This window comes from Chenopodium album, chromosome 17 (genome assembly GCF_948465745.1).
Source record: "Chenopodium album chromosome 17, dcCheAlbu1.1, whole genome shotgun sequence".
Lineage (NCBI taxonomy): Eukaryota > Viridiplantae > Streptophyta > Magnoliopsida > Caryophyllales > Amaranthaceae > Chenopodium > Chenopodium album.
This window is the reverse complement of record NC_137850.1, coordinates 48789611-48933789: the sequence shown is the minus strand read 5'-3', so window position 1 is coordinate 48933789 and position 144179 is coordinate 48789611. Positions and strand designations below refer to the sequence as shown.

At 34.1% G+C, this 144179-nt stretch overlaps 7 protein-coding genes and 2 pseudogenes across 10 annotated transcripts; 6 read left to right on the top strand and 3 right to left on the bottom strand.

Annotated features, from left to right (window-relative positions):
* Window positions 1–3402: 3402 nt before the first annotated feature.
* LOC145590052 (glycerate dehydrogenase HPR, peroxisomal-like) lies at window positions 3403–6829 on the bottom strand. The gene is made up of 13 exons (XM_081646786.1): window positions 6476–6829; window positions 6295–6378; window positions 6044–6184; window positions 5505–5626; window positions 5329–5410; window positions 5012–5084; window positions 4726–4817; window positions 4526–4600; window positions 4343–4450; window positions 4177–4254; window positions 4016–4060; window positions 3690–3804; window positions 3403–3600 (listed from the first exon to the last, which is right to left on the bottom strand). The coding sequence occupies exons 1-13, from the start codon at window positions 6596–6598 to the stop codon at window positions 3578–3580; spliced, it is 1161 nt and encodes a 386-aa protein (XP_081502912.1). The 5' UTR covers window positions 6599–6829; the 3' UTR covers window positions 3403–3577.
* Window positions 6830–12715: 5886 nt separating this feature from the next.
* LOC145590050 (chloroplast protein FOR GROWTH AND FERTILITY 2-like) lies at window positions 12716–16317 on the top strand. 2 transcript variants are annotated; one of them, XM_081646785.1, is made up of 2 exons: window positions 12716–13206; window positions 15363–16317. In XM_081646785.1, exons 1-2 carry the CDS (start codon window positions 12913–12915, stop codon window positions 16188–16190), a joined length of 1122 nt encoding a protein of 373 aa, XP_081502911.1. In that variant the 5' UTR covers window positions 12716–12912; the 3' UTR covers window positions 16191–16317. The 2 variants fall into 2 exon arrangements, with proteins under 2 accessions (XP_081502911.1, XP_081502910.1); XM_081646784.1 differs by having other exon boundaries at window positions 15342–16317.
* A 28603-nt stretch (window positions 16318–44920) lies between these two features.
* LOC145588354 (putative DNA helicase MCM8) lies at window positions 44921–67784 on the top strand. The gene is made up of 3 exons (XM_081644995.1): window positions 44921–45077; window positions 66175–66315; window positions 67527–67784. Exons 1-3 carry the CDS (start codon window positions 45060–45062, stop codon window positions 67593–67595), a joined length of 228 nt encoding a protein of 75 aa, XP_081501121.1. The 5' UTR covers window positions 44921–45059; the 3' UTR covers window positions 67596–67784.
* LOC145588353 (uncharacterized) lies at window positions 46048–50017 on the bottom strand. 3 transcript variants are annotated; one of them, XM_081644992.1, is made up of 8 exons: window positions 49630–50017; window positions 49126–49553; window positions 48405–48772; window positions 48134–48316; window positions 47938–48042; window positions 47797–47854; window positions 47599–47697; window positions 46048–46241 (listed from the first exon to the last, which is right to left on the bottom strand). In XM_081644992.1, the coding sequence occupies exons 3-5, from the start codon at window positions 48734–48736 to the stop codon at window positions 47976–47978; spliced, it is 582 nt and encodes a 193-aa protein (XP_081501118.1). In that variant the 5' UTR covers window positions 48737–48772; window positions 49126–49553; window positions 49630–50017; the 3' UTR covers window positions 46048–46241; window positions 47599–47697; window positions 47797–47854; window positions 47938–47975. The 3 variants fall into 3 exon arrangements, with proteins under 3 accessions (XP_081501118.1, XP_081501120.1, XP_081501119.1); XM_081644994.1 differs by having other exon boundaries at window positions 48445–48772; XM_081644993.1 differs by having other exon boundaries at window positions 48405–48753.
* Window positions 67785–82437: 14653 nt separating the features above from the next.
* Window positions 82438–86761, top strand: LOC145588352 (putative flavin-containing monooxygenase 1). Its single transcript, XM_081644991.1, has 5 exons — window positions 82438–82928; window positions 85091–85328; window positions 85469–85644; window positions 85737–86104; window positions 86244–86761. The coding sequence occupies exons 1-5, from the start codon at window positions 82491–82493 to the stop codon at window positions 86578–86580; spliced, it is 1557 nt and encodes a 518-aa protein (XP_081501117.1). The 5' UTR covers window positions 82438–82490; the 3' UTR covers window positions 86581–86761.
* A 14326-nt stretch (window positions 86762–101087) lies between these two features.
* On the top strand, window positions 101088–103185 carry LOC145589226 (putative flavin-containing monooxygenase 1). Its single transcript, XM_081645770.1, has 3 exons — window positions 101088–101182; window positions 102544–102723; window positions 102852–103185. Exons 1-3 carry the CDS (start codon window positions 101088–101090, stop codon window positions 103183–103185), a joined length of 609 nt encoding a protein of 202 aa, XP_081501896.1.
* Window positions 103186–110648: 7463 nt separating this feature from the next.
* Window positions 110649–114448, top strand: LOC145588351 (putative flavin-containing monooxygenase 1; annotated as a pseudogene).
* Window positions 114449–116772: 2324 nt separating this feature from the next.
* LOC145588350 (putative flavin-containing monooxygenase 1) lies at window positions 116773–129220 on the top strand (annotated as a pseudogene).
* Window positions 129221–140466: 11246 nt separating this feature from the next.
* Window positions 140467–142019, bottom strand: LOC145590049 (putative BOI-related E3 ubiquitin-protein ligase 3). The gene is made up of 2 exons (XM_081646783.1): window positions 141315–142019; window positions 140467–141198 (listed from the first exon to the last, which is right to left on the bottom strand). Exons 1-2 carry the CDS (start codon window positions 141834–141836, stop codon window positions 140608–140610), a joined length of 1113 nt encoding a protein of 370 aa, XP_081502909.1. The 5' UTR covers window positions 141837–142019; the 3' UTR covers window positions 140467–140607.
* Between the last annotated feature and the right edge of the window lie 2160 nt (window positions 142020–144179).

The following is a 144179-nucleotide window of genomic DNA, read 5'->3' as shown; positions in this document are numbered from 1 at the left end:
TATTAGGAATAGATGTTAATTAAAGTACAAAAAATAGAAAAAGAAAATTGATGACAAATCATCAAAAAGAGAATAATATTGGCAAAAATTACAGCTTATAAATAGAAACAGACACTTAATTTTGATGACCCAAAAAAGGAATACAAACATACAATAAAAGGATGAAGGGGGTACTGTGCTTGTATAAATTTCAGAAATTTGTGACAAAATATGAGTATATTACTGTAATTAATGTTTGTACACGGTATTGATTATATAAAAAGTAAAGATTTTAAAAAGAAGCATTAATTATACTAATTTACGTGTGTTTCTGTCATGAATTTCTAAATTTACACTATTTTGTAATTAGCATTATCCAAAGAAGAATAAGATGGTTCATAATTTGTTTTAATTTTTTTATTCTAGTAAGACTTATAGAAAATTAAGCTAATGGGTCTTAAAAGTTATAAGGGGTAAATAAAGCATGATTAAGATCATTATCTCAAAGAATACTCGTAATACGTATTTGGTTCATCTGATTTATCTCAATCATTCTATCTGAATAAAGATATTTTTATTGAAACTTTGTGGTAAGAAATTGTTTAGTTCTAAACTTATATTTTTTGAACTTATTTTCTCTAAACTTAAACTTTTCCAACATATTAATTTTGAAAGAAATGAAGAATTTGTCTTAATCAACAAGTTAATATCTGATTCACGTAACCCTAACATGTTATAGTGATTTATATCTTGACCTGTAGGACTCTTTTTATGATTTTAAAAAGTTTCTACAATACCTCATACAACGAACAAACGCATGTTTTGAGTCCAATTTGACAGTTTATGAGGTGATACATGTTAATTTTCATAACATGATTACTTTTTTCTTCTTTTTAGTGTGTGAGATCCTCATGTACTATCAAAGTAAGGCCTAGAACAAGAAATAATATCAAGAAGTTTAATTAGTTGTATTTTAATGTTTAATTGAAATTTTAAAATTATACTTTATACACGTGTTCATAATAGAGAACATATGCCAATATTTTCAGTTGAGCTTTGATATGCAACTAAATTTACTGTCATTAACTCCAATTGTGTTATTAAATTGATCTAGGCCTCACTCTTACAAAATAAAGCACATTAGGATCTAACCCAAAGGAAAAAAATAACAAACACGATATGAAATCATCATGTATCACCTCATAAACTGATAGGGTAGACATGTAGTGTAGCTGTGTAGTATATATATTGTACAAAGTATTCTAGAAACTTGTTTCTTATCTTATGAGAACCATACGAAGAGTGGTACATGTCAAAGAATAGATAACTATAGCACGGCAGGGTTATGTGGATCAACAGTAGCAATCAAACCGGTCAATTTATTTTGAAACAAAGAGATTTATTACCCTTAATTAATTCCAAAAACTAGTAAGTATTTCGGGCGTTGCCACGGGTTGCTACTTTGTAGTCTTGTAGATGTGTAATTGATGAATTTTTTAAAAAAAATTTATAAAACTGTATATCATTGTCAAACCAAAATTGAGTTATTTTTTGATTTTTTTTTTTGTAAAAAAAAAAACGTTGAGATTTGGACTTTTTTTTTTTTTTTTTACATATTAATAAAGTACTTGATAATTGGTTTAGATGGTGAAACAGTTTGCTTTGTTATAAGGTGTAAATAAAGTATGATTAAGATCATTCTCCTAAAGTATACTCGTAATATGTATTTGGTTCATATGATTTTATCTCAAAATCATTCTATCTAAGTGACGTGGCTCAACAAAGAAGGGATTATGTGGCACATCGATGTGCTTAATTAGGAATGCATTTCTAAAAATGTGGATGTGCAATTCCTTTTTAATTGCGCCACGTCACCTTCAAAACATCTTATGACGCCACATTATCACTCAAACAATCTTAACCATTACGCCAGTTACTCAACAAACCAATATTATTTCGAACAATACATCACATCACCCAAACAACCAACATTACTCCATGTGAAAACATAAAGATAAAGAGATTCGAACCTTCAACCTCTTATAAGAAAGATGACTATTTAACCACTAATTTATCAACTATGTTATTAATATGTAAAAAATTTAATATAAATGCAAACCATTAGGTTCAATTAAATATATATATTTTTTTTAAAAAAAAAAAAACTCAAAGAATTATAACTCAATTTTAATAACCATTTAGGCTAATTACCAACTATGTTATTAATATGTAAAAATTTAATACAAATGCAAGCCACTAGGTTCAATTAAAAATATAGATACTTAAAGAATAACTCAATTTTGATTTGACAATGACAATTTCAAATTTAAAAAATCTTTACAAAAGTTTATCAATTGCATGTTTACAATAATAGCAATGCACGAGCTACTCACTAATTAGCTATTGTAGCTAATCCGGTCCGGAGTAGTTGCCTTTTTTGGTAGCAAATGCACGAACATCGATTTCCAATAACCATTTCGTCTTCCCAAATCAAGTTCTCTGCAATACTCTATAGGTACTTACAACCATACTTACGGAGTAATAAATTTCCAATTTCTACTCCGACATGGCGATATAAGAAATCATCATCCCAAGTCCCCACCCCCAATTTAATATCATATTTCGACTTTCCAATCATATAGGATCATTCTACGTCTATTATGCAGGCTCTGTTTGGTTAATCTCTACAGACTTTACACATTACTATTCCGTATTAAGGAACACGAGTAGAATCTAAAAGTCTAACTAAATCTGGAAAGACTAAGGGTTTGTTCTTTTTAGCGTAATTTCAGTTCAACTTTAATCAGTTCAGTTCAACGTTCAACTCCTAATTTCCTTGTCTAATAAACATTTCAGCTTTATTCAGTTCAGCTCCAATCAGTTCACTTCAATTCATTTCAATCTGAATTTTGTTTAGGCAAAAGCTAATGAGCATCCCCGGGACGTTAGATAAGAGAATTAAAGTGGAAATATTAGAGTAAAATTAACATTAACTACACCGAACGACGCGTGATTTTGTCATGCATTCCTAACTTAATACCATTTCAACCAATATAATTATTCTTTATCTAACGCCCCGGGACGCTCGTTAGCAAGATCCTTTTGTTTAATCTAATTTTGTTTGAAATTATATTATTTAAATTTTTTAACTTTTTATTTGACTTATTTATTTCAATCTGAAGTTATTTTATTTTTTGAAATGATTTAATTTTATACGGAGCATTGACTTATCAAGCTAGTGTTATTCCTCAGTGTTATCTTATGAGACTTTTTTCAGTGATCACAAGACTATGACTCAAGGAAAATAATTTTGATTAAAAACATAAGGAGCATAATTAATTCAAGCTATCATTACGAGATGATCGATGTAATGAAACCAAGAACATTTTGGATGATCAATACTCCGTGTCTTCAAGTAGTAGATGATCAAATGCGAATAGGGATAGATATATAATCAAGAATAGACACATTGTCAGTTCACTGTGTACTCCACTACATTAGTTACATATATATCCTTCAAGCTCCTTCTAAAAAGTGTTGCATTTTCAAAGCACAAGCTTATTACGGCAAAACTCTATTTGATGCCATGCTTCGATTTCTACAGCTTTGAAACAGGTAAACCTGCACAGTAATTGCAATTACAGTTAATATATTGAAGAACTAAGTGATGCATGTAGATAGTGCACAAAGATAACTAAAGTGAATAGTACTTAGAGCTTTAGCATTGACAATGCTTGGGCAAGCTGCCGGGGGTGGAGCATTCTCATTTAAGAATGGCTCAACGCGGTTGGGGTCAGCCCACGCTGGGTATCCTTTGATTTTTCCCTGAAAGTCAGAAATACAAGTTATATATCTAGCAGGGTATTGATTACTCATCTGCATTTACAGTTAGGGATGAAAGGCAGGGAATTGCAAGGGCACTGTATGCCTATCACATAGTTTTGGCAGATATACAGCTTAACTGTCTAATAATGTACAGCATAAGACTATTTTTCAGATAATCCATATATAACACAGGTCAAGCTGATAAATGTACCAGGACATTCAGAGCTGCAAGTGTCGCCATTCCTTCACGAGTCCACTGCATGACAGAAAATTATGGAATAAAATTGGATTAGAAATAGCCGCTGAAGGACTTAACCATCATAACTAGTTGTGAGTAGATGGTGCAGAGATCAGTAAAATTCCCCCAAGTACCTTGGAAGCTGAAGCTATGTGTGGCACCACAACAGCATTCTTCATGTCAGCAAGGCCAGGTTTCATGAATGGCTCATCCTACACAAGGAAATGCTAATATGAATCTAAGAGGTGTCCAACAAGCAAGATCTGAACTCTGAAACGTAAGAAAGTTATGATTGGATACCTCAAAGACATCAAGACCAACTCGAAACATGGGGTTTGCCTTCAAATGTTCAACGAGAGCTACTTCATCAATGACAGGACCCCTACTGCAGTTGATGAGAATGGCTTCCTGTTGAAATTTATACAGGTTTAAACTTGCAGTAATCAAAGTAGGAATTCTCCAAGAACAATTCGCTGAAATTACCTTTTTCATCATTGAGAGCCTCTCTTTGTTGACAAGATGGTAAGTTGTTTTATCCAATATAGGATGCAGACTTATCTATAAAGCATTCAATCATTTACCATTACACACAAAACTGATTACTTTTCTCCATTTCAGACAGAAGGTATTAGGAATAATAGATCACTTGAATATGCTTGGCTGGAGCTTGGTAGGAACCTTACCAAATCAGCCTGTTGAAGTACTTCATCCATACTCGCTGCTCTTTTCCAAGTGACAGGTTGCTCACCATTAGCTTTCAGGAATTCACCATAAGCTAGAGAAAGAAATCACAGAAATATCACTTAAAATTCAGATATTTAGCTCACCACGTAATTATAAATAAAAATTACATCACCATATTTTGTAGACTTATTCCAGTATGAATAACATGGGAAAGACCAAATTTTTACTCGATGAAATTAGAAATACGGTCTACTATATCAGGACTTGGGGAGTATCCGAGTATACCAGTAACAAACTTCTCCAGTCGAGTTGATTGGTACAGATCAAAATATATCAGGTTCATTTTGAATCCCTCAACCTGAGAATGGAATAGTAGCACTATGTGTGGTTAGTTGATCAGAAAAATCACCAATAGCAGTTTTGCAACTGCAAAAGAATGCAGAAACTCGTTGGGCTTATTGCTTATAAATGTTGACTCAAGCCAAGATGCAGAATTTTAAAAGACTTCTTTAAAGTATACTCGTATATACTTTTTCAACTAGTGTTTAAATCAAGAGTACGTATTTATTAACATTAGAGCACCAATTTAAAATGTATGTTACCATCATTCTAGCATAAGCAGACCCAATACGACCAGCTCCAATGACACCAACAGTCTGCCCCTTGAGCAAGTTTCCAACAAACCTGTGATGAGAAATGTGTACTGTTAGGTCCTTAAAAAGAATTCATTTACATAGAATGAATTTAAGAATTGGACTATAATTAAGAGAGCCCTTACAAATGAGGAAGCCATCCTTCATACAGACCAGCCCTCATGAACTCATCTGCTTCAACTATCCTTCGGGCAGCTGCCAAGGATAGTGAAGCTGCTAATTCTGCTGTAGTCTCGGTAAGAACTCCCTGCAGAAGGCGATAATACAATAAGAGAGATTCTTGTTCCAAACAAAATTCACATTCAAGTGCCACTAAAAGCCGTCTATAAGTTACAGAAACCATCATGTATTTGAATTTGGTGATCAAAAGTGTATAGATGCATTCATCCAAGACTTAAGTTAATCCTGCATGAAATCATTCCAGAACCTTGCAAGGTGCTTCAGGTCTACGTGTGCGTGTGTCAGACACACGCACACACTAAATCAGACCACCATTACCGATACTTTAGGAGCATGAAATAAATTGTGATTAGCTACTTACTTACGACAGTTTTTATTTTGTCAACATATATAATACAGTCAACTAGCAATTTAATTTGTGACTTGCTATAGTGCAAATTCAGATTAAAAAAAAAAAAAAAAGTTAGTTAAGTGAAAATCTTACAGGAGTGTTACCAACAGCAACACCGTACTTAGTAGCAGCATTAACATCAACATTGTTATAACCAACAGCCATGTTACTGAATGCTTTGCCACCTGCTTTGCTCAATGCAGAGAACAAAGTCTCTCCCCAATCTTCTGTCAACTGTAATAACATTAAATAATTCAACAAAAAATAAGCAATTTATCTTAATATTCAAACGAAAATTACCATTCATCCATAAAATTAGAAAGAACAAACTATAATAAATTTACCTGGCCAATTACCCCATCACACTTGTCTCCAATCAAAGCAATAATATCATCAACAGATAATATAGTTTTGTTCTGGGTACAAATCTAAATTTGAAAAAAAATAAAATAAAAAATTATTAATATAAAAACATGAAATTATAAAAAATCCAAAAATGAAGTGGGTGAAATAAACTAAAATAACCTCCACTCGACAATCTTGTTCAACTAAGAGATTGATCCAACGAGTGCCAGGCATAGATTTAGTGCTAACAACTCTGTATTTCCCACTAGGATTGTAAACTTCAATTGAAACTGGTTTTGCCATAATGAATAATTTTGGTTCAGGTAATTCAACAAACACTTGGTGTGCAAAGTTTTATTCTTGAAGTTTTTATACTTGGGAAATGGGCATGCTGTGGTGCAACCCACAGTAAGAATTGTATGTACATTCACATCAACACATCAAGATCAAATCTTTGTGATCAATGGTTGATAAAGGTGTTATCTTTGAAGGGTGTAGAGTAATATGATGGGATTGGATGTATGTGGGCATTGTTTGTGATGTTTGGATAAAGTGGATTTGTTTTGTAGGAATTGGAAGTTTTATGAGGGCCTTTCATTTGGTAGGAAAGATAATGAGATTGTGGCCTATAGTTTTTGATCTAATGCATTGAGTTCTTGATTGCTATAGAGGTTTTTGAGGGCCCTCTCCAATTAGTTAGGAAAATTCATAGCAATTGCAATTTTTTTGAATTTTTGGTAGAGTGAAATACCATTTCAATGTATATTACTTTTTTTTTTTTTTTTTTTTTTTTTTTTTTTTTTTTTTTTTTTGTGTTGAGAGAATAGCAATTATAAACGAGATTTGATCTCAATATTTGGATATAACCTCTTCAGATTTTAACCAATGAATATAGTTATAATAATTACCCGGATCATAAAATTAATTATTACATTTGTATTTTAATGTACGAAATATTACTAAATCGTATTTGTAATCTTACCGGGAAATATATAGTACACCACTTATTCCTCGAAAACATTCAAGTACAATTTTAGATAGGAAGAACTATAAGATTATACTTCAATCTTTCTATTTTCTCAACTTTTTGTTTGCTAGGGTTAAATCATTGATTCGAAATGTTAACAATTTCCACCTCAAATTGCTTTAGGGTTTGAAAAGTATCTAGTGTCATAGAAATATAGTAGCCTTGAACTTAATAAATTCACTAGAACTATTTAAGTGTTTGACTAAAAATTATTGGATCATCAATTTGACCCTAAAGGAACCTTTATCGGCAAACACATAACCCAAAACGCATGATCATGCATTCAATTGTGCTCTATATGCCATTGGAGGTAATATGGAATTGGGCTAGGCCAGGCAAAGGCTTCACAGCCCACACACATCCTAGCATGAAAAAACTTAGCACAACAATTAAGAGAACACTATTGTGTGTCGGCTTGATTACCTTTATTTAAGAGAAGCATGATAAGGCACGACACAACTTGAAACAACAATACGTGTTAAAATTAGTAAATTTTGAGTAAGCACGACATGGTGGCACATGGACTTAGGTCTTGCAAGAGTGTAAGGTGTCAATAAAATGCATCCATAAAGGTTAATGATGATGGGCTCAACACAACTCATTCGGAAAGAACTTTGCCAGGCCCATTGAGCATTAATTGAAACTTGCCAACTTAAAAAGTGTATGGCTAGTTGAAGCAGAAGATTTGCCTACATTCCTTTGCATCACCAACCACATTGAAATAAATATGTACTCAAATAAACATTTCAATTTTTATATTTTTTCAAGTAATACAATTAGAAACATATTAAATGAAAGATATATTTCAATCTTGTATTTTTGCTCAAATAATACAACTTTCAAAGTATTACATAAATCTTTATTTATTTATAATAGGCCAATTACATAGCAATCATATGGGAAATTAGTGCCAAAATTGCCAAAGTCAAACTATTGAAAAACAAAAATAATTCAACTTCATCGTCATCCCCGATTATATGACGAAATGTTACAAGAAACACAAAGAGGCATGTTGTTGCTTAGCTAGTCCAAGTATGCAATTGTGTATAAGTACGATTGTCGCAATGAAAATAGAAGCCATCTTCTTTAGCCTCCCAAAAGCATTGCGAATTACACGTACCTTCGTGAGCAGCCCTAAAAACATCAAATCTAATGTTTTTATCTTTCCAATAGAAGTGGCAAAAGTATAGTGTTGAATCCATCAAATTGACATGAAAATGCCACTCATAAGTTTGTCCTTTCTCCAAAACATGCACACCCAAATCATTATTCTTGGATTGACAACGTAATGTCATTGGACCTGGCAATGCGTTGACTATGTGAACTCTGTAGCCATTCATTTCAATTTGTGCCATTGTTGTTGGCGCAAAATTCATTTTTAGGAATCCTACGCACACTAATAAACTCACCATGTAACCAACGTAACCCATCTTTGCTCTTTTATTATTTACCAACTTAAATTATTATGTTTTTTTTGTCAATTGTTCATTTGTTTTTATATAGATAGGTTTGCATGCTAATTAAACATGGACTACCCTCAAATTAAGGGGAACTATATTATTTAGCCTGTACAGTTTGTGTGCCAAAAAAAACATATGGTTAGATTTCAAGGGTTTTTTTTTTTTTTAATTAACTTTATTTATAGTGTAGGACTTAATATAATATCTTACCAACCTAATAATATAATGGATGATCTGCTCAATAAGCTAAGCCAGCAAACTTAATTAGTATCGTAGCATAGTAGTGCAAAGACGTGTATCTAAGCATTATTTGAACAAGTTAATTAAATTAGGTTTAGTTTTTTTATTTTTTATTTTTATTTTTTTTGGAGGAGGAGTTGGGGGGGGGGGCAATCTTTCGTGATCTTTAGAGAATTAGAGGCCCAAAGTTGTTTGGTGTGGCTATGGCCACAACTCACAAGTGTAACACATTAAAGTTGGTGGAATTAAGAATTAGTCAAATAGACAAATACTATACCACCATTTTAATGAATTGGGATGAATCTGATGATGAAAAATAAATTTCTTATTTGTTGAAGATAAAGCTTGTGTTTTATTTGAAGTTAATAAAAAATGGAGTAACTGTTTTTTTAAAAAAATAAATAAATTATGAGTAACGATATATGTAACTCTCATGGCTATATATAAGCATTAAATATACTTGTTAAAATAGAATTAAGTTGAGAATTCATGACAAAATCACGTTAGATCGGTGTAATTAATGTTAATTTATCTTCAATATGTCCTAAGGGTTATGTTTATCATTTTTCTTTTTTTTATATATGAGGTAAGGAGGACCCTAATTGCATGAACCTTAATCTTCTTGGTTTTTCAATTAAGTGTTTGTAAATTGCTATTGGTAGTGAGTGAGTAAGGTAAGGGATCCCTACTAAAAACACCTAAAATTGTGAGAATTCAACCTTTTGAAACCAATGTGTAGATTCATAAGCTTAAGGTGCAAGCTACTCGTAGCAATATATGATTGTAAAATCTACATATGCGCTACTCTTTAATCTTTATCATGGGAAGAGAAGCTAGTTTTGGTGCTTTCATTATATTAGGAAAATAAGTTTAGTCAAATCAATATATATAAGCTCTAGCTATATACTACGAATACTTAAGATTTATTTAGTGCCAATAAAGTCAACTTGTGTTTTAATCACAATTGTAATGAGAGCTAACAGCTAAGTAGCTAACTAATACTTATTAGTAGGCTAGCTAAAAATCCTAGTATATATAAACATAAACCCTTGGTGCCTCATGTTCTTTCTCCTCATGATATTTTTCTTTTCGAACGAGTTTATATATCAATGTTTGCCCAATCTTCTAGCTCGGTTTTAAACTCTTCATTTCTCCTAAAATTAAAGCATATGATAGAATCATTATTCTTTTTCATTGATCTTCATTTACTATTAACAATTTGGGCATGACACGAGTCAAATTAAATTACCAGTTAAATTAAATAGCTTAATACAAGTTTGGATAAGGAGAAATCTAGGTTAAGAGAGTCCATTATGAGTCATATTGAGGGAAAAAAAAAAAAGAAATTCATCATATTACTATATTAGAGAATAGAGATGATGGGCTCAAGCTAGACTCCTCATGCGGAAAGAGCCAATAATCGAGTGATTGAGCATCCTTTACATTTGCCAACTTAAGTAGAAGTGTGTTGAGTGTATAATAGCAAGAAAATCATGAATTAATTTAATACATTACATTGCATCAATTTGGAAAAAAAATTTATGTACTCAAATAAACATTTCAGTTTTGTGTTTTTTAATCAAGTAAATACAAATAAAAGCATACTCAAAGATGAAAGATATATTTCAATTTCGTATTTTTAATTTGCTCGAATAATACTCCATCTAGAGTGCTACATAAAACTTTATTTATTTATAATAGGCCCATTCCATAGCAATCATATGGAAAACTAGGGCCAAAATTGCCAAATCAAACTATTGAAAAACAAAAATCATCTCTGAATTATTTATATTTTTGCAGAGGTGTTATGAAGAAAAGTTACAAGAAATACAAAGAGACATGTTGCTTAGCTAGTCCAAGTATGCAATTGCGTATAAGTACGATTGTCGCAGTGAAAATAGAAGCCATCTTCTTTAGCCTCCCAAAAGCATTGCGAATTACATGTACCTTCGTGAGCAGTCCTAAAAACATCAAATCTAATGTTTTTATCTTTCCAATAGAAGTGGCAAAAGTATAGTGTTGAATCCATCAAATTGACATGAAAATGCCACTCATAAGTTTGTCCTTTCTCCAAAACATGCACACCCAAATCATTATTCTTGGATTGACAACGTAATGTCATTGGACCTGGCAATGCATTGAGTATGTGAACTCTGTAGCCGTTCAATTCAATTTGTGCCATTGTTGTTGGCGCAAAATTCATTTGTAGGAATCCTACACACATCAACAAACTCACCACATAACTTACATAACCCATGTTTGATCTTTTACTATGTTCTAACTTAAATTATTATGATTTTGTCAATTTTTCATTTGTTTATATAGTTGGGTTTGCATGCTAATTAAACATGGACTGCCCTCAAATTAAGGGGAACTAAATTATTTAGCTTGTACAGTTTGTACCAAAAAACATATGGGTAGATTTCAAGTGGTTTATTTTTAATTAAGTTTAATTATAGGGTAGGTTGGCTTAATATAATCTTTATCAATCTAATAATATAATGGATGATCTGCTGAAGCCAAAAGCCAACAAAAATTAATTAGTAGACGAATTCCTCGTAAGTGGTAATGCAGTAGTGTAAAATTGTAAGCATTTTTTGATAAAGTTGTTAATTAAATTAGGTTTGATTTTTCGTGATTTTTTTTTCTAAGATCCCAAAGTTGCTTTTTGTGGCTAATTTTTGGCCACTGGTGTAACACATAAAAGTTGGTGGAATTAGGAATTAGTCAAATACTACCACCATTTAATGTTTAGGGGTGAATTGGATGATGAAGAAGAATATATTTTTTTTATTTGTCGGAGATGCGACCTGTTTTTGATTTGAAGTTAACCAAATAAATACTGTAGCTTTTATATAGCTTAAGATTGATCAGATTTAGAGCCAATAAAGGCAATTTATGTTTAATCACCGCTTTGTTTTACAAAAAAGGCCTATCACAACTATAATAATAAGAAGTGATTACTTGAAAGAAATAACTTAATACGGAGTATAAGAGTGCATCATAACAAGCTTGTTTAAAGAAATTCATTACACGAAGTATAAATTTAGGATTTCTTCAAAAAAAAAAAAAAAAAAAATTAGTAATTTTTTTTTTTTTTTGGGTTGGTAAGAAGAAAAGCCCGGACCTTTCACAGATTCTCCCGGTTTGGGTTAACAGGCTAGATAATTTGGAAGAGTGGGGGAAGATAAGGAAATCTTACTCCCCCAAATTGTCACTACTCACTAGTGGGGATTGAATACCAAAGCTCATGGTTGGAAGATACTTTCTTTTCCACTAAAACACACACAACTACATTTATCAAATACATGGAGTAGTTGAAATTGATTAGTTTCCTGCATTAATTGTGACTAAACCTAAAAAAAAATATTTGACTTGAAACATCAACTCTAAATATCATATTAGAATTGATATTGTACTCATAATTGGATAAACTAAAACCGACCTGACTGACTGACTAACAAACTCGATCCATATCAAATACAAAGTAGTTATACGTAGATTAAATTAGTTTTCAACAAGCTAATCTTTCATAGGTCGAAATCGAACTTTGTATAACCGAATGAACTTTCATTTAACCCAAAAATTTCTTAACTCACTTCAAGTCTTAACCAAACGACCTATTTGACACCTCTGCCATCACGACTTAAAAACACGGCAAGTACGCTAGACGCACAGTAGGTAGCGAATGGAAGCCGAAAAAGAAACTTTATCTTTAACAAATCCACCATCACCACCTCACCCCTCTTCCATTTCCTTCCCCTCTTCTTCTCCACCACCCTTCTCTCTCTTCCACCAATCCCATCTCTTTCTTCCCTCATTTCTCATTCAATCTTAGAGAGAGAAATTCATAATTATAGGTGGTGGAAGAGAGAGAAAAACCCCTCAAAATGGAGAGATTAATCTGCTCTTCACCAATCCCCTCCAAATTAAACCTTAAATCTTACCCTTCTCTACCCCAACTCGGCCGTGTTGACCCCCTCAAACTCGGTGTTTTGCTACCACCAACCACCGAGTCATTCCGAGTCAACTCGACCCCTTTGAAGCGCTGCCGATTACAGTTGAGGGCATCTTGTTTTTCGAATCCAACCCCATCATTCAATTCATCTTTTGACCCGTTTAATTCAAATGGGTCTTCTTCGGAGCCCCGTATTGCGTCACATTCAAACCCAAAGTTGCAAAAGGTATGATAAACTGGTAATTGTTGTTGCCAATTCTGCGAATTTTGTTTCTTATTTAGACTGAATCTTTATTTTCTGGATTATTGAATAGAATTTCTCCCAAATAAGACTAGATCTTGATAATTGAGGTAGAATATTGGCAATTGTATTATTATACTCACGCTCAGACGTTTATAATTGTACTTTAAAGGTGTTTTGTGGTTAATGATCATCATGTACGGCTTTTTTCCTAGGGAATTGTATCATTTGGAGTGTTGTAAATTTAGAAGCAAGGTTTTATGTCTATATTCAAGGAAATAATGGTTCCGTGTACAGAGGAATACTATTTTGTTATGTTCGGAAACGTTGTTATCTTTCTCGAAGTAGGAATAGTTTAAGATTAGATTAATAGTGATTGTGAAGGAGGCATATGGTGCAATAACTATGAAGGGTCTATTTATACAATCATGCCATATCCTTGATTACAAGTTTTATGACGGTTTAGACAATGTGACAAGAACTCCCAGATGAAGGGAGTAGTATTAGTTAGCTGATGTTGGAATTAGATTAAGAAAAATCATTATTAAGATACTTGATTATATTGTAGTAGCCGCTGCCTGCAGGCGGTGTAATGTGATACCTAGGCTGGTGTAACTCATTTGTATGGCGTGGATGTATGGTTTGTGATTGCAGACTGGGGTTGTGGCGGAGAAGTTTGGCATTCCTGAATGTAACTTAGATAGATAATTTCTTCTCCTTCTTGTTAAGTTTTCGTGTTCCTACTTCCCAGCCTCGGGAACGAAATAAGTTTTGTTGATACCCTATAAGAGCATTGGACTTTTCTGAATTCGATGATAGGTTTTGTGGAGATAGGAGATTCTTTGAAAAGTTTTTTGTGGTTTAAGGTCTGTATTTCAATTGAGAAGGACCTGTCCGTCATTCTTTCATGCAAGAGTTAGCTCATCAGTATATTCTTTTCACTTTATATGGAGTAACTATCAATATTACTTGCTCTTCATTGGTTTTTCTAAGTATAGATTCCATTTTTCGTTTGATGGTAAGAATCTCTGCTTATAAACTCTATAAACTCCAGATTACTTATACAACTTGTTTCCGTGTTTGGATCTTTTTTTTTTTTTTTTTTTAAATTATTTTTTTATCTAGCTTATCTTATCTAAACTCAAGGTTGAATGAAGTACTCCCTTAGTGAACCAAGAAAGTGCAAATATCATTGTGACAGTTGTAATCTCTAAGTTTGTCGGCACATCTTGCAATATGAAGTCATGTAAGATGTAACCCATGAGACTTTAATCTCTTTCTCATGATTTGCAAAGCATTCTCTTTTTTTCTGCTTTGTCCTTCTCTCATTTGCAAAGCATGTAAATTGCATCTTTCATAGATGTGTTATAAACATGATTTGATGAGTATCTAAAACAATGCAAAGTATATTGGAATGGAGTTGAACAAAATTGCTTTAAAAAATTCTTTGACATTCCTGAACATGTGTCTTGACCTTTTTCATGATCTTGCTTAGTTACTTGTTCTGCTAGCAACATGTCATTGAGTAATGAGCTGCCATGGTTCTTCACCTGTAGCCCTGATGCACTGGGTCTCATTTTTGACGGGTGCTTCATCAGCACGAGTCAGATTAGAGACAGGAAAGTATTGGTGGCATGAGTAGTGATCGGGCTTCTCACCTTTCCCCTTACGATGTTGGAGGAGGGAACTAGCTAGATTTGATTTTCTTCATATTAATTCATTTTCAAACCCATTTAGTGGATGAAAATGATAGAATAGTTTGGAAGAATGTAGGATTGACATTAATGAAGCTGGGGATATCGGAATTATGGTACTTTTGTAGCTTCATAATCATTTCCAACTGTCTCTGGGTTATCCTGCTCTGCATAGAAGTGGCGTTTTCTGATGAGCCTTGATTATAGATTGTGTGATGTTATCTTTATGCGATGGAAAGACATTTTCACCTGCACAACTTTTTGTTTAAATACCCATCTAAAAGCATGCATAAGTTACTGTAATTGGTGCTGTTTGTCTTCTGGATTGCTTGCATCACCAGTCATAGATGGTGGATACTGGATAGTCAGTATCGTGCTGTAATTGCTGTTCATGTTACTGAAGTTTTGAACCTATCTTTATACTAGTGTCCTTGGATCTCGTTTCAGTTCGTCACTGCTGCAAAAATTATTCTGCTTTCTGCTCTTGCAATGACCATCATTAATCCAGTCCGTACACTACCAGCATTTGCTAGCTTACAAACTGCCTCGCCTGGGGGTGCCGTTGCAAGAGGCTTCCTTCGCACCGAAGTACTGAGTAGTGCATGGACCGGTTTCTTTGCTGGTTGTTTGCACACATTATCAGGACCTGACCACCTTGCTGCTTTAGCTCCTCTGTCAATTGGCCGAACTAAAATGGAAAGTGCAGCTGTAGGGGCCCTTTGGGGGTGTGGCCATGATGCTGGGCAATTAATTTTCGGCTTACTCTTTCTTCTACTCAAAGATCGTCTCCACATTGAAATAATTCGAACTTGGGGCACTCGAGTAGTTGGTGTAACTCTTCTTATTATTGGTGCCATGGGTATAAAGGAAGCTTCAGAAGTCCCTACCCCTTGTGTTGCCTTAGAAAATGGGGAGTGCGATGTTGGTGTCTTAGATACTGTTGAAACCCCTCTTGTTGGGAAGAAGAAAAAGATTGGGTTTGCAACCTTTGCCACGGGGATTGTGCATGGGCTTCAGCCTGATGCACTAATGATGGTTCTTCCGGCTCTTGCATTGCCCTCGAGGGTTGCAGGGGCAGCATTTTTAGGCATGTTCTTGGTTGGAACGGTTGTTGCAATGGGTGGTTATACCGTATTCATTGGGTCGTGTAGTGAGGCATTGAAAGATAGAGTTCCTAGAATAACAGAAAAGCTTACTTGGGCTGCTTCTCTGGTAGCTATTGGCCTTGGATTAGCTATCATTATTAGTCAATTTTTCGGCTTTAGTTTGTATTAATTAGTTTATTACATGATATCAAGATATCGGATTGTAGGTTATTTTTCCTCGCTGAGCATTAGGAAGGATTTTGGAGTGAGCAAATTGGATTTTCTGAAGAGATTACGTTCATTATTTTTGTTTCTTATGTTGTTTTCTATATGCAGTAATTATAGGTACCACTTTTTTTAATACAAAGTAATCGACTGTAACAGCTTCGACTGAATATTATATTTGTGTGCTCGTTTTACCATTACCACCTAATGATTTAGGGTCAAATTTGAAGGAGGTTACATATGCCGTGCAGCTGTAGGCAATGGTGTGCTTCTTGTCCGATTTTGAGCATCTCTTTGAACTTGCATGTCAATAGTTTGAGTTTTCATTCTACATTTTTCTTACATAAACGTAATGAACATAAATACTGTTACAGGACAAGACGGCATGTTATGCTCAATTGTCACCCAGGCTTATCCCATGGTACAAGAAGATTCATGTGAGGTGCATTATATTCTATAGTGTGAAGCATTGAAACATAAATACTTACATTCAATATAAGTATATATGATCCATTACAGATTACACAACCTGCAAGAACATAAAATTATGAAAATTCGTTGTGGTTATGGCTGGCGGACAAGTAAGTTCATTTGTGCATTGCTGTGACCTCACTTATGGGATTAAGTTTTGATTGATTGATTGTGCATTCATGTCTTCGGTAAGCTCTTTTGGGATTAAGATTCATGCCTTTAGCTGGCTGTTCATGCCGTGCAGAGCACATATATCTGCAGCAGTTTTCAGCTGGAAAACACGAGAAAACACGAATTATAACAAGGATTTAGACATGAGCAAGAAAAGAATCAGACGAGAAAGAGAGTATTTACGTAATGTCTACAATAGATAGAAACTACTTAATCTTTATATACCTGCATCAAATGATCAAAACAAAAGATGGATTTTCAGGGATTTCTGCTTGGACTAAGAAAACTTGGGCTACAAATATATGTAGTAGGCCTGTACCCAATTGTCTATTTCAGCCCAAACCCAATAACAGATTCTATTTTTGGTACTGGGTCTAGATTTATGGCCTACTGTTAGATTATAGGTCAAACTTTCAAAGTTTTGGTAATGGACTTTCTTAGAAAAAAAAAATAGATGTTATTAACTTATTATGATTATCATATCGAATTACACAACTTATTATGATTATTAACTTATTATGATTATCATATAGATGTTTCTAAATTGCTTGGTTTTGATGCTTTTGAGTTTGTTAAACCTAATGGTTTGCGTGGTGGAATTTGGCTCTTATATAAAAAACCTGTTGAATTGATCGATTATGTTGAAGGACATACTCGAAACTATTTTCATGCTCTCTTTAAATTTTCTCCTGAGAGTAAGGAGGTCTTGCTTTCTGCTGTGCATGCACCTTCTTCTCCCTCGGAAAGACACAAACTTTGGAGAGAGCTTCAAGCCTCTTTGCCTCCTGATGATACTCCATGGTTGTTTCTTGGAGATTTGAATGAAGTGACTAACCCCTCTGAGAAATCAGGTGGCTTGAGATTTCGTTCTTCTCAATGTGCTGACCTTAACAAGCTTGCTGATGCTGCATGTCTTGTTGATTTGGGATTTTCCGGAAACCCTTTTACTTGGCACAATGCCAGGGAAGGTCTCAATTTGATTCAAGAAAGACTAGACAGAGCTCTTGGGAACCCTAGCTGGCTGAACACCTATCCTAACACTCAGGTATTACATTTAGCCCGCACTCATTCAGATCATAATCCTATTCTTATTTCTTTGTTTGAAAAGAGATTAGGTGGCCCCTTCCCCTTTAGATGTAAAGCTGCTTGGCTTGAACACCCTAATTTTAAGGATTTTTTTATCTCTAATTGGCATATGCATGAGTTTGATTTTATCAAAGGAAGACAGGAATTTTTGTCAAAAATTAAAACTTGGAATCATGATGTTTTTGGCAACATTACTAATCAGAAAAAAAGGTTAATTTCTAGAATAAATGGCATCCAAATTGCTTTAGCTAAACATCATTCTACTTTCCTTTATCATTTGGAAAAAGATTTACTTTTTGAGTTAAACCATATTTTTAAAATAGAGAGGATAATATGGGCTCAAAAAGCAGGTTTGGATTGGAGAAAACATGCAGATTGTAACTCTAAATATTTTCATCTTTTAGCAAATGTCAAAAAAACCAGAAGTAAAATTCTTACTTTACAGGATAATGATGGAGTTTGGGTAAATGATTTAGTTTTGCTTAAACAGATGGCCAGAGATTACTACATAAATGTTTTCAAAAGTGTTACTATTAATTTTTCTCTTTTGGAAACTTATTGTTTTAAAAAGGCTGTAGATTTTTCTTCAGATAATAATTTGGCTATGCCTCCTTCTGCTGCTGATATCAAGTCTCTTCTTTTCCAAATGGATCCTGTTAAATCTCCAGGTCCTGATGGGATCCAACCCATATTTTTCCAAAAAAATTGGAACTCCTTAAGCAATTCAATCTCTGCCTTTGTTAGTGAATGCTTTATTAATGGAGCTATTCCTCCTAATATTAATGAATCTTACATTTCCTTAATCCCTAAGTGTGATAGCCCTTCTTCTATGAAGGATTTTCGACCAATTGGTTTATGTAATACTATATACAAGATTATTACTAAATGTATTTCTAATAAACTAAAACCTTATATGAATGATCTTATAAGTCCCTTCCAATCTAGTTTTATCCCAACTAGATCTATTGATGAAAATATTATCATCATCAAAGAAGTTGCTCATCTTTTTAACAAAGCTTCCAAATCGGCTAATCTGATGGCTCTTAAAATTGATCTTTCAAAAGCTTTTGACAGCCTTGAATGGCCTTTTATCAAAGACACTCTAACCATTTTTAACTTTCCTATTAATTTGATAAATCTAATTATGAGTTGTATTTGCACTCCTTCTATTTCTCTTTTGTGGAATGGAGAGATTACTAACTCTTTTCATCCTCAAAGGGGAATTCGTCAAGGAGACCCTCTTTCTCCTTATATTTTTGTCCTTTGCTTAGATCGTCTTTCTTGTATGATCCAAGCTAAAGTTGATGAGGGTAAATGGAAACCAATGAAAATTGCTAAAGATATTAATATCTCCCATTTATTCTATGCTGACGATGTTTTTCTTTTTGGCAAGGCTTCCTCTACTAATATTCATGTGTATCATGGAAGTCCTTGATCATTTAAAACAAATTTCTGGCCTTACCATAAATATCCAAAAGTCTTCGGCTATTTTCCCTAGAAAAATGGACTATAATGTTAGAAAATCTATTTGTGATATTTGTAATATTACAAATACTTCTAACTTTGGTAAGTACCTAGGAATTAACATTAGTCATAAACGTTTAAATCACCTTGATTACTTTGCCTTACTTGACAAAACTTGTGCTAGAATAAAAGGTTGGCAGGCTAAACTTTTAAACATGGCTGGACGTTGTACTCTTATTAAGGCCGTTTTAAATTCATACCCCGTTTATGCCATGCAAACTAATATTTTACCTTCTAGTGTTCTCCTTGATCTTCAAAAAAAATGTAAACAATTTCTTTGGAATCGTGTAAATCGATCTAGATATATCCCAAGAACTAATTGGAAAGTAGTTTGTGATCCTATGTCTAAGGGTGGCCTAGGTATTAGGGATTTAAAAAGATGGAACCTATCCTTTATGGCGAAACTTGGTTGGAAAATCTTAACTCAACCTGACAAGCTATGGGTTAAAATCCTTACTAAAAAATATCTAAAATATAGTAATTTCCTTGATTATGTTGTTAAACCCACTGATTCTGTTATTTGGAAAGATATTCTTGCTGGAAGAGTTATTCTAAAATCTGGAATTGTGATTAATGTTGGGGATGGGGAAGATACTTCCCTTTGGTTTCATCATTGGATTGGGGATTGCCCTTTTTACCTTATTCCCAATATTAAAATCCCTAATTCAAGAGGTCATCGGAGGGTCTCCAATATTATCAGAAATAATTGTTGGTATCTAGATAATATTAAACATATCCTTCCTGATTCCATATGCACTCTTATTCTAGCTCATCCTCTTCCTACAATTGTTCATGTCAAAGATAGAATAAGATGGAATCTTGACAAAAGTGGAATTTTCACTATAAAATCTGCTTATAACTCTACTTTACCTCCTTGCAGCCTTAATTCTTCCTTCCTTTCTAATGTTTCATGGAAAAACTTGTGGAAAATTAAGGTGCCGTATAAATACAAAATGCTTCTTTGGAACCTAGTTAGAGATATTCTGCCAACTGGAACCACTCTTAAGAAAAAGATTTACTCCTTTGATCCCATTTGTATAAGATGTGAAGCCCCCCTTGAGGACTCCCTTCATATTTTTAGGGATTGCCCAAACTCTACTGCCTTTTGGTCTCTTGTTTTCCAAAACTATTTATCTCCAAGTTTTGATCTGCCTGCTTTTTATAACACTAATCTTGCTGACTAGTTATCTTTCAATTTAAAAAATGATTCAAATTGGAAAACTATTTTTGTGGTTTCTATTTGGCATTTGTGGAAAAGCAGAAACATGGCTATTTTTGACAAGAAAATGCTTTTCATCAAATATACTTTTAATAAGTTCCAAGTTGATTATATTGGGTGTTTGAAATTAAAACAGGCAAATGTGGAATCTGCTGCTTCTTCCAGCTCTACTATGAACAGGATCTGGGCTCCTCCTCATAATGGTTTCTTCAAATTAAACACCGATGGCTCTTGGATGAATTTAGAAAGTGCAGGGGGAGGTGGTGTCATCAGATGCCAGAAAGGTCTCTGGCAAGAGGGCTTTGCCATCAATTTCAATGCTTGCAGTGCTGCTTCTGCTGAGTTGCTTGCAGTCAGGGAGGGTTTGCTGATTGCGTGGAAAAGGAAGATTGAGCTTCTTGAGTTAGAAATTGATGCTGATGCTCTCACTAAAATGCTCAAGAATCCAGAAGCCTATTTAGACAATGACCTTGGCAACATTATAAGGGATGTGGCTTCCCTTCTCAGCAGAAACTGGACAGTCACTATTTTCCATGCTAAACGAAGTTGCAACTTTGTTGCTGATAGACTTGCCACTATTGGAAGAACTAGGGTTGGGAAGGGCCAGAAAGAAAACTATTTTTATCCCCCTCCTGATGTTTTTGATATGTATGCTGCTGAAATCCCTGAATATCAAGCCACAGATCAGGGCATTGTCTAAACTGCTGCTGCTGCTGTTTAAGTCTTCTATGCTCAATTGTGCTTCAGCTGTCCTTCATCTATTCACTGGGAATACCTTTTGTTAGGCTTATAGCTTATCTGCTATTTTATGTTCTGCTTGCTGCTACTTTATTTCAGTTTCTTCAGTTTGCTTTGTTTATGTTTGTACTTCAGACTTTTGGTTGCTACACATGCAACTCTTTTGCTCGGGTGGATAAAGCCACTCTGATGTAATATACTTTTCCCCTTTGCGTTAAAAAAATCATATCGAATTACACTACTTGTATATTCTTCTTTTTTCCTCAAATCATCTCCATTTCTCAAACAGCTCATGCGATCAAGTGATCAACTACTCTATCTCATTAATTTCAACACTTTTACCAATTTTAGTCTTTCGGATTGGTAATGTTTTCATTGACGAATAATAATATGAATTTGTTATTTATTTTTTTTAGGTTAGAGGGGAAAAGCTTCATTAGTTTATGTGTCAAATTCACAACATGAAGTAGTTGTCTATTTACGTCATTTCCACTATTCTTTTTTTTTTAAGTGAATGTATGTGTTTGACAATCGATTAAAAATATCTAATGTTGCTTATTTCTGGATTTATTTTTATATATAAAATAGAAAGAAAGAAAGATACACAAAGTTAAGAAAGTATTTTTTTTTCAAGACTATGCTCCATAATTTTAATGATTTTAAAGTGGATTTCTTATTGCTTGGTTGATCAGTTGTGAAGATAGAAGAACCTCCCACGATTTATTTTTTATATTTTGCTTTGATCTGTTAAACCACTAAATGCCAACATGATTATCATAGTTGATCGATTTCTACCTTAGCTTGTACAACTTCATTATTAAAACGAATGTTTATATGACCAAAATTATACATTGTATGCAATAAACTAATAGTAAATTGTTAGCGAGCTTGTATATGTAGTAGATTAAACTCATGTATACTGTATGTATTATACTGTATGTATAAGTAGTAATTCTAATTGTCCCATGAGAGAAGAGTAGAAGACTACTCTAATCTTCGTGTATTTTACCTTATCAAAGAAACTTATCATCCTCCTACACAAACATGCGCATATTAGTATATAATCCGTAGTCCGTATATGCATAACATGCATGTACACTATGCACAACACATATCTACGGATGCATGAATGGTAATAACCCAACGGCTCTATAATGTTAACATGAATACTCTTCATAAAATCATACTATACATGATTTAACATTTTTACTTATTCACTAATCATATGATGTACATCATCTTTAATTTGTCTAAATTTTCCCCAGCTAGCTAGGCAGTAACATCTACTATAGGTGATAGTACGATAATATACACGTTTTATATGCCATATTTATATGATATTTGTTGTGCTTTCTTCCTACATTTGCTTATTTGAGCATCATTTTATTATATATTTCGATATTGCTCTCTTTTATTTGTTTTGTAGGAATAAGCTATTGTGTGAGTTGAGCTATATATTGGAGATGTTTTTATATGACAAAGAGAAGGAAATTTATTGAAAAACATTCAAGAAAAGCTTGCCCCGCAACCAAGTCTTGGCTTACTACACTCCTCCACAACCTACCCGTGGCTAGCACGTCAAAAGGAAGAAGAAGAGTGGTGTGGCAGCCCACACCATAGCCCGCCTGTGGCCGACAGAGGTGCGCCACAACCAGGTTGTGGCCTGCTCGTATTTGGTACTTTGTACACGAAATTGGGCTTGTATGGGCTGATTTCACGGGAGTTTTAATTGTATTCAACTACTCCAATATTACGTTTGGCTCTTGCTAATATATAGCTAGCTATTAGGGATAATATTAGGGGGGAGCCGCATGATGTATAGCTAGGAGCAGCAACCCCATATAGGAGGCTAGTGAGTTATTCTTTTAATAATTTTCTTCGTTCTTTGCTTAATTCTCTTTTATTATGTTACTAGATGAAGCCCGTGCGATGCACGGGTCGATCTATTTTTTTTTTTTAAATGTTTTTCATATTTATGTGATTACATTTGTTATTTTATTAGTTGTACGAATATATCATTTTCTCTGTATTTGTTTTAAAATATTAGATAAAATTCCTAATCTCAAAAGATAATATTACGTATTTAATTAATGTAACTATTAAAATCTCATTGGTCAATTATGTTTATGTGGCACTTGAATTATTTATTGGATATAGCTATAATTTATAATCCTACGTGGCACGTTAACTTATTTTAGGTGGCATAATCATATTGTAGTTTTTTAAAAATATTAATCGTATGTGGCGCTCTAATAATTTTTAAAAAATAAAAATCCTACGTGGCGCTCTAAAATCTCGGGAAAAAACTCCCCTTTATATATATATATATATTAGATTCTAGTCTTATTTTCTAGGGTTAGGTTGAACCTTAGCTAAGATTAATACTTGATTTATTCTTTTAAATTCTCAATTAATTATTTATATTGTTCATGCTTAATTGATTGTGCTTATGCCAATACTAGTTTAGGGGTAATTGGTATTGTTATTATTCCATTGTCTTGATTGCAACGGGAGTTGGGTTTTGACGGATTTGAATAGATCAATTAAGGGTATGAAATTCTCCTCGGAAGTAGGTAGAACGGATTATTGGGAAGTTAGGGTGCTGGACTTAATGTCTTTAATTTGCATGATTCCACGGAAGTAGGTTTGATTGTTAATTAGGGAAGTCATTGACAACTCGGGAGAGATCTTTGGTATTTTATAGGGCGTACCTTTCCTTGTGAACATATAATTGATTGATTGGGGTAAAAATTTGTCCTATATTGATTATGCTTATGGTGATACTTAGTTCTAGATGTTTTTATTATTGATTTTCTTGCTTTAGTAGTATAATAATTTTGACCCTATTTTGATTGACTCGACTAGTTATTATTCATAGCAACCCAATATTGATACTACCTTCTCTGTGGGATCGACCCTGACTTACCTTACTACATATTAGGAGGTTTAGTTAGGTATTATTTTTGTTAGGTGTGCGACCGCCTATCAATAGGGGTGTCCGTTTTGTTGTCGGTTTGGATTTAGGCCAAATTCAATCCAATCCGAATTATAATTCAGTTTTCAATTTTTCAATCCGATCCGAATTACTCTCCCAATCCAATCCGAATTAAAAATTTTATTATTTGGATCCGATCCGAAAATCCGAATTAGAGAACGTTAATTTTTAACGTCTAATACGATATTAAAAATAAAAATGCAATTTTAAAAATAACATTTGTTCAAGCCTTAATATTAATACAAGTCTTGTAAATAATCATGATTGAATTAAATTGTTCAACATCAAGGCAATATTAATTAATATTAAGCTAGTACATCTACAAGGCACACCATTACATCAATCCATGCACCAAATCTCATCAACAATTTACAAGGCAGAACCATGCACCACCAAATATCAGCAGGCGGCAGCTTAATTAAGACACAATGGCAGCATATTCATACATACTTAATTTACAATTCGGTTTAGTTTGGATCCAATTATTTCGATGTTAAGGAGGCAAATTTGGCTTTAATAATTTAATCTGTTGCAAGTGAAACAAGACAAAAAGTTTCGATATTATGTTCCGTGAGTCATTCCAACATGCCTTAAGAAGGTCACACAAATTTCACTGGCTACTGTAAACAATTTGCATTCAGAGATACATTTATCACTCGAAGAGGCATTTTTGAAGTCACTTCAGCGCCTACAAATCTCAATCCCTAATCTCTTTCCGCCTATCACAATATTTAATTGGAGAAGATATGGCAACGAAGCAACTGTAGGAGATTATAGGTACTAAATGCGGAATTAACATGAATCATATTCACATAGCACCAAACCAAGGATCTCATGCATAACACATAAAGAAGCAAGAATTATACCTTTGAAGCGTGATTCCACTAGTGATCGAGCAAGAACAAGGGAGACAAAGAACCCCACGTGTGATTCCTCTACTTAGTCCACGAGCACGGATTAAACCTCCACTAATGCTAGTTAGTTGTGATCGAACGCTTCAATCAACCTTCAACGGAGATTAGAGTCACGAGCACACCACAATACCACCCACGCACCACCACACGCACCACCAATGGAGGGGAGACGCACGGAATAGGGGAGGAGAAAGGGAGGGCCGAAAGTGAGAGAGAGAATTAGGGTTTGGGATCTCTTGGTTGCTTGTCTGACAATTCACAGTGTGTAAATTGTTATGTCATGCAACCCTAGGCCTGGTTTATATTTATAGATCATATCTAGAAATAAAACCATGTCCAAATCCTAATTGAACTCTACTTACAATCCAAGCCCAAACATAAGGTGTGTCATATACTCATGAGGCCCAATAATGGGCCTCTAACTTGTTTAACCCAATACTCTAGTGTGTGACCTTGTAGGATCCATCCTATAAGGCTTTGGACCATTTGACAAGCCCAAAGTCCAATTGTCTTATCTAGCAATAGACATTGGCAACCTTATAGTATGAACTTATTATCTCCATAACTGTGATCCTTTGATATATCTAGTAATTGCACTTATCGAAGACATAACTCCTTCAATCTCCCACTTGTCTGAGACAAGTGCACAATATTCAAATTCCTTAAGTCAATGTGTGTCGATTTGATAATATGATTGCATCTCATGTCATGATCATATTAGTCTACAAATCTTATCTTGAAATCTGAGTTTGAATTACAAAACAAATGGTTATTATGTAACACATTTGAGCACGGCCATGCATTTTTCTGAATTCTCCCTCTTCAAGGGGCCAAGACACATTCCTAGTCAATAGGTAGACTCAATCCAATCTTGTGGCAACTAAAGCTCCCACTCAATTCATGAAGTGACCGGGAAACATCCTTTATAATCTCCAGTTACGGTAAGACGTTTGAATGTACCACAGTCAAAACAATCATTGAATAAAATCAGTGTTCCACTCATGTCAAAGGAATCCACTAATATATCCGGAAGTTCTATACTTGAACTTCAAAGTAGGTCTATAGTTTGATCCTGCATCATTCATGCATATCCATGTGATTGACCGAGCATTATCACTATGCTCCCATAGCCCATGAAACTGCACTATCCAATCAATCTTACATGCTAGTCCAAATTAAAATCATTTATGTCCACTTTAATGATTCCGAACTAGGAACTTAAATAATGTATGAATTTCGTTCACCTGTGGGGTTTCATTCAAAAGGTCATTAACCTAGTGAGCCCATCAATTCATAATTATTTTGGACATTTTATTTAATATTAAAACCACAATTAAATAAGAGAAATAATAGAATTTTTGATTAAACATAATTCTGCAAATGAATGTATTACATATGTAATTTATTTTTCTCAAAACAAAAAACAACTTCTAATTACATCATTCGCCTCAATCCAGCTTCATTAGCATGTTTCTCATGCTTTGGAGTTGGAAGGGGTTTAGTAAGTGGATCAGCGATATTCTCATCCGTATGAATTTTGCACATCTTGACATCTCCTCTGTCAACGATCTCTCGAATGAGGTAATACTTCCTCTCTACATGCTTGGATTTGAAATGTGACCTAGCTTCTTTTGATTGAGCAATAGCACCATTATTGTCACAAAACAACTCGATTCCCTTTTGAGCACTTGGTACAATGTCCAGCTCAATTAGGAACTTCTTTATCCAAACTGCTTCTTTAGCTGCTTCAACAGCAGCCATATACTCTGATTCTGTCGTAGAGTCTGCGACAGTGTTTAGCTTCGAACTTTTCCAACTCACTGCTCCTCCATTCAGACAGAAAATGTACCCAGATTGAGATCTAAAGTTATCTCTGTCTGTTTGGAAACTCGCATCCGTATAACCTGTGACAACCAATTCCTTTTCGCCACCATACACTAGAAACATCTCTTTAGTCCTTCTCAAGTACTTAAGGATGTTCTTGGCAGCTATCCAGTGTGCTTCTCCTGGATTTGCCTGAAACCTGCTACACATGCTTAGAGCATATGCAACATCCGGCCTTGTACATATCATGACATACATGATTGATCCTATTGCCGAAGCATAAGGTTTATCACTTACTCTTCTCATCTCCTCTGCCGTTTTAGGGCACTGAGATTTACTGAGAGTGATGCCATGAGACATGGGGAGAAATCCTCTCTTAGAGTCTTTCATGGAAAATCTATCAAGAACCTTATCAATATAAGTCTCTTGACTTAATCCAATCATCCTTCGAGACCTGTCTCGATGGATTTTGATCCCCAATATGTATTCGGCCTCTCCTAAGTCTTTCATGGAAAAACAACTTTTCAACCATTCCTTGACTGATTCAAGCATTGGTATGTCATTTCCCATGAGAAGTATGTCATCCACATACAAGACTAAGAAAACTACGCTGCTCCCACTAGACTTCTTGTATACACAAGGTTCCTCTTCACTTTTGACAAAATCAAACCTCTTGATCGCTTCATCAAAACGAAGATTCCAACTCCTGGATGCCTGCTTCAATCCATAGATGGATTTCTCAAGCTTACATACCTTTCTAGGATTTTCTGGATCTTCAAAACCCTCAGGTTGTGTCATGTACACTTCCTCCGTCAAGAACCCATTCAAGAAGGCGGTTTTGACATCCATCTGCCAAATTTCGTAATCGAAAAATGCGGCAATCGCTAGAAGAATCCGAATGGACTTAAGCATTGCTACTGGGGAAAAGGTTTCATCATAGTCAATACCATGAATCTGTTTATACCCTTTTGCAACCAGTCTTGCTTTATGGATGTAGGCATTTCCATCCTTGTCTGTTTTAATCTTGTAGACCCATTTGCAACCAATGGGTTTTACCCCATTAGGCAAGTCTACTAGGGTCCACACTTTATTTTCAGACATCGATTCCATTTCGGATTTCATGGCCTCAAGCCATTTATCTGAGTTGGGGCTCACCAAAGCTTGCTTGTAGGTTGTGGGTTCCTCATTCTCCAATAAGAAGATTTCAGAATCCTCAGTTAACAGAACCTCAACAAACTGTTTGTTTCTGATTCTGGTAGACCTACGTGGGGTAGGAGCAACAGTAGAAATTTTCTCTCCAACTCCTTGAAGATTTTCGCATGAATTAGATTCAAGTGGGACGATAGGAGTCTCGCCAGTGGAATTAGCTTGCTCCGACGCATGATTAATCGTTTCATGCGCATTCGCCTCTGACGTGGTGTTATCCACATCCATTTGTTGCTCGTCTCGAATTTCTTCGAGAACCACTTTACTCCCACTTGGCTTTCTAGATAGAAATTCCTTTTCTAGAAAGACACCATCGCGAGCAACAAACACTTTGTTATCTTCGCGATTGTAGAAGTAATACCCTTTTGTTTCTTTGGGATAGCCCACAAAGAAACACTTGTCTGATTTAAGGTGTAGTTTATCGCCTTGTAAACGTTTTACATAGGCTTCACATCCCCAAATCTTGAGAAAAGACAACTTTGGAGCTCTTCCATTCCACATCTCATATGGAGTCTTTTCTACAGCTTTGGATGGGCTTCTGTTTAGTATTCTTGCAGCTGCTCCTAATGCATATCCCCAAAAAGATATGTGAAGATCAGTAAAGCTCATCATGGACCTAACCATATCTAGTAGAGTCCTATTTCTCCTTTATGACACTCCATTTAATTGAGGTGTCCCTGGAGGGGTTAATTGTGAAAGTATTCCACAATTAATCAGATGTTCATCAAATTCTTGGGTTAAATATTCGCCACCACGATCAGATCGTAATGCCTTAATTGTTTTCCCAAGCTGGTTTTGTACTTCATTCTGGAATTCTTTGAACTTTTCAAATGCTTCCGACTTGTTCTTCATTAAGTAAATGTAACCATATCTACTTAAATCATCAGAAAAAGTAATGAAGTAACTAAACCCACCCCTAGCTTTTGAACTCATTGGTCCACACATCTGTATGTATGAGTCCCAAAAGGTCACTAGCTCTTTCACCTATACCCGTAAAGGGTGACTTAGTCATTTTCCCAAGCAAGCATGACTCACAGTTTTCAAATGATTCATAATCAAAAGAAGAAAGGAGTCCATCCTTATGTAATTTCTGGACGCGCTTTTGGTTAATATGTCCAAGTCTACAATGCCATAGGTAAGTTGGGTTTGAACCATCTGTTTTCTGCTTTTTATGATCTATGTTGTAGACATGAGTTGCATATTCTAAAACATACAAGCCATTAATTAACTTAGCATTAGCATATAACATACTTTCTTTCGAAATAAAACAACGTTTGTCTCTTATTTCAAATGAAAAACCTTCAGTATCTAAAACTGGAACTGAAATAATGTTTTTAGTAATGCTAGGTACGAAATAACAGTTATTAAGTACTAAAATAAGTCCAGAAGGAAGTCTTGAATGGTAACTCCCAATAGCAAGTGCAGCAACTTTTGCTCCATTTCCTACTCGAAGTGTTACTTCTCCTGGATCTAGCTTCCTACTTCCTTTCAAGCCCTGCACGTCATTAACGATATGAGCACCACAACCGGTATCGAATACCCAAGTGGAAGATGAAGTAAGATTAATCTCTACAACAAAAACATCAAGTAACTCCTTACCTTCTGTTTTCACTGGTGTAATGAGGACACCCTGGTGTATGGGCTTGCCATCCACCACAAAAGAAGCACTGGCAATCTCTCCTTATCAGGTACTCCTCAGCATGGTTAAGTAAGATATTGATCAAATTTGCTGATGATCCCTCATCATTATGAGAGAGTCTTACAATGTCAAAACCAGCATGGAGCGAGAACAAGATAATGTCACGCGCAGAATCATCATCGATCGGTTTCCCAAGGATATCCATTTGATTGATCATATCAACCAATTCATTGACATGGTTCCTCACTGACTGACCAGGTAAGAGTTTCTTTGCCATTATCTTACCATGAATCCTGTAAGTCTCATACCTTAAACTGTCAGCCCAGGAATAGTAAATCTGAGGGATCGAGTTAACGATCTCTCTTACATTTGGATCGTTGACACCTCCACTACCCAATGCCCCCATGCCACCTCTACAGATAGCACGAAGACATTGATACAAGTTGGTCACCTCATACCGTCTGAACCTATTATACCAACAGTTTGGAATAGATTCCAGTATTAGGTACTTGACCCTTTGTGCATCCAAAACTAATTTTGCATGCATTTTAGGATCCTGACCAGGAGCACACTTGTTCTCAATGGGTACATACAGACGAGCTTCAAGCTTGTGGCTTGTGAGAACATTTCTCAATTCGCCCTCCCATTGCCTGTAGTTTTTGAGATTTAGCCTTAAATTGAGTTTTATTGGTAAATCTGTGTTGTCATATAAGTTATTCATCTACAAACAAAAAACAAAACGAGGCAAAATTCAATAATTATGTTTAACGAATTTAAAGTACCCATAAAATATTAGTAATTATTGGTAACTTTAAAGCACTTTATTCAATTTTAAATAATCCCTATTGAATAAAATGATTCCAAGATCCTTTATTTGTGCAATAATTAACCGGACTGAGGCCCTGCCATCAACCATTACATTTTCAAGGTGAGTAAACTCTTTACTGATTACAACTCTTGTAATTCTTGGTTGAATAATTAACCATCATATGTTTAATTATTACCCTTAGCTTCAAGGTTCTAAACTGATCTTTAGGTAACCTTGTTGAATATAACCAATTAAAAGTGTAGAACGTGATCTACCCCCACTTCCCCAAGATATATTATGACGCTCTGCTGAGGCCGACCCATCACAAACGATCAAGGTTTTCGTCGGGTTTTTAATTGGAAAAGCTGCATCAATATTACTGGGATCTAGATTTATTATGTTGTGATTATATAGTGAACTCTAGCGCATCATCAAGCAACATAAATAAACCTAAACATGCATAATCTACTAATGTAATAAAACATGACATAGTATGGCCCCTTAATCCTAAGAAAACTAATAAAGCAAAATGCTCCCACTTGAACCTTCATGGATCTCATCCATCTTGCTCCATTGGTCCTTCACTTCATTAGCTTTTGGATCAACTGCAACCTGTAATTTTATTCTACTTTATCTACTACTTAAATAAAATAAAATAAATTACAAAAATACTTAACGGTACGCAGACCGTATTTAGATTACAAAAATACATCACGATGCGCAGATCGTATTTAGAATCTATGGGCCATACTAGTCTATATATAGCAATAAACAATATCATATATTATAAAGTGCCATATAATAAATCACTCATCATGATTTCCTAAACTATAACATCAAATGATCATAATAAAGGAAACATGGCTATAAAATATCTCATATTTTAATTAATTAATTACTGTAATTAGACAATATCATATATTATTCATGACCAACCATAAAATATCATATATTTTAATTTAGGTATGAGATAGAATCAAATCTTATTTGAATTATGGAAGATAAATCATATTTATTTTCCATGATTATCCTAACTAATTTAGGAATTCTATCCTAATTACTAACCAATCACATATTTTAAATCAATTATTATTATCCATAAATAATCATGGGATAATCACATTATTTAATCAATTATTATCCAAATAGAATCTTTTGCTCCATAATTATCCAAACTTAACAAAAATAACAACTTTAATTTTGTTAATTATCTTTTTAAAATTTAAACTTATCCTTTTAAAATTTGAAATCTGATTTTATCTAAAATAAAATAAAATAAATTTTTTTTTTTTTGAAAAAGCCGCGTCAGCCACCGTGGTGTGGCCAGCCGAAGCCAGCCACGGTGGCCGCACACCTTGCGGTGTGCGCTGCCCCTGCAGTGACGCGGGAACAGCAGCAGCAGCACACGCAACGGGGTGGTGCACTGCTGCGCTGCCCCTTTGCTGCCTGATCCCAGCCCCGCCCCTCCCTCCTGGACCACCAGCAGCGGCACCACCGTGGCACCGCCACCCAGCCGCGGTGCTGCTGCTGTAATTTCACCCTTTTCAAATTTTTTTTTTTTTTGATTTTAATTAATTAAAACAATACAGATTTTTGTAAAATTAAATTAAGCTTTATGTGGTCCAATTAATTCCAAAACTAAATCATATTCAATTTTGAAATTAGGGTTCTTGATGAAATTAATCCCCAATTTAATTTAACACTTAAATTAAGTAATTTGATCATGAAAAATTCATAATTTTAACATGTAATCAAATAGATTAAATTCCTTAAACATATTACAATCGAAATAAATCAAAATTAAACACAAAATTTCACAAATTAGGGTTTAAAATTTCGAAATTTTCGAAATTAGGGTTTAGGGGTTCGAATTTTTCGATTATTTTGGGGCAAATTTCGGATCAAATTATGGCTAATATGGAGCAAATTAAACACCTTTAATGATTCTATATTGTTAAATCACATTTAAAATAACAATTGACCCATAATTAAATTATTCTCCCTCCTAATTGAATTAAAATTGTGGATTATCAAAGAATTATTACTCAATATATGTAAATGCAAGAGGCTAACTGATACCACTGTAGGAGATTATAGGTACTAAATGCGGAATTAACATGAATCATATTCACATAGCACCAAACCAAGGATCTCATGCATAACACATAAAGAAGCAAGAATTATACCTTTGAAGCATGATTCCACTAGTGATCGAGCAAGAACAAGGGAGACAAAGAACCCAACGTGTGATTCCTCTACTTAGTCCACGAGCACGGATTAAACCTCCACTAATGCTAGTTAGTTGTGATCGAACGCTTCAATCAACCTTCAACGGAGATTAGAGTCACGAGCACACCACAATACCACCCACGCACCACCACACGCACCACCAATGGAGGGGAGACGCACGGAATAGGGGAGGAGAAAGGGAGGGCCGAAAGTGAGAGAGAGAATTAGGGTTTGGGATCTCTTGGTTGCTTGTCTGACAATTCACAGTGTGTAAATTGTTATGTCATGCAACCCTAGGCCTGGTTTATATTTATAGATCATATCTAGAAATAAAACCATGTCCAAATCCTAATTGAACTCTACTTACAATCCAAGCCCAAACATAAGGTGTGTCATATACTCATGAGGCCCAATAATGGGCCTCTAACTTGTTTAACCCAATACTCTAGTGTGTGACCTTGTAGGATCCATCCTATAAGGCTTTGGACCATTTGACAAGCCCAAAGTCCAATTGTCTTATCTAGCAATAGACATTGGCAACCTTATAGTATGAACTTATTATCTCCATAACTGTGATCCTTTGATATATCTAGTAATTGCACTTATCGAAGACATAACTCCTTCAGCAACTATTGGATAAGAAATGGGGTGATCTTGAGAAGTTCTTTCGTCGAGCAGAAACCGAAGGAGTTGCTTCTAAACTTCATTATGAGCATGTTGCAACTCTCAAACCTAATAAAAAAGCTAATGATCTTACGGTAATTATTGATTAATTTAGATATTTATTTATTTTGCTGTAAATTTTAGTTTATTTATTATTTTCAACTATATATGTATTAGATGTATAACCTTTCACTTTGTTTTTCTTAGGGCTGTAATATGTTAAAAATCTCCGATTTCGAGGCGTTGCATAAATTTGATCGTGAGTTTAGTGATAAGGCGATTACTGAGATTCTTCAAAAAGGGCCAATTCTCGATTATTTTTTTCTTTGAAGAATTGGCCCTTTTTGAAGAATTTTAGTGATCGCCTTATCACAAAACTCACGATCAAATATATATAACGTCCCGAAACTGGAGATGTTTAACATATTACAATCCTAAGAAAAACAAAGTGAAAGGTTAGACATCTCATACACATATATTTAAAAATACTCCTTCCGTTTTTTTTTTTTTTTTTTTTTTTGCATCATTTGGTAATGCACGGAGTTTTAGAAGGGTAATATAACATTGTTTGTGCGTGAATAATTTATTATAGTAAATGTAAGATGGGTACCATGAAATATAAAGAATGTGAGGGATAGTAGATATTTTTATTATATAAGTGGGGAACATGGAGGAGAGAAAAATGATAAAATAATTTAGGTGAGGTTTAAAATAAGAGAGAGAATTAATAAAATATAGTATAAAGTTTCCAAATAAGGAAGTGATGCATTTAAAAAAACGGAACGAGTATTAAATAAACTAAAATTTACAGCAAAATAAATAAATATACAAATTAATTAATAATTACCGTAAGATCTTTAGCTTTTTTATTTGGTCAGGGAGTCGCAAAATGCTCATAATGAAGCTTAGAAGCAACTTCTTCGGTTTCCGCTCGACGAAAGAACTCCTCAAGATTACCCCATTTTTCATCCAATAGTTCATATCATCTCCAAATATTAAATTGTGATAGGCGGAAAGATATCGGGGATTGAGATTTGTAGGCGCTAAAGTGACTTCCAAAATGCATCTTCGAATGATAAATGTATATCTGAACGCAAATTGTCTACAGTAGTCGGTGAAATTTATGTCATCTTCCTTGTGACACATTGGAATGACTCACAAAACATAATATTGAAACTTTTTGCGTTCTTGTTTCACTTGTGACAGATTAAATTACTAAAGCCACAGAAAACCAAAAAGGCAGAAAGGCACAGCAATGCCAAACGAACACTAATTTAATTGTTATTTTTTTCACTAACAAAAGAGTATAATATACCTGAAACCAGAAAGGCAGTAGTCAAAGCCAAACGAACCCTAATTTAATTGTTATTTTTTAAAAAATTTTTAAAAAAACCAAAAAAGAAAACCACAGCAATGCCAAACGAACCCTAATTTAATTGTTATTTTTTTTTCACTAACAAAATAGTAGAATATACCTGAAACCAGAAAGGCGGTAGTCAAAGCCCTCTCGCAAGCCAGAAGACACTACATAAATCGGGTTCTCATAATCAAAATTGTTAAAACTTACCTTGGAGATTGAAGGCGAAAGGGAAGAGCAATGGAATAGAGAGTGAAACTGAGCCACATGAAAAAGACAATAAACATGCATGCTTAATTTATTTATTATTTTTTTTATAGCATGCATGCTTAATTAATAAATATTTGTAAAATATTTTTTATAACTTTAATTAGTAATTGGATTTAAAAAATGAAGATGTTTGTGAGTATAAGAGTAATATATACATATTATTTAAAATCAAGCATTTGCTCGGGCAATGATCTAGTAATTAAGTATAATTGTTCCATATGGGACCCGACAACCCGCATTCGAGATCCGTGAAGACTCTATCGTTCAACTAAGCACCTACACAGGAAATAAGGATTAGCTAATCCCTGGGTGGATCCGGGGATAACCACTCCAATGACAAAGTCAGAAATCATTTAAGAAGAAGAAGAGATAATACCAAGTGGGAGATTAAGAGAGAGAGAGAGTAATAAATGCCACCCTTTCATGAGGAATTAACTTACCTATTTATAATGAACTCATCTGTCAGGTGGCTGCATGCCATGCAAATGCTTATGCCAACTGTTGGCTGATCGACGCCACGTGTCGCCAAATACAGAGTCGTTACCAACGCCGTTATGGCGACATGCCGATATAGCCAATATGATACTAAACTTGGACTCATTTAATCTACAAAAAGGTTGATATCGGCATACACTTATTTGTTAACGGTATCTCCCTATACAATAACCTTCCTCTTTGTTCCAAAAAAAATATATTAAATATGCAAAATAAATTATTATCATTAAAAAAACAGAAAAAATAACACTCTAAAAATTAATGAAGATATAATACAAATTGTAAAAAAATAAAGGAAGATAATTAAATTATGAGTATAACTTTGTAAACAAAGAAATGAAAAAGTAAGGGTTCGTTTGGCATTGCCGTGGTTTTCTGTTTTTTTGTTTTTTGTTTTTTAAAAGTATATGATATATGTACCAAAACGAATCAAAAATTATTTAAACTTATTAAAATCATGATAATTTTGAAAACTGACAACAGAAAAGTGGAAACACCTTTTTCTTGTTTCCAATTTTTGGTTTTCAAAAAAATAGGAAACTGAAAACCAAAAATGATGCCAAACAAGCCCTAAGTTATAATAAAGCCCCGTTCTTTAGAGCTGCTCTGCTCTGCTCTGCTCTATTTTCAAATAATAATTAATAATAACAATAATAATAATAATAATTAATATTGTATTGATGATAATAATTTATTATTTAAAATAATTATAATAATTATTAATATTAATAATAAATAATATTCATTAATCATAAGATTTACTAATAATAATTATCAATAATAATAATTAATAATTCAAACTATTAAGAATTAATATTTAATAATATTATTAATTAATAATTTGTAATAATTATAACAATTCTTTCAAAATAAAAAATAATAATAATAACAATTTCTTTTTTTTTTTGAAAGAAAAATAATAACAATTTGCAGTATTTTCCGAGAATAATAATAACAAACAGTTAATATTTTTTTTAGGGAATAATAATACTTAATATTTTTTTTTTGAAAAGCAATACTGAATATTTATATACATAGATTGTTAACAGAAACTCCGACGGAATGTCAAATTCAATTAAGACTTGATCGAAACATGTTTGTTCAGCTATTGAAGTTGATGATTGAAAGAGATCTACTACATGACGGTAAATATGTGAAAGTAGCGGAACAAGTAGGTATATGTCTATATATTTTAGCGACTTTCATATCGTGATGCTTCCGACAAATTTAAGCATTCTATTTCTACAATATGCAAGTATTATAACGAAGTGTTGAAAGCGTTGGTTAATTTGTCCTTCGATATCATTAGACCACATCGTGACTTATTCGAGGTAATAATTTGTCTTTTATCTTTCTACTATTAACATATGTTAAATATGGTACACATTTATTTTTGTTTTCACTCACCTAAATCAATGGTATATGCACATAATAATAATAATAATAATAATAATAATAATAATAATAATAATAATAATAATAATAATAATAATAATAATAATAATGTATGTGTTGACTTGACGGGGTCTTCACCTTTGACACAATCAGGGTTGTCTGATTTCGTTCCTGGTCGTGTTGTGTCGGCGGCGACTCAGCGGAAGCAGGACAAGTATGGGGCTCGTTGCAGGGCTATTGACTATGGTTTTCTTCCTTTCTCCTTTTATTCGTTAGAGGAATTAGAGAAGGATGCTATTGCGTTGCTGAATCGGGTCCAGGCGTTCGCTAAGACTCATGATATTGATGCTCGTGCAGCTGCTCACATCTTCAGCAGGATCGGGTTCGCTATAGTTAGAGGGGTGAGGGCCCACATTGTATCTCGGCTCCCCATCAATTTCTTGTAATTGATTGACTTTGTAGGTTTTTTGATATTTTTATAATAGTAATAATAATAATAATAATAATAATAATAATAATAATAATAATAATAATAATAATAATAATAATAATAATAATAATAATAATAATAATAATAATGTATGTGTTGACTTGACGGGGTCTTCACCTTTGACACAATCGGGGTTGTCTGACTTCGTTCCTGGTCGGGTTGTGGCTGATGCAGCTCATCGGAAGCGGGTTAAGTATGAAGCTCGATGTCAGGCGATTGGATATGGTTTCATTCTCTTCTCCTTTTCTTCGCTTGGGGAATTAGAGAAAGAGGCTGTTGCGTTACTGAAGCGGATTCAAAGGTTCTCGACGACGCAAGACATTGGGGCTCGTGCTGCAGCTCATATCTTCACTAGGGTAGGATTTGCAATAGCTAGAGGAGTGGGGGCCCAGATTGTATCTCGGCTTCTCACTAATTTATTGTAGGTTGTATGGCCTTTGTTTTTGAGATGATAATAATAATAATAATAATAATAATAATAATAATAATAATAATAGTGTTAATAGTAATGTTGAGCTCTGCTATTATGAAATCTGCTCTGCTCTGCCCTACCCAGAAACTCAAAAGAATATGGCCTAAGAATGTTAAAATTCTAGAAAAACCCAGTGGAAAACCAACAACGTGAAGTACAAATTTTTACCGTGTGACAATAGCAGAATAGTGAATTTTGGTTTTTTAATTTTATTTATACTTTAAAAAAAAAACATTAATTAACCTTCCTCTCATTAAATCATCATTTCTATTAGTATATAGATAGATATATATTTCTAATTGTATTGGAAATGAAGGGTCATGGTTATTTAAGAAGATTAGTCTTCTAGTTTTTCCTAATGGAGAGGAGCGCATGGAAATTGAATGGTGGCCGATTTACATATTATAGCTTTAGCAGTTTTCAGCTGGAAAACATGAATAAATCTAGGTTTTAGACATGAGCAAGAGTATCAAAAGCATTTCAGGAGTAATTGCACGCAAAAGAAGATCAACATAAGAGATTCATTTTTCGGGCTTCGAAAATTCGGTTACAAACATGTGGTGGGCCTGTCACCAATTGTCCATTACAGCCCGAGCCCAATAACGAATTGTATTTGTAAGTGGGCTTTTATGGACGATTTTGGTACTTGATCTAGTTTTATGGGCTACACTGTAAGATTGTACGTAAAGATGGGCACGGGCCGTGCCGGCACGCGGGCGGCACGGGCCCGACACGATTCCGGCACGGCACGGCGGCCCACCTGTGGGCCGTGGCCGTGCCGTGAACAAAAATCTGAGAATCGACACATGCACGGCGGGCGGCACGTGGCACGAGGGCACGGCATGTGGCACGGCCGGGCACGGCCCGGCACGACACTCATAATTTTTTTTTTATTATATGTATTGTTGTTTTTTTACTAAATTAATAGAATTATTTATATAAACTTAAACATAATTAGATAAATAATTTATATAACCTTAATATATATATATATATATATATATATATATATATATATATATATATATATATATATATATATATATATATATATATATATATATAAATTGGAACGGTCTGGCCCGCGGCCCGGCACGGCACGGCCCGCCAGGCACGTGGGCCGTGCCGTGGGCTGGGGTGTGCCAAATTTAGGCACGGCACGACACACCCACCACCGTGGCACAGCCAGGCACGGCCCGTTGCCCATCTTTAATTGTACGTAACCTTTAAAGTTTTACTAATTTCGTTTTATCTAATTTGTAACGATTAGATATTTTTTATCTTTACTTTATTATTAGTATGATAGATATTAGAATAAAATATTTAATATAATGTTAAAAGATGTTTTTATTATAAAATTTAATTCTAAATAACTATTCATAGATTTTTGTTTGACACTTGAAATTACATTTAAAAGTATCTTCATTCATTAGATATTAGGATAATAAAATTTTAAATATGAAAAAATATTAATTTGTTTTTAAAAATAATTTAAATCATAAATCCTCTTTGTACTTTATAAATTTTTAAATATTTAAATGAAAAATATATACCAAGAGTGTTGCATTACTGAAATTAATCTAATTGAATAAAATTAAATCTCTATAATGAAAATTTCATATATATGTCCTGAATAATAGAGGTATGTCGTATATGTTTACACTACTACAATATTTTTACCATGATAATACATAGACATCTCTTAAATTAAATAATATTAAATTATAATTTAGTTGTTTAACAAAATTTAATGCCATAAGTAGTAACACAATTAGATTAGGTAAAAATAAAACAAAATATACATCTTAGAAAATAATGAATAACAATCAATTTATTTTGTTTACCATCAATAAGCCTTGATATACTTACATTTATTTTTCCAATATTTTGTTGTTAATCAACGAATTAAACTTGGAAAAAAAATTCACACCATGAAAAAGAGTAAATAAATAATATTCACACATGTTTGCGTATTTGTATTATATAATTTTAATGAATTAATGCTTGAATTATAGTGTGGTGGATTGGTTGTGCATGTGTAGTATATATATAGCGTCTATTAATAATTGAAAAAAAAAATTATATTTTTTGAAATGATGTATACAAATCTTTAATATCATCCTTTTTTTTTTTTTAGGAATCAATCAAGATAAAAATTGAACATTACTGTTTCAATTTTTTATTTTTATTTTTTTTAAGAATATTGATTAATTATTACTAATTTTATTTTTCTTTTAAAATGTTTTTTTTTTAAAAAAAACAATGGTTTTGAACTTTTTTTTTTTTGTTTATATTGCTCATTTTACTCCAACACTCCCAAATGAAGCTCCAAAGAATCCAATGAATGACCCCACTACAATTCTCCAATCAAATTCCATGTCCCGTGACATTCAATCATATAAATTCACTCATTCATTCAATCCCAATTCAAGTGAAATCAATTTATGAGCCCCCAAATAATTAAAAAAAATTAACTTACCAGCCAAACATGTTTATACAAATCGTTTTTTTATCTGCTACATGTTTTATCTATTTTCAAATTTTTTTTTAAAGTGTTTGTATATAATACTTGTATAATTAATAGTTTTTTTTTTAATTTAAATCCTAATATCAAAAGATCATCTTTAAAAAAAAAAAGATAATTTTTTATTTTTAAAATAATTTAAATCTTAATAAATCATTATTCGTCGTTTTTACCTACGTGGCAAAATTCTCAAATCTTATTCGTCACTATTCCTTACGTGGCGAGTGAATTTTTTTAATTCTAAAATAAAATACAAATCTAATTTTTAATTGGTCGAAATAATTATATTTCTTATGTGGCGCTTCGAATGCTCTCCAAAAATGCCTACTTTTATTTGTAACGATTAGATATTTTTCATCTTTACTTTATGTCAAATCGTTGCAAATAATATTAAATGGAAATAATAGATAGACGTTATTTTGATTGTCATATCAAATCAAAAGGCTTGTATTTTCCTATATATCACCCTTAATTTCTCAAAACAATTCACACCTTCAACTCTTCCTTAACGGTTTTAATCAAATACTTATCAACTTTAATTTCATTTCAATTTAGTGTCGCCAAAATTCCATCAATTTAGAATTATTTGTAACATTGTTTCAAGTCTCAAACTCTAAATTCTCGTAATTATTAACCAATCAACTTTTTATACGAAATAGATAAATAATGATATGAACTACTAAAAGCCAATGCCATATATGTAAGATTGGTCGATTTTAACTTTTACGCTTGCATAACTTCATTATTCAATCAAATGTTTCTATGACCATATAATTATACTACGTACATTGCATGCAATACACTGTATGCACAATGCATGTCTACATTGAATAAATGAATGATCGATGAACCAACGGTAAAACTTGTCAATAATGTTACCATGCACGAATCCTCTTCATAGAATCATACTGTACATGATTTAACATATTTCACTTATTCACTAATCATATGATATTCATCATCTTCAATTTGTCCAAGTTTCCCCCAGCAAGCCAGGCGGTAAAATCTACTATTGTTAATCATACGTTCATACATACACTATCTTACAAACAATAAAATGAGGGTCTATGTTTGGGTTCTATTATGATTTCATATTGGTCAATTTTTCATAAAATTATTCAATTTTAAACCGATGGAACACCTGTCTGTCTAAATTAGAGGAAAATTTTAATATAACTACTTCTAAATAATAATATTTCATGAAAACAAAAAAAATTAGACTTTATACATCAGATATTGTCGTGGAGAATACGAAATATCTATCATTTTTTTTTGTAAATTTTCCTAAAATATAAAAGGGGGAGTTAAATACCGCCATCTAAGGGCCTGTTCTCTTACGTTGAAATTTAGTTCAGTTCAGTTCAGCTGAGTTCAGTTCAGTTCAGTTCAGTTCAGTTCAGCTCAATTCAGTTCAGTTCAGTTCAGTTCAGTTCAGCTCCTAATTTCCTTCTCTTATAAAATATTCATTTCAGTTCAGTTCAGTTCAGTTCAGTTCAGCTGAGTTCAGTTCAGTTCAGTTCAGTTCAGCTGAGTTCAGTCAATGAGAACAGGCCCTAAATTTATCAAAACCGCCATCATTTTAAGCAAAGTGTCAATCTTGCCCTTACTAAACCCCAAACACCAACCTTTTCTACACAACTACCACAACCAGTCTACCAAATATTAGAGGTTACCAGCAGTTGTTGTGGCCGAGGAAGACGGCGGCGGCTCAAAGTCAGGCGGCCGATCAGGCGGGTGTTAAGAGGTGGCGAAATGGGTGGACTGGACTAGAAATATGTTTTCTGGTTTTTTTTTCCCCTGATTTTCGTTTTCTATACAATCTGTTGCCGGTGACCGGAGCTAAAAACGGGCTGCCCGCTATCTGACCGTCATGGTCAACCAGATTTGGCGTCCGGTTATCGGCAGCGAGCAACCGGTTACCAGCCATCATTATTATTTTACACAGGTTCTAATTCGTAGACACATGAGTTTTTTTTTTATTAAAAAAATAAAAAATCCTAAACGTACACATCCTAGAAGGAACCGACTACTAGTCGAGTACAGAGTTATTTACGAGTATTGTTTGATTAAGCACTTCATAATTAGTTCTCCTGTCCATCTATCTAATGAGGTAAGCATTCGTCATTTCAATTTCTTTCCATTTTCAATCTATGATCTTGAAATCAATTTTTCTTGTGTTTTACATTGTCATTGTGGCTGTCCAGTGTAGAAGGTGGTGGTTGACACGGTGGTTTTGGGTTGTGATGGTCGACGTGGTGGCGTAGGTCGTATCGGTGTCGTGATTGGTGGTGGTTAACTTGGTTGTGGTTGATGGAATAATGTTAGAGAAAGAAAATGGGAAAAAAAATAGTAAGGGCAAGAAAATCTCTTTGCTTAAAATGATGGGGATTTAATCAATTTTGATGGCGGTATATAGCATTTCACTATAAGAAATGTCACGATTAAAAATATCTTTTTCAATTGAGTAGTTATTATTTATGTCTTGCCAAAACTTCAACCAACTTGCATTGCGCGCCTAACCTTGTGTGTGCCCACAACAAATCACCATCTGTTTGCAGCATGAAAAACTATATTAATTATATTTTTCAAGTTTATGCTTTTGTATTTTTCTTTAGGTTGGACCATATCTTGATTTGCATCATTCAAATATATTCCATGACTAATAATATTCAAATGTAAGTTGGAGTAATATATGAGCTAGCCCTTGACACTCAAATGTCGTTATAAAAATCTATTTATCTTATCTTATTAGTTAGGCAATTAACCAGGCAAGACATAATTTGACTTTGTTTCTATGAATTCTTATATACGTACACATCACTTAGACAAGTACGCGAGCATATTGATATTTTAGTCCATTTCACCGTATTGTTTAAGAAGTCTCTTATGCGTGAACCATTACTTAAATTCTTACATTCGAATGTCGTTTTACAAATTTATTGATCTTACTAATTAAATGGTTAATAAGAGACGTGATATAATTTGACTTTATTTACGCAAATTTTACGTACAAATATATTAGACGAAGTACGCAGACTTAATAATGATATTTTAGTCTATTATTACTCGGTGTTGCTTAAGAATATCCTCAATTAACTGTGAATCATTAATTTAAATTCTATTCTACAATATATATGACATGACATGATAGGAACGGAAATTCAAGCACTATTAGTTAGGGAAATATTATGAAAGTGTGATGTATAATATAAGGTCATCAGATGAAATTGACTGATCAAGTTGGTATTTGACATTTCATGAATCAAGGAGTGGGCATAATTGTGGCGTGTAGAGGTGACTGATCTTATGAGGAGTAAAGAGACAGAAATGCATGAATTTTGCAAAAGAGAAGTCAAAAATAGGAATTAATAATTTATGGTTTGATAGGCCAACAATATATGCTTGAAATAGACAAATGTTAAATACTAAAAATGGATTAATAGACATGTGTACAACTCATACTAAGTTTTCTTGTTATTTCTAATAGTTTGTTGCTTGAATTTCCCGGAAGGCAAATTAAATTGACCCTATTTATGTAACTTAACTTCGATGTGAAATATTGATTAGTCCATGTGAACTATTTCAAGTACAATTGAAACTTTACTATTAGAAGGAAGAATAAATTGAAAAATAAACGGATTAGTATAATTCTAACGTGTAATATACAAAATAATCGATCTATACGTTGTAATTGTCACAAATTGTTAAAAAAAGCAACAAGTTTTGAAAATTTAACTTACGTCTTTGGTCAATCCTTATATGTCCTTCTAGTAAGAATTTAGGGTTTAATTTGTTCTCTTCAACTTAATTTCATTTCAGTTCAGTTCAGCTCCAATCAGTTCAGTTCCTAATTTCCTTCTCTCATAAATAATTCAGTTCACCATAGTTCAGTAAATCAGAACAGACCCTTAAAGTAGAATCATTAATAGAAAAATGCTATTTGTAACGCCTTATTAGTAACTGACGTAAATTATGTTAGTTACTACAAGGGTATTAGTAACTGACATAGCTAATGCGGGTTACAAATAAAATAACATTAGTAATCGGCATAACCAAAGTCAGTTACAAATATTAGGTCAAAGATAGGCTGACCAATTATAAAATATGGGACATTAAAAAAGCCATTTACAAATAGCAAGTCAAACTTTATTGACTTAATTAAATGTAACGTGTTTTATTAAGGCCAGTTACTAATGCTAGACACAATTTTTTTTTTTTTTTTTAGAAATTAGGATACTTTTCCTCCTACGGCATACAACTACGTTATCAATTACCCCATTTTTTCACAACCACCCTTTTTGATTCTCCTCCGAAACTGCTTTGAAGCTCCTTCAAAACTCAATTATGGAATTTATCAACAAGGTACGCTTTCAATCTCCTTCTAATTTATTTATATTTTAATTAATTCTGATCTAACTGATTATTCAAGAAATAAAAATATGAAATTCTAGGGCTTGAAATCACATTTAAAGTGCATTTTATTGAGTTTTAAGACCCATTTTACTCAAAATAGCCCAAATATGGCCTATATGGTACTTTTGATATCATGCTAGGACCAAATTATCCTGCAAATTTTTATCTACCACAGTAGGTATTCTCTCTAATTATGAGTTTGACTTTACAGTTGGTACAATTATTGGTAGCTTTTAATCTTATCTTGACTTCTTGTTTCAGCCTTCAAATTAATAGATGTTCTTGGACTATTTATTTTGAATTATCAATATGTTGAGTGTTGTAAAGGAACACTTTGAAAGGAGTTTGTATGGGGATACCTTCATTATATACAGAAAAATAGAGATCCCTACCGGTTCAAAACCCCCATTTGCCACCGGTTTTGAACCGGTGGGCATTTGAGGGGTGGGAATAACCCATCAAAAAGCCACCGGTTTTGAACCGGTGGGCATTTGAGGGGTGGGAATAACCCATCAAAAAGCCACCGGTTCAAAACCGGTGACAAAAGCCTTTAAGCCACCGGTTAACCTGTGGGAATAAGGAGAAAAGCCACCAGTTAACCGGTGGGAATATCCTTCCCGCCTTTTTTTTTGTATTGAAGAGAAAACCCACCGGTTAACCAGTGGCATATAAGGTTTTTTTTTTTTTTTTTTGCTACAATAATAATTATTATTAATAATAATAATAATATAATAAACCCTGTAAGTTTTCAAAAACCCTGTAATAATTATTAATTCTATATTATTATATAATTATTAATAATAATTATAATTAAGTACGATTAATTATAATTAATAATAATTAAATATCTAAATTGAAATAACAACGAACAATAATGATACATATATTATAGATATTAATAATCCCAAATGCAATACAATAAAAAAAAGGTGTCATATACATATATACAAACAATATTAATTATTATTTAATAATGTAGTTAAAAAGTTAACAAAATATAATTTCATAAAGAAGTGAAATTTACAAATTAAAGGTGAGGAAAGATGCCAACATGTCTCGAACTTCATTAAGTTCCTTGCTTGTCAACGGATCTTCCTTTTGTATCTTGCAAAACTTGGAATACATAAAAATTATGTTAGAATTAATTACTTAGGTTAAACATTATGCATGTATGACCTATTTCTTTCTAATAAAATGTCAATGTTACCTAGTTTTAGGTGTCTAAGCCTTGAAATCACATTAAAAGTGCATTTTATTGAGTTTTAGGACGCATTTTACTCATAATGGCTCAAATATGGCCTATATGACTTCTACTTTGCCCATTTTCTACATTTCTTATCAAATGACCTATTTATTTCTCATAAAATTTCAATGTTACCTAGTTGTAGGTGTTTAAGGCTTGAAATCACATTAAAAGATCATTTGACTAATTTTTAAGACGCATTTTACTCAAAATGGCCCAAATATGGCCTATATGACTTCTACTTTGCCCATTTTCTTCATTTCTTATCAAATGACCTATTTGTTTCTCATAAAATGTCAATGTTACCTAGTTGTAGGTGTTTAAGGCTTGAAATCACATTAAAAGATCATTTGACTAAGTTTTAAGACGCATTTTACTCAAAATGGCCCAAATATGGCCTATATGACTTCTTCTTTGCCCGTTTTCTACATTTCTTATCAAATGACCTATTTCTTTCTCATAACATTTCTATGTTACCTAGTTTTAGGTGTCTAAGGCTTGAAATCACATTTAAAGTGCATTTTATTGAGTTTTAAGACCCATTTTACTCAAAATGGCCCAAATATGGCCTATATGACTTCTAATTCGGTCATTTTCCACATTTCTTATCAAATGGCCTATTTTTTTCTCATAACATTTCTATGTTACCTAGTTTTAGGTTTCTAAGGCTTGAACTCACATTAAAAATGCATTTTATTGAGTTTTAAGACCCATTTTACTCAAAATGGACCAAATATGGCTTATATGACTTCTATGTCGGTCGTTTTCTACATTTCTTATCAAATGACCTATTTCTTTTTCATAAAATTTCTAGGTTACCTAGTTTTAGGTGTCTAAGGCTTGAAATCACATTAAAAGTGCGTTTTATTGAGTTTTTAAGACCCATACTACTCAAAATGACCCAAATATGGCCTATATGACTTCTACTTTGCCCATTTTCTACATTTCTTATCAAATGGCCTATTTTTTTTCTCATAACATTTCTATGTTAACTAGTTTTAGGTGTCTAAGGCTTGAAATCACATTAAAAGTGCATTTTATTGAGTTTAAAGACCCATTTTACTCAAAATGGTCCAAATATGTCCTATATGACTTCTACTTTGCCCATTTTCTACATTTCTTATCAAATGGCCTATTTCTTTCTCATAACATTTCTATGTTACCTAGTTTTAGGGGTCTAAGGCTTGAAATCACATTAAAAACATTTTACAAAATTTAAGGACGTACCTCATCAAGCTGTAGACTATCCGTACAATGAGTCACTGTGTCAAGCATGAATCTCATCACATACAGGCCACAATCAACTTCATTATCTTGTTGTGCGCACTACCATAGGAACAAATCACATGAGTCAAACATGCATAGCAAATTATCAATAATTTACGCAATATTTACTAAGATATTAACAATATCGCGTGGCATTACCATCGGTGATTTCCATGTAGGACCCTTAGGAGCACGACAAATTAGCTTCTTCATAACACTGTACAAAAGTAAATTCAAATTTAATTAGTCGTCTGGCGTATAAATGAGTTGGGTAATGATAGTCACACTAGCTATATTTACTTTTGTAGTATAGCCTTCAGGAGCAACTTCTTTATTGATCAAGCTAAATCAAGGTGATAGATTGTGTTATTGGAAAAACAAATCACCATGAGGGTCCAATGCAACCTACATAAATTCACATTGCGTAAACAAATCACTAATTATGAGTCAACATATATTAAGGGGAATCGATTGAATTTGACAAGGTTAGACGTACTCATCATAACATGGGGCGAATATGAACTTTTCTCCCGCACGCACTGATTCCTTGATACTCTGTTCAACATAATAAATCACGTCAAGGTGGTTGCCTAAGATTCTAGGCGTGAATAACTGCTCGGGGCATAACCACCCAACTTTACAAGGAGAATCAGTGTCACTTAAGTGCTCCTGTAGTGCTCTGCGTGCATGAACATAGAAAAAGTTATTGGAAATATGAAGGATAATCACCACTAATCTGAATAACATAATTTAAGTGTTTGAAGTACATCATGAATGTTTGAATGAGGGAAATGTTAAGTATGGAACCATGTAGAAATTCCTTCACATCTTCTTTGCTAATCCATGCTATTGCATCCTCATCATAGTGGAACATTGCCTTAGGAAGTGCAACTTCAATGGGATCGACCAAATGGCTAACACGATTGTGTAGAAACGTTAAATCCTTAGAGAACGATTGAAGTACAATGTCTTCAACAAGTGGAGTAGGTTGCATGGCTGCTGAACCTCTCGAAGAGTTCTTCTTTGACGCTTCTACACTCTTGGACCGTTGTTCACCCATCTTCTTTGTAGGTTGATCATTGCTTTTAGGCTTCACCATCCGCCTTCTCTTTGAAGCTACACTTTGATTCGAAATCTGATCAAACAATCACGAGCGAGTGATATAAAAAAAAACAACAACAACAGGGTGATTTCTGCCAAGGCCGCAGCAGCCCAGGAGGCAGCTGCCGAGGCCGAAGCAGCCCAGGAGGCAGCTGCCGAGGCCGAAGCAGCCCAGACAGATGCTGCCCTAGCTGCAACAACCCAGGTCAGCTGTTGCCGAGGCTGCAGCAGCCCAGGCCAGCTGTTGTCGAGGCTGCAGTAGCCTTGACAGCGGAGATGGGGGTCGAGGAGTCGTGAGTGAGTGATGTTTTGCGTTTTTTTTGTGAGAACAAGTTAGAGCGTGCAGTTTGGTTATTTAACACAAAAAATAAATAAAAAAAATATTACCTCTTTGATCAACCTTACCCACGAACGAGGCCAATCCACAAAGCTACCTTGAGCTTGCCAAATCTTAGTTATCCCTTCCTCCTCTATGGGCACCGGTAGGGGGATGTCTTCGAACCCCGCAATCACCGAATTGATCCCAACCGAGTAATGTTGTGGCCTAACCGTATCACCAATCGTCGCTTGTGCACTACCAGACGCCACCAAATGCAATTCTCCACTATTTGATAACCTCGGGCCTAGAAGTGCACACTGGGTGTCTTTCGTAAACTTGTAAAAACAGAAGTTATCAAAAGAGGTTTTTTCCTACATAATATATAATATAAGAAAATTCATTACGCTAGAACCAAACAAATCACCTATAAATCTGGAAATTGATGCGGTGTTGGATTTTCAAGCTCCCTCGAGTCCGCATGTGTAGGAGTAGCAACCTGCAATTGTTCATCAATAATGCCACCTTAGATCTCACGTAACTCAATATTTCTAAACTAATAGATTTGAAACTACCTCATGTATGAAATCTTCTGCATGTATCTCATATTCTCCATGTATCTCATGTTCCCTTTGTCCTTGTAGGTGACTACATGAGTCGTCCGGTGTAGTCGAGGGGAACGGCAAGCTCGGTAAGTTCATCTGCTTCGCCCAAGCATTGAATTCACCTACTATCTCATTGCGTACTTGTTCCTTAATTGATGTCACCTTGGCATCCAAGTCATTCGGTGAGTTAACACTTGCTCGAGATCTTCCCAATTTTGTGTATTCCGGACCCATCACCTTTTTCCATCCTAGCAATGTCCCTCCTGAACCTACTGCCCGTCTTGGATGGTAGGGCTTTTCCAAAGCCAAGGTGAAAGGGTCTTTGTCTACAATTAGGACCAGTTTGCCTTCAACAAGTTTTGCAATGTACTTAAGCTGTAGCAAAAAGAAAAAGGTAACATGAATACAGTTAATGTTTTTGTTTAGTGATAATTATGCAAAAGCTTCAAAAAGTTCACAAGTTCATAGTTAGCTTACAAGTTTATCTGCCATTTTTTTTGTTTCCTTATCAAACGCATGGAGAGAACAAATGAAATCACCGTCACGACTCACCAACGTAGTGATCGTGGAGTCAGAGGCTTCTTTAGATGACTGTAGAAGCGATTTGGGGTATACACCCTCCTTGACCCAAGTTCCCCTCCATTCACCAAATGTCTTGGACCCCATACGATAGGTGTACTCCTTATGCAATGCATTTTTAGTATTTTGCTCTCGAAGTTCCTACATAAATAGAAATATTGGTATCATTACTTCAAAAAGAGTCAATATATTATACAATTGTCAATAGATTTACCCAAAGTTACAATGGCTTCTGGCTGACTTTTTTGAAAAACGAAAGCTTTCCAATGATCCTCCGTTACGCTTGGCCTTTGCCACGGGAGTTGGTCTTCCTCAACAGGTTCGTCATTTCCACCTTCATTATCCTTTCCCTTGCAAGCTTTCTTCTTATTTGGTTTCTTCTTCTTATGGATCCATCTATTAGTTAATTTGGTCTTGAAGCCTCTGAATCTTTCCGCTACTAAAGATTCAAACACCCTTCTCTTAGCGTCATCATTAGGAATATTAAACAGCTTCTGCAAGCACAAATAAAAGCGATTATTAGTTTTCACTTACAAATTACACAAACCCTAAGAGGAAGGTATTTATAATCAGATAAATGTGCCAACAAAACACTTACCCTTGTATCAACCCAAAATGTTTGAATCAAGCCTGGAGGTACTTGGACCCATTTAAGTGTAATGGGGATTTTGTGCGCACGCATGCCAATTTGGTGTCCATATTGCCGACGCCATTTGCCCGCAGGTTGGCCTCTGTTGTCATACTTCAGGACCATGGGACCGGTAGGTTTCTTAAAACTTGTCGTCGGACCCCTACCCTTTCTCTTAGTCGATGGCTTTACCCCCCCTCCACCACCACCTGTGTTCATTTGATCCTGTCCTTGGCTTTGAGTTTGAGGCACCAACAATCTCACAAATTGAATTTTCAATAGGAGGCGCACATTCAGCAGAAATTTCAAATTCTTCAAGCCTATGCTCAAACTCATCTTGAGCCCGATCTTCTGGCTCACCCAAATCATTCTCCTTGTTGACATCATAAAGCTTGTCCTTGTCCTCATCCTCATCCACCTCCAAATCCTCTACACAATGAAGGTTATAATCGTCCTCCATGAGATATAAACACCTGCCATTACAAACATAACACGTTATTAGTTGTATTAGAAATAAATTAGTTAGGTAAATTATAAATCAAATATAAATTTATGAATTATAATACAACTAAGCATAGAAAATGGGAAAGTAAGTTAATATAGGTCATTTTTATTCCATTTTCACCTAATTGACTCCATAAATTACCTAACTTATGATTTTCTAATACTGTTAACACTTAAAATATTATATGCTATCATATTTAACATGTTTTGAGATTTACTTCATTCATTAAATAGAAATTGTGATTAATTGGCAACTAAGTGAACACTTCCATTTATTTTCACCAAAATTAATCATAAAATCACCTAACTTGTGATAATATAATACTTTTAATGCTTACAATCTCAAATTCACAATAATAGTACCTCACTCTAATATTCCTTCGTTGTGGTCTGATCGCATATAATTTGCTTGGTCATCTATGTCATTTTCTACAACAGGTCTAGGAACAGTGAAAGGTGCTGAATCGTCAAAAGCATCATATTCTTCCTCATCCTCAACATCTCCAATGCCTAGGATTCTTCTTTTGCCGGCTAGCACAATAGACCATTTTGAATCGACTGGGTCAGTTACATAGAACACTTGCTTAGCTTGAGACACTAGAATAAATGGTTCCGCATTATCATTGAAGTGGCCAAGATCTACAAGATTAAAGTCATCATATTTGACGTTACGCCTGATATTATCAACCCATTTACACTTAAAAAGAGCAATCGTGAAGTTACAATAATCAAGCTCCCATATTTCTTGAATTCGACCGTAGTATGACAACTTTGCATCGACAGGTGATTTATCCTTAGCACTTGCAAACTCCCTTAACGATGCCACAAGTGTTACACCATTGTTTTGGGTCGAGGAAGATTTCAAATCCCGACCCTATGTCCAAAAAGTTTACCCATTGATATCATATCCCTCAAATGAGCGAACATCATCCCTAGCACCATAAGCAAGCCACCTTACTGTATCGGTGACTTTATCATCCAATCGACCAATCACTCGATCACGAAACCAATTGATAAACCTCTTATTATGTAACTACATCAGTGCCCTTTCACCTTTCGATGGAAACTCACGTAAACTAGCCATGTGCTCGTCTAAATATGGGTGAATATCTGCAACATGGTGCAACACATATAGGTGAGCTTGTAAGAACTGATCTCGGTCGGGTGACATTCGTTTCGACCCAATTGTGTCGTGACCATCAAGTCTCCCTTCATGTAGAGAAACAGGAAGACCAATAGGTTCAGCAACGGCTATATAGTCGGCCACAAAATTACCAATCTCCTCACTCACGGTCCCTTGAATCATACTTCCTTCCGGGTGAGCCGGATTCCTTACTTTATCTTGCAAGCTGCCCAGGTGTCTTTCAAAAGGATAGCACCACCTCATGAACACTGGACCGCACAACTTAATCTCACGCATCAAATGAAGAATCAGATGCTGTAGGGGTTTATAGGTACTACGCAGCGGAAATAATCATGAATCATATTCATAAAGCACCTAAACCAAGGATCATTGCATAACACATAAAGAACACATAATTGTACCTTTGAAGCGTGATTCCACGTGCGATCGAGCAAGAAAATGGGGAGATAAAGAACCCCAAGCGTGATTCCTCTACTTGGTCCACGGGCACAAGTTAAACCTCCACTAATGCTAGTTAGTCGTGATTGAACGCTTCAATCAACCTTCAACGGAGAAGAGAGACACGAGCTAACCATGAACCACCACGACGAACACCACGAGCCACCATGAGGGGTGTCGCACGTACGGACGTGAAGGGGAGAGAAGAGGGTCTTGAGTGAGGAGAGTGTTTAAGGTTTTTGGGGCTTGGTTGCTTCTTTCAAAATCTACTGTATGTTGATTGTTACTACTTACAAGCAACCCTAGGCATGGATCTTATTTATAGATCACATCTCTAAATAAGAGCCCATGTCAAAAGCCCAAAACCCTTATCCTAAACACACTACTCTAGCCCAACACTCTACATGGTATGTCATAATCTCATGAGGCCCATTAATGGGCCTCTTACTTGTTTAACTCAATACCCTTGTTGTGTGACCTCATAGGATCCATTCTATAAGGCTTTGGGCTATTTAACTAACCCAAAGATCAATTATCATGTCTAGCACCAGATATTGACGACCCTATAGAATGAACTTATTATCTCCATAATAGTGATCCTTGATATATCTAGTAATTGCACTTATCGAAGACATAATTCCTTCAATCTCCCACTTGTCTAAGACAAGTTCGCAATATTCAAATTCCTTAAGTCATTTTGTGTCGATTTGATAATATGATTGCATCTTATGTAATCATTATTAATCTACAAATCTTTTCCTTAAATCTGAGTTAGAATTACAAAACAAATGGTTACTATGTAACACACTTGAGCACGGCCATGCATTTTCTGAATTCTCCCTCTTCAAGAGGCCAAAATAAGACACATTCCTAATTAAATAGGTAGAATCTATCCAATCTTGTGGCAACCAAAGCTCCCACTCAACTCATGAAGTAACCGGGAAACATCCTTTATAATCTCCAGTTACGGCTAGACGTTTGAATGTACCACAGTTAAATCAATCATTGAATGGAATCAGTGTTCCACTCATGTCAAAGGAATCCACTAATATATCCGAAAGCTCTATACTTGAACTTCAAAGTAGGTCTATAGTTCGATCATGCATCATTCATGCATATCCATGTGATTGACCGAGCATCACTACGCTCCTATAGCCCATGAAACTGCGCTATCCAATCAATCTTAACATGCTAGTCCATTATTGGAAATCATTTATGTCCAGTTTAATGATTCCGAACTAGGAACTTAAATAATATATGAATTTAGTTCACCTGAGGGGTTTCATTCAAAAGGTCATCAACCTAGTCAGCCCATCAATTCATAATTATTTTGGACATTTTATTTGATCTTGAAACCACGATTAAATAAGAGTGAAACTTTGTTTCAATTGATAAACATAATTCTGCAAGCTAATGTATTTACTTTTGTAATATTCTTTCTCAAAACATACACAACTAAAATTACATAACTTGCTTCAATCCAAAAACCTTAGTATGACTCTCATACCTTGGTCATGGAAGGGGTTCAGTAAGTAGAGTTCATGAGACATTCTCATAAACATGAACTTTGCAATTTCTAAATTTTATAATCATTTTCATATCCACACACTAAGAATTTTCCTTCGCCCTTTCACAAGGAATTTAGGAATTTCTAATTTATATTCCAACGTTACATTGGATTTCAATTGAAATCTATCATCACTTGTTCTTTAAAACACGTGAATCAAATAGACGAGTATAGTCCATGGCATGCATGATGCATCCTTTGCGAATTGCATAAGAATCATAACTAAAAGTCTTAATTTCATCAACCATTCTCAAGGTATTGAATCATTAAGCAACGTGCCATGTCACATGGGATTGAAACTCTTTTCAATATAATGTTGAACCTTATAAGAATCTTATCAATATAAGCTTCTTAACCAAAACTCAAACATCCTTCGAGACCTATCTATATAGATCTTGAATCCCAAATGTACTCATCTTCTTCTCCAAGGTTTTTCATACAAAATGCAATAGCCATCATTTGATCCTTCAATAATTGCTCTTTGTACTAGACCAAGAAGACTTCATAGCTCCCACTAAACATCTTGTACATACAAGATCTTTTCTTCATTTTACAAGAACATCAAACGATTTGATTAACTCACAAAATTAAGAACACTAACTCCCTGATGCTAACTTCAATCCATTCTGGATCTTTTAGGCATCCCTAGGATTATTGGATCTCCAAACTTTTGATTGTATCATATACAAATCTTATTTCATGAACAATTTCAAGAAAGTGTTTTGAAATCCATCTACCAAATCTTATAAGGTAGAAATCATTAATTATCTTTAATAGATCTTTGCAATATGTAAAGGTTTCATCGTAATCATAGTCATACTATGAATTAGTTGAATCCTTTAACAAGTCTTTGCTTTAGTTAAAAAACATTTTTCTTTCTTGTCTGTTTTGCTTACAATGGGTTTCACCCAATTTAGGCAAATTATTCAAGTGTCATACACTTTCTTACATACTAAGAATCTATTTCAGATTTCCTGGTTTTAAACCACTTGGAGTTATAATTTGTCAAATCATCCTTATTACTTGCAAAATCATCATGTTCCAAAATAAATATTTTAGAACTCTTAGTCAATATGAAATCATATTTCTTTGGCTAAGTTTTACATATGCTAGTCATCATTGTGGGTTTTTATGCAACAATTGAAACTCATACAACAGCTTTGTTTAGTTTTCAATGAGAAACGACAATAGAGGATTTGCACTTGGAATGTACTACCTTCGACACATGATTATTAATCCCATTACACTTAATGAGACCACGCGTTGTCATTTGTAACATGAGGTGAATCATGCTCATATTGTTGCTTTTATTCGATTACTTCTCGAATTTCTTCAAGATTTTCAAAATCACTTTTCTTGAACTCTTTCAAGGCTCTCGAACTTTTCGAGATTCTTATACTCCCACTTGCCTTTTGAGGAGGCATATTTAGCATAGGGTGAACCAATCATGGTTTGAACCACGTTTGTTTGTTGCTTTTCTCAAACTCTTTTGAGATTTACACTACTCCCACTTGATCTTTTGGAACAATTTCCATAAGGGCGCCTACTTGAGCAACAAACATTTTGTGCTAATTATGGTTGTGTAGTAGTACCCCGTGCTCTATATAGGAATCGAATGTGCATTAAACATTTCAATACAACTTTTATTCCTTGCTTTGTAGAAAGACTTTATAAGAACTTTTCTTATCCATATCACATATGAAGCCTTGCTACATTTTGATTTGACCTATGTAATTTTTGTTTAGTTTTGTAGCTCATCTTAAAAGTATGTCCTTTGAACAATGGTTGGAAGATAGGTAATTTACATCTATTATCAAAATATATCTCATATAGATTGATAGCTTCCTTCATAAACACTTCACAAGGTTTTCTTTTGGAGTTTGTTGTAAAACGATTTCACAACTCTTGGACGTTTATCAATGTCTTGGCTTAAATTCTCATTATTACGATCATATCGCAACCCTTTGAATGTGTTGCCAATACATGTCTCGACTTAAATTTTCACAATTACAATCATATTGTAGTGTAATCATTATCTTGTCAAGTTGATACTGAACTTCATACTGAACATTTTGAACTTTTCAAAATTTTCACTTTTATGCTTCAACTAAGCATAAATAGTGATCGTATCACAAATGAAGTTTCATTGTATGTCTCTAGCCTTTGAACCTTTGGTTTTCTTACATCAATATGTATGCAACCTCGAGTTCACATCATCATTTCTCTAAATGGTGACTTAGTCATAATTTCAAATTAGAATGATAATTACATATATCAATGGATTCATAATCCAATGATATTGAAAGTCCATCCCTTTGGATCTTCCGCATGCAATTTTCATTTTCATTTGAATTAATTGACATTTTATAGACAATTTATATATATAGAAATGGTTTAACTATTTCTATCATATAGAACTTTAAACCTATTTAGCTATTCAAAACACATTATGATTCAATGAAGCATAGAATAACATTTATTCTACGTTTTGAATCTTCGATGTTTAGTCATTACAAACATTGAATGGTGTTTTGATAATGGCAAGAATGAATAACATTTATTTAATTCTAGCCAATTATTAGTGGTGTAATACTGGTTCTACTTGTAAAGTTGTAACTTTTGCTTCCAGACTTGTAGATTCTACTTGTGAAGTAGCAACATTTGCTTCTAAACTTGTAGATTTATTCCTCCTTTAGCTAATTTCTTCCTTTAGTTCAACCAAATTGTGCAATGAGTGATCTAAACAGGACATCATATGTCCAAGAAGTAGCAATATGCTAAATCAATTTCTATAATATAATTCTTAAATTGGAACATTTCCATTCTTTTACCTTCCAACTGTTATGAGGTACTTTCTAATCAATTGGAATTGATCCATTTAATTTAAAACATTTGTTGTTCATAACAACTTTTAGCATGTAAGTAGTTTTAGGTTTGAGAAGTAGCAACTTGTTTGCATTTCTTAGCCTATAACTTCTTATTGCAATCCTCATACATTCCAAAACCTTTTCCATTTGAGCCACTTAGAACACTTCTTTTAGGTTCAAAATGATGCTTTGCTTAACCTTTTAAGCATATTTCATGATTTTGCTAAGTCTATTCTATCATTATTTATATTTGAGTTTAATCAAGTATTAAACTCTATATAAAGTAGATGAAGAATACTGTCATTTGATCAACTTTTGATCATAGAGATTTCCAATCACTTTCTTATATTCAATCATATTGAAAATAAGAGATTTTATTGGACTTTTACACTTGTCTTTTAGAGGGTTTGTACCTCTCATCTCATTATATCCCTTGAAACATTTTTCAAAATGAAGATGTGTTGGCATTTTACTCAAACATTTTGAATAAAACCAACCTTAGACATGTGACATGAATTTCTAAAACTTGCCTTTTAGAACAATCTTAGCAAAATTGGAATATAGGTTTATGGATTATCTTTTAAACTTTTGAGAACGTTTCTCAACTTTATTTTCAATCGAGGAGATTATATATAATAATAAAATTAGAACGACATGTTACTTATAAGTAAACGCAAAGTTCAATTATGTTTAATAAAATTTAAAGTACCAAAAGCGAATTAAATTGGTAACTTTAAAATACTTTATTCAATTTAAGTGATCCCAACTTGAATTAAGTGATTCCAAGATCCTTTATTTGTGCAATAATTGACCAGAGTGAGGCCCTGCCATCAACCATTACATTTTCAAGGTGAGTAAACTCTTTACTGATTACAACTCTTGTAACTCTTGGTTGAATAATTAACCATCACATGTTTAATTATTACCCTTAGCTTCAAGGTTTTAAACGCTTTAGGTAACCTTGTTGAATATAACCAATTAAAAGTGTAGAATGAGGTCCTACCCCCACTTCCCCAAGATATATTATGACACTCTGCTGAGGGCCGACCTATCATAAACGATCGAAGGTTTCGTCGGGTTTTTAATTGGAAAAGCTGCATCAATATTACTGGGATCTAGATTTATTATGTTGTGATTAAATAGTGAACTCTAGCGCATCATCACAAAACATCAATAAAGTCTAACATGCATAAAATACTGAATGCATAAATAAGACATAGCATGGCCCCTAATCCTAAGAAAACTAATAAAGTAAATGCTCCCACTTGAATCTTCATGGATCTCATCCACCTTGCTCCTTTGGGCCTTCACTTCATGGGATTCTTGGATTAACTGCAACCTGTAATTCTACTCTATTCTATCTACTACTTAAATAAAATAAAATAAAATTACAAAATACTTTATCGGTTCGTAGACCGTACTAAGATTACAAAAATACATCACGATGCGCAGATCGTATTTAGCAATCTACTGGGCAATACTAGTCATTATATAACAATAAACAACATCATATATTATAAAATTGCCACATAATAAATCACTCATCATGCTTTCCTAAACTACAACATCGAATGTTCACAATTAAGGAAACATGGCACCAAAATATCTCATATTTTAATTAATGTAATTAGATAATATCATATATAATTCATGATCATCAATAAAATATCATATATTCTAAATTAGTCATGAGATAGAATCAAATCTTATTTTAATCTTAAAAGATAAATCATATTTATCCTCAAAGATTATCCTAACAAAGTTAGAAAATTCTATCCTAATTACAAGCCAATCACAAAATTTTAAATCAATTATTATATCCAAAAATAATTATGGGATAATCACATTATTTAAATCAATTATTATCCTTTTTGGAATATGCTCATAATATCCTAACAAATCTTATCCAAAATTAACCACTTTAATTATGGATAATTATCAAAATAACAACTTTAAATATGGATAATATCAAACATAACAACTTTTGAAAATTTGATTCTATCCAAAATAAAACGATTTTATCCAAAATTAAAACTGATTTTATCCCAAAATAATTTTATAATTATCTTGAAATAAATTTTCAAAAACTGAATTTTTTTTTAAAACCGTGCACCAGCCACCGTGGTGTGGCCAGCCTAAGCCGGCCACGGTGGCCGTACACCTTGCGGTGTACGCTGCCGAAGCATCGGTGCAGCGGCAGCAGTGCCACGCAGCCTTTGCACGGTGCTGCTGTCGCCCCCTTGCTGTTCCGATGTCCTGCCTCACCCTACCCCTCCCTCCGGACCACCTGCAGTGGCAGCCGCCGTGGCTGCGCCACCCAGCCGCGGTTGCCGCTGCTAAAATCCCTTTTTTTATTATTTTTTATTTTAACAATTTTAAACAACAACTTTTGTTAAATAAAATTCATGTGGTCCATGATAAATTAAAACATAACTTTTATGCTAATTCATCCAATTAAAATTAAATTCACAATCTAATTTTAAAATCTAGGGTGCTTCATGAAAATAATCCCTAATTTAATTTAACTTTTAAATCAAATCATTGATCATGCAAAATTCATAATTTATACATGAAATCAACTAGATTAAAATCATGAAGCATGAAACAATCGAAATCGAACAAAATCAAGCACAAAAAAATCAGATTTTAGGGCTAATTAGGTTCGAAAATTTTCGAAAAATTAGGGTTAGGGTTCGGAAAAATTCGAATAAACTAGGGAAAAAATTCGGATCTCTTCATGGCTATTTTGAGCATTATTAAATCACATTTAATCAATTCCAAGAGTTAAATCACATTTAATATAATAATTGACCCATAATTAAATTATTCTCCCTCCTAATTGCATTAAAATTGTGGATTATCAAAGAATTATTGGCAATATGCGTAAATGCAATAGGCTAACTGATACCACTGTAGGGGTTTATAGGTACTACGCAGCGGAAATAATCATGAATCATATTCATAAAGCACCTAAACCAAGGATCATTGCATAACACATAAAGAACACATAATTGTACCTTTGAAGCGTGATTCCACGTGCGATCGAGCAAGAAAATGGGGAGATAAAGAACCCCAAGCGTGATTCCTCTACTTGGTCCACGGGCACAAGTTAAACCTCCACTAATGCTAGTTAGTCGTGATTGAACGCTTCAATCAACCTTCAACGGAGAAGAGAGACACGAGCTAACCATGAACCACCACGACGAACACCACGAGCCACCATGAGGGGTGTCGCACGTACGGACGTGAAGGGGAGAGAAGAGGGTCTTGAGTGAGGAGAGTGTTTAAGGTTTTTGGGGCTTGGTTGCTTCTTTCAAAATCTACTGTATGTTGATTGTTACTACTTACAAGCAACCCTAGGCATGGATCTTATTTATAGATCACATCTCTAAATAAGAGCCCATGTCAAAAGCCCAAAACCCTTATCCTAAACACACTACTCTAGCCCAACACTCTACATGGTATGTCATAATCTCATGAGGCCCATTAATGGGCCTCTTACTTGTTTAACTCAATACCCTTGTTGTGTGACCTCATAGGATCCATTCTATAAGGCTTTGGGCTATTTAACTAACCCAAAGATCAATTATCATGTCTAGCACCAGATATTGACGACCCTATAGAATGAACTTATTATCTCCATAATAGTGATCCTTGATATATCTAGTAATTGCACTTATCGAAGACATAATTCCTTCAGATGCACCATTATGTCAAAAAATGAGGGCGGGAAATATATCTCAAATTTGCACAAAGTCACAACCACATCCATTTGCAACGCATCAAGTGAACAAGGATCAAGCACTTTGCTGCATATTGTATTGAAAAACGAATAAAGGCTTGTAATAGCTTCCCTCACGTGCTTCGGTAAAATACCACGTATCGCAATCGGTAGGAATACTTGCATCATAATGTGATAATCATGGGATTTCATACTTGTCAACTTCAATTCTCCATTTAATGATAAAAATCTTTTCATGTTATATGCGTACCCTGATGGAACCTTAATGCCGTACAAACATGCACAAAACATCCGTTTTTCTACCCTTGACAATGTGTAGCAAGCCGGTGGTAAATAAGTCTTTTCATCCTTGCCTTTACCCTCATCTTTCTTCTTTGAAGCATGCGTGGCCTTTCCCTTTCCCTTGCTCTTCGCCTTTCTTATTTTCAAAACATTTACATTTTCCTTTTCTGGTTCCTTTCCCTTTCTAACCTTTCTCTTTCTAACCTTATCCTGAAGCCACAATTTTGGACGAACCCCCATCTCTTGCAAATCTAACCGTGCACCCTTTCCATCCTTTGTTTTGCCTTGAATATTCATCAGCGTTCCCACAAGTGCATCACACACATTCTTCTCTATATGCATCACATCAAGACAATGTCTAACGTCATGTTCTTTCCGGTACGGAAGCTTCCAAAAGATTGATTCTTTTTTAAAGAGAGCACTTGAGACTGCAGCTTTTTCTAATTTTCCAAACACCGTTCGTATACCCTTAACTCGAGCATAAAGCTCCTCATCGGTCAATGGCCTAGGCGCAGTCTCCTCTTCCACTATCCCATCAAAAGCCTTTTTCTGCCTACGGTACGGGTGATCACGCCTAAGGAACCTTCGAGTCCGCACGTAGACATCTATGCGAGAATTCTTAAGGTATATGCTTGATGTGTCATCAATACATATGGAGCATGCTTTTTTTCCTTTGACCTTGTATCCACACAAGTTTCCATATGCAGGGAAGTCATTCATGGTCCACATAAAGGCTGCACGCAATGTGAACAACTCATTCTTATGAGCATTAAAAACGGAAACCCCTTCGTCCCACATCTTTCTCAAATCGTTAATAAGTGGCGCAAGGTAAACATATATGTCGTTTCCAGGTTGCCTAGGCCCCGTTATTAGCAGTGAAAGCATTATATACTTACGTTTCATGCACAACCAAGGAGGCAAATTATAGATCACGAATAGTACCGGCCATGTGCTGTGTTAGATACTAAGAGTGCCAAATGGATTCATCCCATCCGTGCACAACCCAAGCCTTAAATTTCTGATTTCGTCACCAAATTTCCTAAACTTCAAATCAATGTTCTTCCATTGCGGGGAGTCAGCTGGATGCTTCAACATTCTGTTGTTCTTTCTTCCCTCTGCATGCTACATCAAGTATTTAGCATCTTTTGGTGTTGAGAATAGACGCTTAAACCTTAGAATAATAGGAAGATACCATAACACCTTAGCAGGATCGGAGGTCCCTCCGTATTAGGATTGCAACTCATGCGATTATAACGCAACCGCTTGCATCGTGGACACTCCTTTAATTCTTCATACTCATTTCGATAAAGAATACAATCATTAGGACATGCATGTATCTTCTTATACTCCAAACCAAATGGACACATGAGCTTATTAGCATAATAGTAAGACTTAGGAATTTCATTCCCATCAGGCAAGATCTCACTTAATGCGGTCAACAAAGAAGTAAAACTAATGTCCTTCCAGCCATGCTTCGACTTAATGTTAAAAAGTGTTAGCAAGGCTGATAGTTTGGAGTATTTTTTGCACCCAGGATACAAAGGCTTTTTGGAAGCCTCCGATAATAACTCAAACACGCCACCTTCAACACTATGAAACATCTCATCCACATCTTCATCCTCGACCTCATCCACCTGATCATCCTCAACTCCATCCTCAGCTCCATCAAGCATATATTCATCATTTTCGTATTCCTCATCCACATGAATCTCGTTGCTTCTATCGTGCACATCATTCCCATTAAGATCCCTACTGTACTCTCCATCTTCACCGTGCCAAATCCACACATGGTATTTAAGCCTAAACCCACGACAAAATACATGATCTCTAATGATTTCAACACTGTTGACCACCTTCACATTATTACAATCAACTCAAGGACAATAAAGGCCTTCGTCACCCATTTTGCGTTGATAAGATAAAGCCATCTCGCAAAAATCTTGAACCCCATTACAAAATTCGAATGTATCACGTCTACCATACATCCAATCATGATCCTTCTCCATTTAGTAAATTGCATCTAAACATATATAGCAATATATTATGAATAATGTATAATTGCTACATATTTTATGTAAATCAATTTCAAGTACACTTCATGAATTTACCATTCATATAGTGAAAAAATGCATATTCCCAAAGTGTCCTTATCACTCCAACCTAACACATCCTTGAATGTCTACTCTCACTAGTCAATGTATATCAACTTTCCAATTTTAAGGAAAATCCGGCAGCATTTCCCCCTACTTCTCCAAGTACACGATGTAGATAATTACTTACCTACATATGTACCCAGAGAACATGGTCAGGAAATGGTAAGCCAAGATGTTCCTTAAAATCAAAAAGAAGACATACATTCACCACCTAAGTGAGAGTAAACATTCAAGAACAGTCCCAACCGGGGGCTATTTAAGACTTTCTCCTATTGAGAAAGCCTTGAACGGGTATCTAGGCATATGATGATGCAAGCATTCTATATATTGTTGTATTTATTTGTAATTAACCAATAATACACAAGTTGTAATATCTTAAATGGATATATAGAATTAATGACATTCAAACCAAGAAATTGCCACAAAGTTCAATGAACATTAAACTAGCAAAGACAGAAAAAGAGAAACATATATAAATAAGAGGGAGAAGAAGAACAAACCAGAGAAATGGCAACAAATTGCAAGGATAAGGGCAAAGGACTAGCAGAGGCAGGCGCGGAGTTCTCCTGTGGGGCAGCTATGGCGCTCGATCTGAGGGGACAACTTTGGGCACCCCTCTTACTTCGCTAAGGTCCTTGCTGTTTTCACTTCTCAACTGTGAAATAAATCATTCAGACACTATCAACTTTAATCATTATTATACTTAAAAAAAATTCGATTTTACCAATTAAATCAATATAAATTAGTTCATTTTAATAATTAATTTAATCAATAAATATCAATATTATTTTTCAATCTAAACTTCCAAACTAATAATCACTAACATTCCCCAATTTAATTCTTGAATTAAAATGGAGTATAACTTCAGATTTAAATTATTATATCACTAATTTATATCTTTATCAAACAATTCACAGTGTAATAATAAAATTAATTTGAGTAATTAAAAAAATAAAATAAAAATAAAAAACTTACCTCATTCTTTCTACAATAATATATAGGTGTTTTTAACAAGAAAAAACAACCCTAAGGGCAGCTGTACACACGCCTAACTAGAGCTTACAAGGACAGATTTTTAGGCCTAATTAATCTCACAATTCAACCAAACAAATTACTCAAGTCATCAATCAAAATTAGCCTAACAACCTTAGCATTAATATACATACTTTGTACCAACATAACCTATCAAAATCAAGGGTTAAAGACCTCTTATAGCTGCTGCCACGTGAACAGAACAAAGCAAAATTTCAGATTATGGTTTTAGCATAGTAAAGTTCATAATAGGGCTTTAAACATGAAATTAAACCATGTAAACTCATATATATATCTAGGTTATTACATCCTTAACATGATCCACACAAAATTAAGCATGAAAGGGAGCAAAATCTATCAAAACACACCCATAATACATGGCTGGCAGGGAGAAATTACAGCATCGTTTTTTGTTCTTCAAGTGCATAAAAGCATCTTTAAACTCATATAAAACACTTGTAAATCATACCATTACATTAGGGAATAAAAAGCTTATAAACCCCAGCAAGATTCTTGGCTTAAAAGCTTGGAAATAATCATATACAAGGCATCTAACCCACACAATACAAGCACAAAATTACAACAGCTTTCCTTTATGTTCTAACCATTCAGTCCTAGTTTAAGCAAGGTGTTCTTTCACACCTTAGGAAACAATCATAACACAATGCAAAGCAACCATTATAACATTCTTCATAAGTAAACAAAAAAAAGGGAAAGAGAAGGAAAACCGGGTTGTGGCTAACCTTGACGGCAGAGCGGCGGCGGTGGCGCTAGGGTGGCGTCACTGGTGCAGGGAATGAGTCAGAGGAGGCGCGGCGCTGCTATGGTGGCGTCACTGGTGGAGGGGGTTTGAGAGTGAGGAATTCAGTGAAAGTGAAGAGAGTAGGCGATAGTGGTGGAGGGAGTTGCAGGTGGCGGCAGTGGTGGAGGAGGCAGCATTTGTGGTGGCCGGCGTTGCAGGTGACGGCAGTGGTGGAGGGCAGAATTCGGTGAGGTTCGAGGGAGAAGGGTTTTGCTGCTTCCGTTCAATTCGAGGGAAAATGAAAAGGAAAGAGGAAAGAGAAGGAGAAAAGGAAAGGGGGGAAAGGGCGGGGTTTTTTTTATTATTGCCACCGGTTTTGCTTGAACCGGTGGCCTTTGGCCTATATCCCACCGGTTTTCCTTTGAACCGGTGGCCTTTACAATTCACATTTTTTCGCCATTTTTTCCCCCACCGGTTTTGAAAAACCGGTGGGCATAACTCGGTGGGGATCTCTATTTTTCACCTAGTGATACGCTAGTGAGGCTAACTGAATTGGGTGCCCCCCAAATTATTTGAGAAGATGATTATACAAAATTTGAACTTCAAATGTAAAGCTTTCCAGGTTAATGATCACAAGAAAATATTTGCCTCCTGTATTGGCATCCTTACTACTTTTCTCTGTTATAAGCGCATTCACTGATCCTTTTAATGATTATCCTTGTTGTGTAAAAGCCGTTAATAAAGAATTGACATGAATTTTGTAAATGTTGACTTGTTTATTTTGTTTTTCGTTTCTTAATTATCAAAGAGCCTTGATGAAGAAAATGCTTTGTACAGGTAAAGCATGAAGATGACACATTTCCCTTAACACTCAACTATCAAGAGTTCAGAAAGATATGTGACTTTGAGTGTTTCTTTGTTAATATGAAAGAATACCTCAAAGAAGCTCTTCTATGCATAGGTGCTGCCATTCATAAGGTATATCAAGTTGTTTTATTTATCTGGTAATAACCTCATATATTTAGGTTTGTTTGTTAGAATTATTATCTCATGATAACACTTGTTGGTTCAACAATTCAACCTCTCAAGAGCAGAGGAAATGTCAATATTCAAAAATTTAGATAGTTTTGTCAATTTATATATATGAGCTATATGTGTGACTAATAGTAAAAATGAATGTTATCTTTCTTTTTTTCAGGGTTAATTTGTGATTGATATTCTACCCTTAGTTTCTTCCCAGCCTTGTTATTTGTTTAATTGACTATTTTTTATGCTTGCTTGATACACATGTCATTTTGGTTGTCTTGTATGTTGTCAGATTCAGATCATTTGTAACTTCAAGCAGTAAAGTTTTTAATTTTCTTATATTTATTACATACAATGTTCAGGCATATATCAAAATTGATATAAGATGTATCTAGCTTGTGGTGGTCACATTTCAGGTTAGAGTTCACTCAAGCAAAGGTCAACAGAGTTTTGAGCTAGTTTAGGCATTTAGATTCATCAAGTTAATTAAATAATTTTGCAAAGAATGACTTTCAATTCCTAAGTGTATGTTGATGTCTGATGTTACCTGAGTAGTCTCCCTGTATTTCAAGCAATATTTCTAGCAAGTTTTAGCTTGTGTATGTGATAGGTTGTGATATCAGGCACCTGGTATTTTGTGTATGTGATGGTTTGGTCTAGTTCAGGAACCTCCGCACCTACTAGTTCAGGCACCTCCGCAACTGCTAGTTGAGGCACCTAAGAAATTGAAATTTGAGCTACTTCAGATACCTCATAGCTTGTGTATGTAATAGATTGTGCTAGCTCAGACAACTAAGAAACTAAAAATTGAGCTAGTTTAAGCACCAAGCATCTGCTACATTATGTTTTTGTAGTATTTTATATGTAGGGTTGTTTTATTGCTCTCCCCTCAACTATAAAAGCCATTATATGTATGTGACAGTTTAGTCATAGCATAGTTTTAGTTAAATTATTGGTTTTGATTTCTGTATTGAATTTATTTGTGACTAGTTTTGTTTAATAAGTGACTGAAGTTTTTCTTGTGAGTTTTAATGCTTTTTTTTCTTTTATATCCCTTCAGTTTGATACATTGACCATGTTGGAAGAGTTCACTTGGTGACTGTTTGAAACAACCCTTTTTTAATTTTGGGTTTTGTTTATGTATATATTTCTTTCCCATGCAGAATTCTGTCGCAATATCAAGTGCTCAGTGTGAACTGCTGCTATCCTATACAGAACAGTCAAATTTGTGAAGCAGACAGAGACAAAATCGACAAAATCATCAAAATTTGAAGTTTGACCATTGTATCAATTAACTAATTAGCTTTTTTTAGTTATAGAGTATTATTTATTGTGAATTCTGAGAGAAATATTTGTAATTTACAAGTATATCAATTCACTATAATTTACAAGATGTTGCTTAAAGTTGGTCTTATATTGGTTAGATTGATAGTTATTAACACTTAATGGTCTTTACATTAAAAAAAAAAAAAAATGTAGTGTACGAGTGGTGGCAGTAGAGGAATTTGCTACTGTTACCATTTTATTATTATTTTTTTAATAATAAAAACACTATTCGTAACTGGCGTTAGATTATGCCGGTTACAAATAATACTTTATTTGTAACCGGCATAACTTAACGCCAGTTACAAATAGTATGCTTTTTAACTTGGAAAATAGGCTATTAACTTGGAAAATAGTATGCATTAGATTAAGCCAGTTACGAATATTACATTATTTGTAACTAACATTAGCCGGTTACAAATAATTTTCACTAGTTGTAACGGTGGCATTCGTAACCAACAATGCCAGTTACAAAAAGTCAATTTCGCCAGTTACAAATAGCATTTTTTCTACTAGTGAATTCTGAATATTTGAGTGATATAAATGACCAAAACAAGGCGTGTGCTAATTATGGTCGCAAAATTCAAAGTGAATTAGCACCTATAACTGCTTCTAATCTTAAGTGGTGTAATTACTGTAATATGACTATCTATATGATAATACGGAGTATGACTAATCTGTAATAAATATTATATCCACCTCACATAAAAAGAACAAATTATTGGAAGGGCACTATACATAAAGAACAACCAATGAATTTCTGTATTTTTGTTGTAATTTTCCTATGAATAGTCCATTACAGATATAATGGAGGAGGTGTAGGACAAAGATTGCAAATGTAACTAGTGGTTCTTGTAAAGGCAAGCAAGCACATTATTATTATCATAGCACATACATATTGAATAATGAATATAATAATAGTGTCCCAAGTCTTCTTTAAGATTTTATATCCCATAATATTGATATTGATGTATACTTTTAAAGTGGTAAGGGTACTTAATTGAAAAGGAAGGGTCCCAATCCAAAGAATTGGACTTGTTGGCTTAAAGGAAGGGTCAATTGCTTATATATAAGAAAAGTAAAATGTTCAAAATTTTCATACGAGTTAGAAGCTCTCTAAAAAAAAAAATCAAATTACTACTTCAATTTCATATTATTTACAACGATTTGATAATCGTTATAAATAATATAAAACAGAAGTAGTATTAATTTTAACTCATAAATTTCTCCATAACAGTGGCATTGTTAAAATATCAACAAGATAAGTATGAATTATTTTTTTTAAAAATAAATAAATAAATAAAATAGGACGATATTCTTAAGGTGAGGTGGAAAATGTTAAGATAGAAAAGTCTACTCACCTCACTTTATCTTATCACCGCACATTATCAGATCCAAATTTATTTTCTTTTCAATCAAATTAATGAAATTCAGATGCCTTGCTTCCACATAACTACACCTAACCATAACAAATACAAATTCCAAATACTACAGTACTTCCTTTGGAAATTTCTGCCCAAACCCGTAAAATAACTTAACTCATTAAATTGAACTAGGTTAGATGATTGATAAGGAATTATGACACTGTCTCATACAAGACTGATAAATTAATTAACAATATAATCTAGTATGTACGAGTGAAAATAAAAATACAAAGTAGGTACAATACAAGTTTAATACGGAGTACGATTGAGAAATAGTATTATGTATAAAAGGAGAAGGCTTTTAATTTAGATACTCTATAATAATAATACTCTTTTCGTTTTATAATGTTTAGTCTCATATGAAATCATTCACATAAAATAAGAAAAGAAATATATTTGGAATCTAATATTAAAGTACAACATCATTCATAATTAGTTTACCTTATTTAATTTTTTTAATTTTTTATTAGGAAAGCACAAGTCATAATTGCATAATTTAAAGTAAAAATTTCCTTACTTAGAGTCATGTTATCAATTCACAACTTATTAATTCCAAAAAGGGTGCTGATATTGCCAAGGCAAAAAAAAACCATTTCCAAGGCAATTTATCTACCCGCTGCCCGTAATATTTGAGAATCAAAATATGTCAAACTTATTAATTAACATATTAATTCATTAATATACTTTGTAATATTTTATTGCCTATAATATTGCCAATAACAATTAAATCACTTTATTATGGAACATACCAAATCGTCCACATATATACTAAATCATTGTATATAAACACACATGCATTATATTATTCTAATAACCAATACTCCTAGAAGAATCAAAAGTACGAATTGATTATTGCAATGGGTATAAACCAAAACTTCCAACAGCTACAAAATGGTCCAAATTTTATTAAATAAAAAAAATGCATTGGATCATTAATAAAAAAAAATGCAAATATTAAATTACAAATGTTTATAAATAGCAGACGTAAACATAACTAATCCGGAGAGAAGTTTAGCATATGTCCAACAGTCTAAGGAGTTCTACATCATATGAATTTCATATGCATAATCACTGTACAAATGGCGTTTGCTTTACCAAATTTAGCCATTTCATATAGCTCATAGAGCTTGTTCATTGCAAAAGTCGAAACATGAGAAACAAGATTTTTGGATTTTGATGAGAATAATTAGTAGTTGAAGTTGGAAAGATTTTAATTGGAATATTAAGCTACTAAAATTATAGGCAATAAAATATTAAAAAATATATTATTGAATTAATAAGTTTGACATATTTTGATTCTCAAATATTACGGGCAGCGGGTAGATACGTTGCCTTGGAAATGTTTTTTTTTGCCTTGGCAATATCAGCACCCTTCCAAAAAAATCAAGTTACAAATGAAATATATTCAATATGGATATATCTTTTTAAAACGCCCAAAATAATATATAGGATTAACATAATAAAACGGAGGGAGTAATCATTTATTTGGTATGGGTAGTACTGTTATTGTTGACGGAAACAAGGGGGCCATACAATCTGCGTCAACAATGTTGCTCAACGTGTGAGTCCCACATTTGACATTTCAATACAAGTACAGTACCTATCCGGATCTTACTTTCTTCCTGGGTCCCATCTAACGGGGAGTACACGCTGGAACTAAGAATACCTCCTTTTTTTTTTTGGTAGGAAGGAACTAGATTAAAAGAAAACGTTAAGGTTCATACACACCACGTTAATTAGGTGACATGCCACCGAAATTAGAGGGCCACTTAGGGCCAATACAACAGTTTACATTAGAGTCATCAGTAGGTAAAATATTACAGGAGCTAAGTACCACATTAAACTGCAGCAGCCAGTCAGGATCAGGCATGTTAGGGTTAGGAGAGAGGGGAAGCTCAGACTTAGCTTTCCTGGCCATAGAATCCACCAGCTTTAGCCTTGCCCTTGGAACATACACCAGAGTTGAATCTTCGCACAACTGAAGAAGGTCCCTGCAGGTCATGAGTAAGTAATATGCCTCATCAGAAGGAGTGTTATGGTTATTAATACCATAGACCGCTCTTTGACAATCAGAATAAACCACAGCACCAGACCAATTCTTAGCCCGAATCAAGTACAATCCTGCCATGATTGCTAGAGTTTCAGCAATAAGAGCAGAAGGAGCAGCTAAGTGTCTAGCTAGACCACCTAGCCACCTTCCAGATGGGTCCAAACAGATGCACGCAACACCAGCAGACATAGAGGAAGTAGAGAATGAGGCATCCACCATTACAATGTGGTTAGCTACAGGGGGGGAACAAGGAACAGAGAAGGGGAGGGAGCTAATTGCTCTGCCAAGAACTCAACTTCAAAGGCTAGCCGTTTAATGGTGTTGGACAGGGAAGCAAAGGAGGTTGAAATTTTCTGAAAAATCCAGTTATTTCTTCTATGCCAAAGCTTCCAGGAACCAAGAGCAAAGGTAACACACCAAGGCTGCTGCAAGAAAGGGTGTATTGAGGTAGAGGACAGATTTTCTTGTAACCAAGCAATGGTATTAGTTTGAGTGAAGAAGGAGGGAGGAGGAGACAGAGATTGCCAAAGCTCCATTGCTCTTGGACAGTCCCTTAAAACATGCAGTATGGATTCATGAAACGAGGGGCAGAAGGTACAGAACGGGGAGCTGGTAACATGCTTGGAAAATAGCAGCAAAGAGGTAGGTAACCTGCCCCAAGCTACTTGCCAAAGGAAAAACTTTGTAGCTGGAGGGCAGTTAAGACCCCAGATTGAGCTCCAGATGCTTCCAGGGATCGAGAGAGGGTGGTCACTGAACCACTGATGGAGGTATGCCTGTTTACAGTCAAAGTATGAACCTTTACCAAGCTGGCAGAAAGGAGAGTCTTCTTTATCAGGGAAGATGGGCGTGGCAAGGATTTTAGAGAGGATATCAGGAGGTAAGGAAATAGACAGGTGCTGCAGATCCCAGCCCTGGTCAGATATAATAGCATTGAGCTTCAGGTCAAGCTCATGTTCTGGAATAGGACCAGCAATTAGATCCCTCAGCGGGCCACACCCACTCCAATTATCATGCCACACCGAGCAATGAGTACCACTACCCACCAGCCACTGGGTAAAGAGAGCATAAATGTCCCACCCCTTACCAAGTGCTTGCCAAATGTGAGATCCATTCTTGAAAGAAGTAGGCAGGGTCCTTCTACAATACTTATCTTTGATGATATCTGAGGAAATGTTGGATGAATTATGGACTTTCCAACACAATTTTGCAAGAAGAGCAAGATTCTGAGGATGAGTCTCTCTAAATCCCAAACCCCCACAATCTTTAGGACCACAGAGATAGTGCCAAGCAACAAGAGGAGATTTCTTTGATGATTGGTCAGCACCCCAAAAAAACTTATTGCATACTTGATCAAGCTGATTGCAAGTTTTCTTCGGGAGAAGAATAGCTTGCATAGAGTATTGAGAGATGCTTTGAAGAGAGGATCTAATGAGGACAGCCCTTCCTGCTTTGGAGAGGCACTTGGCCTTCCAAGATGAGAGTTTGGATTTCAGCTTAGTGACAATATGGTTAACTTGGGAAATGGAAGGCCTCTTATCAGTCAGGGGGAATCCAAGATACATTCCAAGGTCGGAGGTAACCGGAATGTCAAGAGAAGATGAGAAGAAATCTTTGATATGCTCCGAGGCATTCCTAGAGAAATAAAGTTGGCTTTTAGCATTATTCATTTTTTGGCCGGAGAGAGAGAAGAAGAGATCAAGAGTTTGGGTGAGAGAGAGAAGAGTTTGGTGGCTAGCTTCCCCAAAGAGGATGAGGTCATCCGCAAAAAGGAGGTGAGAGATAGAGAGAGAGTTCTTCCTAAAGGAGAATGGGATCCACTCCCCTTTGTCACAAGCCTCTTTGATGAGGGAGGAGAGGTACTCCATGCACATAATAAAGATGTAGGGGGAGATAGGGTCCCCTTGCCGAATTCCTCTAGAAGCACTAAAAGCGGGAGTTAACTTGCCATTCACCATTACTTGAAAGGAGGGAGAGGAAACACAACTCATGATGAGCTTAACCGAAGGTTCATCAAAACCATTCCTCACCAAGCATGTTTTGACAAAGGACCATTCAAGCCTATCATAGGCTTTCTCCAAGTCTAACTTGATGGCAAACCAAGCCCTATTACCACTCTTCTTTTTCATAGAATGTAGAATTTCGGAGGCCGCAATGAAATTATTCTCACATCCCCTACCGGGTAGAAAACTACTCTGGTTAGGAGAAATAAGAGAATGAAGATAAGGCCTGATCCTACTCACAAGGATCTTAGAGATGATCTTGAAGGTCGTGTTACACAAACTGATTGGTCTATATTGCTTGATTGTTTCCGGATGCTCAACTTTGGGGATGAGAGTGATGGAGGTGGCATTTAGATGAGAAGGAATGGAGCAACTAGAGAAGCATTGATGCACAAAAGATTGGATGTCCGGCCAAATAACACCCCAATGCTCTTGGAAAAAGAAGGGATGGAAACCATCTATACCCGGAGCTTTAAATTTCCCCATACTAAACACAGCATTATGGATTTCATGTAAGGCTGGGAGGTGAGAGATCTTAATGGTGTCACCGAAGGAGAGACTGTGATTAGGGGAAGGGAGGAGCTCAGAGGTAAATAGGAGGGAGAAGTAACTGTTTATGTGGGAGTGGAGATGGAGAGGAGAAACTGCCTCCCCCACCTCATTCCTGAGGTTCTCAATGTGGTTCCTTCTTCTTCTGATGATGACCAAAGTATGAAAGAATTTAGAGTTTTTATCCCCACAAGATAGCCAATTAACTCTAAATCTTAGAGCCTAGAAAGCCTCTTCTTGAGCATATAGGGAGCTGATCTCTTCAGAGAGCTTAGTTTCCAAGGTGTGAAGGAATTGGTTTGAAGGATCTCTTTCTGAGGCTGCTTGGGTCCCCCCAAGTCTCCTAGCCAGTCTGGAAGCTCTTCTGATCGGAATAGGGGCATTATCTTTTTCCCAAGAAGAGATGATGGAGGATAAGGCAGAGAGTTTAGAGGGAAGGGAGTGGTTTAGAGATGGCCACTGGGAGTTAATGAGCATTCTGAAGGAAGGATCGAAATACCAAAGAAGTTCCATCTTTAAAGCTCTTTGAGAGGGAATATGAGAGCTAGGAGGAGAAGAAGATAGCTTAATGGGAGCATGATCTGAGGTGGTTCTAGGTAGGTGAATAAGAGAAGATTCAGGAAAGGTTTGAAGCCAAGAAGCATTGACTAGGGCCCTATCCAACCTCTGAAGGATAGGCCTTCTCCTGCGTTTGTTCGTCCAAGTAAACTTAATACCCGAGTAGCCCAGATCAGTCAGACCACATTCAGTAATACAATGATGAAATCTATTAACACGCCTCATATTTAAGGGAACACCCCCTAACTTTTCACTAGCACACAAAACATCATTGAAGTCACCAATCACCAGCCACGGAATAGAAATATTAGAAGACATATTTTCCAAATCAATCCAAGTTTCCTGTCTACGTCTAAATTTGGGACTAGCATAAATTGCGGAGATAAAGAAGTAAAGGTTTGAATTTAATACCTTCATAACACCATGAATAGCGTGAAGGTCACTACCAAAAGCGTGGAAATCTAGCACAGCAGCATTCCAGAGGAGCAGAACACCACCCGTCATACCCCGTGGTTCAGCAAGATGATAACTATCAAACGGAAGGCCTTTAATGATGTGCTCTGTATGAGCACGGCTGGTCTTAGTTTCAGACAAGAACAGAAGATCCGGCTTGTGCTCCGAGATAAGATGGTTGATATTGGTACGAAAACCTTTGCGAGAGATACCTCTCGTATTCCAGGCAAGAACTATCATGGGTTCAGGCAGAGGCTTTTGGAAGTATATCTCCTTCCTTGTTTGTGAGGCCATTGAGGGCCCCATTTGAACAAACTTCCTTTCTCTCGAGCTGTAGAGATGAGAGTTCCTTGGTTGGAATAGCACCTCCGTTATCCATTCCTTGAGGTTGGGGTCGAACAAGCAGTTGGCTTTGACTTCCAATTGTTGAAACTCCATTTGAGTTTGGGCAATGAGCAGGGCATCTGTTGCTATCCCCATCTTGGCTGTTAGGGACTCCGATCTCAATGTATAGATTATCCGAGATTGCGGGAGCATCGGCGATGGATCCATGAGGAAAGCTAGCTGCGGAGGAACAGTCGAAGGCACCTCCTGGGATTGTGCCATATTGAGCCACCACCTTGTAAATGCTTCCAATACTGGGCACAGAGCTTTGAGATCGTTCAGGGAGGGAAGATGAGCAGGGTACATCACTCCTTCTCCGTTTTCTGACATCAGCATCTCCTGATAAGGGGGATCCGCTAGATACGGCATCAGAATGAACTGACGGAGTTGGTTCTGGGATACCTTTGTCCAGTTGGAAGGGGATTTGAGGAAGAAGGTCATTTTGTTGATGTCCCACTCCGGATAGGTGGGAATCGGAGGATCCAAGAAGAGCAGGGTTTTTGGGGTTGGGACCGCCGTTTCGCAGATCACCGGAGACGGTGGCGCTAGAGGCAGCGGCTGGAAAGGGAGGTAGAATCTCGGGTTGGGAATCAAGTACCTTGCTTGAAGCATGGCCACTATCGAGCAGAAAGGGGTTGAAACATCCTCCTCCGAGTCGGAGTGGTGTTTGAACGGGCAATCGGACATTTGGTTTGAATCGTCCGACATTGGTTGTAGCAGGAAGGTTAGGTGCGGGAGGGAGTGAAGGGTTTTGGTTGGAGAGAGATTGGTCAGGGTGAGTTTTTTGTGCGATGAGCGGCGAGAGGCCAGGGTTAGGTGAGTCCATCTGGACGGATGGGGTTTTGACAGGTGGATTAGAGGAGGACGGTGCTGATGAGGCCACGTGTACCCCAAACTTGAAGTGGGCCTGAGAAGACGCGCCTTTTTTAATTTGACTTTTCGAAGTCAGTTTGGCATGTTTCCGAATTTGTGAAACCTTTTTCACGGGTTTGTTCTTCTTGCTCTGTTTCTGGACAAGCGTCCATTCCCCTTCCTCCACTACAGACTCAGACTCTGGGGACTCAGAAGATGTCTGCTTACTAATTTGAGCTTTGCTCTGCTCTGGGACTGAGTCAGGGACAGGAGAAACGACTGGGATGTTTGCAGACCCATTTCCAGGGCACTTAGCAACAGGGTGACCAATGGTATTGCAGATAGAGCAAAACGCCGGCGAGGCTTCATACACAACCTTTTGAACAAAATTACCAAGCCAAACCTCGGATATTTGCGGCTTAGCCAAGTCAACAAGGACCATAATTCTAGCCAACTGAAGCTTTTTAGAGAGCAGGGGAGATTGATCGATCTTGATAAAGGTGCCCAGAGCATTACCGCACTTCTCTAGGATGGATTGAGTGTTTATTATTATTATTATTATTATTATTATCTTAAAAACTAAAAAGGTTATACAATTTACAGAAAATTAATGGGAAATCGAGATACAATCTAGGTCTCACTCCTCTAGATATAGCAAACCTTACCCTAGTGAAGATATGAATTGCAGCACGAACCTCAATGTCTTGCGTCGTTGAGAATCTTTGAATCCGCTTCATCAACGCAACAACCTCCTTCTCTAATTCCCCAAGCGAAGAAAAGGAGAAGGGAATGAAACCATAGCCAATCGCCCGACAACGAGCTTCATACTTAACCCACTTCCGATGAGCCACAACCCATCCAGGAAAAAAGTCAAATAGCCCTGTCTGTGTCAAAGGAGAAGACCCTGTGAAGTCGACTCATATATCACGACCACGATCCCATGAATAAAGTAACACATTGGCAGGTCTGAGCGCCCCGTCATTCCCTCCAGACAACCCTATGTTAACCTCCTTTCTAGCTGAAATCCCAGATCTGTAGCAAATATCAACAAGTGTATCTCGAACAACATTATGCCGATGTTTAATACCTACAATACCAACACAAATAATAATAATAATAATATTATTATTATTATTATTATTATTATTATTATTACTAAAATAAAGGCAATGGACCAATTATTTTATAGGGGAATAATTTTATCCTAAATATCATATGACTAGAAATCTAAAATATGTTAAAGATGTCTCAACTCTCAACTAACCAAACTAATCAGATATTTAAAAATTAAAAAAGAAAAAAGGTTGATTAGATCAAATCTATAGTATGATTATTTGATAGTATGATTATTTGAGTTAGAATTAAGTTGATTTAGGTTGAAATTTTCAACCTAATCATTGTGATTTTGAAGGATTTATCTTTCACAAGGTTCCCGTCTCCACTTATCCTAGTCTTTTCCTTTAGAGAAAGAAAGGAAGAAACAAAATCATGATACAACTAATTGATTGGTATTGAACAAGATTATTATGGCATAAAATTAGCATTTTTATTAGATCTGTTTCATCTTTATAGAGTACTCTTCTATGTTTTTAACCTTAATAATAAATAGGATTATTATTAACATACAAACCATTAAAAAATATAATCGATGATTATTTATAAACAAATCTTTATATCAAAAATAAATTGATGATTTAAATATTTACGGATTATAATAACGGATAAATAGAAACGAAGAGTAATAAGAAATGTGTAGGAAATACGTAAAGAAAGGCATAATAAATTAATATTAATAATAAAAAAAAAAAATCCAAAGAAAAATGCATGGTGATAGTTGTCAGTTGTCAAAAAAAACAGAAAAGCAAAGATAGTCCCCACGCTTTTTGAAGCGTACATTATTTTTGGATGGGCAAACCCAAAGCGAATTAAAGGGTCCATCAATTTAGGAAGAAAACGGATATTTCTATTTTTATTTTTAATTTTAAATTTAAATTAATTATTTATATATATATATAAAAAAAAAAAAAAAAAAAAAAAAAAAAAAAAAAAAAAAAAGAAGAAGAGAAAAGTAAATGTAATCGAGAATCCAAATCTTCCCCGTCAACGTCCCTTTTAAGTTAGAGAGAGAAAGACTGGACTACCCACTTTCATCTTTTCACATTCGGATTCTTCATTTCATCATTTTCATTTGTTTGTCATAATTGTCATTTTAGAGTCTAGTTTTCGATTTCAATTATTACGATTTTTATCATGCACACAAATTTTGTTACTGTGGGTCAGGGACATAATTCCACCTAATCTCACTATTAATATGTTATTGACCATTTAATCTTTTCCTTTAGCCATTGTATTTTGCTAGACTTTTGTGATTTTTTTAGCATGTGTTAGGCCCTGTTTTTTTGAGCTTCTGGGTAGAGCAGAACATAGAACAGCAGATTGAAGCAGAGCCGAGCATAGCAGAGCAGATTTCCTTATTATTATTATTATTATTATTACTATTATTATTATTATTATAAAAATATCAAAAAAAAACCTACAAAGTCAATCAATTTACAAGAAATTAGTGGGAAGCCGAGATACAATCTGGGCCCCCACCCCTCTAGCTATAGCGAACCCGATCCTGTTGAAGATGTGAGCAGCTGCACGAGCACCAATATCCTGAGTCTTAGCGAATGCCTGAACCCGCTTCAGCATCGCAATAGCATCCTTCTCTAATTCCCCCAACGAAGAAAAGGAGAAAGGAAGAAAAACGTAGCCAATAGCCCTACAACGCGCCCCATACTTGTCCCGCTTCCGCTGAGCCGCCGTAGACACAACACGACCAGGAACAAAGTCAAACAACCCCGATAGTGTTAAAGGTGAAGATCCCGTCAAGTCAACACATACATCAAGGCCTCTATCCCAAGAATAAAGCAACACATCTGCTGGTCGAAGAGCCCCGTCATTCCCTCCAATTAACCCAACATTAACCTCCTTTAGAGCAGAAATCCCAGACCGAAAACAAATATCAACAAGAGTGTCACGAACAACGTTGTGCCGATGCTTAATACCCACCATCCCAGCACAAGACACTGCATGATCCCCATAAATATCCCCATCAAAAACCCTTGAGCAAGCAGAACACGGTGTTGAAATGGAGAACAAAGGAACACCCAACCTGTAGCAAAGAACACTGCGGTAAGTCTTACCATTCATAGTTTGACCCAGACCCGATATCGGAACCGCCCGCAACCAGGCCGAAGAGTGATCCCCCTGTTGGGACTTCCATAAGGCAACCTGACGCGCAGATAAGGAGAAAGTGGAATCCGCTGATGCAGTGACCTTCGTGAAATATATATCTGCCAATTTTTTCATGAGTCTGGGGGCAGCGATCTCACTAGGGTTACTCATAAGGTCAGACTCCACAGTCCTGTTAAAAAGACTAAGAGCACCATCGAAGGCCGGACCCGAACCAACAATACCAGAATTGCTAAGAAGCGTAGCCTGAAGACCAGAAGACTGTAGACGTGACGCAAGGAAAGCATAGTGCCGAACATCACCCGCCAAATATACACCCAAACCACCATAAGCAAAAGGTAAGGTGGCAAGTCGCCATTGCCAATCACCAAAACCAGGCCCCGAAGCAGTTACAATGCGCTCCAAAGAAGCCCGAAGGGCCACATCAAAAGAAATCTGTGCCGTTTCAAAAAGACGAGGAGCACAAGTGCGCATAGAAAAGTACAGTTTCGAAACCCCAGTACATGCACGAAGAAGCAACAACTCGCATTGGGGATCATCGAGCTTAACAACCGCATCCATTAGCACGATGGTCTTCGACACTCTCTGTGTAACAAGCTCACCACAGAAAGAGGAATCAGCACTGACAGGACCACCAAGCAACTTAACGCCGTGGACAGGACGACCAATATCTGGAGGAAAAACATCCACGAGACGGCTACGAGGGTCCTCCGAGGGCCAAAAAACTTCCGTTTTCTCAACGTTGACATGGAGTCCGAGACGAGGTCCCTTCGCCAAAATCAACTCCAAAACCTTTCCTACCACTAAGGTGTCACCAATAATAGTGCCGTCATCTAAATACCAAGCCTGCAAACATAAATCAAAAGAATCCCTGATTTGGCACACCAACGAATGAAGAACCAAAGCAAAAAGCAAAGGGCCTAGAAAATATTATTAATATTATTATTATTATTATTACTACTACTATAACTATTATTAATATTATCGCATTATTATTATAATTATTAAAAATTATTATTATTTTTATTAAAAATTAATAATTAGTATTATATTTAAATATTAGTTATTATCTTTAAATATTAATTTATATTATAAAAATTCAATTATTATTATTATTAATATTATTAATAATAAGTATTATTATTACTATTATTGTCATTATTTTTTTTTTTGAGAAAATATTATTATCATTATTATTTTTACTATTATTACTATTATTATTATTATTTATTATTAATATTATTATTATCAATAAATATTAATTATTATTATCATTATCTCAAAAAATATTAATTATTATTATTATTATTATAATTACTAATTATAATTATTAATTATTATTATTATTATCATCTCAAAAACAAAAGGCACAACCTACAATAATTAGTGGGAAGCCGAGATACAATCTGGGCCCCCACTCCTCTAGCTATAGCAAAGCCTACCCTAGTGAAGATATGAGCTGCAGCACGAGCCCCAATGTCTTGCGTCGTCGAGAACCTCTGAATCCGCTTCAACAACGCAACAACTTCTTTCTCCAATTCCCAAGCGAAAAAAAGGAGAGGGGAATGAAACCACAACCAATCGCCCGACAACGAGCTTCATACTTAACCCGCTTCCGATGAGCCGTATCAGCCACAACCCGTCCTGGAAAAAAGTCAAATAGCCCTGTCTGTGTCAAAGGAAAAGACCCAGTGAAGTCGATACATACATCATGACCACGATCCCATGAATAAAGTAACACATCGGCAGGTCTGAGGGCCCCGTCATTCCCTCCAGACAACCCTATGTCAACCTCCTTTCTTGCTGAAATCCCAGATCTGTAGCAAATATCAACAATTGTATCTTGAACAACATTATGTCGATGTTTAATACCTACAATACCAGCACACAACACCGCGTGGTCGCCGAAAATATCCCCAGTAAAAACCCGAGAGCAAGCAGAGTAAATATTAATTATAGTTCAATATTAATTATTATTTTAATTATTAAATATTAATTATTTATTATTTATTATTAAATATTAAATATTAATTTTTAATATTATTATTATTATTATTAAATATTAATTATTTATTATTATTATTAAATATTTATTATTATTAAATATTAATTATTATTATAATAATTCAATATTAAGTATTATTTTTAAGCAGAGCAGAGTAGGGCAAGGCAGAGCAGTGCAGATTGAAGCAGAGTAGAACAGATTTCAGCAGAGAAGCTCTAAAGAACGGGGCCTTAGATGCATATGTAGTTGAATTAATTCATTTGACTTGTTCGTGTAGTTCCAAGTGTAATGCTCGATCAACACCAGTTATTATTTTAATCTTTTTTTTTTTATCGATATATATGAATATACACTCTGGACTTAATCTGAAAGTATAATGTACCGAGAAATTAATTGAGCAATTGAATGGATCACTAATGTTGACCACTTAATTTCTCATAAATTAGATCATGATATAATTGTTAGGGATGGTAATGGGGCGGGTCGGATGCGGATGATGGTACCTCCATACCCATACCTGCCTAAAAATCTTATACCTATCCCCGCCCCACCACCCGTGGCGGGTACAATATCCACATCCATACCCGCCCCACCGAGTACAAGATAGGATCCATCCCCGCCCCATCACCCACTTGGATATTCATACCCACCCTAAAATCGTCCCAAACCCATTGCCATGATACTCTATTGTATCACATTAATGACAATTATATCAAATTAAGTTAAGAAAATTGGGACTTTCACTATTCAAGCTTATTGAGTCTTAGGGGGTATCAAGTTTCATAAATTCTAAACTCTTCTATAAGAAATATGGTGCGGGTATAAGGTGGGTACGGGGCGGGGTGGATATGGGGCGGGTCTACTCTAAAATCCATACCCGCGCCCATCACCCATGGCGGGTACACATTTTATACCCATCCCCGCCCCATCACCCGCCAAGCCTCCCTCCATCCCCACCCCACTTGGGCGGGGATGAGGCGGGTCTCCCATTTAACCCGACCCATTGCCATCCCTAATAATTGTTAAGAAACAATAAAAATAATGAAGTGATTTGGATTGGTGGAGTTTAATGCATGCATCAACTTGACTCGAAATTGACCCGACCCAAATATTAGCTGACCCGAAATAACCCGACCCGACCCGAATGACCCATTTGCCAGGTCATTCACACATCAATCAATATAAAAGAAAAAATAAAGGGTGTGTTTTATTTGAGAACTTGCTCATTTAAGTTAAGCCTAGTTACAAAGTTCTCATATTTCATACTTTGTATTAAATACACAAAAACAATGGAAAGGAAAGTTGGCATAGTAGGAGCAGGTATTAGTGGCTTATTAGCATGCAAGTATGCCCTTTCTAAGGGCTTCCACCCCATTGTTTTCGAGTCTCGTAGCGCCATTGGTGGTGTTTGGACTCAAACTGTAGAGACTACTAAGCTTCAAACTCCTAAACCATTGTTCCAATTCTCTGATTACCCTTGGCCTTCTTCTTTGGAAAAACTTCATCCTGACAAAAATCAAGTTATTGATTACTTAAGATCGTATGCTAAGCATTTTGATTTGCTTAAACATATTAGATTTAATACAAAGGTTGTTAGCATTGAGTATGAAGGTCCATCTCATGAAGAAATTCAATCTTGGGCTCTTTGGGGTGGTAATGGTGATCCCTTTGGTAATAAGGGCAAATGGACTGTCAACACCCAACATCTCCTTAATCAGTCCACTGAGGTAAATTTTTTTACATTTATTTCCAATATTTAGTTTTTCGCTCTGATTAGAAAATGCAAAAAACTCGTCTTAATTTAGTTGAGTAATTTCTTTTGTAAAGATTAAAAAACAAACACTAAACATTATTAAGACTTTATAATTACTTATAAATTTTTTACTACCTCTATTTCTTATTATTTGCAACAAAGGAGTATTTTATGTCTCACAAACATACCCCTTTGTTGCAAATAATATAAAATAGTGGCAGTATATTTTTTGAATAATCACATTAAAATAAATTTAACATGGTCCATTATAATTATATTTGTCTTGTAAAATTATGTTAGTACAATCAGAAAGTGAAAAGATGTACTTTCAATAGAGCTGTCAGTTTCTGACCCGAACCGTTAAACCCGATTATTTCGAACCGATCTGAAAAGGAACTGAACTATTTAAAACCCGTTTTTTGGAAACCGAAAACTGACCCGACCCAATTTTTTCCAACCCGAAATTGAACTGAACCGAATTTGTGCGAACCGTTACTAACCCGACCCGTTATCAAGCCAAATCGTTACAACCCGAAACTGAAAGCAACTCAAACCGATTACGTCTAAACCCGATAATAACCCGACCCATTTTAATCGAAAACCGTTAAAACCTGATAAAAATCTGATAAACCTAAATTGTTCCAACTCGTAACCCGTTATGACTGAACCATTTATAAATTCATAACCTGTTGTGATCGAACCGTTTACGACCCGTAACTCGTTGAGACCAAACCGTTTAAAACCCGTAACCCGTTATGACTGAGTCATGTACAACCTGTAACCCAATATGTTTATGATTTAATCCGTTTCAACCCATTATTTATGACTTGACTTGATTATAACATGACCCGTTCCTACCCGTTATATGACTAATTCGACTCGATAATCATCCGACTCAATTTTAACTCGATATGATTTGAACTGAAACCCGCTTTAAATTGGGTAAACTCGTTTTCAAACCAACCAAGTTCAATCTAAACCGATTATAACCTAAAACGATAATGATTGGACCCGATTTCACCCGATCTGTTTTGAACCGAAACCTGTTTTCGAACCGACCCAGTTTAACCCAAACTGATTATGACCTGAACCAATTACGACCCGTCCTGATTAAGACCCGAACTGTTTTTAACCGAAACCCACTTTAAACGGGCTAAACCCGTTTTCAAACCGACCCACTTCAACCCAAATTGATTATGACCCAAACCAACTAGAACCTGACCCGATAAGAACCCAATTCGAATAAAAACTGCAATTAAAAAATCAAACCGAACTGACCCGATAATTTTCAAAATCGACCAAAACTGACCTGCTAATTATCTCAACCCGTTATGATCCGAAACTTATAACCCAAACCCAAATCCAAACTGTTTACCTGAATTTACACCCCTAACTTTCAACATAAAATTTGCGATCTTCATTCGATATTTTCAATTATATCACTTTCTATCACTTTGTGTACCATAAAAAAGGACAAGTTGATAACGGAGTATATGATTGATGATTGATGATTGATGATTGATGACTGATGACTGGCTTTGGAAAGAGGTATTTTAGTGACTCATGCCATATGATTTAATTGGTAGTAATGGCCAAATGGGGGGCCATATGATTTTCTCCTTTTTTTCACGGGCGCCATGTGATTTAATTCTGTATCACAGTACAATGGAGAAATATTAACTAACAGGAAAAAAAAATTGTGTGGTTGGAATTAGAATTTATAAATAATAAAACTATTAAGAAATGTTAATAATACGTATATCAAATAGTTGTACGTTTGTAGTTAAGTTGGCAAACAATTATGTCGGTTTTGTTTTATATGTCGTGTTCATTTGGTGTTAGGCGCAAAATATATCAAAAAATATGTCAAATGTAGGATAATTTTATAATTTGACCAATGTATCAAATCAGCTTGTGTTCAAGTTCATTTCGTATTGTATTATGTTACTTCGTATATCAGAGACTGTTAACTCTATTTTTAATACATCTAGTTATTGACAAATAAATTCGACGTAAAAGTAACTAATCAATCTATTTATATCACATACAATAAAACGATAATTGATTGGTTTGATACATTAAAATCTATAATTAGAAGTGATGTTGCAAATTGTATGGTTTATATTAATGACACAGGTGATGGAAGTAGATTTTATGATCTTGTGTATGGGACGATTCAGCGATCTACCGAACATACCACAGTTTCCTTCAGGCGAAGGGTCAGAGCTATTTCAAGGGAAGGTGATGCATTCTATGGATTATTCTGCCTTGGACTATCAATCTGCTAGAAATTTAGTCGTCGGAAAACGAGTTACCGTGGTTGGCTTCCAAAAATCTGCTCTTGACATTGCTATGGAGTGTTCAATTGCCAATGGTAAGTAATTGTATACAAAATACAAGTTGGTCATGTACGTGTTTCTGACTAGTAACGTGACAACTAAATATAGAAATTATACAAAGTCTAAGTAACACAAGATGTTGTAGAACATTATTATATGGTGATGTTGAGCGCAGGAGTAGAACATCCGTGCACGGTAATATGCAGGACTCCGCATTGGAATGTACCAGACCTCTTTCCTTGGGGAATTCCCATCACAAGCTTGTATATGAATCGTTTTTCGGAATTCTTGCTTCATAAGCCAGGAGAAGGCCTTCTACTTGGTCTCTTAGCGACACTACTTTCACCTCTAGTACGTATAAGGCTATTTCTTCGATCTTGACTTACGTACATATGTTCATAATCTTTAGTAGTGTAACAATGTACATTCATTATTTCTTGCAGAGATGGGGAATTAGCAAATTTGTTGAAAGTGATATAAAGTATAGACATCCACTGAAGAAATTCGACATGGTACCGGACCATAGCTTTTCACAAGAAGTTAACTCTTGTAAGTTCTCAATAGTCCCACAAGGGTTTTATGACAATGTTGAGAAAGGAAGTATTATTTTGAAAAGATCCCCTGCCTTTAGCTTCTGTGAAGAGGGTGTTAAACTCGACGATAGTATGAAATCGACGGAGCCTATTAAGAGTGACTTGGTTATTTTTGCTACGGGATACAAGGGTGATCAGAAGCTCAAAGACATTTTTGAATCTTCCGAATTTAAGGATTACATGTTTGGCTCCTCCAATAAAACGCTTTCATTGTACAGGTTCGTTATCTTAAGCTTATGTGAAAAATCTCTTCTATGAGACCTTTGTTACACTTCTTTAGATAATCTTTTGAGATAATGGCAACATCAAAACTAAATTAACTTATTGAAGTTTATTATGTATGTCATGAACCTGTAGGGAATGTATCCTTCCACGGATTCCACAACTTGGAGTGATTGGATTTTCGGAGAGCTTAGCAAACTTGTACACTTCAGAAGTAAGATGTCGTTGGTTATTCGAGCTACTCGATGGCAAATTCAAATTGCCAAGTATTGAAGAAATGGAGAAAGATATTATAGAATGGGAGAAATTTATGAAGAGGTACTCAGGCAAGTACTACAGAGGATCTTGCATTGGAGCTTTGCATATTTGTTACAATGATCAGCTTTGCGTTGACATGGGCTTCAACCCAAAGAGAAAGGACGGATATTGGGCTGAGTTGTTCGAGCCATACGGCTCAATAGACTATGCTTAAATTATTTTACTGTGTTAATTAGAAGGCATATTTATATTGTATTCTATGTAGAATACTCCGTAGTAAGCAAATGTAATGTAAGGGACTAAGGCTTATTTAATTTGCTTATTTAAAGCCTATTTAAAGTCCATCCATATGCATGTACGTATTTTATTCTTATATACGTAATTATTACTCCGTATTAGTAATCCATCCAATTATTTTTTAGTATTTTCTCCCTTGTTGATGTACTTTTTGTACTTCCTTCTCCATCGAGTATTTTTGTACAAACGAGCACTATAATAAGGGATGGAGGAGGAACTAAAGAATTTTCACTTTGTCATCACGTTTGCGTGAGCTTTGAGAGACTATTCATTTGCATCTTTTTGTTTTTCGTAGCAAGTTTGTTGAATATGATGACATTGATCGAATGTGATCAATTTAGGGATTAGAAGAAAGAGAATGAGGAATTGGAGGGAAATCGTGGAAAAAAGAAAATGGATCATTTTTTAAGGTCACGTGAGAGGTCAACGTCAGAGAAAAAAGTCAATTATTGCCGGATTCCGACCTTAAGGTCCCCCAAACAACAAATAAACTTATAAGGTCCTTTTAGACCACTTTAATCTTATAAGGTTCTTCTAGACAAAATAGTGAACATATATGTCCCTTCCAGACAAATTTTCCTTTTTTAATCATTTTGTATAACTTTCCTAATTTTCTTATTTCTTTTAGCTGATCGAACCTTAGATACTCGAGTTCATTATAATTATGCATAAAAAATAACAGGAAATGCAGCCTGATGTTAATGTATATCAATCTTTGAAAAATAAAAAATGTTATCAAATAATCTAAATGTAAAAATGATAAAATTATGTCAGCTTACAATAATTAACTAAAACTCATATCTATAACCTGAATTTGATTGATTTAGGTGCACAATTTGCAAAAAAAAATAAAAAAAAATAAAAAAAAAACTCGTAAAAATCATACATTAGCTACTCCTTAACACGATATTATAAGCTAAATTCACTTTGACATCTATCATATTACACTCATTCTAACCGACTATCTTTTCTTTTCTTTGGAAAGCAAGAAGAGTCAAGTCAACATCATGAAAAACAAAAATCAGAGAAGAAAATAAAATTCAGCAAACGAGGGGGATGCTCCTGGTTTTCTGCTTTGAACAATTTGATTCTGATTTTCTGATCACCTCTATTTTTCATGCATACTTTGAACATTTATAAAATAAAGATTTTGGAAATATATAATAAAAAGATATTATGAGAAAGATATACAAAATCTATATAGGGTTCTAACTTAAATTTGGAAATATATTATAGACGTAATTTAGGAAATTCCTTGTGTATAAAGAAAAGTTCTCTTTTACAAGGGTTTGATTTGAGAATTTTTTATACTTCCTCCGTTCTTTTTTTATTGCACCATAAGGGATTTCACGCTTGCCAATGCATTACTTTAGCTATCAATATCTTCAATTATACTTTTGTAAAAATTATAAAAATTTGATATTTGAAAAGTAGAGTTCGATACGAATCTAACTAGATCCTACATGACTATATTTTTCCTAATGTATAAATCACAAATGATGGTAAAAAAAGATTAAGTTAATAGTGTAAAAGTCCTAATGGTGCAATAAAATAAAAACGGAGGAAGTATAACATATAGTTAGACACAAATATTCACTAAAGGCGGATTTACACTAATTTAGTGTAAATCACACCTCATAAGGAAACCGTTTGTTGTGTTAACCTATGTTTGCATGTGCTTTCCGCTTTTAAAATTTACAAAACTAATTATTTTCTCTCTCTTCCTCATTTATTTCAGAACCTTCTATCTCTCTTCTTTCTTACTCTAGTGGCGATTTCATCGAGTTCTTTGTTGTGTTCAACCTCTCTTCAAACGGCGATTATCTTCTTGTTTTTCAGTTGTGAAGTTGTTAATTTAGGTTCGTTTACTTAATTTTTCCAGATTTTTGTTAGTTTAACTTGTTTTGATTCTTCGATTTTAGGTTTTTTGATTTTCTTTCTTTTTAATTTCGTTTTTTGTAGTGTTTGATTGCAATGGTGAAGAAGAATACTAGAAAGAAGTCGTCAGATGATGTTGAAGGTGTGTTTTCTTAATTTTTTTTTTATAACTTTTTAAAATTTTTAACTGAATTTTCACTTTAAATCTGTTCTTATATGTTGAATTACTAGTGCATGTTATTTTCAGAGTTTGCACATGCTTTTTTGCTTATTTTGTATGCAGATTATGATAATTGGATTTGAATTTTGAAGTTAATTTGTTTATTTTTGTTTTTATTTTATTGTGCATTGTATATAATTGGTTAAAAATTTGTTATACATGTGTTGTGGTGTTGTTATATGTTAAACAAAATTTGCATGTTAGTTTTCAGAATTTTTATTAATTGATTATTATTTTTCAGAAGTTGTTTTTTTGTTATTTTTGCATGTTAGGTTTTAGGCAGAGAATGCTAATTGGAACTGATTTTAGGTTTAGGTTTTAGTTAGAGTATGAGAATAATAGGCATATGTGCATTGTGTTTGTGCATTTGTGTTTGAGTAACAGGCATATGTGCATTGTGTTTGTGCATTGTGTTTGAGTAATAGACATGTGTCATTTATATGCATGACAAAGGTCACTTTATGCTGTTAAAAGGGTCACTTTGTGCTGTTAAAAGGGTCACTCTATGCATTTAAAAGGGTCACTTTTTCAGTTAAAAGGGTTACATGTTGCAGTTAAAAGGGTCACTTTATGCAGTTAAAAGGGTCACTTTATGCAGTTAAAAGGGTCATTATGCATATATTCTGAATTTTTCCATGAGTAATTTGTGAATTTGTAATTTATGGCTATTTCTCTGTATTAATTAGATACAGGTGCTTCAATAGGTGGATATCGTTATAAATTGTCTTCAAAGGGAAAAGCAATGCCTAAAGAGCCTGCTAAGGGTAAAGCAGTACCTAAAAAGACCAAGACAGTTCCTGAGAAGGCCATAATAGTTCCTAAGAAGGCCAAACCAGAGTCTGAGAAGGCCAAAACAGTTACTAAGAAGGCCAAAATTGTACCTAAGAAGGCCAAAACAGTGCATGATTCTCAATTGGAAATGCTTTCTGATTCTGATTCTGAGACTATTGTGTAAGTATACATGTTTTTTTGATTTGCACTTTTTAATTATATTTTGTTTTTAGCTTATATTGTTTCAATTTTTATTTTTTATTTTTTATTATTATTTAGGGAGCAAAGACTCTTGATTGCAAGGTGTAGACCACGTACGTTGGAATTTTTGTTGCAGAACTTTAGTTCTAACCAAAAACAAGCTCGTTTTGTTGGTTTATTACATTTGAAATTGAAAACTCTTAATCGTCAAACGCTACCTTGGCTTGTTGAAAACTTCAATGGTGGTAGCTGCATGTTTACCATTTCTACTGGTAAAGAATTTGTAGTTACTAGAAATGATATATGCAATGTGTTTTGCTTGCCTATGAGTGATATTTCTGTTCCTGAACTTAAGAAAAATGCTGAAGATGGAAGTGTAGATAAACGTATCATTTAGGCATGGAGATCTGATTATGGTCTTTCTGATAAGCAAGCTCTTCATTTGTCAAAATTGGAGTCTCGGATGGTTGATTTGGTTGATGGAGGGGAAGAATTTAAGAGGTGTTTTGTTCTTCATGCTATGTCTAGCTTTTTAGCTCCTACTACTAATAGGTTTGTTTCATTGAAGTTGCTGAAGGCTGTTGAAGAAGTTGATGAAATCAAAGCTTTAGATTGGTGTTCATATGTTTTGAAAAAGTTAAAGAAGGATGTTCAGAAGTATAAGAATGATGAAACTGCTCAAATGTTAGTGGTTGTTTGCTGGCTTGACAAATTACGTATTTTCATCGTTTAAATTTTCAAGGTGAAAAGGAAGGTAGTACCCTTCCTTTGATTCAACATTGGACAGATGCCAAGATTAAGAAGCGGATTAATTTAGAGATAAAAGCTGGTGGTTATGGGCAGGGACCGTTTGATACTTTTACATATCCTGTGTCACAGCCTGATATTAGGAAAACTGTTGTTAAGCAACCTAGTACTTTGGGATATGATCAAGGTGCTTCTACAAGTGGTATAACTGGCCGCATTCTTGCATTTGAGCTTTCGGAAGGTGTGATGACTGATGATGAAATTAAAGAAATTTCAACTGATGTAAGTGTTCTATTTTTTATTTATATGTTTAGTTATTATCCCTTTATGTGCACTAAAGTTACCCTAAATATTCAGTTACAAGGGTTACTTTATGCATTTAAAAGGGTTACTTTATTCATATAAAAGGGTCACTTTTTGCATTTAAAAGGGTCACTTTATGCATATATTTTGAATTTTCACTTTTTTATTATTTTTATTTGTCAGATTTGTTTAGTTTCTTCTTTGTTCATATGTCTGTAGGTTGTTCATGAAACATTTCTTTTGGTTAAAAGAAATATGGATGTTTTATTATTGGTTCAGTCAACTGGTTTTCAAACCTTGAGTGAGATGGTTTCTTCTCGCAGAACTGTTTCATTATCTTCTGATGATGCTGTTGCAGTTTCTCAAACTGAACAGCTACTCTCTGATCCTCAGTACCTGAAGATTTTAGATGGTTTAATTGATGAGTTTAATAAGATGAAGTCTGTACATGAGATGTTTCGTGGTTTTTTTGAACCTGTACAAGGTCATAAAGAAGATCTCCCTGAAAATGAACCTGCACAAGGTTTCAATGAAGATATTCCTAAGGATGATGACAATGGTCATGGAAAAAGTGTTAATGAAGGTGTTAATGGTGCTGGACCTTCTGCTATTATTCCTGGTCTTACTGAAAATGTTCCTGCTGGGCCTACTGAAGAAAATTTTCCTAGACGTATCATCAGAGCCAATAAATCTCTATGCTCACTGGACTGTGGGCCAGTAGGTGTGCATGTGCCTTTTGTGACTTTTTTTTGAGGGGTAATGCTCGGATTTATAGGAATTTGCCTCAGTTACATTTGGAAGTTCTCGATTATTGTTTGCTGAAGGATGATTCAGTGCATAGGAAGTTAAGTGTCATTTTTTACGATAATTATTTTTTTATCTATTTTTTTTCCTTTATTTTTTTTTTATGCTGATCTTATTTTTTATTGTTGTAGTGAGAACCTAGTTACTTTTGGATTGAATTTTTTAATTCCAAGAGAAGATATGGTGTCCCTTGCTGCTCCACTTAGGATTCAATAGTGCATTATTGATTGCTACTCTCTTTATTTGAATGAGAAAGCATGTTTTGACTCTTCTGGTCCTCGAAGATTCTTCTTTGGTGTGAGGCAAAGTGTACGTAATTTGATTTTTTTTATTTAAACAAATTTACTTTATATATATATATATATATATATATATATATATATATATATATATATATATATATATATATATATATATATATATATATATATATATATATATAAACAAGATCTAATACTTTAATAGTTTGCATTCTTGCATGTTTGTGAAAACACTGGCAAAGGTGATATTTCTAGTGTTGTTAAGGATTTGTACGATCTATGGGAAGGTTGGGTGAGCTATGAGAATCCTAAATGTGATATAATGGATGCTGAACTGGTATATTTCATGCTAAACTTAATATCATAACTTCAAAATAGTTCTCTTTATGATATGCTCTGTCTAAATCACTTTTAATTTTGCTGTTTCAGATCTATATTCCTATTCTTATTGAGAATCACTACATTTTGTTTGTTGTTGATCATACAAAAGAGTTTGTATATTATCTTGACAACATTATCTAGCGTGATTCTAGTCTTGAATATTTTAAAAAAATTTCTTCACAATTGGTATGTTTCTGTTGAATATTGTTATGTTTCTGTTGATTTATTGTTTCAATTTAAACTTTTTTTTTTGTTTTTAATGTATTCTAAACTTTTATATTTTATGTCAGTGTGGTCATTTGGGTGCTTTTCTTGGCAAAAGAAATCATCCAAAAAGTTCTCAGCTACATTCTTATGAGTTTCAAATTGTTGAGTTGGAATGGAGAAAGGATAAAGTTGACAATTTGGACTGTGGGGTGTTTGTCATGTATCACATGCTCCATTTTGTAGGCGAATCGTTCAAACTAAATGAACTTAAAACAGTAATTATTCATCTATTTTGTCTGTAGTTCTTCTCTTTCTAATGCTTTTATTAATTACATATTGATAATTTTTTTTTTCTGTTATGAGGTTGTTGGCAAAAAATTTCTGCGAAGAGAGATCTGTACCACACTGGTGCTATGTGATTTGAATGAATCTAGGAATGATGTGTTGTCAGAATTAGCAAAGTTCAACGAGAAGAAGAAAGATCCTGATTATGTTCAGGGAATTGAAATAAGAAGAAAGGCTGCTATTGCTGAGAAGAAGAAGAAAGAAAATGAAGAAAGAAGAATGGCAGCAGAAGCAACAGCAAAGGCAGAGGCAGAAGAAGAAAAGCCCAAAGAAAAAAGGACAAAAAAGCAGACAAAGAAGTACACTCCTTCTAAAGAGTGAAATGATTGTTAGTTATTAGCTGATTAGGTTTAGGATTACTTTTTGAACAATGAAAAACTTAATGTATGTGCATACATTAAGTTCAATGATGTAATTAAACTTATTGTATAGTTTTTGGTTTTTTTTTGGAATACTGATGTATGTACATACATTAAGTAATTGAAAGGTTCTTTTGTATGTTTTTTATGGGGTCACTTTTGTGCATAAAATGGTGAACTTTGTAGCATAAAAAGGGTTACTTCTGTGGGTAGATATGGTAACTTTTATGCATAAAGAGGGTAACTTTTATAGAAAGGGTAACTTTTATTGATAGAAAGGGTAACTTTTATGCAGGAAAAAGGTAGATTTAGTGGGTAGAAAGGGTAGCTTTTAGCCATGAAAAGGGTCACTTTTATGCATGAAAAGGGTAAAATAAGTTCATGTGAAAAGCTGTGAAAATAGTCACTTTTTATGTGAAAAGGTTCACTTTTTTCTGTTAAAAGGGTCACTTTTTGCTTTGAAAAGGGTCACTTTTTCTGTTAAAAGGGTCACTTTTGTAGTTTGGATCCTCTAATTGTTCTTGATTTAAAAGGTTCACTAATTAAACATGTGCTAATAATAGTGTCAATCACTTTTTCATCAAACTAGTCATAGAGTAAAAAGAGAAAAAATAGTTTAACAATACAAAGCATATTAATTTTGAAAAAAAAATGATCTAAAAAAGTTCTTAAAAGAGTCGTAAGTTAGGTGTCTTTGATCCAAATTTTGAATGTGGAGGTGGTAGTGCTGGTTTTCTTTTTCTCTTGCTTTTTTCAAGACCTCCTTTTGCTCTCTTGCTTCTTCCTTTCGTTACAGCCCTTTTAGGATCAAGTATTGTTGGTACACTTGTGCTTGTACTCGATGCCAAAGAAACATCATTATTGCTGTGAGTGCTGTCTGCCACATCAGGAATGTTAGAAGCAGCTTCTGCACTTTCTCTCTGAGCAGCACTAGCAAGTAAGTCTTCCACCATTTTAACACTGTTTCTGAAGCTTTCTTCCATAAATGCTCTTGTCTCTTCATTTTCTTGACTCTTTAAGATTAGATTGTAGAATTTCCTCATCATTGTTTGCCTCCATGGAATACATTACTGTGTAGGATCCTGATTCTTCAACCTATCCCATGCCTCTGTTTTTGCAAACTTAGTCTATCTTTTTGAAACATACTTGTCTGGTATTCTTGTTACTGAATGCAAGTGTAGAATTCTGATGCAATGATAACATAACCATCCAGATGCTTCAAAATTTTTGCAAGTACACCATACACTCTGGCTCTCATGTATATAGTTTACTTGATGTGCAGACCATGGCTTGTCTTCTAGGGTTACTTGATAAAGTAGGCATTCTTCATTTTTTCCTATCATTTGAACAGTTGTTGCCATAGAGTATCCAAACTCCTTTTCAAAATCTCTAAAGAATGTCAAAGTGAAAACCTGTTCACCAAAATCATGTAGCTACATTTACACTGCTATATATTATGTGTAATTTATGTACTTTTCAGTTAACTTTTTACCTGTGCAACATGCTTTAGCATTCCAGACAGTGGCAATGAAGTGAATTCTATTGACTTGCTACAGGTAAACTCATCATGTTTCTTTATGCTTCTCCAACGATTGGTTGTCTTCTTAAATATGGTATAAAATTCTGTCAAGGTAGTTGCTTTATTTGCTCTGAATCCTATAGCATGATTAGTGCTTTCACTCCTTTGTGACGATAAGATTCCCGTTGAAAAGAAATCTCTACTAAGGACAGGACACCATTTCTCTTTCAACTCGTACACTCTTTGGTACCAAGAGTGTGCTGTCAAGTCATATTTTTGCATCATTGCCTGCCACTTTGCTTCAAATTCTTATTCTGTCACACATATCTTTAAGCACTGGTTGAATGCATACTTGAATTCTTTGTCTTTTTTAAGAGCCCCAAATCTGGTTATGACATTTTGTTCCAAATGCCAGATACAAAGTCTATGCCTTGTATTAGGAAGCACCTACATTGAAAATAAAGGGGTCACTTTATGCTGTTAAAAGGGTCACTTCATGCATTAAAAAGGGTCACTTTATTCAGTTAAAAGGGTAACTTTATGGGAAAAAGGAAAACATTATTGTCAGAGCTTAAAATCTGTAAGATGTCAATATAAATCTTTTACCTGCTCAATTGCATTTGCCATTGCTTGGTCCTGGTCAGTGAATATTGAAGTTGGTGTTCAATTCTCCATAGCTTTCAAGAAGGTTTCTAGTAGCCACACAAATGATTCTGTTTTTTCATCCCCAATAAAAGCACATGCAAACATACAATTATGCCAGTGATTATTTATGCCAACAAATGGAGCACATATAAGATTATATCTGTTGCTTTTGTATGTTGTATCAAATACAAGAACATCTCCATATATCCTATAGTCTTCTAGCATCATTGAATCTCTCCAAAAGATATTGGAAATTCTTCCTTTATTGTCAAACTTCACTCTAAAAAAGAAGTTTAGATCCTCTGATTGTTCCTGATTTAAAATGTTCACTAAAGTTTGAGCATCTCCAGCCTCAATTTGTTCCATTCTTAACCTTGAGAAGAAATTCAGGTGATCTACAACACTATGACCTACATTATGTTCTCCTCCAGCCTCTGTAGCCATGTAATTGTGAGTGTCCATTGTAGTTAGACCTGAAAATTTCATTGTTTTAATTGCTTCAGCTTTTTCCTCTGTCATTTTTCTTTCAGAACGATGCAAACAATGCCACTGTGACCTTGTTAGCTCGTGGTTATGCTGAATAACATGAGCCACCACCTCAAACTGTCCTTCTTTTTTTACTTTTGCTCTTATGCATGCTTTGCAATTCGATCTTGTAATGGCTACTTATCTTTGCTTTCTTGTTTTTACATTTACATCCTCTTCATCAACCATTTCAACTAACTTTGTTTTCTTGTCACCTGAATTTCTCTTTCCTTCAGCAGAACACACATAATTTTCTCAGTTACTATTTTTGTGTGTGTTCTGTATCTAGTTGTATGCTTTCTTATTGAAAACCCCAGTATAGTAGCATGTTTTTCATACAATTCCAAAATTTCTTCAAAGTTTCTCTTACCACACCAAGAAATGATCCTCTAAGATCTAAACCAGAAGCATCAATTGGATTTGCATATGTGATTTAATACAGATATATCAGATAATAACCAGAGGCAGCATATCATTCAAATTGGAGGCAACAAAAGGGTAACATTTGTGCATAAATAGGGTCACTTTTATGCATGAAAAGGGTCACTTTTATGCATGAAAAAGGTCACTTTTATGCATGAAAAGGGTAACATTCAGGCATTCAAAGGGTTACTTTTTGCATACAATCTGAGGGTAACATTTGTGCATAAATAGGGTCACTTTTATGCATGAAAAGGGTAACATTTATGCGTTACTTTTTGCATACAATCTGAGGGTAACATTTGTGCATAAATAAGGTCACTTATATGTATGAAAAGGGTAACATTTATGCATTCAAAGGGTTACTTTTTGCATACAATTTGAATCTTCTGCATACAATTTTAATTTTCTCTCTACTAATTTACATTCATATCAATGTTGTATTCATACAGTTCATATCAAAAAAAAAAAAATAACAATTTCAAAATTTTATAGAAATTACCTTCAGTTGCATTTGAATCAATTGATTTACGAGGAACCACCTGATTTTCTGCATTGTCAATTGCTTCTTCTGCATCGTCTCCATTGTCTAGATTGTTATTATCGTCAATTGTTTCTTCTGCATCGTCTCCATTGTCTGGATTGTTGTTATCGTCTCCATTGTCTGGATTGTTATTATCGTCAAAAATTGGTACAAATTCATCTCCAAAACTCTTAGTTTTTCTTCTTCTATAATCGATCGATTTAAATCGATTTCAACATAAGAATTCGAGTTCTCATAATCACCTAACAATGGAGTTTCAATTTGCCTCTATTTTTGTAGCAATTCGTGGATGAGATTGCTGCAATTTGTGGTATCGAAAGTCGAATTCTCCAATTTGTGGTATTCTCTCTTTGCGTTTTCAAACTTTCTCTCTCCCATTGTTGTTCTGCGTTTTTGTGATTTTGAGGTATAAAATTCCGCGTGTTTTGTTATTATTTTTTTAAAAAAAAAAACACTGTAAATGATCGCACGTGCGGCACCCCCGATTTACAATAAATTTATTGTAAACCGGGGGCATGCAAAAGGGATTGATAGTTAGATATACAAGTTACACTTGAAATTTTTGTAATTCCTAAAAAGTGAAAACATAAGAAATAGCTCTATTGTATTCAAGATCAATATGATTAAATTTGATAAGTGTCTATGAAGCAGTTGAACAAAGTTGTGAGGAACTTGTTCAAGATGTTGAAGCTAAAACGCGTACTTCTCTCGCATTGATTGTCAAAATAGTCAAGGTGGAAGAGACTATGGATATGGATATCGAGGAAGTTCGTAATAATGATAATAATAATTTCGAGGAAGATATGAACGAGGATTATGATATAGATGAAGAACTTAGGATGGAAGTGAAGAGTTTCCTAACGGAAAAGGGAGATCTTAATGACTAATGAAGGTTTTTCATCAACTAAAGAATCGAGGTGTTGTTCGATTTGCTTGGAGGAGTTTGATAAGTCAGATGATGATTGTGAACAAGAAGGCGCGTTTCTTCCTTGTTCACATGTGTTTTCATGGGGAGTGTGTGGTTTCTTGGATTCTTGAGGGGAAGAATACTTGTCCATTGTGCCGATATAAGTTTGTGCCTTGTTATTTCATCTTTGATGAAAATTAAGTTGTACTTGTGTATAAGGGTGGTGCTATAAAAGAAAAAGTTCCAACTTATTACTGAATATATTCGTTCTAATCTATTAGCTCTTTGTTTTGAATCATTACTCCTATTAGTTTTGAATCATTGTTTGTGATTTAAGTTATTATTTAGTACTGTATGTAGTAAAGTATAATTTATCATTAATTAGCTCAGTAACTCGAAAATTGTCATGAGTTTAGTTTATGTACTAGTACTACCATTATCTGTTGTAAAATTATAACTTAAATTTGCTCTAGCATAAAAATGAAACAACTAACAGTTCCAAAAAATTTTAAAAATGAAAAAGATGTATATGCTAGGTGCAAATATAAACTTAAGAAGGGTGAATATATATGCTAATCAGTGAATATTTCAAGGGAGATACATACATATATATGGTATCGAGGAAAATACAAAGGGGAGGATTATGATATGATGGACATAAGGAACTTATGATGAATTGAAGAGATTCTTACACATAAATTAAACAGGATTTTAAGAACTATAAATATTTTGTTGCAACCTCATTAGAAAATATTATTTATTTATTTTTTTATAATATAAAAGGTACAGAGTAGTAACAAATTTTTATTGAACAAAGAATAATATAAAGTACAAATGTACAAAACAAACACCCTAGGGAGGGATTTACCTTCTAGGAAGGGCCTTCCCAATACCTAGGGTCTAGAAAAACCATTACATGTTTAACAAAACATAACAATTAGTTTAAAGCTAATAAAATCAAATTACATTCTACTGAATATATCTTCTAAACCTAATTTTAGGAATTCTTGAATCAAATTATCGAATTAGGTCTTCACTACAAAATTATTCATCCTTTTGAAACTTAAAAGTATCACCGATAAGATATTAAGACTAACACAACAATAATAACTCCGATCGACATAACGGACATGTTCCTTTTCTCTTGTATATCCAACCAAGAAAGCAATTCTTGTGATATACATGAGAGGAAGGAAGCATCGCCACATTGTCCGACTTCCTAAAGTCCTCTAAACATATTGAGCAATTCTCCTTAGCCCTTGAATATCCATTATAAAACCCTACTCCACTTGCTTCTAGACGAAATTCTATGTCTTTTCCTTGTCGATAATCTCCTCATCATCACCAATATCATCCAAGTACATAGGCTCCTGCTCCTCTTCCTCTTCCTCCTCCTCCTCGAGACCACGAACCTCCGCTTCTTCCTCCTCCATCAGCTCATCATTATAGTCGTACGCGTGATCATCACCATTCTCCTCCTCCTCCTCCTCCTCCACATGGTACACTTGAGCCTTGACGTGGATAGCAAGTGACTTACGGCCAGAATCACGAACATCATCGAGCAAGAGCTCACAACTTTGTACCACAACATCAACAATAGAATCCCAAGCATCAATATTAACATCATGATCCTTGAGGCAATTCATGACGGCATCTTGCAATTCCCAATAAGGGGACTCTCTCTTGAACTCTAAACTCACATCTATTGTTTTCACATTCACGTCATCAAGGCCATCTTCGTGATACGATAGGTGGACGGTAAAGAGATCATCAACTGGCTTCATCTGGTTATCACTAGTAGTGTTGTTTGGCTCCACCCAAGATGCAACTTCTACCCCTCGTATTATCGATGATGTTAAACACTCCATATTATTCATAATTAAGGTTTAAGGCTTAGATCGATGTTATGCAAAAGTTAATATTAAAGGCAATTATGTATAAAACAAACAATATATAAGTGTGGCTGACTTGCCATGCAAGGTCACGCCTATTTTTTTTTTTCTTTTAAAAAAAATAAATAAAAAAATAAAAAAAAAATAAAAAAAAAAAAGATGAAATTTGAATTATCTAATTAATTATAGAATATTTTTTGGATAATTTTTTAATTCAACAAATATCTCTTGGATAAATTATTATTAACTGAATTTGGAAAGATGAGATTTGATATATCTATATTTTTTGTTTGTAAAAAATTAAAAAAAATTTACTATTAAAAAATTATAAAAATGAGAATAAAAAAGGGAATGAAAATTAGGAAAGTTTTGTAAAAAAAAAAAAAAAGAAAAAAAAAGAAAATTAGGAAAGTCATGGTTTATCGTGTATGTTTCCTTTTTAAGTATTTATCTTGTACGTAGTATATGTAGAGCTGTCAAAAATTGACCCGACCCGAAACACCGACCCTAACTCGATCTATTAACCGACCCGTCTGAACCCGAAAAAAATGGTGACCCAAACCCGACCTAACCCGACCTGAAACCAACCCTAGACCCGAGTTGACCCGAGTATTTGAGACTCGAACCCGAACATTAACCAACCTAGAGACGACCCGACCCGAATGTAACCCGTAAATTATTGACCTGAACTGAACCCGACCTGAACCGAAATTGACCCAAACCCGTTTTAACCCGTCAAAACCCAAAATCAACCCGACCTGTTCCTAACCCGACCCGAATTTAACTCGACCTGCTACAAACTCGACTCGAATTTCAACCCGACCCGAATCAACCCGACTTGTTATTGACCCAGCCCAAATTCAACATGACTTGTTATTGAATCAATATGTATAGGTCGTTATCTCATGTTGGTATTGGAACGGAAATTGAATCCTAACTCTATTCCTTCAATATTTCACTTTGAATTTTAAGAGGTTAGTTTCACAACATGTTTTTAGGGACGAATTTCAAGGACGAAACATGTTTTCCGCAAATTATTGACTTGAACCGAACCCGAGAATGACCCGACTTGGAAATGACCCGACTTGATTATAACCTGTAAAATATTGACTTGAACCGAACTCGACTTGAACCCGAGAATGACCCGACCTGATTATAACCCATAAATAATTGCCTTGAACTGAACCCGACTCGAACCCGAGAACGACCCTAACTCGTTTAAACCCTTAAAAACCCGAATTTAACCCGACCTATTTTTCACCCGACCCGAATGTAACCTGAACTTTTACTAACCCAACCTAAATCCGATAAGATGTATGACCCGACGTGACCCGACTCAAGCATGACCCAACACGAACCCGACTTAAATATGTTATGACATTAACCCGTATTGACCCGACCCGAGATGACCCGACTCACACTAACCCGAATCAAACCCGACCCGTTCACCCGAATTGACAGCTCTAAGTATATGTCATGTTATAGCAAAAAACTTTATGCCATTCCGAAGACGAACAAGGCAATGTGCAGGAGCAGAATTTGCTAAAGTCTTAATGACTATTTTTCTTCATAACCTTGTTACTAATTACAGGTAACTTGATCTTTATTCTTTAATACTTCATCATCTTTCCTCCTTTTGTAAGAAGCTACTTTTGGTGGAATTATTTTCTGATGGGAGAAGATCAAGGGTGGCCAAATTGTTCCGACTCCCATTTTAGGATTCCAAAATGCTCTTCCTATTAAGTTGACAAAGCAGAATTAAGGGCCCTTGTTAACTATTAAATAAAGCTAAGGCAGCATATCGATTTCTAAATTGTGACGTGAAATGTTAGGAAAATAACCCACATGTGAGTTGAAACAAGTTGTTTCATCTATCATACATAGTACATGCTTTTGTAATATTGATATGATTAGAATTTATCGTTAAAATTGGTATAAACCACCTTTTCTGACCAACTTTTTTGAAAAAAACCACCTTTTATGTATTTTTTTACTAAACCACCTTTTAAGTACTTAAGTTTTGATTGCACCACCCCTATTTCAAATTTTGACGAAAAATTTAATTGAGACGTCAAAGGGGCCCACAACTTGTGCTTTTCTCTCCTAAATCATTTATTTTTTTCACTCCCAAAAACATTTGACCATTCCCTCTATATATGTATGACTAAATTGAGTAAAGCTTTAAAAAATCAAACCTAATTTTGCTGCAAAAATTAAATTGTAGTCTTTGTTCATTCTCAAACCCTAAATTGAGGTAATTGAAGTGGATGGGTTGAGATGGAAGGGAAGGTTTTGTTTTGGTTGATGATTTGGAAGTGGATGGTTGAGATGCAATCCGTTAGATTTGAAATAGGGGTGGTGCAATAAAAAACTTAGGTACTTAAAAGGTGGTTTAGTAAAAAAAAAAAAAAAAAAAAAAAAAAAAAAAAAAAAAAAAAAGGTAGTTTTTTCAAAAAAAGTTAGACACAAAAGGTGGTTTATACCAATTATACCTTAAATACTGGATTTTTTTTTGTTTTTTATTACGGAAAACACTAAATTAGCCAACCTTACTACTCCGTACTGTATAAGACAGTGAACGATATTAAAACCAACAACAATCATTGAATCAATCCAAAAACAAAAATCACATGCCTATATTACTATTAGATATTCAAGCCTCTTTTAATAATCAAACCACCCAAAGAAAAGGGTTAATAATTGGACCCCATTTTCGCGGAGTCACAGTTTTTAAGCATCACACATCAATCAATATAAAGAAAGATAAAGGGTATTTCGTTTGAGAACTTGCTCATATAAGATAAGCCTAGTTACAAAGTCATCATATTCAATTCCATACTTTGTATTACACGAAAACAATGGAAAGAAAAGTATGCATAGTAGGAGCAGGCATTAGTGGTTTGTTAGCATGCAAGTATGCCCTTTCTAAGGGCTTCCACCCCATTGTTTTAGCTTCTATGAAGAGGGTGTAAAACTCGACGATAGGATTAAATCGTCAGAGCCTATTAAGAGTGACTTGGTTATTTTTGCTACGGGATACAAGGGTGACCAGAAGCTAAAAGATATTTTTGAATCTTTTGAATTTAAGGATTACATGTTTGGCTCCTCCAATAAAACGCTTTCATTATACAGGTTCGTTATCTTAAGCTTATGTGAGACCTTTATTACAGTTTCTTTAGATAATCGATCATTTGAGATGATGGTAACATCAAAGTTAGATTAACTTATTGAAGTTTATTATGTATGTCATAAACCTGTAGGGAATGTATCCATCCACGGATTCCACAACTTGGAGTGATTGGATTTTCAGAGAGCTTAACAAACTTGCCCACTTCAGAAATAAGATGTCGGTTATTTGAACTACTTGATGGAAAATTCAAATTGCTAAGTATTGAAGAAATGGAGAAAGATGTTATAGAATGGGAGAAATTTATGAAGAGGTACTCAGGCAAGTATTATAGAGGATCTTGCCTTGGAGCTTTGCATATTTATTACAATGATCAGCTTTGCATTGACATGGGCTTCAACCCAAAGAGAAAGGATGGATTTTGGGCTGATCTGTTCAAGTCATACGGCCCAATGGATTATGCTTAAAACTAATTTTACTGCATTATAATTACAAGCCGTATTTATATTTATAATGTATTGTATGGAAGATTGTAACTTGGTAGTAGTATGTTGCCAAATTGACAACATACTAGATTTTAAATTTTTTTTTTTTTTTTTTTTTGGTTGGTTTAATGTGAACCAAGGACATTATATATGTGGAATGAGTTTGAATCTACCAACTATTGTAAACTAGGCCTCAGATTTTATCACTACATATAATATCAGTACAACAAAACTAGAGGTGTCGATTCGTTTATTTGGGTCGGGTTAGGTAAGGTTGGATTAGGTCTATTTTAAAGTTGATTCAGGCTAAATTATTGAATCCATGTGAGTTGAAATCTAAATTGAAAATTTTCAAGTCAGATCGAATAGAGTTTGTTTATGACTACAACATATGTACTGTATATGTATAAAATTTGGCATGTGAATAGGAAAAGTACAACATATGTATAAAATTTGGCAGGTATAATACTTGTGCAAGCACACAATCACTAATCTACTTTTTGGTACTTATAATCTACGTAGTATGTTACAGGTGTCAAGCTTATAAAGATAGCACAAATTCAAATCAATTTAATAGTGATAAACAATAATAAGTTTTGTGTAAATGTGTGATATAGTGCGACAATGAGAGAAATTAACGAAGCTGATTTCCCAGCCTCTGACAACCTAAGCCCTGAAGAAGGACCTGTCAAGAAGCAAAAAAAGGTGCAAAAGAAATTTCATGGCTTTACCAAACTCAGGTTCGGTTTTGATGCGAATGAAGACTTAGAGAATTTTTTCTCATCAGACTCTGAGGGCGCGGCGGCTGGCCCTAAACAGCCCCCAGAGGATAGATGAAGTGTCTGGCGTGGAATTGTAGAGGCTTCTCTGCTGCCAACCCCCCTGCTATTCCCTTCATCAAATGGTTGGTGGACAGTTCGAACATTGACATTGTGTTCCTCTCTGAAACTAAGACCTCTGCCGCTTCTTTGAACCCAATTTTCCAATCTTAGGGCTTCAACAATAGCAGTAGTGTGGACTCAATTGATGCTAAGGGGGAATTTATTTATGCTGGAATAAAAATGTCATTGTAAAAATCCTTTTCCAGGACTCTAATTATTTCTTTTGCTCAATCAATGATGAATTTAAGTACTTTTCTTATGCTCTTTTTGTCTATGGCTCGCCTTATTTGTGTGAAAGACAATCTGTTTGGGACACTCTTAGGGCTATAATCTGGGCTCATCCCGGTAATTTACTTGTAGCCGATGACTTCAATCAAATTGAGAACCTGAACCAAAAATTAGGGGGTAAATCATTCATTCCTGGTGCCATCCAGTTCACTAAGTGGAAAATAGAGTGTGGTCTTAGTGATATCCCTTCCCATGGAGTTAGATATACCTGGACTAATAACAGAGAGAATGATGACACAATTTTTGAGGCCTTGGACAGATCATATGGTAATGATAATTGGAGAAACCTGTAACCTGACGTCTTTACCCTTAACCTGCCCATTCTTATCTCAGACCATAGCCCCATCATTATTTCCACCAGTCAGGCCCCCTTAAGAAGGAAAAGACCTTACAAGCTAGAAGTGTGGTGTTTAGACTTCAAGGAGGTCTGTAATTCTATTGAGAGAGATTGGAACCAAGTGCACCAGGGCTCAGCAATGTTCTCCCTCCAAAGAAAGCTTCAAACCTATTTAAAAAATTGCAAACAATGGTGCCTTAGCTATAAGCACTCAAACCGCATCAACTGGAAGTCCATCTGTGAGGAAGTCACTAAGAAGCAAAGTAACCTCTCTAACCCCTTAAAAATCTCTGATGAAGCAAAAGAAAGGAAAGAGGTGGTTTCTAATATTTGCATCAAACAGAGCTACTGGAGACAAAGGGTCAGAACTAAATGGGATTCCCTCTCGGATCTCAATACCTCCTTCTTCTCCAAATGTGCAGCTACTAGGAAGTCGAGAAATGAAATCAAGGGAATAAAGGATGAACAAGGAAATTAGACTACGGAGGACAGCAAAATACATTGTTTATTTAACGATTTTTTTGAGAACTTATTCTGTGCAGGTAATGCTGAACAGGGATGGAATGCTGAAGCTTGGGATGACTGGAAACATTCTATCCCCTCTCTTACAGATGCTCATATCTCCTTGCTTATGAAGCCTTTCTCTAAAGCTGATATCAAGTCTGTAGCTTTCAGTATGAAAGGGCACAAATCCCTGGGACCCGATGGAATTCCTCCTCTCTTTTTCCAGAAGAATTAGGATGTTGTTGGTGAGAACGTGATCAAATCTTGTACTTCCTTTTTCAGAGAAGGCTTTATGCTGAAGGAAATGAACGAGACCTGGATTTCTCTTATCCCTAAAATCAATAACCCACAGATGGTTTCAGAGTTCAGACCAATAAGTCTTTGTAATACCTCTTACAAAATCATTTCGAAGTGTCTTGTTAGAAGACTTAGAAGCATCATTGGGGACATTGTAGGAGACAACCACTATGCGTTTGTTCCGGGCAGAGCAATAAATGATAGCTGTATCATTGGCCACAAAATGCTTCACAAAATTAAGAAAAAAGCGAGTTCGGGAAGTTACGAGAGTATCTTCAAGGTCAATCTCAACAAAGCTTACGATCGAATCAAGTGGAGTTTTGTAGAGAGAGTGCTTACCCAAATGAATTTTCCTGAGAAATGGATTAAGTGGATTATGCAATGCATATTTACGGCTTCATATCGCATCCTTATCAATGGAGAGCCCTCGAGGAAGATTGTCCCAAATGTAGGGCTTAGACAAGGAGACCTCTTATCGCCGTACTTGTTTATTCTTTGTATGGAGGTACTGTCCAGAAGACTCAATTATTTACAAAGTACTGCTGCTATCAAAGGAATTAAAGCCTCTAGATCGGGCCCTTCTATCTCTCATCTCTTCTTCGCCGATGATGCCTTATTCTTTCTTAAGGCTGACATCGAAAACTTCAGTGTCATGAAAAAAGTGCTTGATCAGTTTTGTGAGTTATCAGGAGAAATGGTGAATTGGAATAAATCGTATGTTATCTTCTCAAAAAACATGCCAAATAAATTCAAGAAGATCCTCAGAAAGAGCCTTGGTGTGAAAGATAGTGAGCACATGGGAACTTATTTAGGGTGCCCCATGGGTATTGATGGGAGAAGCATCAATGCTTTCAATAATATTGTGAGCAAGATCGCAGGTAAACTATTGTAGACACCCAAACGTGTCTCCCCAAAACCAAACCCAGTGATGAATACTTTTCACGTCAAATTATAATCAAATGAAGTGAAAGTGTGGAAAGTCTAGTGTTGCGGTTAGTTTTTATTTCTCTTCTTTCTTTCTGTTTTCGAAAACCTATTTTATGAAAATAGCCAATCCAGTTTAGTTTGGTCCATTTCAAAGGTCCAATAACAGTGTAGTTGGATTGGGCTCGAAAGGAGCTTTCCAATGATATATTATAAGCCCAATTCCGATGAATAATGAGGAAGTTATGGCCAAATTACTAAACTGGGCCCGGTTTGACCTTTATATGGGGCCCAATGATCTAGAGGAGGGCCTATTATGATCTATCATTCCTAATGCAATTAAGATTGATTATAGTCTTCTAGAATCTTCTAGAAGGTTCTTTTGGATCCTAATGTGATTAGCATTGATAATTGAGTTTTATGAGTTTTATTTAGAATAAAAGAAGTGTTACAGATTTTACCCCTCGTACGCTTAATTTTATCAAAAATATGAAAACGTGTGAAAAACCTGCCTGCAGCGCCGCCTCACAGGCTGTCGCCTGGCGACAGCGTCGTGTTTTATTCTTCTTGAAACTCTGATTCTTTTTTATCATATTCCGGCTGATTTTCGTTATAAATAGCCTCCTTAAACCTCCGTTTTTTAATTACCAACTCTCATCAAGAATTTCTTGATACTCTCTCTCTCTTTCTAAACCAACTTTTCACAAACAAAATTCCGCATTCACAAGATCTAGACACCTAGCCAAGTTCGAAGTGGCCTTCGCCCTAGACGTGAAAGGTTGATAATTTCTGAGGGTTTGGTCCCCAATCTCTATTTCAATTATTTAATTTAATTGTTTGATTTTATATTTTCCTTGAAGTTACTAACGCGTGTATTTTGTTATTAGAAAGAGGCACGAGACATCAAAGTATATAGTCTTAATGCTCTATTCTTGTAGAAAGCATGTTTATTATTTATTAATTCCTAGCATCATGTTAGGATGTTATTATTGCTTTCTAGTATCATGTTTAGGGTGCTTCCTATGCTTTCTAATATCATATCAATAGCATGTTAGTATCATGTTAGGGTTAAAGCTTTGATTTTTATTGCTTAGTGACATGCTAGGGTTTGTCATTAATCTTGTTAGTATCATGCCTAGGATCTTGCTATTAATATTATGCTTTAACATGATTATGATAATTATGATTATTATGATTGTTATAATGATTATTATTATGATGATTATTATTTTTATTATTATTATGTTGCTTGTTATATATTATTGTTATTGCTTGATCACACCTTTTATGCATGTTTAAAGGGAATTTGTACTTGTAATCACGCTTAATAAGATAATTAATAATCTTGTTTAGGGCTAATATGATTATAATTCAAGTGATCGCCAATAATAGTTTTGTTTGTGCATTAAATTCAACCAACATAGACTAAATAGGTTTAGGGTAAACCTATTGATTGCATGTTAGTCAGAAAGCGCACATGAATAGGAGCAGAATAAAGTAGAGGCCTATTTTATAGGGCGAGTTCAGTCTCTTTTAGGTTGGATTTGTACCTTCATCCCCGAACTTCCAGTCATGGTTCCAGACCTATTGGAGTTGACGATCTCCTGGATCGTTAAGGGGTGTAACCTTCACCCTGTGAACGGTTTACAAGTTCCTAAAACTTGTTGGCGACTCTTTTACTCTAGCTTCCTTCCCTTTGGACGCCACCGTGCTTAATTGTATGATCACAGTGGGGCTCAAGTGTAGGATGGCTTGAAATATTCCCTACAACTATCTTCCTATAAGTTTCTTAGTCTGTCACAAGCTGGGAAGCTCGTTCTGATCAATGGTATTCTGGTGGCAATGGCTTCCCACATTCTAAGCGCTTACCTTCTCCCCAAGTCTATAACGAAAAAGATTTCTTCGCTTATTCTGAAAATTTTGGTTGTCCTCATCCATGGACAAAAGACCAATTTATTGGAGGAAATCTAACCTCCTGGAATAATACAAACATGATGGGGGCATTGGCCTTCGAAACATAAATAATCTAAACCATGCTCTTGTCTTTAAAAAAGCATGGCGTATGTTTTCTAACCCCCAATTGCAGGTAAGCAAAGTTTTCAAGGCAAAGTACAGGGATGATTGGTTCGATAAAGGAAGGAAGGGGGAGTTCAAATCTTCAATGTCGTGGGGAGCCCGAAGTATTCTCAAGAGCATCTATCACTTAAAGGGTGGCCTCAAAAGAGTCGTTGCCAATGGAGCGTCAACAAAGATTGAAGAGGACTGGTGGGTTACCAAGAACATCATCAAATGCAAAGATAATGATGCAGCTAATAGTGAGAGTAAGCCAAAGTTTGTAAGTGACTTACTCGATCCTCAAGGAAGCTAGCGAACAAGCCTAGTATGGAGGTGGTTTAAACCGCCTATTGCTAGAGATATTCTTGCCCTCAACCCAGCAAAGTACATTTCGGAGGATAGTTGGGACTGGGGGCCCTCCGAGTCTGGGAACTACACCATCGAATCTGGATACTGGTTTTCTATGAAAGGAAATAGTAGCTTGGTCTCCCCCTCGGCCTTCTGGAAAAAATGGTGGTCATCGAAAATATGGCCAAAACACAAAATTTTTGTCTAGAAACTAATTAATAATGCCCTCCCCACTACAAATAATCTTATAAAAAGGGGTATTAACATTTGTAATGTTTGCAGACTGTGTCTCATCGAAGAGGAAACGTAAGAGCATATTTTCAGGACTGCGATATTTCTAGAAGAGTATAGAAATGCAGCAACCTAGGCATTAATTCAGAAGTCGGCAAGGAACTTAAAGCAGGGGAATGGATACGAAACTTCATCTCCTACATCCATACTCTGAACAGCAATAAAGAAGAGAGTATCATGGACTTTGTTAGTGTTCTGTGGAGCATTTGGCTTACAAGAAATAAGGCTATCTTCAACAACGAAGTCTGCAATCCTCTCAACATAATACACACTACCATCACTGGAAAAATAGATGGATCAAAGGTAACCTGCTAGCAGTTGGAGCGAAGCCAAGAAATGAAGATTCTAATGATGGTGGAAGCTTGGAGCAGAGAAAGGATGGTGACATCTCAAGGGTGGCAAATCAGAATAATGTCACTATGATTATTGATGGTGCCTGGAAGAAGAATAAATTACCTTCGATGAATACGTGGAGAGTGGCAGTAGGATGGATTATCAAGGATAAAGGTGTAGTAATTGATAGGGGAAAAGCCCTTGTTTTTGCCTCTACCCCGACTCAAACAGAAGCCATGACTGCTCTTATAGCTATAAAAAATTCAAGTCTTAGAGGAAGGAATGTCACGATGCTCACTGACTCAAGTGATTTGGTGAAGGCTTTTAATGACAATAGCAATGCAAAGAGGGAAATTAAGCAACTAGTGCTTGATATTAAACAGGCTATTAGAGAGTTAGATAATTTTGTTATTGTAAAAGTCAATAGACTTAATGTAATAGAAGCCCACAAGCTGGCTGTAGCAGCTAGGAAGGGTATGTAATTGGCTTTGCTTTCTTGATTGTCAAAAAAAAAAAAAAAAAAAAAAAAAAAAAAAAAAAAAAAAAAAAAAAAAAAGCGTTAAGTATATTAAATTAAACTTTTGGTTAAAATATTTTGCACTAGAAGCACTCGAAGGGGAAAGATCAAATCCAGGTAAAAAGTGAAGAACTACGTGTGATAGAGCAAGTTAATCAAGGGATAAAATAGATTATAGTATCATATCAATTATCGTATGGAAATCCAAATCAAACAAAGTTCTTTGGACTTGCATGTTTTTTTTTTTTTTATAAACTAGATCAATTTTTTGAAACGTGTGTCTTTCTTATCAAATCAAACAACGTTTTGTGCTCTATTTGATTCGCATCTCACCGACTTTAGTATAAAAAATGCAATAATTTTCCAAGCACATTAGCTCTAAATCAATAATTGTGTTGAATTGGTGATTTCGAGGCATACAAGATATATTAAAGAAATACAAAATTAACTAACACTTCATACAAAAATTAATTTTGAACTGCAACCATATGTTTAAATTTTTAGCTGATTTGATACTTGAACAATTATATATGTTATATTATGTTACAAGTGTCATCATTTCCGACAAGGCAATACCAAGCTAGTTCAGATGGCTAGCGAACTATATATTGTCTTGTTTATTATGCATACATAACAAATTGAGTACAATTTAGAAATAAAGCCACCCCAAATGGAAAGGAAAGTAGTGGGTATAGTAGGAGCAGGAATAGGTGGGATATTAGCATGCAAATATGCCCTTTCTAAGGGTTACAATTCCATAGTTTTTGAGTCTCGTAGCACCATTGGTGGTGTTTGGATTAAAACTCAAGAGACTACAAAACTCCAAACTCCTAAATCGTTTTATCAATTTTCTGAGTTTCCTTGGCCTTCTTCTATTGAAACACTTTACCCAACCCAAACCCAAGTATGTGATTACATTCAATCTTATGCTAAGCATTTTGATTTGCTTAAACACATTAGATTCAATACAAAGGTGGTGAGTATTGAGTATGATAATAAAGGTCCATCTCGTGAAGAAAATCATTTTTGGGGTGGTGATAACAATGGTGATCCTTTTGGTAAGGGAAAATGGATTATTAACACGCAACAACTCATCACCCAAACAACTGAGGTAATTTTATTTTTATTTCTTGGAATAATTTATTCCGCGCAATATTATTACATGTTAACCCTTATTTTGATTGATTATATTGATTGCATATATAGGTAATGGAAGTAGATTTTGTGATCTTGTGTGTGGGACGATTCATTGACCTACCATATGTATCGGAGTTCCCTTCGGGCGAAGGGCCAAAGGTATTTGAAGGGAAGATTATGCATTCCATGGATTATTCATCTATGGATAATGAAAGTGCAAAAAAAAATGGTCAAAGGCAAGCGTGTTACAGTGGTTGGCTACAAAAATCTGCACTTGACATTGCCACGGAGTGCTCGATTGTCAATGGTAATATGCTAAGATCAACTACGTGCATGCATGGTTGTACATAACTTACACAAATACTTCGTATACTCCATCATTTTTTTTAGTGTAGAGAGAATCGTAACTCGTAAGGGCACGTAGATAGAATTTGATCTCATGTGCTCTCAAGTTAGTTAATCATCCATTTCCATTATATAGGACTTGTTCTGGTCTCTTCACTTTTTTTTTTCTTTTTTTTTTTCAAGAAAACTTGTTCTCTTCAATTGAAATTAAATAAGGAGATTTGGTTTGATTTTTCATAAGGTCGGATTTGAATTTTTATTATTTGACCTGGTCTGATCTAATTTAATAATTTAACTAAACGTTGACCGCAATTTAATACTAATACTTCGTATCTAAAAAAAAATATTATCAAAATAAATCTTGTTAGATTCGTCTCATTATGAAGTTTTAAAATATGTAATTTTCATAAGTTTTTGTAATACGCAATTAACGATATTTAGCAATAAGTAAATGATAATTAACTCGGATCTTTTGCCAAAATGGCTACTTTTACAAAACTATTTACCAAAACGGCTACTTATCAATATTAATTCCAAAACTAGCTAACTTATTAACTTGGAAGGAAATTATTTATTTCTTATTTTCCTTTGAGCTTGTTTGGTTCACTTTATGGGTTTTTTTAAAGGAAAATTTTTTTTCTAATTTTTGGTTTTTTGTTTTTTTTTTTTTTTTTTTTTTTTTTTGGGAAATTCAAATGCCATAGTTTAAGATATCCAATGATGAGAGGGTAGCTAGCTTGTTTTTCATAGGGTGTGCTTTTGTTTTCTGTTTTGTTTCTTTTTTTTTTTTTTAATTACTGTTTTTGTGTTTTTCTTTGTTAGGGGTTCTCCCCTCTTTTGCACCAAAAAAAAAAAAAAATTCCATTAATTTGAAAAATAATATTCAACATAATATATTTGCAACAATTATTTGGAGACTCTACTTTGTTCAGAGGTGCAAGCATCAGCATTTTAAAAAAAAAATTAGGGAAAAACAAAACTCAAAAAATTATTCCAAATTTCCAATTAACAAAAAAATAAAAATAAATAAAAAAAAACTGAGAACATATTCATTGTTTACCATAATGTATCACTATGTGTAATTTTGATTTATTATACACATTAAACTAAAAAATATTCAAATTAGCTGACATTAACAAAAGTATACAATTTATAGGCATGAAAAAGATGAACAATACCTTAAAAACCCTTATCGTTATATAAATTTGCGGTAGTATTGATAGAACAATACCTACTTGAAATTCCAAATTTAAATGATACGATCTAGCCGAAAAAATTACTATATTTGTACTCTGCATATCGTTAAATTTTCCAACTTAAAAAAAAACCTAAAAACAAAATTAAAATAAAACCAATAAACAAAATTTTAAAAAAATATCAATAAAGTGAACCCTGAACAAAATTGGTTCAAAAGAAAAAGAAATAGCTAATTTACTTCCAAGTCAATAATTTAACTAGATTTGGAATTAAAATTCATAATTAGCCGTTTTGGTAAATACTTTTGTCAAATTAGTCGTTTTGGTAAAAGATCCAATTAACTCACCATGTGTTTTTTGTAATACACTGTACTTCACTTTGTTCCACTAATTGGGCATAACCCACACATTTGTTACTCTTACAAATTAAAACTCCAATTTTTTCTTTTTCTTCATTTTTAATTAATTTATTCTTTTTAATTTTATGTTGGAGGAATTACATTTAAAAAATCACATTTCATAAGAAAAAATCTTTAAAATCTGCCTTCAGTAAGGTCATAAGGAAATCAATTTATGAAGAGAACATTTTTGTTGAGAAATTAACTTATAGTAATGTACCAATATTAAGATATTTAATTCTTTCTATGATGTGAAATTAACACAGTAAAATGTTGATTGCAGGAATTGAAAAACCATGCACAATTATATGTAGGACTCCACATTGGAATGTATCCCAGTCCATACCTTGGGCAAACATGTATTTGACCCGTTTTTCTGAACTCTTGATTTATAAGCCTGGCCAAAGCTTTCTACTCAACTTCGTAGCCTCATTATTTTCTCCTTTGGTACTTTTTTAACATTTTGGACGACTTTATTTAGTTAAAAAATGTTAAAACAATGTGATAACTAATTCAAGTTGTAGAGAGTACTAATTATTTTAATGTGACTTTTATTTGTACGTACAACAGAGATGGGCAATTAGCAAATTTGTTGAGAATGATATAAAGAAAAAGCAACCCATCAAGAAATATGACATGGTACCCAATCATAGCTTCTTACAAGCGATGAATTCTTGTTCAGCTGTTACAACCCCAGAAGGATTTTATGACAATGTTGAGAAAGGAAGCATTATTTTGAAAAGATCTACAACTTTTACATTTCACAAAGAAGGTGTTTTACTTTGCGATGATAGTGTTGAACCTATCAAATCTATTAAGAATGACTTGGTTATTTTTGCTACTGGATTTAAAGGGGATCAAAAGCTTAGAGATATCTTTGCATCTATCAAATTTCAGAAATACCTAACCAACCCTATTAATGAGACAGTTGTCCCATTATATCGGTTTGTAATCATTTTACTAATCCCTTCAAATTTATTTGTAATGAGTCATACTTCTTCCGTTTCTTTGTAATATACAAATGTGACGTATTGATTTACATTGTCATGCTCGTGTAGGGAATGCATCCATCCCCAAATTCCACAACTTGCGGTGCTAGGCTTTTCGGAGAGCTTTGCAAACTTGTACACTTCAGAAATAAGTTGTCGTTGGTTATTTGAACTACTTGATGGAAAATTTAAATTGCCAAATATTCAAGAAATGGAGAAAGAACTTTCAAAATTTTACTAGTCCATGAAATTGTACTCTTCCAAGTACTACGGAAGGCCATGCATAGGAGCGTTGCATATTTGGTACAATGATCTGCTTTGCAAGGACATGGGCTTAAACCCAAACCGGAAGAAAGGCTTTTGGCCGAGTTACTTGAGCCCTATGGTCCAATGGACTACGCTTAACTTTAATTATGTTTTCCAATAATTCATAAGATGTATGCCTTACTTGCGTTGGGGTAATCACGTTTTCCAATAATGTAATGGTTGATGTCCTAATAATTGTAGAATTAATTTGAATTTTCATGAACAATAACACATATAATGATGTAGCCACCACGTGTATAACACGCGCTGATAAGTGTGGTACATATTAGTCCATTCACACCCTCATACATGGACAACATGGCGCATATGCCAATTGTTGGTTGCTCGTGCACTATAATGTAAGGTGCTAAAGGCCTAACGTACAATCATGTATACTCGCACCTTCCATGAACACTGTACCCAACATACAAAATCAACAATGAGAATCCGCACGCATCGCATGCTTCTAATTCTAACTTTAAATGTCCCCTTTTGGCAATTCATAGCATATTCTCTAGCTAAAGACGCAGATTATTGATTGGCTCCAAATTATAAAATAAATAAATAAGACAATATATACTAGTATACTTTGTATAATATAATCAATAAATCATCATCTACATTCTACATAGCTGACCAATTACCATAATCGTAAAATATAAAAATATGAGATAATCTTTAAATAATAAAGGGAGTAACGATTTAGAGATTAGAGAAGACGTGGATTTGTGTTCGTTATAAACAATTGTATAATTAAAACTAATGGAAGCATGTGAGACGTGGACTTTCTTATTTTATCGGCATCGTTGTGCGGCAGTACTGGCAACAGCTTCCAATTTTGTTTTATTATATCAATCAAAGCTTCCAATTTCCAATTACTAACTTAATTAACAATGATATCATAATTGGGATCAGAATTATGTGCCTCAACATAACATAACAGATCATATATATAATTCAACTTTAGGCATGGAAAAAGGAGACTAGTAATACAATAAATATATGTATTTGTCAAGCATACCTGAAAAATAAGTACCAGTAATACAATGAAAGCTTTGATGATAAACTATTAAAGTACTCTTGCTCAATTTTATCATACATTATCTTAATTACATACAAAGAAGTACATACAAGTAAGCAAGGAGTAATTAATTATGTTTGATTGTGTAAATCTTCTTAGTTTGGAGACATCTCAGCCACTCATTCATATTTGTGAGAACGAAATCATGATGAAAAATGTTAAAATTTGACCTATAAATACAATAGAATGATTTAGTAACAAAGGGAATACACTCACCTAAAAAATTAGGTAGCAAAAGTACAATTCAGTTCTCACTGCATTTGAAAATTATTTTCATTCCATAAGATAAAATTAAAGGTAATTGTATGTATAGTAGTATAGTACTATGTAGACAATTTTTTTTTTCTGAAATATACTATGTAGACAATTAATTAAAGAAATGTATGTATATAAACATTTAGGGTAATGATATATATAACCCTTAGTAAGGGTTATATATAAGCATTAAATATACTTCCTAAAATGGAATTAAGTTGGGAATTCATGACAAAATCATGCGTAAATCGGTGTGATTAATATAAATTTAACCTTAATATTTCGTTTTTTAACTCTTTAATTATACATAGCCCTTAGGGCTATGTTTATCATTTTCCAAACATTTATTCCGTAATAATACACTTTCTATTAAATTCATAACGAACATAATTACATGTCGATCTGTGTAATTAGTGATTAATTAAACTCCATATTTTCAATGTAACTTCTTATACATAGCATTGAACTGAGAACCTATTATGTAGGGTTATTTGCTCATTCAATTAACAAATGAGTAAAAATATTACATACTCATTTGTTGATTAAATAAACAAATGACCTCGGTTGTATGGTACACTCGGGTGTATATAACAAATTCTACATTGAACAAGGTTACACATCCACAAATCGACAAGTGCATAATCAAGTAGACATATACGGATAAGAAACAACCCAGTCTGCAATATATTAATTATGGTAATAGAGGATACAGATAAGACTAATTAATACAGAGTAGTATGCACCAAGCTAAGCTTGGTATAGTGGTAAGGGTTGCACCGTCCAGCCTTGAGGTTGGGGGTTCAATCCCCACTATAGGCACTTTGAGGGTGGGGATCCCTTACTCTTTCCCCTTCACTCTCAAAGTATCTGATCTGTAAATATCGGATTAAAAAACCATGAGGGTTGAGGTACGATCAAGATCCTTCTCCTTACCTTAAAAAAAAAATAAAAAAAAAAATACAGAGTAGTACCCATCAATTTCCTTTTTAAAAAACACAAATCTGTTTTGGAGATATTTCGCGCAACATTTGACGAGAATCCCTATAAATAAGGGGTAAGAAAATGAGAAAAAATAAACTACTAAACAATGGAAAGGAAAGTAGGCATAATAGGAGCAGGCATAAGTGGGCTTTTAGCATGCAAATATGCACTTGCTAAAGGTTACCACCCTTTAGTTTTTGAGTCAAGAAACACAATTGGTGGTGTTTGGACTCAAACTGTAGAAACTACTAAACTTCAAACTCCTAAACCTCTTTATTAGTTCACTGATTTTGCTTGGCCTTCTTCAGTTGAAACTGTGTTTCCTAATCAAAATCAAGTTTTTGATTATCTTCAATCTTATGCTAATCACTTTGATTTGCTTAAACACATCAAATTTAATACAAAAGTTGTGAGTATTAAGTATGAAGGTCCATCTGATGAAGAGATCCAATCTTGGGCTCTTTGGGGCGGTAATAATGATCCATTTGGTAATTTGGGTGAATGGCTGTCACCAACCAACATCTTCTCAACCAAACTATTGAGGTACTGTATTATTTACTATTTTATTTTCTCTATTTTCAAAGTAATGGCACTTTTTTCTCCTTTCTATCATATTTTTTGTTCCCACTTTCAACATTAGTAGTATTTTCTTTTTATTTAGGCAACCAACATTGAGACAATACAAGTTCATCTACTTAATAAACAAAATATATTTGTTAAATAGCAAAATTGTAAATAAATTAACAATTGTTTTTGTTATATAAGTCCATAATTGTTAATTTATTTACAAACATATTATGCTAATTGGATAAAATTGTTGATGTATTTATGATTTTGAAAACTAAATAGGTGTATAGAGAAATGATGATAATAGAAGGAATTTTCTTTGTCACAAATAAAAAGAATGAGACAATAAGTAATAATTGATAAGAAGTTTAAGGATGAACATAAAGGGTAGGGTGGAAGACTAACGACTAACGACTAACGACAAAGTATGTTACACTATTAACAAATTAAAAGAAAGGACATAAGGACAGAGACTATTACGGACTGTTATATTTTCTCGATGTAACAAAATGATGTTATTAATTAGTCAGTGTCTTTTACAAGTTTTTGATAATGTTGTTGCTGAATGCATCACAACATAATGATATTGCCGTATAGGTATGGTAAGTAATAAACGAGTCAAGAGTTTGGATATAATTGAAGGATTTCCAATGTCGTTGTCTTATACTCTTATTAGGATCTAGCGGTGTTATCAAATTTGGAACTATCTTCGCATTGCATTAGTATTGAAGTATCGAGTACCAATGCAACATAATTTTGAAATTGTTGGAAGTTCTTGTTATAAAACAAGAGAGTTGGGAAAAACAAAGAGAGAGAAAAACAATTGAGAGGAAAAGTCCCACGTTGGTTGGGGAATGAGGTTTTTCCTTGTTTGTATATTGTAGTGCTTTAACACCACTTAGTTGGGTGAGTGGGAGGTGTGTGTTACTCCACACACACGCGCGAGCGCAAGCCGGGTCGGGCTCGGGACTTGGGGTCCTGGGAAATGCAATGCGCGGGCGTGGGTCCTTATTATCTTTTTGGAGAAATTTTATTTCCCTTTCTTTGCTAAACAGAATATTCTTTTTTGTCTGTTGGGATTACGGAATTAAATCAGTCATTAATCCCTTGATTGTAGCCGAATTAATCTGGTCATTTTCTTAGCCAGATTCTTCCCACGTTTTATGCTTCTCGTTTTCCCTCTACTGCCTACAAATACTCGTTGCTTTTTCAGTCAGAAGATACAACAATTCGTGCCTTTCTCTCTTCTCTAAAAATACTAAACACTGTCCTTGATTTCTGGGCAAATATTCTGAATTCTAGTCGGGTTTGTAAGTGCACATAAACTCCGGCGCCGTGCTTATCCTAGAGGGCGACCGCTTCTAGTCTACTGCACCGGGAGGTAGCGCGGAATCATCTTTTAGGTCAGTGGTTCTCCACGACGCGGCTATTATCAATTTGGTTCACGCATCAAGAGATAAGTCATTTCTGTTTTATTGCTTATTAGAATAACAATCTAAAAGACGATTATCGCTTCCAAATTCCTTGTTCCTGATATGTCTAAACTAGAACCTCTTGATGGAAAGAATTATAAACATTGGGCTGTTAGGATGCATTTTTATTTGGAGCAGATTGATGTTGTATATGTTCTTGATGCTATTGTTGAACCTGTTGATAAAGATGATTTGTCTGAATCTGAGATTAAGTTTTCTAAGGAAGATAGAACCTGTAAGGGCATGTTGTTGCATTATATGTCGAATAGTCTGTTGGATATTCATATGGGTTTTTATCATGCTAAGGATATTTGGGATGCTTTAGAGAAAAAATATGGGACTGATGATGCTGGTACTAATATTGTGTTAGTAAGTGGTTAAGTTTTCAAGTTGTTGATGATAAGCCTATTATTGATCAGATTCATGCTTATGAGAGTGTATGTATTAATATGGCTGCTGAAGGTCTGTCTATTTGTGATACTACCCTTGCTATTGTTCTGATTGAGAAACTCCCTCCCTCTTGGAAGGATTTTCGTAACCAACTCATGCACAAAAAGAAAGACCTAACCTTAGAGGAACTTGCTGCACACCTCAAAATTGAGGAGGAAAACCGTATCAAAGACAAAGCCCCTTCTGTTTTTCCTTCCTCTTCTTCTGCCAAAGCCAACCTTGTTGAACCCAAATCAAACAACCAGTCCGAAGCCAAAAATAGTTACCTCAAGCCTAATGAGAAGGTTCAGAAGTACAAGTTTAAGGGAATCTGTTATGAGTGTGGTTTGACTGGTCACAAGGCTAAAGATTGCAGGGTCAAGAAGAAGAATGGCAAAGTCAAGCAAATCTTATTGAGGATTCTGACGTTATTGTTGTTGTTGTTTTAGAAGCTAACTTTACAGGTAATGCTGCTGAGTGGATTGTTGACACTAGAGCTACCAGGCACATCTGCGCCAACATGTTCACTACCTATGACAAGGTTGAAGGTGAAATTGTCTTCATGGGCAACTCAGTTTCCGCTTCTATCCAAGGCAAAGGGAAGATCGTTCTCACTCTCACTTCTGGAAAATTGCTTACTCTCACTAATGTTTTGCATGTTCCAGAAATGCGCAGGAATTTAATTTCTGGCAGTTTGCTCATGAAAGCTGGACTGAATCTCTCCTTGATTCTGATAGATTAGTTCTTACTCGTAATGAGGAATTTGTGGGGAAGGATTTTGTAATGGGGGGCTTTTTACTCTTGATGTTAAAGTTGACACTATGAATAAGAATGCTAGTACTTCTTCTGCTTATATTGCTGAGTCTATTGATTTATGGCATGCTAGATTAGGTCACGTTAATATTGATTCGATTAAAGGGCTTAAACACTTAAATTTGATTCCAAGTTTTTCTAACACTAATTTTTCGAAATGTCCAGTTTGTGTTGAAGCCAAATTTACTAAGAAGCCATTTAAATCAGTAGATAGACAGACTGAAGTACTAGAACTTGTTCATAGTGACTTAGGTAATTTTAATAATCACGAAAGTAGAGGGGGTAAAAAGTATTATATTACTTTTGTTGATGATTGTTCACATTTTTGCGTGGTTTATCTTCTCATGTCTAAGGATGAAGTTGAGGAAATGTTCTTCAAATATAAAGTTGAGGTAGAAAACCAGTTGGACAAAAAGATTAAGAGGGTTAGGAGTGACAGGGGTGGTGAGTACAGCCCTAACACTCTTAAGGCATTTTGTGAGCAACTTGGCATTGTTCATGAGACGACGGCTCCTTATTCACCCGAACAAAACGGTATAGCTGAAAGGAAAATTAGAACTTTAAAGAATATGATGAATTATATGCTTATTAGTTCTGGGCTTCCTAATAACATGTAGGGGGAGGCTGTTCTTTCTGCTTGTCATGTTTTGAATAGGGTTCCTCACAAGAAGCTTGACAAGACTCCATACGAAATATGGAAGGGTCGAGCACCTAACTTGAAATATTTGAAAGTGTGGGGGTGCCTAGCAAAAGTAGGCATACCTAGTTTCAAGAGGGATAAAATTGGTCCCAAAACTGTTGATGCTATTTTTATTGGCTATGCTTATCAAAGTGCAGCTTATCGTTTTCTTGTTAAAGGTGCTAACAACTCTTATGCAGGTGGTCATATCATTGAAGTAAGAGATGTTGAGTTCTTTGAGAACATTTTTCCTTTAAAAATGTCTCCTTCTAATGATAGTGAATTACATGCTAATAGTTCTGTTAGTTTACCTATTGTTAATGCTCCTGTTACTAACAATGATTCTGTTTTGGAGCCAAGGAGAAGCAAAAGAGCAAGAAAGGAAAACAGTTTTGGTCCTGATTTTATTACTTCCCATTTATCTAAATCTTCCTTAATTGATGATGATTTTGTGCATATTTTTGTTTTGGAAGATGATCCAAGAACCTATGAAGAGGCAATGAGGTAAGTTGATGTTGTTTTTTGAAAAGAAGCAATTGATAGTAAATTACAATCAATTCTCAATAATAACACTTGAGAATTAGTTGAACTTTCTAGAGGTTGTAAGCCCATTACTTGTAAATGGATTTTTTGGAAAAAATTAAAGGCCGATAGATTCATAGACAAGTATAAGGCAAGGATAGTGGTAAGGGGTTTACTCAAAAGTTTGGCATTGATTATTTTGATACTTACTCCCCTGTTACTAAAATTGCAACCATTAGGAATTTAATTGCTCTTGCTTGTATTTTTTATCTTGTTGTTCATCAAATGGATGTCAAAACTGCATTTTTGAATGGTGACTTGGATGAGGAGATTTACATGGTCCAACCTAAAGGGTTCGTTGTTCCAGGCCAAGAGAACAAGGTTTGTAAATTAGTCAAGTCATTGTATGGGCTTAAGCAAGCTCCAAAGCAATGACATGACAAATTCGATAAGACTATGACTGGTAATGGTTTTCATGTTAATGAAGGTGACTATTGTGTTTATTTTAAGCATGATAGTCATGGTTGTGTAATTATTTGTCTTTATGTGGATGATATGTTGATTTTTGGGACTAACTTGGATCGCGTAAATGAGACAAAACAGTTTTTGAGTTCGAATTTTGAAATTGAAGACATGGGTGAGGCAGATGTGATTTTGCGAGTAAAAATCAAAAGGACTCCAAATGGCATCTGTCTTAATAAGTCACACTATGTTGAAAAACTTCTTAAAAATTTTGACTCATTTAATGTCGATCCAGTTAAGACTCCCCATGACCCAAGTTTCCACCTATAGAAAAATAATGGTAATCCAGTTAATGAGTCTGAATATGCTAGAATTATTGGTAGTGTTATGTTTCTTATAAACTACACTAGACCTGACATTGCTTATTCTGTTAGTAGGTTGAGCAGGTACACTCATAATCCAAGCAGTGATCATTGGATTGCTCTAAGGATGTTGCTATAATACCCTGTATTTTTATGTACTTTTTATAAAGTATTTAAGTATTAATAAAATGTATTGTTAAGGGTTCAAGTATTTAATTAAATATTTTAAAGGGTTAAAGTATTTTAAGTATAAGGTTTTATAAAAGTAAAATATATTTTGGACCAAACGTTTATTAATTATTGGGCAATGTAAATTATTCCTACATACTCTTATTGGAATAACCCATTCCAAAACCCATAACTTAAGCCCTATCCCATAACTTAAGCCCACATTTTTATAAGCCCACATTTTTATAAGCCCAAATTTAACCCTACACTCCCTAATCTATAAATACACCATGAATCCCCAAAAATTTCCCACACAAAAAGGTTAGTCTTATTTTCTTTCTCCTTTATTTTATTAATTTGTGGTTTTGATTTTATTGTTTGAAATTAATTTAATTAGTATCGAATTGTATTTTGATGATTAAACTTTATAATTTCAGATTTTATAAATGTCATAATTTTCAGATTTTGTAAATTTTATAACCTAGGGTTTTTAATTATTGAAAATCATGATTTTAGGGTTTTTATGAACAATTGATTTAGTGCTTTTATAGTAATGATGTTTTGAAATTTTGGTGATTATAACTAATGATTAGATTAACTTAATTCCACATTATTTTGAACACGTAAATTCGTGTTTTAATTTTTAGATTTCCGTTCGTTAATATTAATCCCGTTTTAATCCCGATCAGGTTCTGAACTCATCCGATTTTGATAAAAAAAAAAGTAGTGTTTTCCGTGTGTAAACAACGTTTTAAGAAAGACTCACTACCTTTCGTGGCCACCCTTTCCGTGAGTACCACCCTCTCGTGGCCAAATTCAGCCTCTAAATATGATTTTCGGGCAGTTTTTTATTTTTAACGAAGTTTTTTTTTTATGCTTCTAAACCTATAAAATAATTATGGTGAGTATTTTGTGATTGAAAAAGCTTTGAACTTTATATTCTAACTTTAAAAATAATTTTCAGATTTCATACCTTTTATTTTGAAGCCTCTAATTGCATTGAATTGATATATTTTTGGGTTTTTAACACACTAACTTGCTATATAATGACTATTTCAAGTAATTATGCTTATGGGGTTATTTTATATACTTAAAACAAATTTTCAGATTTATTTACCCACTTTAAAGTTGCTGTAATTTGATACAAAACACTATATTTTCATAAATCTAACATATAAACTTGAAGTTGGGATGTTATATTACTAACCTTGATTTTGGGGACAATTTAAAGGCTTTATTTTGATGATTTAAAAGGTTTTAAAGTAGTTTAGTATTGCTGTAATTTTAATTGCTTTGGTATTGATTTATTTTTAATTGTTTGGTTTAGGAGAGAACTTTGTAGAAGGCGACTTCTAGTTTTAAAGTGGCCAATCGAATTGTTTACTCAAGGTACGTACAAGTTACGAAACCTTGCTTGTAGGTGCATGTTTAAGGACAGATCGAGAACTTAGTATCATGTATAAGATTGACTGGGTTAAATTGTCTGGTTATACATTGTGAATTTCAAATGATGTGCACTAGTTTATAATGCAAGTATTATGTGTGCTTTAATTATGCAAGGTGCGCTTAAAGGGAAAGGTATGTGATTGGTGTAAAGATCAAATTATTATTCATTCATGATTATGTAAACAGGATGAGTAAAGGAGAGATTCAATTCTTGTAAGATAAGGTTAAGGTTTTGGGGTGCCTTATGCACTCAAGGTGTTTATACACCGAGGTAGTAATGGAATAATTAATAAATGTTGTTTATCACTAATAAATCAAGAATCTAAATTGAGAATTTGCCATGTTTGATTGAATTGTTTGGGATGTTTGTATTGAAATGTACATGAGTCATCACCAAGTCTAAACCTGTAAATCACGGAAAGTGTAAGTTGGATGAGCAATAAAACTCTGGAATGGTGCACATCTGGAGTAATGACAATCAGGGGTTGGGGTACATGGGGTATTAGCCGTGTACTTTTATCGAGGTCGTCTGATCTACGAGTCTCCTCTTTCAAATATTATTTTTCTAAAACTAGGAGTTAGGTGAGATCTCATACTAACTACGGTCACGGAGTCGCGCCCGTGGTCGTTGGATGTTTATTGATGTTTCCGAAAGGAGGCATGGGGTTTTTCGTTATTGATGTTCCAAATGGGACATAGGTTGGACAACCTTGTCTATTGCTAAATCCAATGAACTAATTAAATGAGTCAGTCAGTATCCATTAGTGAGGTCTTAATAAATTTAATAGCCGAGTCATGAATTGAGTCTATATTTAATGATGCTTGTGCTTGATTATTAGTAGCATGTTAGGTATTTTCTTAATTTGATTTCGCAGCTTGTATGTACTCAGCTTTGCTGACTGCGTGCTTTTGTGTGTGTCTTTCTTTGGTCATGGCCTTCGCCTTTCAATGACCCTGTGACGATCCAATTTTTACACTTGTAACATTGGGGAGCAGAATAACCATAGGTTCTTACACATGCAACATTCATCAGGGTTGTGGGATCTTGAGTAGAGAGTTGGTTGTTTGCATTTTATTTCTTTGGCAAGTTTGAATTTATTTTAATTCAATTTTATTTGACACTAATTCCTTTGAGTTTGAATTTATTTGAACACTGAATTTAATCACTTACTAATTTTATTGGGTTTTAAATAAGGGCCTTAATGGTTCCAATTTGTAATACTTATTTTGATTTAATTCCTTTGTTTTGAGGTTTATTTAAAACTGTTTTGGTTTTCCACTGCTAATTTCTGAGATAGCCTTAACGTTTGAACACGTGGCGGTAGCACGCCAGTAATTCTCTTGAAATTGTTCAGGTTATATACGGTTTCTCACAGGTTTTTAAGAGAGAATTATTGGGGTGTTACAGTTGCTTAGGTACCTTAAGGGTACTATGGATTGGGGTTTGCACTACTCCAAATTTCCTGGAGTTTTGGAGAGTTTTTGTGATGCCAACTGGATATCCGATAATGATGAAATTAATTCCACTAGTGGCTATGTCTTCACCCTTGGGGGTGGAGCCGTATCCTGAAAATCTTGTAAGCAATCTTGTACTGTTATGTCTACTATGGAATCTGAATTTATTGCTCTTGAATTGGCAGGTCATGAGACAGAATGGTTGTGGAACATGCTTGCAGATATTCCACTGTGAGGAAAACCAGCTCCTTCAGTTGCACTTCATTGTGATTCGCAAGCTGCTATTGCTGTTGCACACAACCATGCCTATAATGGGAAGAAGATACGCATCCGTCTGAGGCATAAAATCGTCAGAAATTTGTTGTCTGAAGGGGTGATATCACTGGACTATGTTAAGTCCGAAAAGAACATTGCGGATCCGTTAACTAAAGGCCTATGTAAAAAACTAGTTTTGGAAACATCAGAAGAGATGGGGCTAAAGCCCGTTGTATGAATTGTGAAATAATGAACTCTTACTCACTATGAGTTCAAAGGGGAACATTATATAATAATTCGGAAGCACATTTTTTATTTGTCCATATCTAGATGTTTGTTTTGTGCTTAGCTACAAATGAGAAGAAGGTTGAGCATACTCTTAATGAACCCATATCCATATTTTTGGAGGTGTGTCGTAGCTCACACTTGATGGAGCTCACCTACTTAGGTGTGGAAGTGTGGCCGCTTCCTATAAGTATTTTGTGGGCTTATACTCTAGAGCACCTATGAGCATCCAGGCTGGACGTATGGCCAGTATAATGCGTCACCTTTATTCGCGGAATTTCAGAATAGTATACATGTTCAATTGTGTGGCTCAAAGTGACGGGTCCCTAAATCCCTATTGAGTTCAAGACGAAGGTCACTTGGTAGGTGAGGGATCATAGCTTGATGTCCACTATGTGTTAATTCAAGTCGCGAGACATTGACACTTATGCAATTGTTTTGTTTTGCCCAGAATTCATCTTTCCTTTCTTTCTTTTTCATATCTTCGAACCTGTGGGGGATTGTTGGAAGTTCTTGATATAAAACAAGAGAGTTGGGAAAAACAAAGAGAGAGAGAAAAACAATTGAGAGGAAAAGTCCCACATTGGTTGGGGAATGAGGTTTTTCCTTGTTTATATATTGTAGTGCTTTAACACCACTTAGTTGGGTGAATGGGAGGTGTGTGTTACTCCACACACGCGCGCGCGCGCCGAGCCGGGCCGGGTCGGGCTCGGGCCTCGGGACTTGGGGAATGCGATGTGCGAGCGTGGGTCCTTGTTATCTTTTTGGAGAAATTTTATTTCCCTTTCTTTGCTAAACAAAATATTCTTTTTTTGTCTATTGGGATTACGGAATTAAATCAGTCATTAATCCCTTGATTGTAGCTGATTCAATTCCTTGTTTTTTGCCTCTGTTGTTGACTGGCCGAATTAATCCGGTCATTTCTTAGCCAGATTCTTCCCACGTTTCATGCTTCCCGTTTTCCCTCTACTGCCTATAAATACTCGTTGCTTTTTCAGTCAGAAGATACAACAATTCGTGCCTTTCTCTCTCCTCTAAAAATACTAAACATTGTCCTTGATTTCTAGGAAAATATTCTGAATTCTAGTCGGGTTTGTAAGTGCACATAAACTCCGGCGCCGTGCTTATCCTAGAGGGCGACCGCTTCTAGTCTACTGCATTGGGAGGTAGCGCGGAATCGTCTTTTAGGTCAGTGGTTCTCCACGACGCGGCTATTGTCAGTTTGGTTCACGCATCAAGAGATAAGTCATTTTTGTTTTATTGCTTATTAGAATAACAGAAATTACCGTATAATTGTGCCAAGTACTCGTATATTCCTTCTCGAGATTTTATAGACCTATACTTATGGTTTCAAATCAATTTATATGCCCTCAAAAGACACCATATGCATTCACTTAAATTTTGGGGAAAAAATTTCAAAATTAGTCTAAAGTTTAGATTAGCCTTTAGCCCTTCAGTTTTTTGGATTCAGAAAGGAAAGAGGACAAGGTACTCCACAACACCATGGGAGATCATTTGGTCAATTGAAATTGCCCATTTTACCTTTTAACTATCAATTTAGTTGTTTACATTTATACTTCCGTTGTTCCGTTCATTAACTCAAGGTCAGCATGGGCATCATTTGACCGACTAGTAGTTAGGTTCCTAACAACATTACACTTGTGTGGTATGGACCATTGGACCAAAAGAATTTAATTACCTCTTTGTCAAAAATAAATAAATAAATAAAATAAAATAAATAAAATAAAATCTATGTGAATGACAATTGAAAATTTATGTGCTAATGTTCACTAATTTGTGTTAATGATATGGCACAGGTGATGCAAGTAGATTTTTGTGATATTGTGTTTAGGACGATTTAGTGATTTACCAAACATACCAGAGTTTCCTTCAGACAAAGGTCCCAAGGTATTTGATGGCAAGGTTATGCATTCTATGGATTACTCTGCTTTGGACTACCAATCTGCTAGAAATTTGATCAAAGGAAAGCAAGTTACTGTGGTTGGCTTCCAAAAATCTTCACTTGACATTGCTATGGAATGTTCAGTTGCCAATGGTAAGAGCTACGCCACGTATAATTAGCATTATTCGTTGTTATTGTAGGGTAGCAATAATTATGTAACGCTTTGTACGTTTCATATTTGTACCAATATTCCGAGCACACTAGCTACTTAGCTAGTTGGATCATTCATCTTACCTACAGTACATTTTTATATGTTTGTATGATGTTGAATGCATGAGTGGAGAAACCATGTACGGTAATATATAGAACTGAACTCCGCATTGGAATGTACCGGACTACTTCCCATGGGGATTTCCTCTTGCATATTTGTATTTGAATCGCTTTTCTGAACTCTTGGTTCATAAGCCTGGAGAAGGCCTTCTACTTAGCCTCCTAGCCTCTCTACTTCTACCATTGGTACTATATTTTCCCTTTTATATCGAATATTGGTCAAGTTTATTGCACGTTAAGCATCTATTCTCTTCAACTTATTTTAACAAATTTATGTACTTTTTGTCAAGCATTTTCTGTATTTTAGGGATTGAAACTGATTTTACGTAAGTTTATTATAAGTTATAGAGAACAGAGCTTAAGAGGGCATGATTAAGCTACTTTGAAAATTAATTTACGAATTATTACTCCATACTTCATAACTAACATTTATAATTGTTCAAAAATAACAGAGATGGTCCATAAGCAAATTTGTGGAGAGTGATATAAAGAAGAAGCATCAACTCAAGAAAATCGACATGATACCGGATCATAGCTTCTTACAAGAGATGAACTCGTGTTTGATTTCGACTGTCCCAGAAGGATTTTATGATAATGCTGAGAAAGGAAGCATTGTATTGAAAAGATCTCAAACTTCTAGCTTTTGCAAATATGGTGTTTTACTTGATAATAATGCTAAATCAAAGGAACCTATTAAATGTGACTTGGTTATTCTTGCTACTGGATATATGGGTGATCAAAAACTCAAAGACATTTTTCCGTCCCCCTTCAGGATTATATTATTGGCTCTTCCAACAAAACTGTTCCATTATACAGGTTAGTACTATTTCATTTTTTTTAGGCTCCTAATGACATTCTATTTTACGTCATACATATCTTGAAACCTGTAAGACGCTATGTATGAAGGTATCACAATATATATATTTTTTTTACAAAAACACATACATTTAAATATCTTATTCTAACACGAGTTTACAATATGGTTTATATGTAGGGAATGTATCCATCCGCGGATTCCACAGCTTGCAGTGATTGGTTTTTCAGAGAGCATTGCAAACTTGTACACTTCAGAGTTGAGATGTAAATGGCTATTTGAACTACTTGATAGCAAATTCAAACTACCAAACATTCAAAAGATGGAAAAAGATGTGTTGGAATGGGACAAGTTCAAGAAGAGGTCCTCAGGCAAATACTATAGAAGATCATGCATTGGAGCGTTGCATATTTGGTACAATGATCAACTTTGTAAGGATATGGGCTTGAACCCAAAGAGGAAGAAGGGGGCTTGGGCCGAAATGTTTGAGCCTTATGGCCCAAATGACTATGCTTAACATCTTTGCCTTTTCTTTTTCTGCTTGCTTTCACTTGTGTGACAACAATAATGTAATACGGAGTATTTTTTTTTAACGGGAATAATAATGTAATTTCATTTGCGTTCATATATACCATTAAGTTCATTTTTGCTTCCAATTGTGGCATTACCGAATCTGTAATATTTATCGTCTATGTATACTTAAATGTACTTGTGAAAACATAAACTCAGAAGTTTTATATTATAGGGCACATACCTTTGCAAATAACGACTAACTAATTTTTCGAATTGATTCTCATGCATTAAGAAACTTTACAAAATTTAACTCGTATTATTGTTCACATGCTCTGGTTTAATCGAATTGATTTGCATGATAAGTACAATTTTTTTTTTTTCTTCTTATTCTTTCATTCATGTATACAAATATACAATTCCATGTTATACCAAAATCTTTCAAAGTGCCAAATAACAACACTCACAACATTTGTAACGATTAGATATTTTTCATCTTTACTTTATGTCAAATCGTTGCAAATAATATTAAATGGAGATAATAGATAGACGTTATTTTGATTGTCATATCAAATCAAAAGGCTTGGATTTTCCTATATATCACCCTTAATTTCTCAAAACAATTCACACCTTCAACTCTTCCTTAACGGTTTTAATCAAATACTTATCAACTTTAATTTCATTTCAATTTAGTGTCGCCAAAATTCCATCAATTTATTGCAACATTGTTTCAAGTCTCAAACTCTAAATTCTTGTAATTATTAACCAATCAACTTTTTATACGAAATAGATAAATAATGATATGAACTACTAAAAGCCAATGCCATATATGTAAGATTGGTCGATTTCAACTTTTACGCTTGCATAACTTCATTATTCAATCAAATGTTTCTATGACCATATAATTATACTACGTACATTGCATGCAATACACTGTATGCACAATGCATGTCTACATTGAATGAATGAATGATCGATGAACCAACGGTAAAACTTGTCAATAATGTTACCATGCACGAATCCTCTTCATAGAATCATACTGTACATGATTTAACATATTTCACTTATTCACTAATCATATGATATTCATCATCTTCAATTTGTCCAAGTTTCCACCAGCTAGCTAGGCGGTAAAATCTACTATTGTTAATCATACATTCATGCATACACTGTCTTACAAACAATAAAATGAGGGTCCATATTTGGGTCCTATTATGATTTCATATTGGTCAATTTTTATAAAATTATTTAATTTTAGACCGATAGAACACCTGTCTGTCTAGATTAGAGGAAAATTTTAATATAACTACTTCTAAAAAATAATATTTCATGAAAACAAAAAAAATCAGACTTTATACATCAGATATTGTCGTGAAGAATACGAAATATCTATCATTTTTTTTGTAAATTTTCCTAAAATATAAAAAAAGTCACGATTAAAAACATCTTTTTCCAATTGAGTAGTTATTATTTATGTCTTGCCAAAACTTCAACCAACTTGCATTGCGCGCCTAACCTTGTGTGTGCCCACAACAAATCACCATCTGTTTGCAGCATGAAAAACTATATTAATTATATTTTTCAAGTTTATGCTTTTGTATTTTTCTTTAGGTTGGACCATAAATTTTCCTTTTTTCATCCCCACAAAATTCATTTTCATATTATTATTATTATTTTATGTTTATGTTTATCTATCCTTTTTGCCAACAGTAACCGACAGTTTAAGCTTTGCAGGTTGACATCTATGATTGTGATCGAACTTTGTTTTTTCTTTGTAATCCCACCTTACATACTTTGAATAAATCCCATGACATGTTTACTAATTAATTATGTCATAATTTAAATTATATCCTAGATCAAGAATATTATGGATGTAGTAGTAGTAATCAGCATCTTGATTTGCATCATTCAAATATATTCCATGACTAATAATATTCAAGTGTAAGTTGGAGTAATATATGAGCTAGCCCTTGACACTCAAATGTCGTTATAAAAATCTATTTATCTTATCTTATTAGTTAGGCAATTAACAAAGGCAAGACATAATTTGACTTTGTTTATATGAATTCTTATATACGTACACATCACTTAGACAAGTACGCGGGCATATTGATATTTTAGTCCATTTCACCGTGTTGCTTAAGAATATCTTCTCTTATGTGTGAACCATTACTTAAATTCTTACATTTCAATGCCGTTTTACAAATCTATTAATCTTACTAATTAGATAGTTGATAAGAGACATGTTATAATTTGACTTTATTTACGCGAATTTTTACGTACATATACCTTAGACAAGTACGCAGACTTAATAATGATATTTTAGTCTATTATTACTCGGTGTTGCTTAAGAATATCCTCAATTAACTGTGAACCATTAATTTAAATTCTATTCTACAATATATATGACATGACATGATAGGAACAGAAATTCAAGCACTATTAGTTAGAAGAAATATTATGAAAGTGTGATGTATAATATAAGGTCATCAGATGAAATTGACTGATCAAGTTGGTATTTGACATTTCATAAATTAAGGAGTGGGCATAATTGTGGCATGTAGAGGTGACTGATCTTATGAGGAGTAAAGAGACAGAAATGCATGAATTTTGCAAAAGACAAGTCAAAAATAGGAATTAATAATTTATGGTTTGATAGGCCAACAATATATGCTTGAAATAGACAAATGTTAAATACTAAAAATGGATTAATAGACATGTGTACAACTCATACTAAGTTTTCTTGTTATTTCTAATAGTTTGTTGCTTGAATTTCCCGGAAGGCAAATTAAATTGACCCTATTTATGTAACTTAACTTCGATGTCAAATATTGATTAGTCCATGTGAACTATTTCAAGTACAATTGAAACTTTACTATTAGAAGGAATAATAAATTGAAAAGTAAACGGATTAGTATAATTCTAACGTGTAATATACAAATATAATCAATCTATACGTTGTAATTGTCACAAATTGTTAAAAAAGCAACAAGTTTTAAAAATTTAACTTACGTCTTTGGTCAATCCTTACCTGTCTTTCTAGTAAGAATTTAGAGTTTGTTCTCTTCAGCTTAATTTCAGTTCAGTTCCTAATTTCCTTCTCTCATAAATAATTTAGTTCACCTAAATTCGGTAAATTGGAACAGACCCTTAAAGGTGAATTCTGAATAATTGAGTGATATAAATGACCAAAACAAGACGTGTGCTAATTCTGGTTACAAAATTCAAGGGGAATTAGCACCTATAACTGCTTCTAATCTTAAGTGGTGTAATTACTGTAATATGACTATCTATATGATAATACGGAGTATGACTAATCTGTAATAAATATTATATCCACCTCACATAAAAAGAACAAATTATTGGAAGGGCACTATACATAAAGAACAACCAATGAATTGCTGTATTTTTCAGTTGTAATTTTCCTATGAATAGTCCATTACAGATATAATGGAGGAGGTGTAGGACACAGATTGCAAATGTAACTAGTGGTTCTTGTAAAGGCAAGCAAGCACATTATTATTATCATAGCACATACATATTGAATAATGAATATAATAAATAGTGTCCCAAATCTTCTTTAAGATTTTATATCCCATAATATTGATATTGATGTATACTTTTAAAGTGGCAAGGGTACTTAATTGAAAAGGAAGGGTCCCAATCCAAAGAATTGGACTTGTTGGCTTATTGCACCCCCCCCCCCCCCCTACAACTTTCACTCCCCAAATATGAAAGTTATGTCTATTTTGGTTACCTTTACCAAATCAATTTAATTATTTTTATATATTGATAATGATGGTGATTTGGAAGAAGGGAGACATAAAAATATAGGACCATGAAATTGACAGGAGCATATGTTTTTCCTTTCATTTTTTTTTTTTCTTTTTGAAATTATAGAATGTCAAACATGACTTCATGGCACAATGTAAACAATCCTTTTTAATGTGTATGTGTCTTATCCTCCAACTATTTTGTGTAAAGTTTGAATATATTTTTTTTCTTCAAAATTAATTATCACATTGTTTTAGTACGTCTTAATTAAAATTGTAATGGTCTTTATTAAGTATAATAATGTATACCACTCTTATTTAGGAACAGTTTTTACTACTATATTTCTATTTCAAATAAGGAGAACGTTTACCAACTAGAGCTTAACCCTTATAGTTTTTTTTTTATTATTATTATTTTTATTCAGTCAATTGCTTATATATACGAAAAGTAAAATGTTCAAAATTTTCATATGGGTTAAAAGCTCTCTAAAAAAAAATCAAATTACTACTTCAATTTCATATTATTTACAACGATTTGACCTAAAGTGTGAGTGTAAAGTGTCTAATCGTTATAAATAATATAAAACAGAAGTAGTATTAATTTTAACTCATAAATTTCTCCGTGGCATTGTTAAAATATCAACAAGACAAGTATGAATTAATTTGTTTTTAAATAAATAAATAAATAAAATAGGACGATATTCTAAAGGTGAGGTGGAAAATGTTAAGATAGAAAAGTCTAAAAGAATCCATGTCAACAGCACCAACTCCCACGAGAGAGAATCGCGTGGTAGCATCACAATTCTCAAATCTTCTCAATTAAAAAAGGACAGATGAGTACTACTCCTCTATTCTTCAATCTTCTACTCACCTCACCTTATCTTATCACCGCACGTTATCATATCCAAATTTAATTTCTTTTCAATCAAATTATGAAATTCAGATGCCTTGCTTCCACATAACTGCACCTAACCATAAACAGATACAAATTCCAAATACTCCAGTACTTCCTTTGGAAATTTCTGCCCGAACCCGTAAAATAACTTAACTCATTAAACTGAACTAGGTTAGACGATTGATAAGGAATTATGACAATGTCTCATACAAGACTGACAAATTAATTAACAATGTAATTTAGTATATACGGGTGAAAATAAAAATACAGCGTAGGTACAGTACAAGTTTAATACGGAGTACGATTGAGAAATAGTATTATGTATAAAAGGAGAAGGCTTTTAATTTAGATACGTTGTAATAATAATAATACTTCTTCCGTTTTATAATGTTAGTCTATATGGAATCATTCACATAAAATAAGAAAAAAAATGTATTTGAAATCTAACATTAAAGTACAACATAATTCATAATTAGTTTACCTTATTTAAATTTTTTAATTTTTTATTAGGAAAGTACAAGTCATAATTACATAATTTAAAATAAAAATTTCCTTACTTAGAGTCACGTTATCAATTCACAATTTATTAATTCTAAAACAATCAAGTTATTAATGAAATATATTTAATATGGGTATATCTTTTTAAAACGTCCAAAATAATATATGGAATTAACATAATGAAACGAATTATTTGGTATGGGTAGTGTTGTTATTGTTGACGGAAACCAGGGGGACCATACAATTTGCGTCAACAATGTTGCTCAACGTGTGAGTCCCACATTTCAATACAAGTACAGTACCTATCCGGATCTTACTTTCTTCCTAGGTCCCATCTAACGGGGAGTACACGCTGGAACTAAGAATACCCCCTTTTTTTTTTATTATTATTAAAATAAAGGCAATGGACCAATTATTTTATATGGGAATAATTTTATTTTAAATATCATATGACTAGAAATCTAAAATAAGTTAAAGATGTCTCAACTCTCAACTAACCAAACTAATCAGATATTTAAAAATTAAAATAAATAGGGTTAATTAGATCCAATCTATAGTATGATTATTTGAGTTAGAATTAAGTTGATTTAGATTGAAATTTTCAACCCTAATCGTTGTGATTTTGAAGGACTTATCTTTCACAAGGTTTCCGTCTCCACTTATCCTAGTCTTTTCTTTTAGAGAAAGAAAGGAACAAACAAAATCATGATACAGCTAATTGATTGGTATTGAACAAGATTATTATGGCATAAAATTAGCATTTTTATTAGATTGTTTCATCTTTATAGAGTACTCTTCTATGTTTTTAACCTTAATAATAAATAGGATTATTATTAACATACAAACCATTAAAAAAAATAATCGATGATTATTTATAAACAAATCTTTATATCAAAAATAAATTGATGATTTAAATATTTACGGATTATAATAACGGATAAATAGAAACGAAGAGTAATCAGAAATGTGTGGAAAATACGAAAAGAAAGGCATAATAAATTAATATCTATATCTATACTTAGTATTTAAAAACACAAACCACAAATCTATACTAAGCCACATGTCACCATGCATAATCACTCATATCCCACATGTCACCTCTCTTAATCCTTTCTTTTTAAATTCCCATTTTAATATAAAAACAAAATATATAAATAATGTTTGAGTCTTTAATCTTTATGTATTCTAAAACTTACAAATTTAAGTAAGAATATTAAGTGTTTCATATTCAATATAATAAATTAAAGCTAAACTAATTAGTGTTCATTACATTAACAATAAAATAGTATTTTCATCTCCTAAACTTAAATATAACTTAAACCAATGTCATTTCATGCCCTACAATATCTATGTATATATACCTAACTAAATTCCACACAACACCGACACTTTTCAAGAAAAAATAACCTAAGTAACAACCCGTGCATTGAACGGGTCAAAAGACTAGTTAATAATAAAAAAAAAATCCAAAGAAAAGTGCATGGTGATAGTTGTCAGTTGTAAAAAAAAAAAAAAACAGAAAAGCAAAGATAGTCACCACGCTTTTTGAAGCGTACATTAGTTTTGGATGGGCCAAACCCAAAGCGAATTAAAGGGACCATCAATTTAGGAAGAAAACGGATATTTCTATTTTTAATTTTAATTTTAAATTAATTATTTTTTTTTTTAAAAAAAAAAGAGAAAAGCAAATGTTATCGAGAATCCAAATCTTCCCCGTCAACGTCCCTTTTAAGTAGAGAGAGAAAGACTGGACTACCCACTTTCATCTTTTCACATTCGGATTCTTCATTTCATCATTTTCATTTGTTTGTCATAATTGTCATTTTAGACTCTAGTTTTCGATTTCAATTATTACGATTTTTATCATGCACACAAATTTTGTTACTGTGGGTCAGGGACATAATTCCACCTAATCTCACTATTAATATGTTATTGACCATTTAATCTTTTCCTTTTATTAGCCGTTGTATTTTGCTAGACTTTTGTGATTTTTTTTAGCATGTGTTAGATGCATATGTAGTTGAATTAATTCATTTGACTTGTTCGTGTAGTTCAAAGTGTAATGCTCTACACCAGTTATTATTTTATTTTTTATTTTTTTTATTATTTTATTTTATTTTTTTATCGATATATGAATATACACTCTGGAATTAATCTGAAAGTATAATGTACCGAGAAATTAATTGAGCAATTGGATGGATCACTAATGTTGACTACTTAATTTCTCATAAATTAGATCATGATATAATTGTTAAGAAACAATAAAAATAATGAAGTGATTTGGATTGGTGGAGTTTAATGCATGCATCGCAAATCTTTATACATCCTTCAATTATAACAAAGGAAATACTTTACTATTTTAATTCCAACATGTGACAACAGGATCAATTAAACTTAGTGAATTAGAAGTATACATATAAAATGTATGTAGATTACTTAGCTTATACTCCTTCCTAATTTGTAAGTGGAGTTATTAAAGTAGTCCCTCCAATTTTTTCCCCCTATTATAAAGTATTGTACTACTCACGTAGTTCATCAAAATATTGAAACTTGGTTTAGCTAAAATCATTAAATGACCAAATAGATTCACTATGAAATTAAAGCACAAAAGGTAAAAACCATATACATATGAGTTCATGAAAAGGACATGCATGCGATTAGAAGGTCGCAAATGCAAGTTGCTTGTAAGCGGAGATAAAGCAATAATATTATTCGTACCTATTGCACTTTCTAACTGTCTAATGCAATATAATTAGTGAATTATATATTATAATCTTTAATTTTTGTTATTTTTTGGTTAGAAGCACATGTCACGTGAGACAAAAACTATTTTCATGCTTAAGTGTTATTTTTATGAAGTATGAAAGGCGCATCTTTAAATTATGTATGTAGTTTATGAGGCAAGTAATCATATATTGTAATATTGATAAATTAAAAAATATAATTATTAATTAATTAGTTTGTTATAGGTACGGTATGTATGTATGCAAAATAAATAAATAATGCAATGTTCATAATTGTTAGATAGGACGTAATTGTCATATATTAGGTCAGCATTAGGAGGAACTGCTATATTCATTAAACTTCTTTAATTGGGAGCTAATTAATGGAGTATTCTACTTAAAGTCTTATTTCTTGTTCATAAGTTTTTAAAATCGTGTCATGCATCATGTTCTTTTTGGAAATTGTTTTCTTTTGACAATGCAATCATATTTGATTATTGAGATTATAAAAGTGTAAAAATGTTATTTATAGGAAAGCTACATTTCTGTCTAGTAATGGATTTATGGTGTTGAATTTCAAATTACGTTATTTTGTATAATCTAATGGATTTAATCAGGGATAAGTAGCTTGCTTGAGTTGAATGAATAAACAATCAAGGCTCATTGTATAAGCTAAGGGTAGGGTCAATATTGAATTTAGGATATGGAAAAGATGAGATACAAAATTGTCGTCCTTTTTTTTAAAAAAAAAAAAAAAAAAAGTTTAAACACTTTGTTGCGGGATGAAATTATATGTATAAGCGTCACTACTTAGTAAAGTACTTTCTCTAGTTTTATGATCTGCAACATATATCATAACTAGTGTTACATCTATCTCAGGTGATTCTGAGTGTAAATGTTGAGTAATCATCGTAGAGGGGATAAAATGAAATATAAACCGAGAAAAAAAAAAAAAAAAAAAAAAAACACATCCGTTCACTTTTGATTCATACTCCGTATAAAAAAAAAAAGGTTTTAAATTATCTTATCAAAAGATGATTAATGAAGATTGAATTTGTGGTATTATGAAAATTGATTGCATTTGTGCACTTTGTTTAAGATATTATACAAAATTTCAATCTTGATTAATTCACAGCGTGACTTATCACCTAAGACTTTCATATAGAGTTTTATTATCCTTAAACGACTAAACAAGTCCAGATTAGAATCTTATATAGCAGCCATCATCTTTTTTATCTTCTCCAATTACAATCTAATTATAAGAATCATTCAGACATTACGAATGATATATATATTAATATAATGTCGATTATTATTGGTTACATTCAATTCACCATGTACGTACTTAAGTCGAGAGGACGAAAATCGATGATATATGAAAAGAAATAAAATCTTTGTTAAAATAGGCATTGATAATGACACCTAGTTAATCAATTTGATATAATTAGGGAGTATATTACACATCCAAATAAGACTCTTCGAAAGAGGATCGAGTAAGTGGGATCGATGGTGCTATCCTTGGTACCACCTCCCCCCAAGGGCTGATCATGAAGATGCGTGAATGTGCTTGCCTCGTTGCCTACCATATTGACTAACTAAACTAATTAATATTGGCAAACAAAAGACGATACCAATTCCATCACATACTTATAAGATAAGATGTCATTGTTAATTAATGACATCGGCCCGATTAATTATAATTAACTAATCCTCCGTAGTAATCAATTCGTAGAAGATATAATAGTATAGTTACAAAAGAAAGAAAGAAAGCAAAAGGAGCAACAAAGAAGTGAAGTTGAGCACATTCCCGTGCAAGTTGGGCAGCCCCGAAAAAAATACTCGTAAAGAAAAGATGCACATATATTTGGGACACTAAACTCCAACACTTTTGATAAGACCCAACAGTACGGACCACATCCCATGTAACCGTTTGAGATTTTTGGAAAAATTAAATTAAAAATACTTCCATAAAAAAAGGACAAATACCAATACCAATACCAAAGTTTGTAAATATTCATAAAAGTTTGCACGTACATTACAAGGCAATCTTCCCTTTTCAATGCTTCACCATTAAAGTTGGGGTGTCCCCCCACTTTTTATTTTATTTTATTTTTTCTTTTTTTATATTTTATACGAGTAGATATATTTTTGGGGGTTACTTTCAGCTCAGTTGTTGCAGGGTTATATGGTAGTGCAATTAGTGCATACGGCATAGCCTCAGCTTTTTTGGACTACTAGTTGTATTTTTTTATTTTAAGTATTATGATAAATTATAGAGTATTTTATTTTAGTTTGGATTTTTGAGAAATTAATAAAATAAATGTGGGGTACAGAAAATCGTCCATCTTCTGTTTGCTTTTGGGTTTGTGTGTGTGAAGTGTGAACAAGAAGCTCCTGTCAATCCCATCTGTCAAATGTTTATTTTTAATTTATGGGAAAATTAAAACATACGGAGTAGAATATTGAATAATTCAATTATCATAACCAATAACAAACAAAAACCTTTTTCAGTGGTCAAAGTAGTGAAGAGTGGTAATTTTAGAGGATAACATGTCAGCTTGATAGGCATCAATTTATGTGAATCTCTTTTTAGGATTGTTTTTAGGCGTAAAAGAATCAATTTTTACAACTATCTCTAAATTATTGAAGCCTTTTTCACCCTTTTTCCTTCAAAAAAGAGTAAAAAATAAAGGTGCCACTAAAATTAATCACACGAATATATTGTAATGACTTAAAATGTTGTACTGATGTTAAATTAATATCTTCTGTAACATAATTTATCTTCTACTATAACTTATTATTCCAATGTGTTAGGTTTCATATACACGATTTAATGCTAGTCATAACTTTGGAATTTGATCATCAATTTTGTAATTTCAACTATGAAACTTCTTGATAAAAGTTGAGTACACCATATATTCATTGAACATAATTAAAATGCAATTAAAGAAAATCAAAGCTATAGGTTCTTGTAAGTTGTAACTCCTATATTCAATAATTTTGCGAAACTTGAGCAACTCTTTTTCAAACTTCAATTTGGAATAGAGTGCAAACGATTTCAAAACGGATCATCAACATAGCAAGAAAAATCATTCAAATAACATGATCCACGTCCAACCGATTCCATCCCAGATCTTGAAATTACTCTGTCAATGACAATACATAAAACTAACTTGGAAAAAAAAATATGAATCATTCTTTATAGAAAGAAAAAAACAATTTGCATGTGTTCAAACATGTTCTAATCAAATCCATGACTCAGACCAAAAAAAAAAAAGTAAATGCACCAAAAAAGGCATTAATATCAAACAGGCAAAGATGCTACCAATGTACTAAAATTCTGTTCAATTGATTGTGATTTTCCTCCACCCACCTCTGATTTTATCTGCCAAAGAGCACAAAATTATATTTACCAAAAGACTAAAATAACAGTAACAAAGGATCAAAATGGGGTATTTCTTCAATTCATTTCACCCTTTTTCTTTTTCTTTTTACTCTGATCAAATCTAGACAAATTTTCCTAATAAAAAAATTGTTAAAAAAAAATCTGTTCTTTCTTTTTTTCTTCTCCTATCTATTTTCATGAAATAAGAGCTTCAATGCTTGCCATTTTTACAGATTTACAAACAGGACAAACATCAACAAAAGCTTCACATCCTTTGCAACAACACAGATGCCTGCAAGGCAACAACAACACGCACGATTTTCCAGTTTTGCAAATTTTGCACAACACTTCCCCTGTTTTCTCTCTCTTCTCCCCTGTTTCTGCAACAACTACCCCTGTTACTTCTCTTTTCCTCTTTTTATTGGAAAACTCATTGTTGCTGTTGTCAACAACATTACAGCATGATTCTGCATCGTCAAACTCGTTTGAACAACACGATGATGACGTTGTTGTCAAACAACCTGCTTGTTGTTCTTTCAGTTGCACCAATGTGTTGTTCAATGTTAACACCATTGCTTCATTCTCAGTTGCCAATCTTTGCCACTCTTGATTTTCAATCTCCATTTTTCGGATTATTTCTTCTAAATCCATTGTTCTTTTTGTTGCTCTTGCAATTTCTTCATCCTTTTGACGCAATAATTGCATTGCTTTCGCTTCTAATTTCCTCATAATTGCTCCTAATTGCTGTTTCCTCTGTTCTTGTAACGTCATTTTAAGCCTTTCGTTCTGAAAAAAATTAAAATTAAAATTAATAATTATTACCCAAATCTAATAATTACCCTTTAAAATTAAACTAAAGGGGTGTCTAAAAATATAAATTTTAATAAAAAAAATTAACGAACCTGTAAAGTAATGAATCTATCAATCTCCTGCCTCTGTTTTTCGAGTTGATCAGAAAAACTCGGTGAAAAATTCATTGGCATCTGATAATCACAACTTCCACTTGTAGTGGTACTAGCGGTTGGCGTTGTAGCAGTTGTTGTAGTTGTACAGTTTTTTGACGATGACAAAAACACAAAACCGTCGTTATTAATATTACTAACACAAGAATCACGTTGTTGTTGTTGAAGTTGAGCCAAATACTGTTGCTGAAGTTGTAACAACGCTTGTTGTTGTTGTTGTTGTTGTTGTTGCTGCTGGTATTGAAATTGCTGTTGTTGCTTCTGTTGTTGAAGATTACTATTACCGGTAAACTCATTAAACCCACAACCATTAAAAAAACTGGTGTTACTGTTGTTGTTCATATGGTTGTTCGCCAACAACAACCAATCTTGTTGCGCAACACCACCACCAAGACCACCGTTACCACCACCCAACAATGGTAAACCAAGATTGTCGGGGTACATCTGAGCTTGTATAGCCATTTTTCACGTTTTTCTTAAAAACACAAATAAATCGAATGATTGTTGTTAGAAACCAGAAGAAAATGTGAAACGGAGATTTTCTCTCTCTAGAAAACAGATTCTCTCTCTAGAATGATGGTGTCCTGAGAAAAAGTATGTGTATGGAGGCTAAGAAACAAAACAATGAACGAAGAACAGAGAAAATAAAAGGGTGTTGGGAGGTTATGTTATATATATAGTCGCATAAAGGTTACAGCATGGGAATAAGATAAAATAAAATAAAATAGATTTATTTAATAAAAAAATAAATTATTTTTTAATGAGAGTAAAGACGAGATTTGTTTTGTATTTTTAATTAAGAGTAAAAGTAACTAAAAAAGGAAATGAGAAGCCTTAGGATTCTGCCTATCTCCCCACCTCCAATTATTTTTTTAAAAAAAGGAAATAAAAATAATTATTTTAATTATAGAAAAATAATTGTAACTGTATTTATGATATTTTTTACTCAAAGTAAAGCAATAAAGAGAAGGTGGGAAGGGAAAGAAAACGTACGAAAACATGCACAACTTATGACTAAACTATCGGGTCAGAGATTTCAGAGGTTTGTTGAATGACAATTTTCATTCAATTCCAACCCATGCCAAAGGTTGATTCACCCTTCAATCCTGCATTATACTTGTACGTTTTAATTGTATTAAATTCAGAATACGGAGTATAAAATACGAACTTTATAACTTATACTAGTATTGCGGAGTACTGTAGTATTGTATTTTGACTGAAATTAACATGATCGATCTTATGAGGGCCGGACTATGTATTTAGTTTTACCCCACTCTCGCTATCTCAAATATTTTGTCCACGGACTCAAGTCAGGTTTCTTAACTACAAAAATTATATACGGAGAAATTAGTTTTCACAAATATACATTCATTAAAGCAACACGTGTGGTATATATGTAAATTATAATTTTTTTGTGATTGCTAAATGAATTTGCGTAATTAATAGGAGTTTTTAGAACAAAAAATTGCAAAATTTTAAAAGGTATAATATTGAGGACAGTAATAATTACAACAAAATGTTAATTAAATTATATAGGTGAATTTTTTCTGTATGCAACAAATATTTTTTTTCCCCAAATGAAGATGTATTGTACTCCGTAATATGACTTTTTTCATAGTACCTTTAGTAGGCAATAATGCAATATTAATATATCATGCATGCAACGTTGTCAAGCTATGCAATCAATTTACACGGTTTTGCATAATAATAAAGATCAGTTTCCTTTTTAGTGTAAATTCACTCCAAAAAAGAAAAAGCTTAATAATTTAGATTTAAATGAAGTACCCTATTATTATTTCAATTATATATATAAAAAAAAATTAAAAAAAAAAATCAATGTTTTTAAAAAGGAAAAAAAAATCTCTTGTAATGAAAAGTACTGTATTTAACATAATCATATACTCATTGATATACTTCCATTAATTGGATAATTGAAAATCTACCACCAGCTAAGTTTACCATAAAATTGGATTATTATTGTTAATATTATTGGTTTGTTGATGCCAACAATAATGCACCAATAATACTAAAAATACAACTGTTTTTAAATCTAAAAAGGAAATAGATTAGCCTTGTTACTTTAAGAGATAAATATGTTACAATTAGAAATTAATTATATTTTTTATTTTCTTCTATATAGATGGGATCTTAAATTGATATGATAATTTAATTGAATCCAAATCTGGTCAAAACTCAAAATGGCTGATTGAATCTGATTTATTTATTTATTTTTGAATAATTTGGTGTCTTCCCCTAATTAATTACTATACTCGGAAATCTAGTACTCCGCATTAAAAAAACCAATTAGACAAAATAAAATAAAATAAAATAAATTTATTTAAAAAATTAAAACTTGGATTACACGGTAGCATATATTCAATGTTATTTCGATTAAATAGGGAGGGAAAAAAGGAAGGAAAGTTAGGATATAATTATTCAAAATCTCGTTCCACTTTTGGCGCCATTAGTTATTTTTGTACATGCAATGTTATTAATATTCTAACCTAGAATTATTACGAGTAATACGGAGCCAAGTGCATATAATCGAACGTTATAGGTTTTCAAATAGTTACTTCCACGTAAATCAAGCTATATTTTAGTATTGCCTTTCTTCTTTTAATGAACAACGTTGCCGATTGAAATTAAATTTGGTTGTTCTTAAGGTTAAGTTGATGTGATCATGTACTAAATTAATTAGTGACCTTTTCTTTTGGGGTCAAATGTTGACCATCAAATTATTGAACTTAACCAAGTCATATGATTTAAATCTATACCAAAACAAATTCTATCAATTGGCAATGTTGT

What these genes read in the sequence shown, in the direction of transcription:
- LOC145588353 (XM_081644992.1), bottom strand. Translation starts at nt 48,736, where the DNA reads ATGGTGAAGCCTAAAAGCAATGATCAACCTACAAAGAAGATGGGTGAA. An exon ending in CTCATTCAAACATTCATGAT is followed by an intron (nt 48,317 to 48,404) that starts GTACTTCAAACA and finishes TCATGCACGCAG; the next exon opens with AGCACTACAGGAGCACTTAA. An exon ending in TTCGCCCCATGTTATGATGA is followed by an intron (nt 48,043 to 48,133) that starts GTACGTCTAACC and finishes GAATTTATGTAG; the next exon opens with GTTGCATTGGACCCTCATGG.
- LOC145590052 (XM_081646786.1), bottom strand. Translation starts at nt 6,598, where the DNA reads ATGGCAAAACCAGTTTCAATTGAAGTTTACAATCCTAGTGGGAAATAC. An exon ending in GAAGGATGGCTTCCTCATTT is followed by an intron (nt 5,411 to 5,504) that starts GTAAGGGCTCTC and finishes TTCTCATCACAG; the next exon opens with GTTTGTTGGAAACTTGCTCA. An exon ending in CTGCTTATGCTAGAATGATG is followed by an intron (nt 5,085 to 5,328) that starts GTAACATACATT and finishes TTCCATTCTCAG; the next exon opens with GTTGAGGGATTCAAAATGAA.
- LOC145588354 (XM_081644995.1), top strand. An exon ending in TAGGTGCTGCCATTCATAAG is followed by an intron (nt 66,316 to 67,526) that starts GTATATCAAGTT and finishes TTTCCCATGCAG; the next exon opens with AATTCTGTCGCAATATCAAG.
- LOC145588352 (XM_081644991.1), top strand. Translation starts at nt 82,491, where the DNA reads ATGGAAAGGAAAGTTGGCATAGTAGGAGCAGGTATTAGTGGCTTATTA. An exon ending in TCCTTAATCAGTCCACTGAG is followed by an intron (nt 82,929 to 85,090) that starts GTAAATTTTTTT and finishes TTAATGACACAG; the next exon opens with GTGATGGAAGTAGATTTTAT. An exon ending in CGACACTACTTTCACCTCTA is followed by an intron (nt 85,645 to 85,736) that starts GTACGTATAAGG and finishes TATTTCTTGCAG; the next exon opens with AGATGGGGAATTAGCAAATT.
- LOC145590050 (XM_081646784.1), top strand. Translation starts at nt 12,913, where the DNA reads ATGGAGAGATTAATCTGCTCTTCACCAATCCCCTCCAAATTAAACCTT. An exon ending in CAAACCCAAAGTTGCAAAAG is followed by an intron (nt 13,207 to 15,341) that starts GTATGATAAACT and finishes TCTTTATACTAG; the next exon opens with TGTCCTTGGATCTCGTTTCA.
- LOC145589226 (XM_081645770.1), top strand. Translation starts at nt 101,088, where the DNA reads ATGCCATTCCGAAGACGAACAAGGCAATGTGCAGGAGCAGAATTTGCT. An exon ending in AACCTTGTTACTAATTACAG is followed by an intron (nt 101,183 to 102,543) that starts GTAACTTGATCT and finishes CCATTGTTTTAG; the next exon opens with CTTCTATGAAGAGGGTGTAA. An exon ending in AAAACGCTTTCATTATACAG is followed by an intron (nt 102,724 to 102,851) that starts GTTCGTTATCTT and finishes ATAAACCTGTAG; the next exon opens with GGAATGTATCCATCCACGGA.
- LOC145590049 (XM_081646783.1), bottom strand. Translation starts at nt 141,836, where the DNA reads ATGGCTATACAAGCTCAGATGTACCCCGACAATCTTGGTTTACCATTG. An exon ending in ATAGATTCATTACTTTACAG is followed by an intron (nt 141,199 to 141,314) that starts GTTCGTTAATTT and finishes AATTTTTTTCAG; the next exon opens with AACGAAAGGCTTAAAATGAC.